Source organism: Papaver somniferum, chromosome 9 (assembly GCF_003573695.1).
Source record: "Papaver somniferum cultivar HN1 chromosome 9, ASM357369v1, whole genome shotgun sequence".
Classification (NCBI taxonomy): Eukaryota; Viridiplantae; Streptophyta; class Magnoliopsida; order Ranunculales; family Papaveraceae; genus Papaver; species Papaver somniferum.
The window spans coordinates 50,818,974-50,963,152 of record NC_039366.1 but is presented as its reverse complement, the minus strand read 5'-3'; the positions used below and the strand labels follow the sequence as shown (position 1 = coordinate 50,963,152).

The window sequence follows — 144,179 nt, the reverse complement described above, 5'->3', positions numbered from 1 at the left end:
TTCTTAGAATCTTTGGGAGAGCATGAATACAATCGTGTTCTCCGTCTGAAAGAATTCTCGAAATCACTTACGGGGAGGGCGTACACCTGGTACAACAACATCGCGCCTAACAGCATATCCAATTGGGACGAGATGGTCAGCGCTTTCTATAAAAAGTACTTCTTCGTGTCCGAGCAAATCACCTTTTCAGATTTGGGGAGAGTCTCTCAGCGGAACAACGAACATCCAAACGACTTCGTCAAGAGGTTCAGAACTCAAGCACTAGATTTTCATGATCCGAACATCACTGAACGTCAGTTGGTAGAATTGTGCATCAACGGGATGATACCCATATACCGCGTTTTACTGGAGAATATGGGCTTTCAGACGTTCTCCGAACTCCATGAAGCTGCCAAGCGTTCAGCCACAACTGCCCCAACATTGCTAGAGAGAACCAGGGTTGTTCGAAACGAAGATCCACGTGAAAGTCGAGGAAGCAGGCATTTCACGAACAAGTAATACAACGCTTGTCCTTCTGTGAGCGTGGTAGGCGAAGGAGGAAAAATGAAAGCTCCAGCAACGGAACGACAACCCAAGCGTGCGGCTCCGGCACACACGACCTCGTCTCAAAAAGGAACAGGCAAGACTCCTGCACAAGACACCGAAGATGCAGGCTTCCCATTCCCCATGAGTAAAGTAATGGAACTATTGGAGGCACGGATTCAAGACGATGCAATGAAGCTGCCTCCAATCAGACGCCCGCTAACTGAGAAAGACATGGCGGACCCCAAGTACTGTCGCTACCATAGGTTTGTCCATCATCCGACCAAAGACTGAAACAAGCTAAAACAAATCTTCAATGAAAAGATAGAGGTTGGAGAACTCCATCTTGGAAACGAAGGTGTTAATAGAGATCCTCTCCCTATCAGGAACTGCATGATTTCCGGGGATTCTGTTCACAAGACTATACAATCTATGATTAACGTTTGTGCGAGATTTTATATTTCTCCAAGACGCAGCGTCAGGACATATTTGCAACCCTCAACCGCGTTGTCTCAGGCAGGCGTTTGTATCTAGAAAGGGAAGCGATCTCGAAACCTCAGTCTTTACTGGAAGATGCAAGCAAGGGAAACTGGGGACTCCTAACCGTCGCTTGTTTTAAGGATGTTGAGTTCGATAGCACATTGATTGATACGGTCTCCGAATTCAACATCATCACTGTCAAGACCTTGAAGGCAGCAAGGATTTCAAAGCAAGAAGCCACTCGCAGCCCAACTGTGATTAAGAATCCAGAGGGAGAACTTGGAGATGCATATGGATACATCGATCTTGAAGTCAAATTGGGTGATGCCTCGACGCAAGCAAGATTCTACGTAGTCAAAGAGCATCCCAATTACGACATGGTCCTGGGACGTTCTTGGATACATGACAACAAGGCAACGCTGGGAGCTTGTTCTCTACCGGATATGATACCCGAAAGAATCTCCAACAAGCCGTCCGGACCTGAAGACTGTCTGTTACCGCACCTGCAGCTTGCCAACATGACACAAATTACTGAAGAGAGCCCATCAGCATACATTAAGAGGTTCGGAGCTCAAGTAAGTCTCACCAGGCAACCCTTTTTGCAACCAATCACTCCTCACTCTGACAAGTCCTGGGGACTGGTTCCAACCAACAAACCAACCCCAGATAGGAGATGTGAATAGGAGGCCGGCCCCTTAAAACGTTTTATCAAGAGCTTAGAGGTTGTCTCGATAAAAGACGATAAGGCCAAGGTCCAAGTATCTGCACGCCCAAACCCATTTGGAATTGGAGATCTGGAGACGAAGATGACTACATTCAAGGTTGGGAGCATGACAGTGAAAATGACCACTCCACCTGACTCGCCCACCGAAAGAGGGGATGAACCATACCTGGTAGCAGATGTTATCCTAGGCGGCTACTGCAAGCTCATCAACGCTGACAAACTGGAAGGCGTAACAATTCACTCATGATGGCCCTAACCCTACCATACTTAAGACGTTGTGCTACCACTTTCCAGCGTCCTCCACACTTTAAAAAAAACACTGTGCTATTTCCTCCAGTGTGTTTCTTTTACAATTACCTTTTCATACCATATTTGTAATTTCTCCAGAAAAAGATTGCAATACTTGCATTCATAATTAGGGTTTCAATGTTCAATTTTCAAGTTAATTGAAATATTATTTCCATCTAAGAACTTCTTTACCCCTTAAAGGAAGACACAAAATCCTGAGTCAGCCTAACTCAACCCACTAGAGAAAGCCAGGAAGAAAACCCTAAGCAAACATTTCGTAAGAAGTCAAGAATATATGCATAAAAGAAGATGCTTTGAGCCATTTATCCCAGCAAGACCAGGGAGATCTCGTGTCAGGAGCACATACAGGTCCGTGGTATTCCATTATGACATTATTTCTTTTATCATGAAAAATCACATACATATGAAGGCACACCATTGTGCCTGAAAAGGTTCAGATGTAGTCTTACGAAAGATTATAACATAAAAACCTTTATTCAAACAAGCAAACAAAAGAAGAAGATCTTGAACTCAGCCGCCACTGAGTACAAGGAAGATGTTCACGAATTACGGGAATATATTTGAAAAGAGAAAAAGAAGCAAAGAGGTTTAGCCATCAAGAAGGTCGACCGCGCCTACACCACCGCTAGGACCTGCTTCAACACCATCGCCATCGTGGACCGATACTGCTTCTTCCTTCGGATCTGCCTCAGCTTCCGCTTCGGATATTTCTGCAGCAACGCTATCCGCCTCAACAGCATCAACAGAGACAGCTTCCACATCTTCCTCGAGATCCACGACAGCGTTAGGAATTTTGTTGAGCACTTTCAGACACTCACGTTCGTCTGTGTCAGAATCGAGGATTACCACGCCATCATGGATTGGGTAATCACATTTATCTTCACCGAGAGGCCGTTTTTGTTCAACCCTCCGGCTCTTTAGTCGTGCTTCAAATCTCTCAGCTCTTGCGCTTGTTGATTCTCGCAATGCTTCATCGCGCCTCCATTGCTCCTCCATATCGATCGCAGATGAAAGGGCACAGATGCGTCCCCTGGTAATACGCAGGTGCAGAATGGACATCCCCTATATAGCACGACTGACTTCACGGAGTGGGAGATCAATTTTAGCCATTACCTCCTCATGTGCACCAGCCTCCTCAGGCTTATTGACTTCGAAACTTTTTCTGGAGAAGTTACAAAGTGATCATCACCAATCGCCTCCATGATAAACTGCGAAGAAGAAGAAGTTATGGTTACAAAAAAAAAATCATCATTATTGTTCATCGATCAGAAGATCAGATAAGCGCGGAGCAGTTACTGGAATATAGAAGAAAACGATTCTGTGATAGGAGGAGTCCTTAGAATTTTCTTTATATTTCACGTGCCAACAGAATCCCAGGGAGAAAGGGAGTCTTCACTTGCCACCTATAAAGGATGCTAATTTGGGATAAATATCAACAATGCTTATCGGATATATTTGAGAGAAGTCGCCGTATAACGGAAGGGAATACACCCAGTCCAAGAAGCGGTCCAAGCTCTGTCCAGATACGTGCGGAGGAAACCAAAGGGAACCGGCTCACCTGACCAGGTCATGCTTCCCCCACAACCCTAATCAGGTTCGACAAGCCAGACAGCGCCTGACGATATCTATCTATGCGTTAAATGCGTGTTTACTTTAGCTTAATCATTTCAGTATACAAATTTGTCACCATCTCATGCCTACCCCACAATAGTGTAACCATTATGCGCTAGGCACGGGACTTAATGTTGATGGTGGGTTTTCATTTAAGGCTAAAATTGTAAAAGCCAAAATTATGCGTTGATATCCTGCAAAGGATAAAGCCACTGATAAAATGATGAATACTTCTTCACTTCGCTAATTTACTTAGAATGGAGCATGTAGCAACAATCCCATGTACCCTATGAATTTATGGCATCATGACCAGCCTTGTATTTCCTGTGTTGTTCCCACTGAACTCTCATTATTGGTGCGACATGACGACTGAGTGTTACTCTCAGCAGATTAACACGAATCTCCAAGTGTCACTAATGAGGCATGCACGAAATACCTGTATAGGCTATAACTCTACGTGTGTTATACTAGCCCGATTAAGCATATTTGAATCTGGACTGACCATATCAGTCTCAGAAACAATCATGACCATGCAAGTTGGCCGTATGATTTAGCCAGCCTGGACGATCCTCAGCAGGAGCAGGCTACCACCTTAATGACCACCAGCGGTCCCATTTATGCCCTGGTCGGTCGAATACATACCACGCCTCCCAAACTACCACCGAATACCAGCCTAAAGTATGATGGTTGGGCTGGTATGGAGCATCTTGGAAAACATGTACGCACAAGAATGCCAATAACACGGTCGTCCAACTTCGCCAGCATGGTTGAACGGCGTAGATCGTCCCATGACCGGTTGGACAGGCGTTGTCCTGCACACCGGTGGGCCCCCTTCACGCCTGCATAATCGATCCTCCCCTGACCTAGCCACGGAACCATGTACGGTTGCCCGAAGTTGGGCCGACGTGAAAGCTTAAAGGGTCGCAGGAAATTCCACTAAAGGTCCCAAATTGATCACGACCATCCAACTTCACCGGCATGATTGGATGGCTTAGATCGGACCCATAGCCACCAGGCAGGTATTGGCGTGTTCACCACCGGCCCAACGTGGGCCCCACATGGTCGTCCTCCCCAAAAGAGAAGCGTGGATTTCCAATTCGTCCATCCAAAGCAGCGTGGACATGAAACCCTAATTAGGGTTTGCGGCACATCACATGTGTCGCAAATCAGTCTCAACCATCCATCTTCGCAGGTATAAACGGAGGGTGTAGATGTAGATTCAAAGGGACCAGAGCATGTCAACACAATCACTGTGGGCCCGCTTACATACATGACTAATCCGTCAAGACCAACTATGGTTGGTCGTCTCGATTCATGCGCCCAAACTAGGCATGGTCGCGCGTTTTCAATAGCAAATCGATCTCGACCACTCAACTTTGCCGGACAAATTGAGTGGCTTAGATCACATCTTCACGGGATAGTGAGGTACGGACGTGGACTGTCGACTGCACGCCTGACTGATCGACCAAGACCGACCATGGTTGGTCTTCTCGAAAAACGCGCCCGAAGTAGGCACGACGTGCGGTCTTCAATTCCTTTGTGGCATGGGATTCTGTCGCAAATCGATCTCAACCACTCCTCTTTGCCAGAAAAATTGAGTGGCTTAGATCGCATCTCCATGGGACAGTGAGGTACAAACACCTACACCAGCATGACGTCTACACGCATTCCCAATCGGCCCTGCCAAAAACGTGTCCCATGCTTGGATTCGACCAAGCTAAAGGTTGGTGTTCGAGCACCTCCTAAACCCTAATCCGACGGTCGCAGATGTGGGTAGCAAGCCATCTCGTCCGTCCAACTTCACCAGCCTGGACGGATAGCTTGAGACAGGAGTTAGGCGACCAGCGAGGTATCACCACGATCACCGTCCACCACTCTTCCACACAGAGTGATCGGCCAAGTCAGGGCTTACCTGTACAGGCTCCAAACGATCACTCGAAGATGGTTGGACGTGATGCTATTTTCCGCGACTTACTCCGTTAAGCCTTAAAACAGCGATGCTTCATACACGCTGAATATATTCGATGCATTACATACATAGAATGCACACGATATTTCACAAATATCGACTTCCTAAATAGATTAGTTATTTAATCTAGCATCACATGATTCTTTATGTGGGTCTCACGATCCACACTCGAGACATTAATCATGTCACAAACTGGGGGATACATACTGGGGTATTGGTCTGGCAGTTTACAGCGTGCAGCGCACAACGTGCCATCACAAGAACGTGTTAGGAAGACATGGACGGTAAGTGATGATGGGAAAAGTGGGCAATACTGATCATGTGACACTAACACACGCAACTCCACTACTTCATCACTCCACTTCCTCCACTTCCCACGAGAGACGTGGGTAAGGCACAATGACTTGTATATATAGGTTCTCCTCCCTATTTCCAGAACAAGACAAGACAGAAACCAAGTGTTGATACAATCGTATTCAAACACCATAACTGATAGCTTACATCCTGCAAGCCAGTTCAGCTTTCTGATACAAGTCATAAAACAGCCAGCACCTTCACAATCTCAACACCTTCTTCGCTTCCCTCCCTAAGATCAACCCCATCTCCTTCACTTTGTGACCGAAGCAAGTCTGGAACAGCCATTTCTTGGTTTAGGCCAGAATTGTACAGATTGATTTCTCGAATCACAAGCACTCCCGTGCAGTGCATTTTTTTAGGGTTTAGATTCATTTCTCATCCACACACCCCAAATTACCAAAACCGGCAGAAATAGTTTTCACCCATAAACAAAGAGCTTAGTTGAGTAGGGATCAGTTTAATCTTAAAGTTGCAACTTATAACCTTCACCAAGTATGTCTTGCATCCTAGGTTGTTAGAACCATTATCTGTTGTTGCATCAACTCATGCTTCATTGACTGTTTTCAATTTGTGATTAGTTGTGCTGTAATAAGACAAATGATGCTAGGAATTGATATCTTAGTTGTGACTAAACTATCCATTTGAGATCACCTTAGTCTAGCAACAGACTTGAATCTTATTTGATGTCCATTATAAGGGAGCAAGAACAGCTCATTAGCTTAATAGTCTAGTGTAGGTTAAGTGGTGGAATTGATAGCTCTAGTGCCTTCTTATCAAGTGTTTAACCTTTCATTTAAATTACTTTATGTTCTTCAGTCAATTCTCATTGCGAAGCTTCTCGTCGTATCGACAAATTCACTCGTTTGAATTAGTATTAGTATTTTGATTTCAGCTTCACACAACCTTGTCTATGTGGGAACGATTCGTGCTTACTGTGTTTTACATTGTAGACATTGTATACTTACGGTTTAATATTGTAGGTTTCTAGTCCTACCACGTACTTGTTCTTCACAGTTAGATTATTCAAAGCCATATACTCTGCACACATACAAAGTGAGCCATCTTGCTTCTTTTGGAACATAACCGCAGTACCAAATGGAGCTTTAGATGGTTGTATATAGCCTGTCTCCAACAGTTCAAAAATCTGCTTGCGCATTTCCTCGAGTTCTAACGGTGACATGCGATATGGTGCTTGTGCAGGCGGTCTTGCCCCTGGCTCCGACTCAATCATAGGATCGATCTTACGTCGTGGCGGTAGCGACTTAGGCAATTCTGCAGGCATCGTGTCTACAAACTCTTCTAAGACCTCATATATACCATCTTCAACTTCTACTATCTTTCCTGGTTTGATCTCAACCAACACGCCTAAGAAAGTAGTCAAGACTTTACGTATACCTTCCTTCACCTGAATTGTGGACAAACATGGCTTAAGTGTCTTGTATGGTTCACCACTTTGTCTCACCCTTGGGACAAAGCACGGGTATCGAGGGTGCGGAATCGATATCCCATCTCTATGAGGAAATGCCGACGCCTTCCCGCGAAAAAGAAATTCATGCCCAATATAAGATCATAATCATCCATGACCATCACTAGAAAATCTAGTTTTCCTCTTCATTCTCCAACTTGAACATCTGCATGTGAACTTTCCCTTACTGGTTTAAGGTCTTGAGTTAACATCTTTGATGGTGCTAGCCGTTCTAGTAACTGTTAAGTTCAATGCCAAGACAACGTCTGGATGAATAAAGGATTTGGTAGCACCGGTATCATCCATCGCTAATCCCTATTCTCAATTGATATTCGTATCAATGTACATCAGTCCAGAAGATATTTTTTCTTGGTGTGTGCCTTACTCCAGAGTAAGCGACTGATTTGCGATGCTGAGACTTCCCATCATCGTGTTGTATCACATCAGTACTTGTAGCATCTCTGGTACCCTTAGTGTAGTTCTGATATGTAGAACAACTCGTTTCACCCTCATCAAGTTGTTCCGAGGATATCCTTCGTGTCTGTTTGTTGCTTGCAGATTCTTGGATATAGGGTTCACATACCTTTAATGCTAACCTTTGGCCTGATCTTCGCCCCATCCTTTCTAGAACTTGTACTCTTTGTGTGGATCCTTCACTTAAACACAATTTACGGGCAACTTCAAGAACAACAACAAATTCAATCATCCTTTTCTAATCTAACGTGAGCAGAGATACCCTTAACCAGGGCTCTGACACCCGAGTTGTCACAGGTTCAAACTACCCAAATGCAACAACCAACCTTGACAATGGCACTATGCTCCACAGCACAGTTCAGCCAACTCTCCCTTAACCAATTTCTTAAATTTTTGGCTAAAACTCTATTCAACCCATACTAAAAAAAAGGTTATGCTCACAATATTTTCAAGCTTTCAAAAGAGCACACACACTCCGCTTGATGCATAAAACAATAAGCCAAAACAAAGGGACAAATGCACCAACAGAACTAAGCTTTAATCTTGGACGAAGCCTTATTATTACTGCACACTTAGGGTTACACAAAATCTTCTTGTTCCGGATACCAAACCCATCACTAGGTCAGGATTATGTAGCCTTACAAAATCTATAGAAAAGTAACTGACTAGCAGTTATGGATTTACTTTACAAGGCAGTTGGCCAACCATGCCAACTTGCCCAATTCCTCTCCTAAAGCCAAACAAGCAGTTCCTAGCCTTAGAAATGGATAAAGAAAGCACAACTTCCGTATAACCAACTTGTAATCGTCAAGGACATGTGCATGGCACATGTCATCTATCCTTGCTGCACCATGATAGTTTTTTCCGACCAAAGTACGGCCACCATAGTTGAACGTCATTCCCCCAATGATGCAAATGTCTTAATGAAAGTCTCGATTGTATTCTTACATGCCTCATGCATAAACGTTATGTGCCAAACTCATTTGGAACCTCTTGATGTTAATCTCGCATGTTTGGCCATGTCTAAACCATGTTTGGCCCAAGCCTTGGTGTATCTTGCAACTCTGGATGCACCATGCCTCTTTGAACTATGCCATGTTGCAAGTATCACGCCACCTTGGCGCTTTATTTACTAAGCCGCTTGACCGACTGGTCATAGACCTCCCCCACCAGCTGAACTCGATGTCGTCGTCGATTCATTTTGCTGTAGGTAATCCTGAATTTATTCTTCAAATTTCCACAATGTAGTATCCTTTTCCCTAGAAGTTTCGGAGTCTGGTAAACCATGTCATTTTACCAAATAATAAGTTCTCATATTTTTCTTGTTTTTCCCCTCAAATCGATCATCAAGTATACAGTCTACTTGGTTGTGAAACTGCGGTCTGATCACCGGTGGTGCACGCTTCGCTTGTTGTCTCGAAGTGTCCAGCAAATCAGGAGGGTACTTTTTCAAGAAGCTGACATGAAAGTGTGATACACTTTCAACCGTTTCGGCAAAACGAATCTGTAAGCCACCTTACCAACTCTTTTCATCACTTCAAAAGGACCATCATATCTTGGAATTAGGCTTCTACGGACTGTCTTGCTAGAAATATTCTTCCAAATCTGGGGTGTTAGCTTCAACAACACCATATCTCTCACCTTAAATTCCACATCTCTGCAACGTAAATCAACATATTTCTTCATACTTCGTACTGCCTTGGATAAACTGTCACGCGGGCTTGCTCTATCATCTTCGTTTTAGACCTTGCATAGTGGTATGTTGCTGGACAGGAGCCTTGCTTATTAGCCTTTGGCACCTCATGAGGGGTTAATGGTTGATGTCATATTGCTAAATCAAAAGGACTCAACTCCGTTGATGAACTCTTGTTCAAATCATAACAAAATTGGGCAGCATCCAACAACGACACCCAATTTTCCGGGCTTGCAGTCACATAAAGACGCAAATACACTTCCAATAATGCATTTATCCCCTCTGTCTGACCATCGGTTGGCGAATGATTGCTAGAAGAAAACTTTAGTTCAGATCCAACCAATCTGAACAAAGCAGTCCATAAACTCAATTAAAAGGTTCGTTGAGACTTGTGAAGGAAGATTTTTTTTAGACTTAATTTTTATAAATAAAAATAACAAACTCAATTAAAAAGTGTTGTAAAAATTATGGAGATACCGGGGCTAGGATTCCACCATTGGTCGATATTAGTGATTTAATAAAACAATAATTATGCAACTCAACATTCAAATTGATTCTAATAGTATTGCCTAGACATGTAAATTTTCAAAAGAATAGATGTTAATCCAAGCATAGAATATCAAAACCCTAAAGCAAGCATATTCTATCAAGAGAAAATACACCAAACTAATTAAAATCATATAATCAAGTTTTAATTCAAAGAAAAAATCATAATAGAGTTGTTATAATTAATTAAAAATAGAAATGTATCACTTTTACCGAAACAACGGCTTCCTCCATAGCCCCAAGGATTGGGGTCTAGCTCCGCATATTGGAAACACACTCACAATAATTTTTCATTGCTCAAAAGTGTTTACAAGTGATGAAATGGGAGAAAATAATGATTAAACCGGGTTTTCTCTAAACGATCCCCAAACTCTCCATCCTCAAATGTGCTCTCTAGCTCTCTATTTATAAACACAAATACACATTACTCAAATATATTCTTCCATAACTCCAAAATCTTCTTCTTTTTAATTAAAAATATCTTCAGGAATTTTTCCTTCTCTTTATTCTCCATATTTCTTTACTAAACTCATATCTTCTTTAATTCGCAGAATAGAATCCAAGATAAAATCTTCCAATGATATCTCTCTTGTTTAATACAAGATAACTTCCTTTTTCTTCAAATTGTTCCTGTTTATAAGGAAAGAAGATATTCTTATCTTAAAGATAATAAATCCTTTACCGGTGGAACCAAATTTCCCGCAAATATTCTTTTTGAATGTTGAAGATGAAGGGTGCATCTTATCCTTCTGTTGGGGTGCCGATAGTAATTTGGGAGTTGAGAACAAATTTGGGTTGCACATAACCGCGGGTTCCCCTTAGCCAAATCTGAGGTCCGCTTAGCAAATGTCCTCCGGGGGTGCCTTTAACAGTTTTTCGAGCTGATTCTTCCAAAAACGTTTATTTTCCAAAAATACCTACAAACACACAAAACACCAAAATAAGTACAAAATCGAATACCAACATAGAGAAAATTGAGGACAATTTAGACACAAAAATGTGTCTATCAATCAACAATGACCATTATCGAGTTAAAGCCTTGCACCTTTGGCATCCCATTGATAAAGTCCATCAACAAGCAGTGCCATGTCTTGTCTGGAAGAAAAAAGCTGTAGAAATACTGCTATATTCCTCCTTTTCATCTTATCCAATTGACACACTAAGCATGTCTTCACATACAACTCAACATCTTCTTCCATCTTAGGCCAGTAATAGGAACGATCTATCAAATCATGTGTCTGTCCCATGCCTGGATGACCAACCCAAATGGAATCATGCGCCTTTCACAAGAGTTCCCTTCTCAATCCATCTGAATTGGGTACATAAATTCTCCCTCCTTTGGCATAGATGACTCCATCATCTATCCAATAACGACGGAAGATCCCATCACAGATCTTCTTAGTCAGGCGCACACATGCCTGATCATTCTTCGTCTCTTCTTTGATTCGAGGCAGCAAATCTGCCTCAATCGTGATCAATACCATAGCATATTTTGCTACCAACTTTCTTCTTAACGCATCTGGCACAGAATTAATCCTTCCTGGCATATGTTCGAACTTGTAGTCGAACTCACTCAAAAAGTCATCCACCTTGCTTTTTTTTGGCGAAAGTTTCTTCTGGATGGAAAAGAACCTAATGGCCACATTATCCATCCTTATGATGAAATAATTCCTAACAAATAATGACATCATGTTCTTAGGCAATGTATCACTGCCAACATCTCTTTCTCATGCACAATGTATCTTCCTTCAGCATCGTTAAGCTTACGACTCTCATAAGCTACCGGATGGCCATCTTGCACCAAGACTCTCCCTAGATCCATTCAGAAGCATCAGTGTGCACTTCAAATGGTATATCGAAGCTAGGTAAGCGGAAAACCGGTTCGGTCCAGATCGCTTCCTTTAATGCATCAAATGACCGCTGATACTCGTCAATCCATGCCCATGATTTGTCCTTCCCCAACAAATCTGTCAAAGGGGCTACTTTCTTTCAATAGCCAACTATAAAGCGCCTGTAGTAGTTATCCAAACTAAAGAAAAAACGAAGCTGTCCTAGATTCTTTGGCTCAGGCCAATCCATAATGGCCTCTACCTTTTTCTGGTCTATATGCACGCACCCTTGCGGTATCATATGGCCAAGGAAAGTTATTGTGGTATGGGAAAACTCACACTTTTCCTTCTTCATATACAAACTTGCCTCCTTAAGTTTTGCAAACAATTTGCAAAGATTCATCGCACGTTCTTCCAAAGTCTCACTGTAAATAATTATGCCGTCCAATTATACTACTACAAAGCGGTCTATATACTCAGCGAACACATCATTCATCAGGTTAAAAAAATTACAGGAGCATTCTTCAACCCGAATGGCATCACACGGTACTCATACGAGCCATACCTGGTTACCGTTGCAGTCTTTGGTTCATCTCCTTCTGCTATGCGCACTTTGTAATAACCTGAGCGTAAATCCAACTTCGTGAAGAACTTATCCTTGGATAATCTATCGAACAAGTCGGGCACTAGAGGAATCGGGTAAGTAATTGTTCTTCAAAGTTAGCTTATTTAAAGTCATATAGTCTACACACATACGAAGTGAGCCATATTGCTTCTTTTGGAACAGAACCGCAGCACCAAATGGAGCTTTATACAGTTGTATATAGCTTGCCTCCAGCAGTTCAGAAATCTGCTTACACATTTCCTCGAGTTATAACGGTGACATACAATATGGTGCTTGTGTAGGCGGCCTTGCCCCTGGCGCCAACTTAATCATATGATCGATCCTACGTCGTGGTGGTGTAGCAACTTAGGCAGTTCTGCAAGCATCGTGTCTACAAACTCTTCTAATACCTCAGCTATTCCATCTTCAACTTATACTACCTTTCCTGGTTTGATCTCAACTAACACGCCTAGGAAAGTAGTCAATCCTTTACGTAAACCTTCCTTCACCTAAATCGCAGACAAACATGGCTTAAGTGTCTTGTCTGGTTCACCACTTTGTCTCACCCTTGGGACAAAGCATGGGTATCTAGGGTGCTGAATCAATATCCCATCTCTATGAGGTAATAGCGATTCCTTCGCCGCGTAAAAGAAATCCATGCCCAATATATGGTCATAATCATCCATGACCGTCACTAGAAAATCTAGTTTTCCTTTTCATTCTCCAACTTGAACATCTGAACTGCGAACTTTCCCTCAACTGGTTTGTGGTTCTGAGTTAACAGCTTTGATGGTTCTGGCCGCATTAGTAACTGTTAAGTTCAATGCCAAGCCAACGTCTGGATGAATAAAGGACTCGGTATCACCAGTGTCATCCATCGGTAATACCCATTCTCCATTGATCTTCACATAAACGTACATCAGTCCAGAAGATATTTTCTTCTTGGTGTGTGCCAACTCCCTAGTAAGCGCATGATATTGCAATGTTGGGCCATGTCAACATCATGTTGAGCCTTCCCAACATCGTGCTATATCACATCAGCATTTGCAGCCTCTTCGGTACCCTTAGTGTACTTCTGATATGTAGAACAACTCGTTTTACCTTCATCAAGTTGTTCTGAGGACATCCTTCATGTTTGATTATTACTTGCATATTCTTGAATATAGGTTTCACATACCTTTAATGCTAACCTTTGGCCTGATCTTCGCCCCATCCTTTCTAGACCTTGTACTCTTTTTGTGGATCCTTCACTTGAAATACAATTTACGGACAACTTCAAGAACAATAACAAAGTCAATCATCCTTTTCTAATCCAACGTGAACAGAGATACCCTTAACCAGGGCTCTGACACCGGAGTTGTCATAGGTTCAAACTACCCAAATGAAACAACCAACCTTGACAATGACACTATGCTCCACAGCGCAGTTCAGCCAACTCTCCCTTAGCCAATCTCTTCACTTTTTGGCTAAAACTCTATTCATCCCATACTAAACAGAGGTTCTGCTCACAATATTTTCAAGCTTTCGAAACAACACACACACTCCTCTTGATGCGTAAAATGATAAGCCAAAACAAAGGGACAAATGCACCAACAAAACTAAGCTTTAATCTTGGACAAAGCATTATTATTACGACACACTTAGGGTTATACAAACTCTTCTTGTTCCATAAACCCAACCCACCACAAGATCAGGCTTATTTATCCTTGTTGAAGGGTGAATTTGATTCTGGTCCTACCCGTCCTAGCCACACCAAATGACCTCACAATTCCAAATATGGTAGGAAATAGAGTTGCCTTTCCATTGTACCTTGTCCTTTCTTTTATAGGCTTTCCTAAAAGCCCCTCTTTTTACTACATCATGACACATGTACTAACACCTCTTAATTACCCTTAGTACCATTCCTTAACATAACCTTTCCCTTCTTCATTAATTCCTCTCTTGTTCTCCCATCTTCATGGGTATTTCCTATTTGGACTTGGGTTTAGTCCCCATACCGCAACCCAAGCTCACCTCTAATCTTAGGAGCACCCCAAACTCATTAAGGGGGTATTTTTTTCATGTATAAACATTAGTCCCCTGACTATTGGATTAATTATCGGATAATCCAATAGTCAAAGAATCTTTTTTGGGCGCCTCCCTGTGTTCACAGCAGATTTCGTTATCTCATTGACTCTATGATCGTGGGCGACGTTTCGACTCCCCATCGTGCAAAACCTCTCTTCTTTTTCAGTTTCTGACGGTTACTGTTCCCCATTCATAACTGCCACGTTCGACCATGAAGCCCCCTATATATAAAGCTGTCAATCTATTTCTCCTTCAATACCTTTCTTTCTTCCCTACTTCTAAACGCACCCTTACACTCTCCATGTCTAGTAGTTCTTCTAGCGGCTCGTCGTCTGACGAAAGCAATGAGTCCAAACAACCTAATAGCGTGGGATCTGAAGAGGCAGAGCATCCTGATCGGGAAGAGGTCATCTTGCCTGCCCCAGCGGATGGTAGGTTATATACGATCGCCGAGTTTACGAGTGGTCCTGCTTTAAAGGGCGCGCTGAGGTTAAGAGAATTCCGCGGAGGTAAGCGTGTTTTCCCTCTAGAAGATATTTTTGTCGCTCGCCTTTTAAATACTCCAGTGTTGCCTTACCCCCGCTGCTCCTGGATGGATTATGCAACCTGAATCGAAGAGCATGGATGCTTTTGCGTTCAAAATTGTTCCGCGGATGGCCATTCATCGTGGCGATTACAACCTTCCCCTATCGATATTCAATCTAAGTCTAAGACCCATCCGGTATGGCCACATTGAGCTGCTCGTATGCGTTCCAAAGAGGGCCGACATCGAGGAAGCTATACACTCGTCTCTTAAGCAGGAGGTAAACAGGTGCATCCGCGATATAACGCGGCTCTTCTGTCGTTGGACCCCTCCTGTTCATACCCTTTTCACAGCATGAGGAGAAGCTACCATCTTTTGGAGGATGTAGTCGCCCTTACGGGGTTGCCGATTCATGGTAGTCACTCATATGAGGAGGCAGCCGTTTTCGGAGCACTAAATGATGAAGACAAGATATTGTGTACTTATCTGCTGAAATGCAAAGACGATTCTCGTCGTGAACTGGTTCAGAAGACCCCAAGTGCCCCCAGAACAGGCTAAAGGCGAGGGGGCCGCTCACGAAAAGGAGACGCCATCGTCCTCCAACAAAGGGAAAGCCGCGTGGGTAGAAGAGAAGAAGGCGCCTCCGAAACGCTCATCCGGTGATCGATTGTTGTCCAACTCTTTTCACGCGTATGAGGCATCTCATGGCTCGTCCAATCCACCAGAAACTGATTCCGAGTGAGTTGTCAAGGTTAACCGTCGCGCTTATTTTTCTCTCTGGTTGAAGTATTGGACTCCCCAGATCGTTGATAAGAAAGTGCTTCCCTGTAAACGCAAGGAGAAGAATCCCCGCGCGGAGTTAGTCGATTTCATCTTGTTTTGTCTTTGTCAGGATGTGTTGGAATAGAGTCCCCAGGATACCATTAAAGGTGAGCTTGTGCCGATGGCAGTGTTGTTGTCCCACGGGGTTTCTTTTCCGCTCGCGCCGATGTTCTTAGACGGCTTGTACCGCCATCTTGATATGTTCTGTCGAGATCTCCAGACGGTAGGTTCATCCCATAAGATTGAGACCTACATCCCAGCTTCCTTCATCCAGGCCTGGTACTGGGAACATGTTCCTCCGTGCGCGCCAGAGCTAAATGACCTCGTCGTTCATCGTGAAGAAGATGTTAAACAGGATGACGGTTCAGTTAAGAAGCTTCCTGTTGTTTATGGCTATCCACGATGGCTCTATGGAACTTGAAGGGGAAGATACCGAAGGGAGATTTAGGCAGGGATTTGGATGTAGCCAAGGATTTTGAACCATTCCCCTATCAAGCCGGTTTTTCAGGTCTAGCGCATTACGATTTTCTCGCTCCTTTTGACACAGAATTGGATTCTTTGAAGCCCTTATCAGAAGCAGATTTTGATTCGGCGATGGCTGTGTTACCCGGTTATCTTCCTGGTTTCTATGCCGGTAAGTTTATCGCCAAATCGTATAATCCTGATCGCACGCCTCGGCAAGTAGGGTTCGATCAAGGGGTCCCTCATAGGTTCCCTCCTCCAAACAGTTCTAACGCTGAGGACATTGTCGCTAGCTTCAACCATTACGTGTTCAAACGGCCGACTCGTTTGTCTGATCGAGGGATCGATTTTTCGTTCAAGCAGCCCATCTCCGCGCGGCCTTTGGCGGTTACTGAAAAGGCTCACGAGTATCATGATTTTTTAAGGCGTCGAGCTCTAAACTTTCCTTTGCGCGAATCGTCTCCCCCTCATGATCTGAATGTCCAAGATCTTCGGGAACTCCATGCGTCTGGCAGGATCAAGCTTGACGATGTTGTGGCTGCTGAGCATCGCCTTGTTCCTACTAACAAAGGTCGCTCGGATCCTGTGGTGACTTCTTGGGCCCCGCCCAAGGGTTATGAACCTGTGAAACCAAAGAAAGGGTCGTTCTCCGATCGAACCCCCCCTCCGGATGAATGTGAGGACGTCTGCTAGTCCTTCAGCGCCCCAGGTACTCGCTATTTCCTTTGCCTTGAATTTTCTTGTTATTCATCATTATGTTTTCGCGATTTATTTTGATTGAGATGGATGGCGAAAATCACTTCCCCAGGGAGACCCTCCTTCCAATCGCCTAGGGTGGAAAACCCCTTCTTACGTGATGGAGGAATACTTAAATATGCCCGAGTGTGATAGGACGGAGAGCAGTTTGAAGAAAAAGGCTAGGCGGGAGGCGAATCAGTCTTCTGCTCCGCGTCCTTGTTCCTCTGCTAGTACTGCGCCTTTTCAGCCTCGTCAAAGCCATCGGAGGAGCGCGTCGCATCCCCCGAGGAATGAGAGAGGAAGTCCAACTCCTTCATTTATAGACCAGTTGAGAGATTTGGGGGTTAGCCTTCCTTTAGGGGATGGATGGGTGTCGTCGCGCCTTCACGTATCGTCGATTCACCCCCTTATGGTTGAAACTGTTCGTGGCAGGGGTGATCTTCCGGTGTCTCCCAGTGTCGTTCTGCAATCAATGAGTCCTTCTGGGTCTATCCAGTCAGTTTTTGGTGGGTCCTCATCCCACGTGGCGTTAGACGTCAATGATTCTGTAGGTAGTTTCTTATTTAATACGTGACTTTCTTTTTGTTATTCCTATTTCTTTTTTTTCCTTATAAATCTAAGTTGGTCTTTCGCGATGGTGGTTATTTCTCTCTTGTCAGGTTCCACTAGTGACTCTGAGTCCTCTTCTAGTTCCTCCGCGTCTCGTCCTAAGGTTATCGATACTCCACTAGGCTCGTCAATTCCCAAGGTTAGTTTTCCTTTTCTCCTCTTCTCTTCAATTATTATTATGTGTTGTTTCGTTTTTCCGTTTTGACATATTGCTATCGGTGTTAGGATATGGGTAAGAAGCGGAAGGAGGCTGCGAAGCCCGATATGGACGATGCTAGGCGCGTCGTTCCCGATGGCGACAGATCTGTTAAGCGTACCAAAATGGACATCGGCAACTCGTCTATTCCCCCAGAGAAACAAGATGATGCTCCCGTTGCTAACACATCGAACACCCCCATTGTGACGGGGGACCCTGAGGACGCGCAGTTTCGTTTTCCTTTGGTGGTGAGCGCTGCCGAAGCTGAGGTGGATCCTTCTACCCATACCCTTGTCCACGGCTTTTGGGTCCCGACTTTTTTTGCTGCCATCTATAAGGACATCGTCGAGCGTGGCGGCGGTCATATGGCAAAGGCGGGTCTATTGGGTGTCCCTATCCTATGCTACATGACTCGAAATCTTCTGGAGATCTCGGACCAGTTTACGAGCGTATGAGATGATCATGTTGATGAGGCGAGTCTGCGTAGCTGGGAAGCTTCCGTGCAATCCGCGCTCAATGTTCAGTTTACCATAGCATGGCTACAGAAATTGTTGGTGAAGGTGAAGAGCCGCAATGATCCTCGCGGTCTCTTTACTAGTCAAATTTCTCAGTTGGAGGAGAGGCTGCAAAGGTGCTCTGAGGCGACTTCTAGCATGAAGGTGGTGTTGAACCTGCTGCTTATCGACGTTGGTTCAGCAAATGACGAGGTATTGCGAGCCGAGGCCGCCGAAGCGAAAGTCCGTGCCGAGCTCGAGGAGAAACGGCGGGAGTTGGAGAAGCTTTAATTTGCTTGCAGCGCTCTTATGTTACTTGTTCTTTTATTTCTCTTTGTTGGACTTGATCTTTGTTAGACTTGATGTTTATTGTGGGATGTTGGTGTTCGGGTTATTTTCTTTTGCTGGTATTTCATTATGGGATATTATGTTGGTGTTTATATTAATTTCTCTTGCTGCTGATATTTTATATTCGTGAATATGCATGTAAGTAGAATCGTTGTTTTTAGTTTGAGGGTTTTATGTTTGTTTGTAGTAAAGGATTGCTGGGTAGCAAAGGATCAACAATTCTTTTTTGAAGATCTGCTTAGGGAGGATGTTGGTAAACGCGCCTACTCCTCCCTTATTTGTCTCTTTCTCTTCTCTCCTCTCCTCTCTCTTTGTTTTTGAAAGGTTCTGGGTGGGGCGGGCGTTTGTTAAAGGAACCTACTTTTATTCAGAGTATTCCAAGTGGGACAAGTGTTTATTAAACGCGCCTACTCCTCTCCCCTTATTCCTTTCTTTTAGACGCGTTTGTCAGATGCGCCTTCATCTACTTTGAGGCCTCTTTGAATCCGTTTGTCAATCAGGCGCTTTTGGCTGTCCTGAAACTGAAAATCAATCGACCAGGCGCCTTTAGCTGCCCGAGGACTCTTCGTGAGTTTGTCAGTCGATCAGGCGCTTTTGGTTGTCCTGAGACCTTCTGTGAATTTTCCGGTCGATCAGGCGCCTTTAGCTGCCCTGAGACCTTTTGTGAATGTCAGTCAATCAAGTGCATTTGGCTGCCCTGAGACCCTTTGTAAATTTGTCAGTCGATCAGGCGCCTTTGGCTTCCCTGAGATTTTTTGTGAATTTGTCAGTCAATCGGGGGCCTTTGGCGGCCCCGAGACCTTTTGTGAATTTGTCAGTCGATCGGGCGCCTTTGGCTGCCCCGAGACCTTTTGTGAATTTGTCAGTCGATCCGGCGCCTTTGGATGCCTGAGACCTTTTGTGAATTTGTCAGTCAATCGGGCGCCTTTGGCTGCCCCGAGACCTTTTGTGAATTTGTCAGTCAATCAGGCGCTTTTGGCTGCCCTGAGACTTTTTGTGAATTTGTCAGTCAATCAGGCATCTTTGGCTGCCCTGAGACCTTTTGTGAATTTGTCAGTCAATCAGGCGTCTTTGGCTGCCGTGAGACCTTTTGTAAATTTTTCAGTCAATCAGGCGCCTTTGGATGCCCTAAGACCTTTTGAGGTATCTATTTGCTGAATCATGAGAAAGTTCTGTTCTTACCAAAAAGGATACCGTTTTACAGTTTGCGGAGTCATGTTCCGCGTTCTTCCTCTCTTTCCGTTTAAGGTTAGTGGTGAGGGAACGGGTCATGCTCAATCGTTTGTTTTGCTGTCTCAAGTTCTCCAGCTGCTCGCTTGCATTCGAATATGCTTCGAATGACAAAACATTCCTTTGTTGGGTGTCCCATTCTTCGATGGTAATAGCAGTATTTGGCTGAGTTTTTATCCATTTTGTTGACATCTACTGTGGTTGGGGGTAGCTGAACTTCTCCTTCAGCGACCCAACGGTTTAGCAACCTGATCGTGCATTCCCTATCGCAGGGGAGAGGGGGTGGCATTTTATAATCACGCATGCTTCCTCCGCTCCTCGCTTGATTTCTATCGTTGGCGTAAGATTGGTTCCTCCCCTCGTTAGTATTGGGCTTCACGTTGCGTAGCGTTCCCGACACAATGCCAATTGTGGTGCGCCAAGCAGAATCTGTAGGTATCTCTTCTACGCAGTCGGCGATCCTCTCAGCTGCTTCTTCTAGTATCTGAAATTAATTAGACCCCTTCTGAAGGCTGGGACCATCCCGCGTACACAGATTTCGACAAGCGCTGCTTCGCTGATATCTTCATGGCAGTCCAGCGTTAAGTGCCAGAAACACAAGATGTATTTTCCTACTTCTTCGCTTGTTCGTTGTCCGCTCCTTCTCAAGTCTATTGTCATCATCTTCCTTTTGGCTGAGTAAAACTTTCCAAGAAAGAGCGTGGACAAGGTCTGCCAGGAATCCACACTTTCTTCTTTCAGGTTGTCATACCAAGTGAACGTCGTGCCGGTGAGTAATTTAGGAAATTCTTTTAAAACAGCTTTCTGTCTGTCGCTCTGTCGTTCATTGCTGATAGAAATCGGCTGAGATGTTCTCACGCATTTCCTTGACCCTCGTATGCCTTGAACTTCGGGGAGACATAGTCTTCGGGGTACGCATATTCCCAAATGTGTGCTGGGTATGAGCTGTGTATGCGGAAAAGGTTGTCTTATTTTATCACGTGGTAGTTCTGCTCTAGGTATTCAGCGATCTCTTTTTGTGATGTCATTGTTGTTTTGTCGCCTTTATGTTCTCCTTTTGTTGCCTCCTCGGGGGTACTTTGGCCTGCTATTACTGCCTGTGCTATCCAGTCTTCAAGCTCTTGTCTTCTTCGTGAGCGCTCAATAAATTCTTCTTGCATATTTTGTAAGGTCGATGACGTGGATCCCGCTAGACGAGTCGTCTGCTTTTTCTTTTCCTGTGTTGCTACTTCTTTCCTTCGGGGGTTCATGGCTTGCTGATTGCTTGATAACGCCTAAAATTGGTGTTTCTTCCTCGCTATCATCATCTTCTATTATCACCTCATCCAGATCAAGGGGTCGATTAGCCGCTTGGTTTCTTACTGCGCCTGAATTGGTGTCCCCTGGGTGTGTCATGGTGGCTAGGCACGAGCCTCCGGATGTGGTCGCCAAATGTTGAAGGGTGAATTTGATTCTGGTCCTACCCGTCCTAGCCACACCAAATGACCTCACAATTCCAAATATGACAGGAGAGATAGTTGTCTTTCCATTGTACCTTGTCCTTTCTTTTATATGCTTTCCTAAAAGCCCCTCTTTTTACTACATCATGACACATGTCCTAACACCTCTTAATTACCCTTAATGTCATTCCTTAACATAACCTTTCCCTTCTTCATTAATATCTCTCTTGTCCTCCCATCTTCATGGGTATTTCCTACTTGGACTTGGGTTTAGTTCCCAAGTCCCCATACCGCAACCCAAGCTCACATCTATTCTTAGGAGAACCCCCAACTCGTTAAGGGGGTATTTTTTCATGTATCAACAAGCCTTACAAAATCTATAAACAAGTAACTGACTAATAGTTACGGCATTACATATTGATATGTACTGCTAATAATATGTAGTTACATAGCAATATGTAGTAGTAGATACTTATATTCATGTAGTGGTATCTACCATTACATATTGATATATACTGCTAATAATATGTAGATATTATAACTACATATTGATGTTATAAATACATGTTGATATGGTATACTGATATGTTGTGTAATGGTTTTAGATTCTTGCTATTGTGTAGGTGGTAATAAGTGTAAGAAAGGAGCTGGAAAACCACGAAGTTTATACCGAGCCGGTTTCAGGGGCTTGTGGAGATTATTAAGACCAAAGAAAACTTAGGTTGAGTAAGTTGCAGTTGAAGCTGATTTCTGAAGCATCATATGGGAACCTGTTCCTAATGTTCTGATACACCATATTTGAGTTAGAACATTGGTTGAAGCTTGAAGATACAATAACCAGAATGTTACGTTGTTACGTGAGAAGTCAAGATCCAAACAAGCTTACATTTTGCTTTGTAAGGCATGGCTCACCGCATGAGCTGGTATCCACACCAGAAGAAATGGCACTTGTTTATGGGATGCCAAGAATTCCAAATAGAGAATATCATGATTTAAGGCTTACACTTGTCAATAAAAAAAAGTGGATGGCGTGAAACTGAATTCTTCAAAAGGACTTTTCCTGCTGGGATGAAAGCTGGTGATAAAGTGACTAGGCCAATGATTGTGAAGGCAATCTTGAAAATCCTTAAAAGATCACCAATTAATATAAAATATGATAAAGAGTCTCTGCAATGCGTGGGTGATCAATCAAATGAAGATTCTGAAGAATTTGAGGAAGACGAGGAAGTTGTCGAAGATCTTGTTAGGCTTATCTGCCTATTTATGTGCACTTCATTATTTTTCACAACAAGTGATGCAAACGCTTTGACTGAAAAATATATTGGTTTCGTTCTTGATCTTGAGAAGGCCAAGAATATTGCATGGCCTAACCTCATTCATTCTCATTTAGAGCGAGAGCTGAATGAAAACGAGGAAAGCGTAGAACACACCAGTGGTTGTGCTGTTTATTTGTTGGTAAGATTTTCTCTACTTTAGAAATCTTTTGTTTTGTGTGTTTTCTACATTTTGATAGTATATCTAACACTGCATATCAATACTTGCAGCCATGGTTTGAGGAGCATACCCATTTGGTGCAGCCCGAGCCTATAGTGACAGAACCTGAAGGAATGTATGTGCCAAGAGTGGCTAGGTGGAATCATACAAATATATGTACTGAGTTCCTAAAGGATATTGATCTTTTTGAGTATGAGGTAAACTTGCAGTACATATTTTGTCGAAAAAAAATATATATTGATAAGTACATGTAGTTCGACATATTCATATGTAGTGATATTTGCATCGTGTTACTTTGATGTGCCAGCATGTAGTTATTTGCATTTAATATGTGGTGATACATATCAATATGTAGATATTAGCATATCAATATGTTGTGCCAGTATATAGTTGTTAGTATATCAATATGTGGATACAGATAAATATGTAGCTATTAGCATTGAATATGCGGTGATACATATCAATAGGTATCTAATAGAGAAAGAAAGATAAATTTTTTGGTAATATCTAATATGTAGTTGCTTTTTACATTCTTTGATTTGTACCAGATCCAAGTTGATTTCAAAGACGAGATCACAAACCAAGAAAAATAAATCCTTAATCGTATATCAAGAAGGATTCAAGAGGAAGAAAATACTGAATCTTCCAGTGAAAAAGATGATAATTCTGAATCGGAAGAAGAGAAAGAAGAAGAAAATGGATGTCCAACGGAAGAAGAGAAAGAAGAAGATGATTCAGTATTGGGGGAACAGGATTGGAAGATAAAATACGATGATTTGAGGAGTACAATATCTGCCAAATTGAGCGAAGTCAACACAATGCAACAAGACGGCGAAATAGTTGACGCTTCAAAGCTTGAGTTCATGTTGCATGAAATTTACTTGAAAGCTTTCCCTTTGCAGAGAGAATCCAGCCATGAAGATTTGAATGATTATGTTAGCTTGGTATGTACACCTACTTAAAGCAACCCCAATGAAGATTTGAATGTGGACCCATGAGGTCGAAATGCAAGGTTCTCCGGAAGATCAAACAAATGTTAATGTCAACTCTGCTGAAGTTGGTTTCTGAACACCGAAAAATCAAACTCATGCTAATGCCACCTCTGAAGTTGAATTGTCAACAAAACCTGCAGTATTGAAGTTCCATGATGTTGAAGTTCAGCGTTCTGAGGTTAGAAACTGGGATAAATATAGTTTGGAGCAAAAAGTCAAAGAGATACAAGAGAGAAAAAGCAAAGAAAACACACAAGTAAGTAGCATATCAGTATGTAGTCTAAGTAGCATATCAGTATGTAGTCTTTTGGTTCACAGAGTTCTTGTTGCTCAGTATGTAGCATATCTTACAATCTTGATATCAGTATGTAGCATATATTACATATTGATATGTACCGTTACATATCAATATGTAGTGGTAGATACTTACATTCTTGTAGTGGTATCTACCATTACACATTGCTATGTATTGTTACATTCTTGATACCATTACATATTTCTATGTACTGTTACATATCAATATGTAGTGGTAGATACTTACATTCTTGTAGTGGTTTATGTTGACAGTTTAAATTGCTTTTTGCAGGCTAATGAACTTGAAATTAGGCAGGTATCCAGGAGTTGCTTACAACTATGCTCGAAACAAAGGCTTCAGTTGTAGTTAATTTGCATAAATATGCAGAGTATAACACTGGATTAGCGGCGCAAGAGTTTCATTTGATGGGTGTACCTTTATTTACTGATATGTCGAGTTTGGAACACATCGAAAAGCTCTCTATGGGAGATTATATAGACATGGCAAACTTCGGCATTGGAGTTTACGTCGAAGAGTATGCAGACCTCCTTCCAGATGGTGGTGCTGATCAAAACCTTGGTCTTTTTGGCATTGACTTAAGACAACATTTTGATAATTTAATTGGAAGAGATTTGCAAAACGTAGAATTTATCCAACACATAACTGAGCAACAAGAACCCGAACCGAAAGATGCAGGTGAAGTTACAGGTGAAGTTCAATCACAAGACTACATACTGATATGTTGTGTTTTTACATATTGATATGCAGGTGAAGTTACAGGTGAAGTTACTTTGGAGGTTCCATCACAAGGTGCTTTGGAAGTTCAGTCACAAGGTACTTTGAAGGTTTCATCGCAAGATACTTTGGAAGTTCCATCGCAAGATGTTTTGGAGGTTCCATCACAAGATGTTTTGGAGGTTCCATCACAGGTGAACGATATGTACTAAATGTTATTTTGTGCATACTTCGTCTACTTAAATGTTAATCATCAGCTAAAAAAAAGATATTTTCTTTTCTTTCTTAATAAATAGTTTCTTTTTTTTTAAAATGTTGATAAAAAATGCAGGAACCAATTACCCCAAGCCAGAAACAAAAAAAGGTAGCAGTGAACAAAAAGCTCGTCAGAAAGCCTGAAAAGCAGCAACGAACACCTAGCAGACCCGTTACTCGTTCCCATCGTGCAAAGAAGGTAGATGATCTTTACGAAAGTGGAAGTAAGTTCTCTGCATCATATAAAGAACCTAAGAAGCCGAAAGCTGGAGGAACAGAAGCAATACCACTTAAGAAGAACAAAAAGCTTAAATTGCGTCGCAAGGTGTTCCTGAAACTGCATAAATCGCCATTCTATAATGACTTGAAGGATGATCAAAAGACTATCCTTTCCACATTCTTCGATAATGCATACTTGATTAGGTGAGTTTTTCATTGGCACTATTATTTGGAACATCTGCATATACAAAATGTATCCATAGATTAGTAATTTTCGTGTATTTTTATATTCGTAGTGAGCAATACATATTGATATGTACTTTTGATATGTACTGTTATATTCGTAGTGAACAATACAAAAAAATAATTGATATCCATGTCTACTACATATTGATATGTACTTTGGATATTGATATGTAATTTGGATATTGATATGTATATTATGCTTGGGAACATATCAATGTGTTCTGTTACACAAGAATACTAACCTTACGTCGTTATTTTCCAGCTCAATTGCTTGGAAAACGGGAGAAGGTGGTCTTTGTGTTAGTGCATCTACAGTTGAGTACTTGGTACATAACGATTCTTTAGAGCAACATCTTCTCAACTACGGACAATACAAGCTTAACAAGAAGACTCAGGAAGACCAACCGATGCGCGAAATAGACAGAAAATACTTACCTGTCTTGCATCTGGATCCGTATGCTTGGGTAAGTTGTTATCTTACAGTGCATATCTACACGGTACATATTCATATTAAAAGTATGTAGGAATAGGTATATTGCATAGGTACACTACATATCTATATTGATTTTTATGTAGGAAAGGGTTCACTACATATCTATATTACATAAAACATAATTATATATAACTATTCAACTACATCCATGTTTTCAGTACAATGTCGAGTTCCCGGATAAGCTCAAAGGAGGAGCAGAAGAATATGTTTACAAACCAATATTGGCGATGGATAAAAGTATCAAGAAGATTCTTGTACCAATGTGCCATAACAATCTTCATTGGACGATACTTGAGTATGACTGTGATAAAATGGTGTTCAACCACTACAATTATTCTAAGGCTAAATGGGGAGGAATATGTTATCCAAACGCCACAAAAATGGAAGATTACATGTTCAAACCTATCAACCTATACTTGATGGAGAACAATAAAGAAACATTGAAGAATGTAATAGTCAATGAATGTGAAACACCTCAACAAGGAAAATCACCAGACTGCCTGCTATTTGTGATGCATTTTATGAAGATGAAGTCGAAAAGAAAATTTGTGGGAGTACCTTTGGGAGATGATGTTGAAGTGCAATTGAAGATTCGTAACAAAGGGTCACGTTAGCATGCAAATTGCTGACAACATCTCCACCAGAAATCAGTTGGAAAACTGACACAATAGATCATAATTGCTAAAAGTAGTCTGACTGTAGATATTAATATTTACCTATTTTCCTTTTATTCTTGGTTACATTTCATGAGTTCAAGAATATTCAAAAACATATCTTAAACTTTGCTTTTATTAGTGATTTTTAATTTGGAGTTGGGTTAAGTTTAATGTAGTGATATTTCAATTGTGTTAATTTGTTATGTAGTCTAACTTATTAGTGATTTTGTGTTGTTGATACGAGGGGGCGCAACCCCCTCGACCCCCATAGATGGTGAATCAGCTGGTAAACCACAAAGTTTAAACTAATCTTATGGAATGGTTTAAATTTGCTTTAAGTGATGCAAATGTCAGTATGTAGTGGAAGATGGTTATACCACAATCAATACATATCAGTAAGTACTAGTTATATTCTTGTTACAATATTTTCATTTTATTCTTGGTTGCATTTCATGAGTTCAAGAATGTTCAAAAACATATCTTAAACTTTGCTTTTATTAATGATTTTTAATTTGGACTTGGGTTAAGTTCAATGTAGTGATATTTCAATTGTGTTACTTTGTTATGTAGTCTAACTTTTTAGTGATTTTGTGTTGTTGATACGAGGGGGCGCTGCCCCCTCGACCCCCGTAGATGGTGAATCAGCTGGGAAACCACAAAGTTTAAACTAATCTTATGGAATGGTTTAAATTTGCTTTAAGTGATGAAAATGTCCGTATGTAGTGGAAGATGGTTACACCACAATCAATACATATCAGTAAGTACTGGTTATATTCTTGTTACAATATCAGTATGGTTACACTATAATCAGTACATATCAGTATGTAGTGGAAGATTCTTACGCTACAATACTGACATGTAATATATCAGTATGTAATACTACACTACTGGTGATAGATACTGACATGTAAGATCAATATCACTATTTCATTGTATGGTTAATGATAAACTAACAACATATTTCATTATTCGACACTTAATGACACTTAACGACATATTTCATTATTTGAAAGGTCAATATAACTATATTTTCATAGACTTATAATGTTTGAAAACCAAAAGATGTTATAAGAAACAACAGAAACAGTAATTTCAGTACACTTATAATGTATGTACTGTAAAAGAAACAGTTATTAACCAAATTCAGTTGGTACTGACGAATCAAAAGAAAACAGTAGAATAGAACAAGGACTACATGTTGATAATTGGTGGAAAGAATGGCAACATCATCGGTATCACATTCTGCTGCACGTTCAGGCCTGTGATAAAATAAAAAGAGAAATCAAAACACTACTTACTTAAAAATACACTGTATTGTATCATCCTACCCCAAGACATATCTTTAATATTGTTAGAGCATTGCTCGGTCAAACTCGCATGCGTTGCTATCTCAAGCATGTTTGTCAATGTTAGTGATCAAAACTATAAGTCTTGATTTCTAGTCTCTTATAGCTAAGTCTCGGACTAGGATAGTAAGTGTAGTTGAGCTCAAGGACTTCATGGCGATTCATCATACAAGTAGAAAGTCTACTCAAGGAACCGGTGGAACTTCTCGACAAAAAGGTATGTGGAGACTTGAACTTATCTATCACTCAAAAGTCTATCTATTCTATCTCCTACTCTTTGAGGCAAAATTTTTATGCTATATATATAGACTAGATCATACATATTTGGTATTTCGAGCCGAGTATACCTCGCCTATCTATATCTCGAAATATGTGTTGGTAAGCTTTTCGCTTCGACCAAGTTTATCTTTACCTAGTGACGAAAGTCATGAATGTTTCAATCACTTTGAAACTTGCTTTGACGAGAAATGGTATAACAACTATATAACACCCTCTAAGAATGTTTCAATGATTGGAATGAGAGTTTAGATTACATAGCCAAATGTATTCCTTGAACCGAAGTTCTCGAACTTTATTGATCAAGTGAACCGGAAGTATGGCAAGTGCCAAGTCCGCGAACTCAGTCCACGAACTGCCGAAGTTCTCAAACCCGAGAATTTCTGCTGGAGTTGAAAAACTACTTGCGTGAGCCAAGTCCGCGAATCCAGTCCGCAAACCCAGTCCGCGAACTGGCGAAGTTCTCAAACCCGATAATTTCTGCTGGAGTTTGTAAACTCTGTCCGGTGTCTTAAGTCCGCGAACCTAGTCTGCAAACTTGAGAAGGTTATATATCTAAAGATGATCTCTAAACTTAATCTTAAAAGACTAAGGAATGCTTTTGCAAACCGTGGCTATTAAAGTTCATGAACCGATTCTTGTGAATCAAATCATCTTTGCTTCAATTATGTCTTGTGTAGTTACATAAGATTTCCTTACAATTGAACAACTCTCTTAACTAGTTCATTTGAGTCATTTGAACTAGTTATGGTGAAGAAGAACATGGTTGGTATGAAATGCTCTTATGGTTAACCTTTTTGGTAAACTATTGTTGAACCAACAATGTACACGTTTGGGTGCTGTTTATAAACCTAGAAGCGTACAGTCATTTGTATATGACAAGCTAAGTTTTCGATCTAACGGTTGAGAAATATTAACTTGAATCTAAATCAGGTTTTCATCTAACGGTGGATATTGATTGATTTGTAACTAAGGCAAAACCCTGATTTGAAAGACTATATAAGGGGACATCTAGCAACTCTGCAAAACTAATCCCCACACCTTACGTGTGCTACTAGTTTGCGTGCTAGAGTCGGTTATCCTTTAACCTTTGGTTTTCTTCTTCTAAAACCAGGTTAACGACTTGAAGACTTCATTGGGATTGTGAAGCCAGACCGATACTACTTTTATTGTAGTTGTGTGATTTGATCTTGCATCTTCTATCATAATAGTACAATCATATTGATTGGCTAGAGATTGTTTGATTTCTCCGATAGGCAAGATATAAAAAGTAATCACAAACACCTTCGTCTCATTGTTTGTGATTCCACGACATCTTGTTTAGATACCATACGATTAAGATTGTTGTGAGGTGATTGATTAATCTAGGCTGTTTTTCGGAAATATAAGACCGGATTATCAATTGGTTCCTGTTCTCCTTGATTATTATCAAAAGAAGGAACAAAAACTTTAGGGTTTTTCTATGGGAGATAGATTGATCCTTTGATATACTTGTCTGTATGAGACAGATTTGTTTATTGTTAAAGCCTTCGATTTTGGGTCGTAGCAACTCTTAGTTGTGGTTGAGATCAGTTAAGGGAATCAAATGCGCAGTATCCTGCTAGGATCAGAGGCGTAGGGACTACAACTGTATCTTTGATCAGTGGGAGACTGATTGGGGTTCAATTATAGTACAGTCCGAAGTTAGCTTGGAGTAGGATAGTGTCTGTAGCGGCTTAATACAGTGTGTATTCAATCTGGACTAGGTACCGGGATTTTTCTGCATTTGCGATTTCCTCGTTAACAAAATTTCTGGTGTCTGTGTTATTTCAGTTTCCGCATTATATTGTTTATCTTTATAATTGAAATAATACAGGTTGTGTGTATAGATCATCAATTGGTATAATCCAACCTTTGGTTGTTTGATTGTCATTGATTGATCCTTGGACATTGGTCTTTGGTACCGTCCAAGTTATTCCTTGTGTTTGATTAGGACTCGTTGATTTCTATTAGCTTGAGTAAATCAAAACAAGAGAGAGATATTAACTCCTTGAGATACTTTTACCTAGATTGAGTCTAATTGTCTAGTTGATTCTCTAGAAAGTATTTTGGAGTTAGTCCATACAGATTGCTAAGAGAAATATTGGGTGGTGTTGTTAGAACCCCGCTTTTTCAATTGGCATCAGAGCAGGCAAACACCTTAAACCTAATAAGTTTGTGTTTGTTCGTTCCTTAAAAATTGTCCCATGGGAAATTTCTTTGGAAAACTTGCTCTTGGAATCTGTAGCGCACGCCAGATTTCCTTGAAGATTGTTCAAAGATTATTATGGCTAAAACCTCTGGGTTCTCATGATAATCTTATTTCATCTAAAAGGGAAGATTTAGATGTTAAGAATCAATCAGAAGGAAAAAATAAAAAGAAGGAAATATTGAGAAAACGCTCGACACGCTCAAGGATATGGAACCTCACTAGATTAACTCTTGAGCTCTTTGAGGAATACTATCGTGGTGGATCAGTTGATAAAGATCTTCTCATAGCTTTCGATGGCGTTTTTAAATTCTTAGAAAAACTTAAATCTGTTAAGTCTAAGAATCATTCCGAAAAGGGTTCTGTATGTGTTGAATCTATTGATACTATGCGACCCAGAAATCGGATGTGTCTTCCTTCTAGCCAGAACAAACAAAGGATAGAAAGCCCTAACTGCCCTGACCATCATCATTACTTTGATTATACTACAGAGGCTGTTCACACATATCAACCAGAAATGTCGCATGAGAATTCCTCTGCGCATTATGACTCTTGGTAACAATGATGGCAATTCCCCATTTGTATATATCTTGGAATAGGGCAAGAAAATGGTTTGAGTTGTGTACAGTTTTGTTATTGTGATTAAATATCAACTTTAGCTTTCTATTGCATCCGTTTTCATTCACTTGTGTGTTGTGACGGAGTGCATAACCTTTAATGTGCAATTGGCTAATAAAATCCTATATTTCTTATATAGGTCGCGGTTCATGAACGGATCCAAGCCCAAGTGTGGTCTTTATAAAGAATAAGTTTGTGCACCCTAGTCTTCTTCTTTACCCTTCCGCGTACATGAATCTAGGGTTTTCTGTGTTTCCACCTTTGAAGCTTCATTGGAAAAATTGAAAGAAAAGGTGATCAAGATTCAATCCAAGTAAGTAATTTTCTCTTGATACTTTCATATTTCTTGTCCCATGAATAATTCTGGAAGCACTAAAAGGAGTTCTAAAAACCCAAAAACCTCTAGCTTGAATCCTTCTTGTGACCAAAACTCTCTTAGAATTAGGTTTGTGGATGATTCTTGTGTTAGCGTGTTTGATAAGATTGCTTCAAAAGGTTTCATCCTAAAAAAGAAATTGGATTTTTCTAGTGGGCATGAAGAGGATTTGGTATGCTTTAAGAAATTCAAGCTTAAAAATATCTTTGATGGTCTTGGTCAAGGATTTGATTCTCTTACAAGGATTTTCTATGCCAATATTCATGATGTTGATTACAACAAGATGGAATTCAAATCCATGATTGGTAGAGAAAGGTTTCTTGTTGATAGAGAATTAATTTCAAGGATTACCAAAATCCTGTTGGGGAACGTACGACTTCCTAGACCAAGTGATGAACGTCCATCTTGTGATGATATCTCGGTTGGGCTTTGTGGGAAGAAGGTCATTTGGAGTCAAGGAAAGTTCCCTACTAATGATCTTAGTATTGCCTTGATGGATTTTGGAAAACTTGGTATCCCCAATCTTTGTCCCTCCATAACTGAAAATTCTTGGTGGAGTCACCAGTTTGCGGAATTGGTCTATTTCCTTGATTCGGGTATTTCAAGTCTCGATATTTGTGGTTTCATTATCTCTCAAATGATTTCGATGACTTCACCCGTCAAGATGTTGGGTTACCCTTTCTTTATTAGTCAAATTTGTCGTGATCGTGGGTGTGATTCAATTGGAAACTCTCTTGGGGTCCCCAAACCGGTTCGTTCGTGTACCTTTAGACGCATAAGGGAAAATGCTTGCAAGCGACAAAGAATTGCTTCTCTTGATTTTAGTGACCCTACTACCATGATCCTTCTTCAAAAAATTCATAAAGGTGTATGTAAGGTTGATTCAAGAGTGAAGTGTGTTCAAGAACAATTGTTTTTGGTTGCAACGAAGTTTCCCGAGCTCGAGAAAGAATTGAACACAATTAAAGCATCTTGGAGTGTCTCCGATGAGGAAGAAGATGCGCTTGTTACCTAGGATATCTTTTTTTTGGCTTAGTTGGAAGAATAACTAGTGCTTTGAATAGCGATGATTGTGACTACACATAGCTATTGTTTTTATCTTCTTGTTTTTAGGTTTTTGATTCTAAAACTTTTTGGAGGATGATGTTTTGCAGTATTTAATCTTTATGATTTGTTATATTGCAATTTGTTATGGGATATTGGTGTTTACGTCCGTGAACTATGTTGTCCCATATTTTGTCAAAAGTAAAGTCGTTCATACTCGGTATTCGTTTATTGGTTTAAGAATGAATAGACTTTTGACATATACAAAAGTTAAGCCTATATTGTCAATCCTTGATGGAAGATAGGTTAAAATCTTTTGTATCCAAGGATTATTGCTATTGTATATGCTTGTGCAAAAGAATGAATCCTTGTGTATTCCACGGTATTGATCTTCATTGATCCATCCTTTATGTATTACCGTGAGGCTCCGTAATGTGTCTTATGTTGAGCACGATACGACAAAGTTGATTACTTTTGATTAGCCTTGTTGGTTGTTCCGTAAGATACTTTATGCTGAGCATATTTGAACTAAATTAATCATCTTCTTGGTTATTTAGTTATTACTCCACAAGTTTCTCTTGTGTTGAGTATTTAAACGATTAAGCCAATCACTCTCTTGTATGGTTAACTTAGTCGTTGCTCCGTAAGTTTACATATATTGAGCACAATGAATTAAATTGATCACTTTTGTGTTTAATTTGATTATGTATTCCGATTAAAATAATCATGGGTTTACTTATGATTAATTTGATTGAGTTTTAGATATAAAAATCATTCTCATGGTTTTGGTGTCCAACAAAAATCCTTCTTTTCTCTTGAAATTAAGGTCGCTCGTTATTGTTCTTTCGGATGGGAGGAGAGTTCTTTTGAACTTGTGCTTAATGGTCATATCTTGAGGGGTGTGCGGCTGTGGAATTTTAGAGGAGTTATCTTGTATCTTGAAACTCCTTGATGAATGTTGTTAGCTTCGGCTATATGATTGCATCCAAATAAGATGATGTGTGTTTCTTTCTCTCAGTCATGAAATGTCTCTTACGGAAATTCCATTATGAACCCGTTCTTGTACCTTTGCCAATTTTATTGACAAAAAGGGGGAGAATTAATATGTAGTTCACAGTACAAATACATATGGTTTTCGGACCATTGTGTAAGGGGGAGTGGTTTTCATGTAAGATGGAGTATTGACTAAGGGGGAGTGATACATATCACCATAATATTATTGTTGAAGTTGTGATACAATTGAGTTTTGACACTGTGTAATAATACTATGACACTGTATAACAATGATCGAGACCGATGCTTTCTCATTGTTATAGCTACGGATCTTCAACAATGATGGTGCTAGAATTACAACCTTTGGGATCATTGGAGTACTTGGAAGTGACAAAGATTTCGAGGAATGTTGAAGATTAGACATGTGGAATAGGAGCTACTAAAGTTTCATTATCTTTTTTGTATTCCATATGTATTGATAGTTTTGTCACTAAAATTGACAAAGGGGGAGATTTTTAGAGCAGTGCTCGGTCAAACTCGCATGCGTTGCTATCTCAAGCATGTTTGTCAATGTTAGTGATCAAAACTATAAGTCTTGATTTCTAGTCTCTTATAGCTAAGTCTCGGACTAGGATAGTAAGTGTAGTTGAGCTCAAGGACTTCATGGAGATTCATCATACAAGTAGAAGGACTACTCAAGGAACCGGTGGAACTTCGACAAAAAGGTATGTGGAGACTTGAACTTATATGTCACTCAAAAGTCTATCTATTCTATCTCCTACTCTTTGAGACAAAAGTCGTATGCTATATATATAGACTAGATCATACACATTTGGTATTTAGAGCCGAGTATACCTCGCCTATCTATATCTCGAAATATGTGTTGGTAAGCTTTTAGTTTCGACCAAGTTTATCTTTACCTAGTGACGAAGGTCATGAATGTTTCAATCACTTTGAAAATTGCTTAGACGAGAAATGGTGTAGCAACTGTATAACGTCCTCTAATAATGTTTCAATGATTGGAATGAGAGTTTAGATTACATAACCAATGTATTCCTTGAATCGAAGTTCTCGAACTTTGTTGATCAAGAGAACCGGAAGTATGGCAAGTGCCAAGTCCGCGAACTCAGTCCGCGAACCGCCAAAGTTCTCAAACCTGAGAATTTCTGCTGGAGTTGACAAACTACTTGCGTGAGCCAAGTCAGCGAACCCAGTCCGCGAACCGGGGAAGTTCTCAAACCCGATAATTTCTGCTGGAGTTTGTAAACTATGTCCGGTGTCTTAAGTCCGCGAACCTAGTCTGCAAACTTGAGAAGGTTATATATCTAAAGATGATCTCTAAACTTAATCTTAAAAGACTAAGGAATGCTTTTGCAAACCGTGGCTATTAGAGTTCATGAACCGATTCTTGTGAATCAAATCATCTTTGCTTCAATTGTGTCTTGTGTAGTTACATAAGATTTCCTTGCAATTGAACAACTCTCTTAACTAGTTCATTTGAGTCATTTGAACTAGTTATGGTGAAGAAGAACATGGTTGGTATGAAATGATCTTATGGTTAACCTTTTTGGTAAACTATTTTTGAACCAACAATGTACACGTTTGGGTGCGGTTTACAAACCTAGAAGCGTACAGTCATTTGTGTATGACAAGCTAAGTTTTCGATCTAACGGTTGAGAAATATTAGCTTGAATCTAAATCAGGTTTTCATCTAAAGGTGGATATTGATTGCTTTGTAACTAAGGCAAACCCCTGATTTGAAAGACTATATAAGGGGACATCTAGCAACACTGCAAAACTAGTCCCCACACCTTACGTGCGCTACTAGTTTGCGTGCTAGAGTCGGTTCTCCTTTAACCTTTGGTTTTCTTCTTCTAAAACCAGGTTAACGACTTGAAGACTTCATTGGGATTGTGAAGCCAGACCGATACTACTTTTATCGTAGTTGTGTGATCTGATCTTGCATATTCTATCGTAATAGTACTATCATATTGATTGGCTAGAGATTGTTTGATTTCTCCGATAGGCAAGATATAAAAAGTAATCACAAACACCTTCGTCTCATTGTTTGTGATTCCACGACATCTTGTTTCGCTACCATACGATTAAGATTGTTGTGAGGTGATTGATTAATCTAGGCTGTTCTTCGGGAATATAAGACCGGATTATCAATTGGTTCCTGTTCACCTTGATTATTATCAAAAGTCGAAGCAAAAACTTTAGGGTTTTTCTGTGGAGACAGATTGATCCTTTGATAGACTTGTCTGTGTGAGACAGATTTGTTTATTGTTAAAGCCTGCGATTTTGGGTCGTAGCAACTCTTAATTGTGGGTGAGATCATCTAAGGGAATCAAGTGCGCGGTATTCTGCTGGGATCAGGGGTGTAGGGAGTACAACTGTATCTTGGATCAGTGAGAGACTGATTGGAGTTCAACTACAGTCCAGTCCGAAGTTAGCTTGGAGTAGGCTAGTGTCTGTAGCGGCTTAATACATTGTGTGTTCAATCTGGACTAGGTCCCGGAGTTTTTCTGCATTTGCGGTTTCCTCGTTAACAAAACTTATGGTGTCTGTGTTCTTTCAGTTTCCGTATTATATTGTTTATCTTTATAATTGAAATAATACAAGTTGTGCGTATAGATCATCAATTGGTATAATCCAACCTTTGGTTGTTTGATTGTCATTGATTGATCCTTGGACATTGGTCTTTGGTACCGTCCAAGTTATTCTTTGTGTTTGATTAGGACTCACTGATTTCTATTAGCTTGAGTAAATCAAAACAAGAGAGAGATATTAACTCCTTGAGATACTTTTACCTAGATTGAGTCTAACTGTCTAGTTGATTCTCTAGAAAGTATTTCGGAGTTAGTCCATACAGATTGCTAAGAGAAATATTGGGTGGTGTTGTTAGACCCCCGCCTTTTCAAATATGTACTGATTGAAACACATACTTGACACAAATCATTCTTCAGAAAGTTCAGACTGACGGATAAGAGTGCATGTTTCCTTGTTGTGATGAGTTTTCAAATTACAATTTGAACACTTGATAGATTTTCTACTATTCTCCCATGTACTTTTAATACGCTTTCCCTTTTTCCTGCCTGGTGGAGCCCTAATTACTTCTGGTGGGAGAACGGTATCGTCTACGTGATACTCATCAGGCCTGTGAGGAAAATACAGTATCGTAACTACATATGAATATGTACACAGTATATTGTTCCTCAAAAACAATATCATAATGTAATGCTTAAAGACACATACCTGTCGTAGTTAGAAACAGGTCTAATAGCTATTAAATATAGCTCACGAAAACAGGTAACTTTGAAGTAATCGTCGACGTAATCAAGCATCCTTCCTCCATATTTAGTAATAGCTGCAGTAGCGTGCGAGCATGAAAAACCATAAACGCGCCATCGTTGGCAAGTACAAGTATTTTTTCTCTAGATTTACCTGTTGATGGTGGTTTTTAGGTTAGGGTTAAAATCATAAAACTGTACATCCGACATGACGTCACTATGACCATTAACACATTTATTGAATCAATCAGCATGCCTACGTAAGAATTACCGGGGTACCTTTTTTTTTACATGGGTCATGTTCCACGGCAAAACCCTTAATATTGACTAACGTCATCCATGTCAAACCCTAATTCTCATGCTACCGCGCCAAGGCATGCCAACCATGCCAGCCGCACCACTGTTCCAATGACAAACCATGCCAGCCACATCTCCGGCCAAGGCATGCAAACCATGCTAGCCGCACCACTGTGCCAATGGCAAACCATGTCAGCCACATCTACGCGCCAAGTCATGCCAACCATGCCAGCCGCACCACTGTGCCAATGGAAAACCATGCCAGCCACATCTACGCGCCAAGGCATGCCAACCATGACAGCCGCACCACTGTGCCAATGGCAAACCATGCCAACCACATATACGCGCCAAGGCATGCCAACCATGCCAGCCGCACCACTGTGCCAATGGAAAACCATGCCAGCCGCACCGCTGTGCCAATGGCAAACCAAGGCATGCCAACCATGCCAGCCGCACCACTGTGCCAAAGGCAAACCATGCCAGCCACATCTTCGCTCCAAGGCATGCCAACCATGCCAGCCGCACCACTGTGCTAATGGCAAACCACGCCAGCCATACTGGCCGCACCATGCGCCAATGGCATGCCAAACCCTTGGCCCTAGCCATGCTGGCCGCACCATGCGCCAATGGAATGCCAAACCCTTTGCCCCACCATGCCAAGCCGACCAAACTCTTGACCCCACCATGCCAAGCCGACCGCACCATTCTGCGTTGGCCCCACTATGCCAAGTCGTCCACACCATTCTGCGTTGGCCCCACTATGCCAAGCCGTCCGCACCATTCTGCCTTGGTCGTACTATGCCAAGCCGTTCGCACCATTCTGCCTTGGACCCACCATGCCAAGCCGTCCAAACCCTTATCCCCACTATGCCAAGCCGTCTGCGCCATTTTCCTTGGCCCTACCATGTCGGCCTTCCCTATGCGGCTACCAAAACGAAGGCGTCCGACGATCAACGACCACCCTTCAACCCTAGATGCAAATCCTAGCCGTCCAAGGTCGCCAGACAACGCATGGTAACCTTTGGCCCAAAACCCTAGTTTTGGCCACGCCAAACCGCGCCAAGGCATGTCATGCCACATGTGCCAATGGCATGCCAACCACCTTGCCGCGCCACGCCATACCGGCCTTCCCTATACGGCTACCAAAACGAAGGTGTGCGACGATCAACAGCCACCCTTCAATCCTAAATGCAAATTCTAGTCGTCCAAGGTCGCCAGACAACGCATGGTAACATTTGTCCCAAAACCCTAGTTTTGGCCACGCCAAACCGCGCCAAGGCATGCCATGCCACATGTGCCAATGGCATGACAACCACCTTGCCGCGCCACGCCATACCGGCCTTCCCCATGCGGATGCCAAAACGAAGGCCTGCAACGATCAATGACCACCTTTTCATTTAAGATGCAGATCTTAGCCGTCCAAGGTTACCAGCTAACGCATGTCAACTTTTGGCCCTAGTTTGGTCGCGCCTAAACAAATCCAAAACCCTAACTTTTGGCCGCGCCTAAACTAGGTCATATTAAAGCCATACCGAACATGCTTTCATGCCACTAGCTACCAAACGAAGGGTTGCAATAATCAACGACTACCTTTCCTCTTAAGATGCAAAATCTCGACCGTCGAAGGTCACCGACCCGGCAAGTCTCCCAAGATCGAATTGCCAGACGACAACAACATGCTACATGTTTTCCATGAAAACACTCGAGACATCAACGCATGTCACAATCTGGGGGATGTTCATTGGGTATTGGTTTGGCGGTTTACAGCGTGCGGCGTACACTACGCCCGTTATAAGAAAGTATCATAAGGATGAGGCGGTTAGTAAATACAGGGAGTTATGGTGAAATGCTTTCTTTTTATGGAACATCAATTCCAGGCGTTACCGGTTACCACCTCCTCCCATTTACTCACCGTTTTGCATTTCTTAATGAGACCAGAGTACGTTTCACTTCGACTTGTATAAATAGGCATTACCTATTTCCACCGAACAACAAGTTCAGGTCAGGAGCATACAACACTCAGAATATATTTGCTAGCTTTCCATCTGTTAGCTTCCCACTTTCTGATACAAGTCGTAGAAAACAACTACTCTTCCAGAATCAACTGTTCTGGTCTCAACACTTTCTTCGCTTCCCTCCCCAAAACCAACCCTTCTCCTTCACTTTGTGGCAGAAGCAAGTATGGAACGACCATTTCTTGGTTTAGGCCGGATTTGTACAGATTTATCTCTCGAATCTAAAATACTCCCTTGCAGTACATTGTTTAGGGTTTAAATTCGTTTCTCACCCACACACCCGAAATTACCAAAATCAGCAGAAACCGTTTTCACCCTCAAACACTACCATATGAGACCTGCACACACAAAACACACCATATTATCTACTGAATATATACACAGTACATATTCATATGTTATCTTCAGTACACCTAAGATACTAGAATGGTGGATATTACATCACAAAGCATGCTACTTAAAAAGAAGAGAAAATAACTAAAATTCAGATGATAGAGATTAGGGGTAAATGTTAACCTTGGAGATGCACTTTATAACGGTTAGCATCTGACTGAATAACTTTCCAGGGACGGCCAATTTGAATGTGTAGTTCAAGCAAGTATTGATACACAGGGGTTTGCAGTTCTGGATTCATCAAGACACTCTGTTCGCGACGTTCTGACATCATTTCCATCATACGTAGCCTACACGACAAAGGAACAACAAGTCTTTATACTACATTATACGTAGATTAACATAACACACATGCTAATACTGTTGCAAAAAATAAAACTAATAAAATTAAAACTACATATAAGCTTGTACTGTGACTAAGAAAACTGATACAAACCTGATCGAGTCAACGAACGCACACACAGGTAACTTCTTCTCGCGGTTAATCCAGTTATTGAACGATTCAACAACGCTTGAAGAAGTCCGACCATACCTACAGCCCTTGAAGAACGCACTGGACCACTTTTCCCTTGGAATGTTGCGGCAGTAGTCAGCAACCCAATGCCTTCCCAAATTTACCATTTCTTGAATAACTTCCTCGTATGTTGCAGGAGAAAACACATGTGTCGCCTTTCAGAAAGAATCAGTCACTTCTTTACACTTTTCGTCAGACTTTGCGATAGGTAAGTTTTTGTCCAAGTGGAAGTAACAATAGCTTTGATGAGAATCAGGGAATACTTTGGGAATATATTTAACCAACCCTTAACCTCGGTCAGTCATAAAAGTGATTTGGCGATCATCATCCAAAGCATCCTTCAGATTCTTCAAAAACCATTCCCAGTTGTCATTAGTTTCACCAGATACTAATGCATATGCGAGGGGATAAAAACCTACAAAAGGAATTATTAGTTATGTTAAGCAACTGCTAAAAGGAAAACAACCAGTACATGTTGATATGTAGTCTTTTTTCTTCTAAAAGGAAAATAATAACCAACTGCTTGACACTACATATTGACATGTAGTATGATTTACCTCATACTCAGTAAGGTCAATATGTGGTATGGTTTACCTCTTTGTTGATATGTGAAAAGTTGACACTACATATTGACATGCAGTATGGTTTACCTCATACTCAGTAAGGTCAATATGCAGTAGTATCCTCATTGTCAGTATTGTAGTAAAATGAGTGATCTAACTACAAGACACTACATATATAAAAAAAAAAACAGTTACCTTGATTTCCATTAAGACATGTTGCCGCCATGAGACCTCCTCTAAAAGTCCCAGTAAGAAATATACAGTCACAGAATATCATCGGAAGACAAAGTTTATATCCCTATCTACAAGCTCCAACGAAGATAAAAAGTCTATTGAATCTCTTTGTAGCATCATTAAAGTCGAAATGAATAAATGACCCGGGGTTTGTTTCCCTAACAACATGTACCCACCAAGCAAGATCAGTGTAAGACTTGACATCATTACCAAAAATCTATTTATGCGACAACTCAAGTGCATGATATGCGTGGTAATACTGGATGTCAATCCGCCAACAACTTTAATATAATCTACGATCTCTGCTGGCTTTATGCGATGGTTGTGTCTGACACACTCATGAATTAAATTGTTCATGAGTTTTCTCGTAACTTTTTGGATTCTTCAACATATAACCTCCACCACAGGTGTGCCTTACCTCATATTCCTTTATCTTAAAAACATTAATTGAACTACCAATGGCAGTTGCCTCCGTGAACAATCTTTGACGGTGCATACGACGGTGAATCTCTCAAGGTCATTCTTCTTCTTAATTGCCTCATATCCAGTTCTCATGCAGTATTTTTGGCATGCTATACATACGGCATCAACACCACCATAGAATAATTGTTCTGTATCATCAAAAATCTTCTCCCAACCATCTGAAAAAACACATTTGGATCCTCTTTACCATCTTTCAAATAACTGTTCTTTGCACTGACAACTAAGTCTGCATTACTGTCAACTTCCATACGCCTAGAAGAACTAGATGCGCCAGTTGAAATTACATCCAACTGCAAATCAAAGAAAGTCGATTTCTTTGCAGAATGTAATGCAGCGATGCTCTAGAGCGTTACCTCGGCAAGAATAGGAACTATCGCTTGATTCTGGAAATAGTTAACAAGAATAGTCGATGGAGTCAACCAGCTCCACATATTACAGATGGAAAATTTCAAATCCTCTAAAGTATAAGACGGTGTAACCAAATATGCAAAATGGTATTATTTATGGTATACATGATAATAACAAGCGAAATATGATTTGGGGGCAACGTCAGACATGTTAACCCTGTAAAAAAATGATCCAAAAATTAACTATTGGTAATATACATATTGATATGATACGTATTGATATCATACGTATTGATATGTACTGAGTCTAAAAAAGAGTCTATGTATGGATATGTGTTGTATCATTTCGATGTGTATTGACATGTTCTATGCATTACGTATTGACATGTACTGTCTCATATTGATATGTATTGGCATCTACTGTAGGATGAAAAGAGAGCATGCTATATGCAGTACGTATTGGTATGTAACATGTAGGATAAATAACATATATTTTATAACATATCAATATGTACCGTGCCTATGAATAATATGTTCCATATATTTTGAGAATCATGATCATATCAACAAAAAAAAATGCTAATGAACTGCAGATATATCAAAAAGAGAAAACAACATTACTACACGATCTGTCTAATGAAATAAACCTATATCAAAAAAATACAAAAATCAGATTAGAAAGAAACTAAACAGAACAGCAGCAGAAAAAGGTGATTACAGTAACATACCTTGTTCAAATCTGAGATAAACCTAATTCGAATCTGAGATACCTAATTGAAACACACAAAAATCACAAAAATTACTTAGAAAATCGAACGGAAACTGAATTCAACAATGTAAATCATCATAAAATGAGATCATAAAAGAAAGATAACAATGTACATCATAGGCTGTTATTCTGATAGAAATCGGATCAGAATAAACCTAATTATTTATCAAGATTTCAAGAACAGCAGTAGAGGAGGATGATTAAAAAGATAAATACCTTGGTTCGAAGCTCAGATGAACCTAATTCGAAGCTGAGATGAACCTAATTGAAAGACACTAACAGAAACTGAGATGAACCAAAACGCAACAGCAGAGAAAACGAGAGACTGGATCTGAGATGAAAAAAAGAGAAAAGAAAAGTTTGAAACTGATTTGTTCGTGATATACAGTTGCAGAAGGGTATGTTTGGAATATTGGAAAGTATGTCTTGTGTCAACCGCACGTGGCTGGACTAGGGAATAAAAGTTCTGACCAACGGATAATTTTGTTCTGGGGATGGACTACCCATTAACCGGTCCTGGGTTTTTTGGACTAAACAGCAATTCCTAGCATCCATATTGCTCTACAGTCTTCATCCGTTTGACTAGATGAAGACCGTTTACATCATGGGCTCAAACGAGGGATGGGACTAACTACCGTTACAGTTGCATCCAAACACATTACATAGACTCTACAGAGATATCTAAAGTCTTCCACAGTCGGTCTCTCTCGGCTAATTCAGAAGCGGCAACAATGGAAGGTCTTCCAAAACTTCGAGTTGCCCTAGTTTTCTCCATTTTACTCATCTTCCTCTCTTCCTCGATCTCATCTTCTTCTCTTCAAGATATTCAGATCGTTAACGCAGAAAGAAGAGTAAGTCCTACCTACCGATCCCGTTTTCTTCTTTTTTAATATTGCATTTTTTTAAAAGATATTTTAGATAAATTATACCCAAATAGCAATTAGGGTTTATTATCTGATAATTTAAACTAAACCTTCTCAATTCCATCAATGATCGAACTGAAAATTGTAGATCTTATTTTGTTAACCTGCTTAGAGTTTCAACATCTCACGATTGATATATTGGTTAAATGATGCAGATCGATTTGAGTTCTCATGTCATCAGGGTGTACTTAACTTTAAAGGTATGTTTTCCTTTTGAATTTTGAGATTATAATCAAGCTGTAATTGTTATTTTTATATGTATTCAGCAAACTCTTATAAGCTGATTAAAATGACTATTCAAGGCAATTCAGATTCTAAGAGGAATCTGTTCTACAATACTAGAAATGAGTGCTGATAACATGATTGTTGTAGGTTGAAAATACTGGACCGTCTCCTGCTTCAGAAATTCTTGTTGCTTTTCCACCTACTCAAGCTGAAAATATCGCAACAGTGAAAGGAGCTGCAACCGCAGGTAAACGGAAAAAGAAAACTTATGTGCCACTTATCGTAACCCCTACAACGCTACCCGATGCACCAGATGGAGTTCAGTTCTACTCTGTTGCGCTGCTTAATCCATTAAAACCTGGTGAAACCGTCACTGTCGAAGTGCTTTATGTACTAACACGTTCGTTAGAACCGTTTCCTGAAGAGATCAGTCAATCAGAACCACAGTTGGTGTATTTCCGTGATAGTGCGATTATTTTATCACCTTATCATGTTAAGGAACAGACAACATTTGTTAAAACTCCAAGCAATAAGGTTGAATCTTTTACGAGAGTTGAACCTACTAACCGTGCTGGTGCAGAGATCAAGTATGGGCAATATGATAACCGTACTCCTTATTCATATTCTCCAATACTTGTTCACTTTGAGAATAACAGTCCATTTTCGGTTGTTGAGGAACTTGTACGTGAGGTTGAAATATCTCACTGGGGAAGCCTACAGATTACAGAGCACTATACTCTGGCCCATGCTGGTGCACGTCATAAGGGTGTCTTCTCAAGGTTAGTTATTAGTTCATAATAAGGTTTTCATATCATTTCTCGTGTAAGTATTGGTGGAATTATTGCACCGTAAATGCACTTAGCTTATCGTTTTATGGCATGTTTACTTCATGAAACCAGATAATCGGACATCCTATGAAGTCTTCTAATGTTTTGAAAGAAATTCAATTTACTTTTGATACATTGTTGATATGCGGCTGTTTGTATTGTTTCTACTTCTAAATTGTTATCTATCCTAATCCTCTGAACTCTTCATTCTTCCAGGGTTGAATATCAATCTAGGCCATCGATTAGTGGTGTATCTTCATTTAAGCAGCTAATTGCAAGACTACCCCCTCGAGTGCACTCCGTCTACTATCGCGATGGGATTGGGAACATCTCAACATCACGCCTGCGTACTAGTAATTCAAAGGTTTTTCAAACATCTTACACTTCTGCACTGCACAATTTTTTTACTAAGAAATTGCTTCATGGGATTCTTTATAAATTGCTCTAACTGGAATTTTCTGTTTCAGTCCGAGCTTGAAATAGAGCCACGTTATCCATTGTTTGGAGGATGGAAAGCCACTTTCGTTATTGGGTATGGACTACCATTGGAGGACTTCCTTTTCGAGTCGGCTGATGGCAAGCGTTACCTTAACTTCACTTTCGGATGTCCCCTTGTTAACACCGTGGTTGACAAATTTACCATGAAGGTACAAATAATTTCATAGTTGTGTTAGACTCTTAATTTTATTCTTACTGGAAATGAAAAACGTACAATTACCTGTTTTACATGCCGGTTGATTGTATTATATACATTATGCATCAGGTGGTGCTACCCGAGGGATCAAAAGATCCTTCTGCTATCGTTCCTTTTCCTGTTGAGCAACATCTCGAGGTATTTCTTCTCTTACACAGTATTACTGACTTACTGTTAAGAGCAGCTAGACATTTGCAAATTTTTGTTGACTCGGCCATGAGAAATGTACTCAATCACCCATATCTAAAACATTATATCTTGTGGAATTCTTGCAGACAAGTTACTCGTATCTTGATGTTGTTGGAAGGACAGTGGTGGTTCTTGAGAAGAAAAATGTAGTTCCTGAACACGGTATTCCTTTCCAGGTAATTATCCAACCTATCAAATGGACCAAGGGTCGAAATTAGCACTAAATACGAATCCTAGTGTCTGGTCTACCTTCTTTTGCAACTTATTGTTCAATGTGACCATCATCGAAGTTCAAACCTGATCTTATGATACATTTTTTGAAAACTTGCTCATTGTAAGAAATTAGCTTTTGTAACAATCTGAGGTGGTTTAGATTTCGAGATTAGGGCAATGGGAAAGATGTGATAATTAAATGTACATGCAATTGGAATCTTCTAAGGCACAAATGCTACTCAAAACACTCAGAGTAGTGTGGTTCTTCCCCCAATTTAAACAAATACTCAGAAAACTAGTCCCACTTTTGAGTTTAATTATCACAATCATTACAGTTTGAGGTGTTGCTTTTTGGAGTTCCTAATATTAAGCCAATTTTGTTTGTTTTGCAGGTTTATTACAACTTCAACCCAATTTTCATGCTTGTGGAGCCATTTATGTTGGTTTCTGTATTTTTCCTGTTTTTCGTTGCTTGTGTTACCTACTTACACATGGATATCTCAATCCGCAAGTCGTAAAAAAAGTTTCGCCACAGGTAAAGCTTGGAGAAACTATATTTAGTACATTTATCTGGGAAAAACTAGTGGAACAGTGTCGCTTTATATATGGGGGCATCCCTCTGTAGCTCTCGTTTAGGATTAAATTGCAATTTCCGTAGAAAGGCCAGATGAGTCTAGATTTTGTAAGGTACCATTTTTGGTTAACTTTTCCCAAATGTTTTGAGATCTATTATAGCAAAAATGATAGGTGGTGGTTCTTTAGCTCTTCTCTATTCTAATCTCACTTTTTGGCTTTTCACCATTCAATCCTGTTATGATGAATTGTGCCTCAGACACGATCTGAAATTGAAAAAAAAAAGTAATTGTAGCTTCCTACCTGAATATAAGTATCATGAATTAGTTTGTCAGTTTTAACCGCACTTGTAAACCCTATACTGCAATAGCATGAGGAGCTGAAGAAATCCTTGCGGACTTGTACTTCGAATCTGACCAAGTTCCTTGAACCGATAACACCTTTTTCTATTTGAGAAGCGGTTGTGAAAACAATTGCCCGTGGTCATGGGGTTTCTGTTTCATAGACAACAATCGCTGTTGCCTAAATCTGATGTCTGAGAATGAAAACGATATTAAATGTGTTTTATCTTGTATCCCTTATTTCGGAGACAATAAATTCTATATGGGTCATGAGCGTTTATTATGTCTTTTTTCCCTTGCATTTCACCATCTTCCTTTTCCAAACAATAAATAAATTCTCCACGCATGAACACTTAGAATGCAGTTTTTTTTTTTTTTAACTGATTGATACACTGATCAAGTTGGGATCCATGAGCACCAGCTTATAAGTGACTCTTAAAGTAGTCTAAACCAGTAGCGTCCTAAACCAAAATCTAAATGGTTTTCCAGATTGCATCAATCAAATGATTTCCGAGTTATCAAGAATTATGCAGTGAATATTAAGTTATTTTTCTAAAAGAAAAGAAAAAATGAAAACATTAGAAATGCAAACTTGAGAAAGTGCAGACGTAGTGGTGGGATCAACGATTACAGCGAATAGTTGAGTAAGAAGCAACCTTTAGAGCAACCACAGTGGACGATCATACCTATAATTATGGTCCAGCGACGAGACATAGCGGGACGGAGTAAAGACTAAAATCTGGACCAAGACCAAATTCCAAACTAAAATCTGGACCAAGACCAAATTCCAGACTATATTTGGTCGGCGATGAAGACCAAAACTATATATAGTCGAGCGGACGTATAATGTTCGTTTGTCACCGGGCGTGCATATAAAATACGTTTCACATGAAGCGGTTGTAAAGTTCACGCCCCACTGTGAGGCGAAGTTATAAAGTCCGCCTATTAATATAACACAATTTATTAAACCACACACACTTGTGGCACATGTGGTGAATCAACACCAGGCCAACATATAAAGTCCGCCTCAACACCAGGCCAACATATAAAGTCCGCTTCATTTGGGGCGGACATATAATCAACGCTTGGCCAAATTTTGGTCATTTCCCATTGTTCTCCATCACAGACTAAACCCAAATTTTGGTCTTTTTTTTGGTTTTTAGTCTATGGTTTTATTCGTATCACTGCAGTTGCTCTAAGGCGACTAACCCATATGTAAAACGAAAAATGGGTCATTTGTCCAAATATTTTTAAATCACGGTTCAAATGGACGAGTAAAAAATAGTTTGGGTGAAATGGCCAAAAAAAAGAAAAAGTAAGGATGAAACATCCTCGCTTAAATTTAAAAAATAGCAAGGATGAAACTGGATACATCTTGTGTAAATTAAAAATAAGAAAAAATATTTGAAAATGGTCAAGATGAAACCGGTTAGATCCTGTCTATTTTTACATTTTTGTCCATATAAACAGTATCAAAATCTAACTGTCCATTTTACCTAGGAATGTTGATTTTGGTCTTTTTAACCAAATTTGTGTATGTAAAACCGGAAAAAAAAACAGACAAACCGCCGATAGGGTTATTTTAGTCATTGACAACAATAAATTAATTCGACGGTCATTGGTCAAATAAGTTTTTCAGACAAAACGCCTTTGAGTTGGAAAACGATGGAGTAGGTTATGGTAATCGAGCTTTGAATGTATGGGAAACTGAAAACATCCTCCCCATGGCGTACGTTATTGATGTCCGCGCGTTAGTCATTTACGAATTTGACCTCTAGGAAAGAGCAGCAGCATTATTAATTTTTTCAAGAGTAATAGTCGTCCTCTCACATGAACTTGTCTTTCTCTGTTTTTCCTCTTGTAGTAAGGTCTCGATTTAACTGTAGAAATTTAGATTTTTTTATTTAGGGTTTTTGTGTAATGTAGAGAGTTAAAAGAATGGGATTATAATCTTCGAACTGTGTTTGTGGACCCTATAAAGAGTGAGTGTTGTCAGGTAGAATTCCAACAATTTTGGTGGGATTTATGAACACGAGATCTAGAAAGAGGAGAGATTGATAGGTAGGGGAAAACCCGATACTTATTGAATTTCCTTCTTTTTCTGTCTCGTAATCTTTGTCTCTCAGCTTCACTTATCATTCTTAGCCTCTTAGGGTTTTTCCGGTGAATTATTGCTCTTCTTTGAGTATACTTCAAAATTTAGCATCTTTTTTTAGGTGGGTTATCTCGGTTTTAGTTGAAAATGGGTGTAATCATACTGATGTCGGTACTGTTTTATTTCCAGGGGAGTATATGGCTTCTATTCAGAATTTGGCGCTACTGGTAATGCTCCTGGCATTGGGTATGTGTATTTTCCTTCGTTGCATATTTATTTTTCTACAGTTGGTTATGGGTATGTACACCAGCTAGGAATATTTCAGGCTAGTCTGTGGTTAAGTTATCCTGGTATTTGTGTGAATGACGATATCCTGATCATAAATCTTGCCTCAATGTGTATTGTGTCTATATGCTTGATTTCGTTGTGTTCGTTTTACAATTTAAGACTGGAGGTTGTTTTGAGTTGACATGTGTTCTGTTTTTGGCTTTCTTTTTTCCTTCCCTTTTCCTGCTGTGGAATATTGAAACCTTTGTCTCTTACTACTACTGTAGTAACTACTGCAGTTGGTGACATTTCCACTGAGGAAGATTTTGTGGGTTGCCAAAATACTGTGAGGAAGTGGGCAGCTTCTTCGGATGACAAAGTCAAAGAAGACAAACATACGCTGCAGGACTTGCTTTTCTTTCTTCATGTTCCTAGGACTGGAGGACGCACCTATTTCCACTGGTACATTTCTTACATAATCAGCAAAACTCTAGCTCTATATCTGCTTAAAGGTTACTTTTTTAATGAATTTGCTTTCCCTTTTTGTGACTCAGCTTTTTGAGAAAACTCTATGCTAGTGCTCATGAGTGTCCTCGTTCTTATGACAAACTGCGCTTTGACCCAAGGTAAACCCCATTTATTTACTTCTCATTGTTACCTCAGGATCGATTAAAAAACTTATTTACTGCCAATAACTAGAAGTGTCGAATGCGCAAAGTCTATCAGTTGTCATCATAAGGAATTCTTAGTGATGTTACTTAATTGTCTCTATGCAGCAAGCCAGATTGCAGGTTAATGGTCACTCATGATGACTATAGCATGATGTCAAAGCTCCCGAAGGAGAGAACGTCAGTGGTTACAATACTGCGAAACCCCATAGATCGTGTCTTTAGTACTTACGAATTCTCAGTAGAGGTTGCAGCTAGGTTTCTAGTCCATCCAAACTTAACTTCTGCAACACAAATGACAGGACGAATACGTCCAAAGAACAATGGTGTGAGTACATTGGATATATGGCCATGGAAGTATTTGGTTCCCTGGATGAGGGAAGATCTATTTAGAAGGGTAAGTTTTTTCGTCTAAGAGATGCACTTAGTAATGATTGTGTTTCAATGGTAAATGTTGTTTGTAAGGAAGGTAGAATTTTGGTTTTCAAAAAGCTACCTGTATATCTTTGTTCCTGTCTTCCATATAGGGGATCCATTATCTTTTCGTGAACAATAATTTTCACTGTTGCAAGAATACTTGCAACTTGCTTTCTCCTATTCTGTTTGTCATGTGCACTCACATTGCCCTCAGTATCAGTAAATGTTACAGGGTGCAACTGTGTGTTAATTTAACATTCAAAATGCATACATCTTCGAACTCATCCTCGCATGCTGTGGCTATTGAGTTTGCAATTTTGCATATATTGCGTAAATTTTTTAGTTTGCATTAATAAACTAGGCTAATGAAAGATATTGAGTGGAAGAAAGGTAGTATATTGGATCAAAGTTTGCACTCTTCAGTATAAACCCTAGAATACCTGTTTGTTTGATCTATCTGTTTTTGTTGGACATCATCAAAATGGCATTCTTTGCATGTCATGTACTTAAATTGATGTGTTTATTCTAAAATTATAACAATTAAATTTATTGCTCAGAGAGATGCTAGAAAACAGAGGTTTTATAAAGATGTCAAAGGAAGCTATGATTCTTACAACATGGAAGAGACCGTCATGCCATTACACGACTTTATTAACCACCCTGTAGCTCATGACATCATCCACAATGGAGCCACTTTTCAGGTATTTTAGCCTTCTAAATCACCGTCTTGTGTCACGATGTGGACCACAATGAGGAAGTATAATTAGTTTATTATCGATGTTATGGTTGTGTGTATTCAAAATACGAAACCTAACATCTGGCTCAGAAACATCGGCTTAGTTGTGATAATGCTGACAAAATGGGATCTCATTAACAGGTTGCTGGACTGACAAACAACTCTTGTTTATCTGAATCACATGAAGTGCGTCACTGTGTCAGAAAGTATCAGACTCTAGGAACTTATGTGCTGGACATAGCAAAGGTAACACAGAATGGTCCAGACCATTAGCTTGCAATTGAATCATTTGTTTCTGTACTTCTTAAAATTGGCAATCAATGTAGGGTTCCCTGTGAATCTTGCAGAAGAGGCTCAGTGATATGCTGTATGTTGGTCTCACTGAGGATCATAAAGAATCGGCAACAATGTTCGCGAACGTGGTTGGGACACAGATTCTGTCCCAGTTTGAAGCATTAAACTCCAATAGTGACAAAACTGCTAATAGCAAAACAGGTAAGGCTCAGTAAGTAGTTTAGTTTCTGGTTATGAAGGTCTTCTTGTTGGTATTCAATAAGAGCATTGGCCCTGTTGATTTGATACAAGCGGAACCATTGGTTTTAAAATATTGTGGTTTTCATATATATCTGTTTCATTTGCTACAGAACTGAGCTCTTCATTTCCAGATTCGGAGCATGATACTAATCACCTTCAGGTGAAAGAGTTAGACTTGAATACCATATAGTAACTTCATCGTTTGAGTTCAAATGTTTGATTTCTCACCACAACATTCTGCCTTCTTTGTAGAATAGCACAGATGACCAAAAAGAAAGTGAAACATCTTCATTAGGAGCTGTTGATACGACAAATGGAACTGTGAGACCACTATTTTCCCTTTTAAACAATATTTAGTTCTGATATAATCTTAAATTATAATATTTCCTCCTTTTGTTGTTGATGTTATGAAAATCTGTATCACTATCATGTCAGATGACCGTTGGGAAATTAATGGATGCTTACGAAGTGTGCATTTCTAGTTTAAGAAAAGCCCAAGGACGCCGGCGCATTGCTTCTCTTAAAAGAATCTCCCCTGCTAACTTCTCCAAAGACGTAAGTATTACTGAAAATATCTAAAAGTTTTTATCTTACTCACGCAGTACTCTTCTTATTGTCGCTCGATCAAATTTACAGGCACGGCGTCAGGTTCCTGATGTGATCCTTCAAGAAATAAACTCGCTGAACAGACTTGACGTAGAATTGTATAAGCATGCAAAAGAGATTTTCTCACAAGAGAGGAAACATCTTGCAGAAAAGTTGGTTGAAGCAGTAAGTTCTCTAACTACCAAGACACATTCTGACATATGTACATACTTCACGTCCTTGCACTTAACTTATCCAGTCCCTGGACCAGTATCTTGACATGTTTTATGAGTTCTTTCGGGTACATTTTCTTTTTACTTAGTCCAATACTTAAGTGATTTTATGTTGTGTTAAATACTAGGTGGAGCAAAAGAATGCCTTGGGCAGTTTATATGGGACTAGTACATGGAGGCCATTTTTATTAGCCATTGCCGTGCTTCTCCTCCTTTTGCTCACATTTTTCATTGTAAAGGCAAGAAAACAAACATCAAAACTCAAAGTGTGATCAATTTAAATCTAACATAGTATAAATTAGATATGCAAGAGCATTTATTTTCAGAAGTGGATGGAAAAAATCGGAGTTAAATAACCCGCCTTGAAGAACCTGTATCTTGTCACATGCGCAACCTATGTGCAACTAAAAGATTCAGAGCCGGTTCTGAAAAATGATCTTAGAGTTATCTGCACTGTTCTTAATTTTGTAAAGTCACCACAAAACAAGTACAATTTAGGTTGTACGATTCACTCATTGAGCTGTATGCTGGGTAAGTTGTACAAAAGCGTAATCTTTTTATGATGCAAGAGCTCATCAACACAATTTAGGATGCGTATGCATGAAAACTGTGAGCACGTTTTTCTGTATTGAACTACAGCAAAGGCTTCTTAAAACTGTTTTTTTTTTTAAGAATTGGTTCAACTGGGAGACTAAAGGCTAGTTTGGTATTGCTGAAAGTTTTAGAAAAGTGCATTTCTGTTGGGTTGTGCTGCGGAAATAAATCGCCATGGTAAACTATAATTTAAAAAGCACTGTGAATTTAACAACCTGTATATTCTGTTTGGTAAACTAGTATTTTAAAGTGCTGGTGATGTTATTAATGATTAAAATGGACATTTCAAAAATTAGTTTTTATACACTTTTATATATTTTTAATTCTAATATATTTAATAAAATATAAGTAATGTTTTTTTATTTTTTATTTTTTTTTCATCCAAACCAAACCAATATTATTATTATTATTTTATTTATTTATTATTATTTTTTTAATATTTGTACTACTAAAGGCGCCAGCAAGGCTTTTATTAAGAAAAAGAATTTTTTTTACACCGGGTCGGTTGGGAAGCGGGCAACAAGTTGCAAGTAAATTTAAACAGATCAGACCGGGAGTCTAGCAACAAGTTGTGCTCCAACGCCTTTTTGAATAATAATACCTAACCTATAGAAAAGAGAACTGCTTAACGTAGAGTTAACATTATAACTTGTCATGCAATTCTTCAATCTTTTCAAAAAAACAACAATGTCATCTGCCAATTCCCCTAAAGTTGAGAAAGCTAGAACTCCAAAACTGTAACCACTAGACGAGCATGTATCATCATATTTGTTCCTCTTGCAAATAATAGACGCCCAAATAGCATGGTCGGGTGTGAAACTACGGTTTCCTCCCTTAGAAAAGGGGAAACACCGGTGACATCAAAACATATGTCCCGACCATTCTGCAAGTTATCAACAAGAATATCAGCTGGTTTAAGAGAAGAGTTTCTATCAGATGAAAACCCCAATGCTACCTCATTTTAGCAGCAACCCCTGCTTTGTAACATAAATCTGCAAATAAATCTCGCACCATATCATGTCGAAATACACCAACCTCACTTGTCCAGTAGATTGCATGATCTCCAAAACGGTTCATGATCCTGTGACAACATGAACAAGAACTATCTTCCTCAAAAATACGTATTCCTAATCTGTATTGTAACACTGACCTGAATTGGTGCGGCCCAACAACTTGATTAAGTCCAAGAATGGGAATAACTTTAAGATAGTCTTGTGATGCACTTGCATGTTGCACTGCCATAGAATATATTCACATTCTTTCAATTTGAAAGTGTTGGTTATCGTCCTCTTAACAACATCAAAGAAGCGAGCTTCCAGAAGGTGCATGGGTTGTGGGTCAGTGTCCTTGATATTGAATGTAGAGGAACTTAAACCACACACTTCCATGTAGTTGCCCAAAGCAATCTGGAAATGTGGACTGTAATCGAAATTGCTTTGCAAGATGGTATCCTGGAGATGTTTAGACTGGAAATTCGAAGCTAAGTAGCAGTATGGAATAGTATCGACCACCATCTCTGATAGGAAGAGTACCAATGCGTTGTTGTAGGGGTCCAAATACAGTTCCGTCCCCTGTAACCAAGTGTAGTTACCTAAAATCGGTGAGAGGCTAAAGTGGGATTCTAGGGTTTCTGAAAGTGAGTTACGAGAGGTTGAGCACAAATAGTCTTCGCCTAAACCACGCACAGTGGCCGTTCAAAGGCTGCTTCAGTCACAGGAGAGTTTAGGGCTGGTCTTAGGGAGGGAAGCAGATGAAGAAGGGGATCAGAGAATTCTAGGGTTTGAAGAAGAATTACTCTGAGATTTTATGAGAAAGTTCTTGATAGCTTGGAGAAATAAAGGACCTATTTATATCTGAATTCTCTAATCCCAGGTCGGTGAAGATAAGGATTGTTTTCTGTGCCGTGCGGAGCAATTCTCACGTCTCTTCAGGAAAAGATAGAGATAAACTAGGTTGAGTTTTTCTCATTGTTCCACCGCCTTTACTCTCTTATGCGGTGAAAAATAAGTCGGGTATTCCTCACATGTGTCGTAGACCGCCAGACCGAGACCCTAATTGTTATCCCCCCATTTGTGTGAAGCTAAGTCAGCCTTTGTGATGATGTGTTGAGAGAGAGAAATATTCTCTTTAGCCGAGTTGGCCAAGATAGAGAGATAGTCTCTCATTTGTGAGAATGACTAGGATGAGTCACGTGAAAAGGCATGGAATGCTTTAGGAATCGTGTGCAGAGTGTGAGAGGAGATGAGGTTGAGCTCCCTCTCTCCATGGCCGATCACATATGTCATGTAGAGACCGTATTATTGCTTTTGGGTCCCTTTGTTGATCATGCGGAGCTCAAGAGAGCTTATCCACGTTTTTGGATAGACATGTATAGTTCAGGCTCAATTTACTAGCCGTGAGTGTGTTTGAGAGGCTGAGAAATAGTCTTGAGCCCTAGGTAAGGCGTGTGCCTATTATGGGGAATATTCGGCCTTGTCTGAGATTTTGCGGAGAGATGTAAATCTCTCCTGGATTGTGAAAAAGAGATGTGAATCTCTCCGGGATTTTGAGAAGAGACGTGAATCTCTCCGGGGTTTTGCGGAGATATGTGAATCTCTCAGAGATTTTGCAAAGAGATGTGAATCACTCAGATTTTAAGGAAGGATCAAAATCTCTACGAGGATTTTCTTAACGGATCCGAATCTCTCTGTGGTCAGCTGGGACTCGTCCCGAAGAGAGAGAAAATGCTTTGTACGCCCTATTAATGTCTCTGCGAGACTTTGGCTCACTTGTCTTTGACCAGCGTTCTTGCAGATATGTGCTAGGAATCAACTGTGTGTCCATATGATGGGTCTAACAAGACCAGTGTATCTCGAAAGGATGTTCTAGGAGTCTGTCGAAAGGGCCCGGAGGCAGAATAACCAGTGTATCTCACGGGGATGTCCTAGGAATTATTTCGGAATACTCAGTAAGTCGAGTCAGAGCCTAGAGCAGACATGACCAGTGTATCTCGCGGTGATGTACTAGGAATCAGTCATTGATCTCAAATAGGGTGAGTCGTGCTTACAGGAGACATGCATATCTCCGCTCTGGGCCATAAGTTCGTCGGGGACATTTTTACGCATCTACAGAGCCTACATAACTAACAGTATCTCGTCGAGGATGTATACTAAGAATCATGACATCACAATCAGCTGCGTCTGGCGAAGACATGCTGGAATTGTGGTTGTTCTGGTTCATAAGTCTGTCGGGGACGTTTTACGCTCTACAAAACGTACGTGACCAGCAGTATCTCGTCGAGGATGTGCGATAGGAATCACGGCATCACGACCAGAAGTGTCTCGCGGGGACGTATACTAGGAATCGTGGCTATGGGTGCCTTGAGGACCAAGGGCTTAATCTCTCCCGTGAGAGTTGAGTTTTGTCTATGGTCTTGAAATGATATTTTTGCCCCTTATCCAAATTTCACCATCTACATTAAGTCCCCTACTCAGTGTAGAACCTTGTTTGTTCTAAGATGAGTATATTGATGGTGACGAGTCGTTCAGTTGCGAAATTACAATCCACTCGTTCTTCTAGACTTGCGGAGTCCCCGAATTGATGTTTAGTCTTCGATTATCATGACTCTGATATTGGAATCGATTATGGACTTTGGAACTTCCTGGGATTATGTGCTAGATGTTAATTACATGATAATGAAGTCTTTATGAGACAAAATTTCCGTCTTGAGCGAATGGAATTTGTTAATTAGGGTTGTCTTGGCCAAAACCCTAATTTTCTCTCTTTGTGCATCCTTGAGCTTCCGAGTTTGTACAGGCGAGTATGTGTGGAAGAGAGAGTTTTTGAACGTCTTCTTGGCTGGCCTTGATGTTGGTGAAGAGCCGTGAGAAATATAGGCACTTACTTTTGAAGTTACGAAGTGCCTATCCCATGTAAATACTGAATTCAGGCTTGTACTGCACCTAAACCCTAATTTCTCTTTTATTCGTGCATGACTCCTTCAGACAATATGGAGAGGCTTGACGAGGCTTGGAAGGTGTGCATCTATCTTGTGGAGTTGGCACCTTGTGTGATGAGAGCATCTTTAATTCCTTGTACCAATCAGACACTTATTTTCTGAGAAAATACCTACTTTTGAAACTTAAGGGTTATTTATCAAAAAAAAAACATTATGAGCTTGACTTTATTTGGCATGAGAGAGACCATAATATTATCTAGGTATGGTCACGGCTTGAGAGAGGGAGAGGCGAGCGCCTGGTTCTGTTTGTGAAAATCAAGAACTCGGATTTTCCCTTTTAGCTAAATTCCTTTTACTTTCACTGAAATTTCGTCTTTCTGCTTCCTGTTTTCGACTCCATTCTTCTTTGATAAATTAAATAACTTAATGTGCATGTGCATAAATCTATAGAGATGAGTATGGGAGCACTTGTTCGGTCGCTGGTTACTTCAGGGTAGCCTTCTTTGAAAAATATTCAGAACTCTACAATAAGGGCGTTTAGGTCAAATCCCTTTGAGCTCGTTTTTGTTGAAGAGTGATGGGCAAAAATGGGTTAATAGAGGTGCAGGGGACCTTCCACATAAATGGGGAGAGGTTCGGCTCCCTGTTTTAAGAAGAAAAATCTAATTTTCATCCATTTTTCCAGAATTAGGGTTATTTTCGTCAAAACCCTAATTCTCTTTCAATTTTTCTCTTCCAAAAAATTCTGAGAGAATATGTGACGTCCCAAACACTATATAAGCATCCTTTATCGTGTGAGGGGTTTGACTCTTTTCCTTTTTGGAGAAATCCCTTTCTTTGTCGACCTCTTGAAATTAGGGCTATTTTTTGTCAAAACCCAAATTCTCTTTTCAAATTTCTCTTCTGAAAAATTCCGAGGGAATGGATGATGTCCCATTGTTCTTGGAGAGTGTTTACACGAGTGGGGAAGGTCTTGTCCACGCCTTAGAGGAATTTTTGAAGGAGGAAAAAGCATAGGTTTCCTTATTTGAGCCAAATTAGGGCTATTTTTGTCAAAACCCTAATTTTTTTCGAATTTGGCGCCTTTGATAAAATTCCGAGAGAATAAGTGACATCCCACTGGCCTAGAAGATCATTCATGCGTAAGAGAGGGGATTTCCACGGCTTGTAGAGATTTTGGAATAAAGGAAACCCTAGGCTTCCTTGTTTGAGCCAAATTTCTTTAATTTCTTCTTTTAACTCTAGTTTCTTTTCCTTTTCTTGATGGATTCCATTTTTAGCTAGGCTTGAAAATAAAACTCTTTTCAACCTATTTTTGGCGTGACCTAGGTATGGAGGTCTTTTCATCCTCCTTTCACATATTTTGTTTGTATTAGGACTCTTCGTTTGGGTGTTCGTCAGAAAACTTCAGTTTTGAGAGGTTTGCATAGAATGGTTGTAAACTCTTCATTAGGACTGCGATTTGAGTCCCCGGCCCCAAAATTTGAAGGTAAGAGAATAATATTTCTAATGAAAAATAACCACTTGATTCCGAGTTGGATTGGTCAATTATATCCGTGTATACTTTTGACTTCAGAAATCCCGTATAAAAATTTCAGGAGTTTTCATATTGCACTTACTTCGGTGTTGGGACCACATATCCTAGCTCGTTTGTCCGCTTGAGGCTCCCTTTTGGTATGTTTCTGGTAAGACATAGAGAAACATATTTGCTTCAGGAAGTACCCCAAATTCCTTATGGTTAGGCATCCGTTTTCAAGTCTCCGCGCTGCAATGTACATCAATCCGAATTACCAAAGGAATCCTTGTTTCAGTTGGACTCTTAAAGCGTTCTCTTGCTTCAAGAACAACCCCTTGGAGTATTATTACTTCATACCATTCATTAGCTTAGTTAAGGTCGTGAATTTTGTATCCTTAGGCCAGAGACACGTCCGTGGTATGATTATACGTTTTTACTCTCTGGTTTCCAGAAAACGTATTTAGCTTGATCCCTTGTGAAAGTATGGACCCGAATGAATCCGTGAGTATCCTTGGAGATATGGAATTGGTTTATTGAGATTTAGGTAAGGATAATTATATAGGCATGAGAGAAAGTTTCAGCTTTTGCTCATGAGGCTTGAAACTTCACAACACAAACAAACTCTAATTACATACCCTATGTATATGCCTTGTGTCTTCACTCTCTTAGTGTACTTCTTCTAATCTCTCTCCCGTTTGTATAGTTTCATGGAAAAAGATACTTTTATGGAGACAAGTACTCCTCAGGGCGAGAAAGGGTTTGACTTTGGTAGAATGAGGATGAGGCGGGCTTCAACAATTTCAGAGGGCCTTCAGAAAGAGGTTCAGGGTGCAGAGAGACAACCGACCGACCTGAGGGTGATTTCACAGACCTCATGTCTTCTTCAACTTAGGATGAGACACTTGTTGGAGGATTTATTGTCATGAGAATGATAACTCTGAACGGCCTTGCTTTCAAGGATCTTATAAATATGGGAAACTTGATGACAACCCGTGAAAATATTTGCTTTCAATGTGAGGTAGTCGCGAGAGCCGTTGGATTTTGTTGGAACTATCTTGAACAAGCTAAACTCCGGTCTTTGTTTCTTAGAGAGTCCCTTATGTAAAAGATACCGGTAGCTGAGGAGACGTGGAGGGATGCCTTAAAAAAGAAGAGAGAATTTTCTTCCCGAGAGGTAGAGGCCACTGCTGCCAGATGATTTCCTTAAATGTTGGTAATTTCCCCTCTAGACCTTTTATGTATGCATTTAAATGTTGGTAATTTCCCATCATGAGTTTTAACTTGTGCAAAACCTAGATTGATCTGTTGCGTATGCGAGTAGGTGAAAACCCGAAGCTAAATTCGTAATAGAAAGTCCTTCCTTGCGCGATCTTGACTTCAGAGGCTGTAAAAACTTCGTCTGACGTCCGATTTCAGTGGTTGGACCCCAACTATCGAACAAAAAAGACTCAACCTTCATGTAATGGATAAAAATTAGGATTTGGATCTTTTTTTCCGGTGATATGTCCATATGAAGTTGAACTCGGAATCCATATTTATTTAGCAACAATTCCTTCAAGTGTTTTGATGATATCTTTGGGATCGTGTATTGAAACATCATGCTCTTTTAATACATGGTAGGAGAGACGTAGACGAATATTTTTTTATCAGTGTATTTTTGAGTTGGATGGATAAAGTATGAGGCCGTTTGAGCGAAAATAAGCCACATACTCTTTTTGACCCACCGCAAACCCCTAGTTTGTCTCAACCGTGAATCTTGCGCAGAGGAACGATTCTAACGCGTTGGGGTAATCTCGGTACATGTTTCCTTTCTGAAATCCTTATAAGGGGTTTTGTAAAACCTATCTTGCTTGATCGTGATGTAAACCCTAGATGAGTGAGTTCTTCTCTGGATGCGACAAAATATGATTTTTAATGTTGAAGTATTTCGACATCTCTGTCATGGGATTGAGTTCATTCCCGTGGGATAGCATCCCGCAATTCTTATTTGATATCAAGGGTTGAAGCGCTTGTGCCTGAGGGTCAGCCGCGGGAGCTGAGGCTCGGATAAGATATCTGATTTGAAGCGTTCTGAATTCTACCGATTTGTTTTGCACCCGGAATATCTGGGTTAGTGGTGTAAGATTCTTTCATCTAGGAGTTGGATGTTTGAGCCGCCTCATGTTAGTCACAAATATGCACGATGCATGGTTCTTCGTCAGTCCCCAGTTTCTTGCATGAATATGGATTCTCATTTACTGAAGATGTTTGATCGTCCTCTGTGTTTCTCGAGATTGGGTTTTCAGGGATGAGACAAAGTCATTATTTAGTCTCTGCTAGATGTATTGACAGGGACTCATGCGAACATCCGTTGCAAATTTTCTACTGAGATATATTCTTCTAGGAGATGGTCAACCGTACTTGAGAGTAGTAGACACCTTCTGGGACTGGGGGATATGTATCTTGTCTTTCAGTCATCTCGTCCGACTCTGACACATGGGGCAGTTTGTTGAGCCGGTTTTTCGATAGAAGAGGCTTTGGATGAGGGGACCGCTAGTATGCGTCTGGATGAGTAGCGTGTGTCCTGGAGCAACGGTCTCGGATCCTTTCCTTTTTTACTTCAGTGATAGTAGTTGGTTGCGGCTGTATGTCAAGTAATGAAATTTTATCTAAATTGTTGGCCTCACAAGTATAGTTTCGGATTTCTTTTCGCATAATAGATTCGGTTGTAAAGATATTCTCCTTCCCCTGAAGTTGGATGGTCGTTGGTGCAGTTGAGCTAGAGGCTCACTGAAACTGGTTGTAATTGCTAGGGCTGGTTCCTCTTATTTCTGACAGAACGGATGTTGAGATAACATATCGACCAACGGTTTTGAACCTTCGGATAAGTATGAGATTTGGCCAAGCATCATCTTGGAAACTAGTCTTGTCTGATACTTTGTTGCTTTCTGGTCATGATCCTCTGAAGTAGAAAGAACGACAAGTTGTATCTTGGCCGAATATGGTAGTCCGTTAAAGTAGGCGGCTCTGCAACATTTTGATTATGTCATGAATTTTATGGAGCCTTTCCAAGTTTTCGCTAGTTTATCCTATAGACGACGAAAAGACAAATCCGACGAAAAAGAACCAGGTCATTCGAATACAAAATGAAAGAGTTATAAGTAAAATAGTAAAGTGAAGTAAACTTCCCGAGTCCCTTGTGATCAGGTTGAGGGGCCTTGACCTAAACGAATTTTGGAGCAAATATTTTTCAGAATCTCCAAGTTTAGAGTGTCATCTGATCCTTTAGGTCCTTGATAGTGATAAGGTCGGCTGGATGGTTTCTCCTTTGCTTTGTCGCGTTCGTAATGAGCTTTATCTTCTCCGGTGAAGTCTATTGCAGGCAAGATTCCGTCAGTGCTATTCTCAGCAGTTTTAGTACTCCTTCTTTAGGAAACGTGTACTCGATCTAGATTTGTTGGATCCATCCCTTCTGGAAACTCTAAAGGCGTTTTCAGACAAGTATGGATGTCGATTTGAGATTTTGCAAGATTCTGTTGAGTATTCGGGAGTTCTCCTTGGTCATTATCCAACGTTTTCAAGGATTAGAAGTAGATTTTTATGAAAATAGGTTACTAGGGAGTTTTGTTATGCAGGAAGAGATCCATGTTGAAAAAAGCGAGGGTCTAACAACCACACCCAATATTTTGCTTAGCAATTTGTATGGGAAAACTCCAATATACTTTCGAGAGAATCAACTAGACAGTCAGACTCAATCTTAACAAAAGTATATTTAAGAGTACGTATCTCAATTTCTCAATCCAATCTGCAATCAAACAAATAGGAATTTGCGAGCCCGATTGAATATAAGAGAAATAACTTAAATGGTACCAAAGACTAATGTTCAAGGATCCAATCAACAACCAAAGGTTGGATTTACCAATTGATCGATTCAACGCACAACCTGTGATTTTTCAATTATATAACAAAATATAATGCGGAAAAGAAATAACACAGACGCCAGAAATTTTGTTAACGAGGAAACCGCAAATGCAGAAAACCCTCGGGACATAGTCCAGATTTGAACACCACACTGTATTAATCCGCTACAAACACTAGCCTACTACCAATGAACTTCGTACTGGAATATATTTGAGCCCTAATCAATCTCACACTGATCATGGTACAGTTGCACTCCTTACGTCTCTGAATCCCAGCAGGATTCTACGCACTTGATTCCCTTAGTTGTGGGTGAAATCAACTAAGGGAATCAAGTGCGTAGTATCCTGCTGGGTTCAGAGACGTAAGGAGCACGACTGTACCTTGAATCAGTGTGAGATTGATTAGGGTTCTACTACATTCCAGACCGAAGTTAGCTTTGTAGTAGGCTAGTGTCTGTAGCGGCTTAATACAGTGTGGTGTTCAAATCTGGACTAGGTCCCGGAGTTTTTCTGTATTTGCGGTTTCCTCGTTAACAAAATTTCTGGTGTCTGTGTTATTTCTTTTCCGCATTATATTTTGTTATATAATTGAAATATTACAGGTTGTGCGTTGAATCGATCAATTGGTAAATCCAACCTTTGTTTGTTGATTGAAATTGATTGATCCTTGAACATTGGTCTTTGGTATCATTCAAGTTATTTCTCTTATATTCAATTGGGCTTGCAAATTCCTATTTGCTGATTGCAGATTGAATTGAGAAATAGAGATATAAAACTGTTTGATATACTTTTCTCTAGATTGAGTCTGACTGTCTAGTTGATTCTCTTGAAAGTATATTGGAGTTTGTCTATTCAGATTTCCGAACGAAATATTGGGTGTGGTTGTTAGACCCCCGCTTTTCAATTGGTAGCAAAGCAGGAAAACACATGAAAGACCTCATAATTCTGTGTTTGTAGCAATCTGAATATGGACAAAAGTGATATCTCTATAAACGTACCACCAGTCTTCGATGGCTCAAATTACTTATGGTGGAAATTGGTATGCGTGATATTCAATCATGGGTTTACATGGTTAATGGCTATGATCCTCCGGAAGTTACAGAAGGCGATTTAACAGTTCCAAAGGATATTGGTAAATATGATGCTGCCGAGATTCTTGCTGCAAAGCAAAATTCTGACGGATTAAATGCTATTATCCATGCCATTACCCCAGAGCTCCAGCATCATGTGATTACTTGCACAAAGTCTAAAGATGCTTGGGATATTTTAGAAACCGTATTTGAAGGGAATACCTGTGAAAAGGAAGTTAGGTTTCAAAACCTAAATTCTGATTGAGAAAACCTTCATATAGCAGATGAAGATTCATTTGATGTGTTTGATAAGTGCTTAATTTATATGTTTATAATGTCAATTCCATACTTGTTTTAGCTATAATTCTTGCATATTACTTGTTATTATTATTATGATTATTTTCTAGTTTATGTGTCAAATCATGTGAATCATCCTAAGAAGAATGAAAAGGGCTACAAAAGAGCTATAAAGTGAAGTTATCAAATATCCAAGTGTCTAAAGCCGAAAGAAGTGGAAGAAGTGCGACGAAAAGGAGCAAAGAAGGTCGAAAACATAAGAAGGACTATAATACCAAGTTCAACTCATCCAAATGTATTATTTATTATCACCATCTTGAATAGAATTCAATTACTAAGTGAAGGGTGAAAGAATGAGGTGATTCCGAGTTCGGACGAAGACGTTATGGCCAAAACAGTCGAGACGAAAAACGACGATCTACAACACAACTTTCGGCATTGCTAAAGCAATATCGAAAGTGGCCATATTTCGGGAAGACAAGGTATATTTTATACCTCAACTTTCGTCATTTCTTTGGGGTATTTCGACAATGCCGACTGAGACAAACCTATGGGGTCCCTTTTGACGTATTTTGACTTCCAAATCAAGGAAACTTGGTCTCGGATGGATTCTAATACCTTGATCTCATGAAAACTATATAAGAGGACTTCAAAAACAATTAGAGGGAATCTTTTATCACATATCATATATCTATACCTCTCATATCACATCTTCTACATCGAAACCTATAGTTTACCCCTTTAGGGGGAACCCATTATTTGCAATTATGTGTTACTAAAACTTTGTTGATTAAGGATGAATTAAGTGTTATAGCGTGAAGCTTTATTAGTTATACAAATCTATTCGGAGTTTTAATCACACAATCGTTTGTTTTCACTATTTCTAGGGTTTATGATTGATTAATTAGATTGTTTGGAGTGCACGCTGGATTAATCTATTGATCATTCTATTACTAGTAAAGGGTTAGGATATCCGTGTAATTGTTGAATAATCCTTACACAAGTAGAGAACGCGAGACCTTGCAGAGGGATTCTGTGGAGCAATCGTGTATGAAGACAACACTAATAAGTGGACCTTGCGTTAAGAGTCTAACTGCTAGGATCAACCTAAGTTCACATAACTTAAAGCTTCTGATTGGGTTACACCTTGAGTGCGCTACTTCTTGGTGGTTCGTTTGGATAGAACTTGATATGAGAGTGCTTAGGTATCCGGTTACAAGAGGAACTTTGGGGATAGCACTGCTCTAGCTGCTTTCCTACGGTTGGTGATGAATGGTTCTAACGAAGATAGATAAGTATACTATTGAGTCAATGTTTGGCAATGACGAAGGACTCCTTGATCATCCCTTTCATCTTATTCTCTTTTTATTCTCTTTTTATTTAATTCATAAACCAACCCCCCCTTTTAATTTGTTTTGCTATCTAAATAACATATCAATTTCACAGCTCTCTGTGGGAACGATCCTTACTACCGCTATATTACCAGTTAATTAGTGGGAAATATCTTGATTAATTTTTTGTGGTTACGACGCGCATCAAATTTTGGCGTCGCTGCCAAGGAGCGGTTGCTAATTGATTTTGTTATTTGTTTTGCTTGTTTTTGTTTTTTAGATTTTTTTTCTTTTGTTCTTGTGAGTCGTCATATTTCTTTATGGAATAACATGTACGGAGCATAAGACCAATCATCATATTGTAATGGTAATCAATTTGGTTTTCAATCTTAATATTATGACAGCTACCAACCATTCCATGGGTATAATCAAAACCAATCTTTTGGCTATGATCAATATCCTACGAAACCTTATGGTTATTCTCATGCATGTCAACAACCTTATGACGGGTATGTAAGTGAAAAACCACAAAGACGGGGGGATAGTTATGCTTCTAATCACGATTCTTCTAGTCTTACAGAAATAATGCATCGATTTATGTATAATATGGATCGGGAAAATCAAAAGTTGGACCAGCACATTCAAATGATGGTGAACGCGACCAGACTATGGAAAGTTATGCTCCTAAATATAGTTCTTCTACTCTCGAAGATCTAATGCACCAATTTATGAATAGTTTGGATCGGGAAAACCAACAGCTGGATGAACACAATAAAAAGACTGAAGATACACTTCAAGAAATTCAAGAGGTTATTGACAACTTAAGAAGGGACATGGATCGAATTAAGAAGGAAATAACTAAGGAAGAAGTTTGGCCTCAAAGCCAAATCAATTCTGACGTTCCCATGATAAATAGTGGATATATGATTCATGAGTATCTTGAAGATGAGCAACCTTTGGAAAGTCTTTGCAGTAATGGTAAAGTTATTCCAACTCCGGATCATTATAACGATCACTCGCCTATTCAAAAGGAGGAGAATGGATATGACATAACCATTGTTATAAATGGTGTACCGTACTCAAATAATGATTTTAGGATTTGCACCAATGAACTAGACTTTCTAGGAGATGATACTGATTCCGATGACGAAGTTGTTGAAGAGATAGAGATTAAGAATGAAACCAAATTGGTTGAAGTTGTGGAAGACCCAATTGAGCTATCTAAGGATTATAATGATGCTGAGATTTTGACTGAAGCAGAAACTGACGAAGAATAGATAAATATTTTGATGGAGGACCACGATACAAATGAGGTATATAATTCATTGCAGTTCTTTAAGAATGATGAAGATCCCGTATTATAAGAGATTGTGGAAGGTTTGTCTAATCCTTTGCATATTTCTAAATCTTTTGATCGACATCACTTAGGATTGGAGTTGTGTGCTTCTACAGTTTTAAAGGATTATTTTGCTTATAAATATCCACCACTTGATGTGTTTGATTCTAGCATTGTGCAGGTTCACCGAGAGGAACCTGAAGAAGTTCCCATATGTTATGTTTTCTATCCACTTTCAAGTGTAGAAAGGACTAAGTGTGGGGGAAGCTTTCAAGCTATAAAAATTTCATTATTCATATGTTATCCTAATGTTTTTGTGAAGTTGTTGTTAGAATTGCAGATTATTTTCTGGGCGGACTACCAGATTCTCAGATTGTTGGCTTACGGACAATAACAAGAATGTCAGGCTGGAACGTTAAACTAAGCGCTGCATGGGAGGCAACCCATAGATTTTGTATTTTATATCCTTTTATTTTTAGTTTTCTTCTTTTGCATATCATATTAGGATTTCCTACATTGATTTTACTTAGGACGAGTCAATTACATTGAGGACAATGTAAAGATTAAGTGTGAGGGGGTGTTTGGATATTTTGCATATAGAGTTTTCAAAATTTTGCATAAAAAAAAACCCTCCAACTTGTAGAGATTTTAGAGTAACTAACATACTTCTAGGTATGTTTACATAGAGAATTCTGACATTACTGAACTTGGAAGTGTTAGGGAACTACGTTCGGATTTTTTTGCTTGTTAGAGTGTTAAATAATGGATTTAATCATGTCGTTGATGCAAATGAGGAGCAGAGAGAAATGCATTATTAGAGTTGTTGATCAATCATTAGTGGAGACTACCTATTTTCATATCAACAGAGGCACCAGACCATATTTTCTTTGTAGATGACTAAAAAGCTTTCTTTTGAGTGTGTGTCACCGTACGTTAATTCCGGGTAGAATGGTGAGCTACCCAACTTCACACCATTTTCAGCACTGTTTTTGATCTCTTGAGTGCTAATTTTGTCAATCATGAGGGTGAAGTCCATAGATAAAAACCACCTTCTTGTAGTGTGATTTGCAGTTAGCGTCATTCTCTCTCGCCAACAACAAGTCCATAGAAACACCATCATCATCAACAAGCGGAGCGACATCAAAATCTACAAGGAAAGTTGAGGATGTTTAAGGTTTACAAGCAACAATTCAAGGAAGAGCAAATTTCATATCCGAGTAAAGCAACATACAATGAGCAGATTTTTATATACATGTTGAAGACTTACAAATAAGGAGCGGAATTCCATATCCAAGTATGAAGACTTATTTGCAAGAGGGAAGAAAATGAAGAGATGAGAGTTATTGAAGTTTAGGATACAAAAACAATACAAGTTGTGAAGAACAAAGTGGTAAAGTACTTCTTTCATGGCCATGTTAATTTTAATTTCGTTATTATTTTTGTAGTTGCAATCTTTTTGTCAAAAATAAAAGAAAAAAGTAAAAAGAAAAAAAAAAGACAAAAATAAAAATAAAAAGACAAAAAGAAAAATCAAAAATCAAAAATCAAAAATAAAAAAATAAGATTAAAATACAAAAATATGTGCATTTAGGTTGTTATTTGTTCAATAAGGCCATGGGGAAGAAAAATCTATAAGGAAGTTTCAAGCAACAAGGAATAGAGGAAAATAGTTATAATTGTCAAAGTTTTATGAAGTTCAACAGTTTATCATCAATGGTTGAAGACCGAAGACGAAGACCGAGAAGATGAAGAAGACGAGCCGAAGGAAGGAAGACGTTTTTATTGGATGCTGTGAGAGTGGTGTTATCATCATTGCAATCGGATGTGAAGGTGGTACATACTCTCATCCTCGATAATAGTGGTTGATTTCCTTTCTTAGAGATCATCAGAAAAAGATTTTTATTTCCCACGATCTTGTGGGGTCTCCAGAAATAATTCGGAAGGTTTCCTTCCACCATTCAACGTGTGTAGGATTTCTCTCTTCATTCCTACCTGCACACATGTGAGACCCATAAAAAAGTCGTCTTATTGAATGCAATTATCATAAAATCCTTTTAAGTGAGTCAGAATTTGAGGCAAAATGCTTATTGATCGCTCTCAAACACGCATTCTCTCATTATGGTGTGGTTATTTCTCACTCAACATTTAAGAATGAAAATATGTTCTTTGGTAATATTTCTAACTTCTTATTACTAGCATGCAGAAACTCTATGTCCTCATAGCTCTTTGGATGCTTGGGAAGTTGGAACTCTTTGAAGTTGGAGTATGTTTTGTGGGTGTACCTCTCGTAAGCCCTCACGAGACTATAACTCGTCCACTAGGGAAACCTAGGGGTTTAAAGGCATGTTGCATTTGCTAAGTGCGTACGTATCCTCGACGACATGGAGTTGTTGTACTTTATGTAGTTTGCTCGAGGACTAGCAAAATCCAAGTGTGGGGGAATTTGATAAGCGCTTAATCTATATGTTTAGAATGTCAATTCCATACTTGTTTTAGCTATAATTTTTGCGTATTACTCGTTATTATGATTATTTTTTGGTTTATGTGTAAAATCGGGTGAATCATCCTAAGAAGAGTGAAAAGGGATACAAAAGAGCTATAAAGTGAAGTTCTCAAAGATCCAAGTGTCTAAAGCCGAAAGAAGTGGAAGAAGTGCGACGAAAAGGAGCAAAGAAGGTCGAAAACATAAGAAGGACTAGAAGACCAATTTCAACTCATCCAAATTTATGATTTATTATCACCATCTTGAATAGAATTCAATTACAAAGTGAACGGCGAAAGAATGAGGTGATTCCGAGTTCGGACGAAGAAGTTATGGCCAAAACAGTCGAGACGAAAAACAACGATCTACAACACAACTTTCGGCATTGCTAAAGCAATACCGAAAGTGGCCATATTTCGGGCAGACAAGGTGTACTTTAGACCCCAACTTTCGGAAATCCTTTGGTGTATTCGATAATGCCGACTGAGACAAACTTATGGGGTCCCTTTTGACGTATTTTGACTTCCAAATCAAGAAAACTTGGTCTCGGATGGATTCTAATACCTAGATCTCATGAAAAATATATAAGAGGACTTCAACAAAAATTAGAGGTAATCTTTTTTTTTTTTTTTTTCCTGAATCACATTTATTTATTGATTGAAAAATAAAGTTTTCAAAGAATTACAACCCATCTTAGAGAATTAAAAAAATAAAAGGCCAACTACATAGGCCTAGAAGAGAATTAAGGAAAACTGAAAAAAAAGCCCATTTTTCAGATGAACCTAAAGTATTCCACATTTGGCATCTCTACCCTTATTAAGAAATTTGGTCTTCCCAGAATTAACTGTCTTTCACCTGCTGCCAATCTAGCTCCCCTTTTTGCAGTTGTATCAACAGAGAAATTAGTTTCTCTAAAACAATGTTGGAATATAATGGAAGACACTCTACTCACTGCTTTTTTCCATCTCATCCTTATAAACCATGGAGTTTGTCCTTTGATAAAGCCTTCGATGATTGTTTTTGAATCTGAACATATGATAATATTCTGTAACTCCCATTCACCTGCCAACTCCACTGCACAAAACACTGCATAATTTTCTGCAACAAAATTGGTTGTGATGCTTATGCCCCCTGATAATGCTCCAATCACCTGGCACAAATAATTTCTAACTACCACTCCAAGTCCTGCTGCTCCAGGGTTACCAAAAGAAGATCCATCACAGCAGAACATGGTGTATCCCATTGGTGGAGGAGACCAGTAACAGGTTTTGATACAATGAAATTTGTTGTATCTAATACCCAGAGTTAAAAAGGCAATTACCTGGCTATCATATGCTTGATTACACCTATTCCCCTTCATCTTGTAGCCTCCTTCATACACCAGCTTTTTAATTCTGTTTTTAAATTGAAGTTCATTAGGCTTGATTTCTTCAATGAATTTTTTATTCTTCTGGAACCATACCTCTCTGATTACAGAACAAGCTGATGTGATCCAAGCTTCTCTGACAATTGGGCTCTTGTTCCTTGCATTGTTCCATACATCATCAAAGGATTTTGGAATTCTAGTAGAAAATACATCACACACCCATGCCCAGATTTTAATGCTGAATTGACATTCCCAAAGAAGATGTTGCATACTATCTTGATCTTTCATGCATATGCAACATCTTGAAGCAAGTTCATAACCATTACCAAGCATGACAGTATCATCTACATAAATGCCTTGAAGAATTTTCCATACATTACTGGCTATACTTGGATGGAGAAATGTATTCCATATATGAGATTGTAGATGGGGAAAACGATTTGCTGTTTTTTTAGGAATTGAGGAGACGACCGTACGGAGGAGACTCCTCAAACCGAGCGAAACGTTAAACCTCACACAGATGCACCGCTGCAAAGGGGGTGCTTTAGATTCGAGAGATCAATTTGTAGTACTCCGGCCTAAATCAAGACAATGACCGTTCCAGAGTAAATTCGGTTACAAGAGAGGATGGTTGATCTGTAGGAGGGAAGATGAGAAACATGTGGAATCGATGGTAATCAAATATTGTGGGTCTGTGAATTCCGAATAAGATAAGCTCTGAGTGATTGAAATTGCTCAATTGAGAATAGTTGCTCAATTGATGAGTTGATGATCTCGTGTTGTCGATGAGACGTGAGATTGATGATACCGATGATGCTTCAATCATGATTCAGAGACCTATTTATATTGCTGGAATTGTAGACACCATGATTCCATGAAGTGTGACAGTTGATGGAATCAAGGAGTGGGGAAGTGGAGATCGTGTTTGAAACCAGTTGCTCAACGTGTGGAGACTTGGTCGATTTTCTACCCACTACCTCGGGAATTCCTTCAACTAATTGCACGACTTTCTCACATTCCATCGTGTGTTTGAACACACGTGCCGTAGACCGCCAAACCAAAACCCTAAGTGATATCCCCCCAAGTGACACGATTGACGTCTCGTGGTTTGTTAGTCAATTGATGATTTCGTGGTTTGATGGGACGATGAGTCCATGTAGTCGTTGAGTTGAACATGATGTTCTGAAACTCGTGAATTGAACATGTCATGAGACAGACGTATAGTTCTTACGATGAAGTGAGCAAGTATTGCTCATTCGATGGATCGTTGAATATTGATTGTTGAACCAATATTCCTTGGTTTGAACAAATATTTATCATCTGAGCAATTGTTTCTCATGTGATGAATTGTTGAATATTTGGTCGTCTGAGCATGTGTTGCTCGTCTGATGGATTATTGGCAGCGTACCAAAAATATTAATTAGAATACTGGTCGTTGAACCGAGCATAATTAATAAAATTAATGACCATAAGGTCGTCATAAAATTATTAAGGTTAGAATCTGGAATGATGATCCTTGGATTCAGAAACCCTAATTTGATCAATTGATGATCAATTCATGGTTCGTCAGAATTTCAACCAAGGGACGAAGGAGGGAGCGATTACATGGGACCGTGGATCAACCATGTAGTGTCCATATGCTCACGTGAGCAAATACGAAGAACTCCTGAACAGTTGACGATTTGTTGGTGAAAGAATGATTAAATGTTGGTTTAATCATTTATTCGAAAATGCTCGTCTGAGCCTTAGGTGAGAAAACCTAATTAATTATGACGAGGCGAGGGACCGACCATGGAGTCATGTAACCGGCCCTGGGTTGTCCCATGACCGCCTGACGATCACTTCATGAAAATCCAAAGTGTTTGGGAGAGTTTTGAACCTAATACGAGCAATTGTGCAAATTAGGTCAAAACTGTGAAAATTGATGGGACCGGATTCCGTGAGCCAAAGAGTCAATCTTGGTCGGTCAAGATAGCATGATCGTGTCCCCAAGGAATCCGGGTCTCAGTCCTGAGAATTTTGATATTTTCTGGCGTGCAATTGAGCATCCATTCGAGAAAATATGCCAAAATTAGGGTTTCGACGAAACTGAGGAAAACACCATGATGATGAAAAATAATTATAAAATAAGGAATGAGGAGGCTTAGGAACGCCGTGGTCAAGGCATGGTCGGCCGGTCGTGACCACGGTCCCGTGGTGCCTTTTCCTTAATTTTATAATATTTTGATGATTTTATGAAAAATTCATGAATTTTGAGAAATTTGATAAATTTTGGGAGTTTCCATGAATTGAAGGAGTTTTCATGAGTTCAAGGAAGAAAAAATATTAAAATAATAAAACAAGGGCGTGTGGGACCGTGGAAGGCATGGCCGGCCGGCTAGGGCCCGCTCCCACGAGTTTTCTTAATTTTATAATGATTTTATGAAAAATTCATGAATTTTGAGAAATTTGATGAATTTAGGGAGTTTCCATGAATTGAAGGAGTTTTCATGAGTTCAAGGAAGCAAAAAATATTAAAATAATAAAAAACAAGGGCGTGTGGGACCGTGGAAGGCATGGACGGCCGGATAGGGCCCGGACCCACGAGTTTTCCTAATTTGTTTAATATTTTTAGGTATTTTGATGGTTTGAGCGAATTTTTCCTAATTTGAGAGAAATACCATGAAATCAAGGAATTTGATGAATTCAAGGAAAACTAATAATAAAATAATAAAACAAAGGGGCGTGTGGGACCGGCTAGGGCATGGCCGGCTGTCCAAGGCCCGGTCCCACAAGTTTTCATAATTTATTTTATTATTATTTGATGATTTGTGCAAAAATACCATGAAATCAAGGAGTTTTTTCATGAAATTGGAGAAATAATAATAATAATAATAATAATAATAATAATAAAATAATAAGGAACCATGGGTGTGGGGCCGGTTGAGACCAAGGCATGGCCGGTTGGCCAATGGTCACGCCCCACACTCCTTTCCTTAATTTTATATTATTTTTTATGATTTTTGGAAGTACCATGAAACTGAGGAGTTTCCTCAAGATGAAGGAGATTTGATAAAATGAGAGAATTTTCATCAAATCATGGAAAATAATAAAAATGCATTAAAAATATAAAACTGGCGTGGGATTGACCACGACACAGTCGGTCGGTCGTGTGTCCATGCTCCCAGCACCCTGGTCAATATTTTAATTATTTATTATCCTCTTCTCTATTTTGCATAGGTTCATCGTTTCGTTGTATTTTTGAAATACTCGTTCGTGCGGCGACTGTTAATGTATCATCGTTGAATACACCTTCACCATTTGAATCGGGGCTTACTTAAAGGTAGCTCAGACGCCCGGTTGTTGATTATTTATTACTAATTGTGGAATTTAGTGGAGAATAATTCACAAAACTGAGTAATAAGATGTTTATTATTAATTCATAGGATCAGCTGAGGATTCGACTACGAATTCAGAATAATAAAGTGAGCATTACCATTCCATGGGATCGTAGATTCGACCATAGAATCAGAGTAATTAAGGTTTATCTATTACCATTTATCAGACCAGTTGTGGATTCGATCATGAAATCGGAGTAATGAGATAATATAGTTATTGTTATTCTATGAGATCAAGCTGTGGATTCGATCATAGAATCAGAACAATTGTTATTGTCATTCCATGGGACCGGTCGTGGGTTCGACCATGGAATAGGAACGAATGTAATTAGGAATAATTAACTTTGTGGCTTTATACTAGCAGAGCAAGCTGTCTAGGAGCATTAATCATCCCGATATGAGCTTGTCGGTAAGTCATATCCTTTATATAGTCAGGGTAAACTCGTTGTTTGTTCCTGAAGACGTTATAGCTCTATACTAGCAGATCAAGCTGTCTAGGAGCCGTCCATCACGTAATGCTATATAGAAATAATCACTGAAAGTATTCAGCATTCAAGAGATATGTCGTTGTCCAGTCGTGAGACTACATATCTACATGTACTCTGAGAGAAAGTACTCTCTGTTGAGAATTCGATGAGAGACTCGTGTCTCGATACTCACGTCCGATTGCTGAATCAGAGTTTCGTATAATTATGGGTTTACGAATTTATCCTTTGTCGAAAATCCACCATCTACATTAAGTCCCCTGCTTACTGAGGAAAGCCGTGTTCCTCAGTCAGCATTAAATGGTGATTTTCCGGCCATAAATAATAATACCAGTAATTGAACTTAGTCGTAAGTTACGTTACCGGATTTAGAGAGCATGAGAAAACCACGACTTGATGAAGGCTTCAATGTCATGATTGGAGCATCTTTTGATGAGCATAAATTGTTGTTGGACCGCTGGTTTGGATGACGAGTCCGTGGTCGGTTAGGATTCGCGGGTCGGGCCCAATAAGGAAATCCTTAGAAAATTAGGTTTTGGAAATAAAATTGATATAAAAGGGATTAATCCTCTTTTTTTTCCTCACACGGCAAGCTTTCCACCACCTCAGCTCCTTCATGCCAGCAGCAGGAGAAGACCGCCGGCCACCGCCACCGCCAGTCGCTGTCCGTTCGCCGCCGACAAAATTCCGGCCAACCAGGTACGTGTATTATTATTATTTTTATTTTGTTATTTTTTTTGCTGATGTTTATGATCCTCATGAGTTTTTCATGCTTTGATCATGATGAAGTTATATACATGTGGGTATATCAGTGTGAGTTTTATAAAAAAAACCCTCGTTTTTGAAAACGTATGTTCGTTCGATCGTTAGTTTTGAAAACTAACTATAATCCCTGATTTAGGAGAGATTTTTTTTTAATATGAACCTAGGTCCAGTGATAAAACTTAGTGTATGAGCTTTCATGTGTGCTACGGTTTTATCATGAAAGAAGTGAATTTTCATGAAATCGGAATAATCCTTCGTTTTAAAGACAAATAACGATGACACGAAGGAAAATATGTATGATGAACTTGTGTCCATTGATAAAATTTTGCTTATGAGATTTCATGTAAATACAAAACTTTATTATATGTATGAGATGTGAGCTTTCACAATATTTTTTGAAATAATCCTTCGTTTTAAAGACAAATAACGACAAATAACAATAGTGGTATCTCCAGAGATGAGACATGCATGGATGAAACTTCCGTTGGGGGAGACGAAGACGAAATACCTGGGATTAAGAATGTCCCGAACATAGATCATGCATTCTTTGAAAAAGATATCCCAGGAGCTGAGCAACATTTGAAATCCCCAGTGTATCGTCTTTTGATAAATCCCAGAACTGTTACTCAGAAGAAATTTGTGACTCCTAAGGCAGTGATTCGATTTTGTCTTGAACGAGGGGACTTCGCCTCATCAATCATAGAGTTTAAGCTTTCTCGACGACCTTTGGAGAAATTTTCCGGCTGGGCGAGGCATATGTTGGGTTTTCCTCATGTGAGGACTATGCTCGACCAGGCGCAGGTGACGAGAGTTATTCAAGCTTCTGGAGAGTTGTTCATTTATCATGACGCAAGTGGTATTATGGCTATGTTTGCTCGCTGGTGCATTCCCACTCACACTTTCATATGTAGATGGGGAGAGTTTACCATTACCTTGGAAGACGTGGCGGCTCTGATACATCTCCCGATCACGGGCAATCTTCCTGGAGATCTTTCAGATGAGGAGACCGCCGTTTCTCATGTCTTGACAGCTGCAATGGAGAAAGCGAATAAGGCTGGTAGTAAAGGATGCTATGCTTCCTGGTTGACACACCGGTGGCCCAAAGACAAGGTTTCTGATAAACCCATCGACGATATGTTACCCATTGCTGCTTTCTTATGTTTATGGTTGTCCAGAGACGTTTTTGAAGACAGTGGAAACTTGTTGAAGCCTTTTGTGATTCCCTTTGCTATTAAGATGGCTCAAGGTGAGCAACTTCCGATAGGTAGTTTATTCTTAGGTTCCTTGTATTACAACCTGGACTCCTTGATTATAGGCTTCAGTGTGTCGAACGGCTCTATGAAGATTGAGTGTTATGCCAACACGATGTTTCTTCAAGCTTTGATGTGGGAGCATTTTAAGAATTATGCACCTACTCCACGTAATGTTCTGCAAGGGCCGAATACTGATGCACGTCATACTTTCCCTGAGAAAGATAATGCTAGGATCATGCGTTGGTCCACCAAGCAGCCTCGTTCTAAAATACATTTTATTGATGTGTTAGATGAAGAATCTGAGTTCAATTTCGTCCGTGGGTGTCAGTCCCTGATTATGTTTCTCAGCCGATGACTTTCAATACTGGAGAAGGCACGAGTTTGACGTCTGGTGCGCATCTGAGTGATGGAGAAAGATCTTTCATGTTGAGTTGCACTCCTGGTCATTTGCTATCAGTCACGTTTGGATAGCTTTCAGTGGAGGAGTATAATATTGATAGAGCATCTCGATAAATGGGTATGGATCAGTATGTTCCAACCATACGGAGAAGGAATCCATCATTTGAGCAACTCAGGACTCATTTGGATTATACTCACCTGGAAGGGAGTAGCTATTGGTTTCCTGGTTCTGATAGATTCGCCTATGTAACCCCAGGTTATGTAGAATTCTTGGACCAGCAACTTGGGTGTTTGCGTGGCTTTGTAAGATTTACCAGACCTCCATTCAAGGATCTTCCTTTGGCTGAGATGATTTCCAGTCGACCCAGATTGAAGTATCTTTCTGGTGATAAACGAAAGTCGTCTCCATGATGCTCTCAGGTATGTTTCTTCATATAATCTTCACGAAATTATAAGAACTGTATTCTGATTACATTACTGGATTTCACCACAGGACGGTCGTAATATACGACCTCGAATCGGTGTAGTCTCAGAGACTGAGGCGGTTATTCATGGCGGGGATGGCAGGCATAAAGGTTATAATCTGTTACCTGATAGACGCATATATGTGTCTATTTTGTTCTCAATTCTATGTATTGTTAGTACTTGTTTTCGTCCTTATTATGGTATTTTGCGTGTTTGTAGGTATTTTTTGGAAATAAATAATTTTGGAAAAATCGGCTCGAAAAATTATGCGGAGCATCCCCGGTGGAAATTTGTTATTCGGACTCTCATTTTGGTTAAGGGCAAACCCAATTACTAAGAGGCCCTCAGTTGGGCATTTGCTACTTTCACTCCACAGACGGTTAGGGGGACACCCTTCTTCACGATTTGAAAATTCAAAATGGCGGGAAAGTTCATGCAGTTCACGGAAGAACTTTGGGTTCGATCTTGTGTGGGCTTTGAGCGAGATTCAATCACCGGATTTTGTTTTGATTGACCTGCTTGGGCTAAACAGGGATTGTATGGTTAATGGATTCGATCCAGTTGGGCTAGAACATCGAGTCTTGGTTAAACAGGGAAGAGAGATTATCACGGGATATTGGATGATACGTAACTGCATGGGAGAATATTTTCTTCTTTATTCAACAAGATTCGACCAATCAAGCTAGGATAAACAAGGAAATCCAGCTCAGAAAAAACGTGTGAGAAGAGAACAGGAAAGTAGCTAACAGAAGACGCGTGAAAGGTGAACAGGGAAATAAAATATTCACGTGAAAATAAAAATCATTAAGGGAGAATTATTTGCATTTAACTCGGATTATCTCGGTGCTTTTGAGTATAAATATGTCTATGGGGTTGAATAGAATGGTTGTCGAGAGTTGGGAGGAGAGAAGGAACGCTGCAGAATCGAGAACCATGATTTCTCTCTGCTGCTGCTGCTGCCATTGATGAAGATGAAGAACACGAAGAACAGACAGCCAAAGACCGTCGTTCTTCAATAGTGTCTAAGACGCACGTCCGCAGGTCGTAGTTCGTCGTACAACAACAATTATCATTTGTCGTTCTTCTTGTAACATCTGAACAACACCTTTGCAACAGTTATTTCTGTTGCGATTTTTCTGTTCAATTGTTTTACACCTTTTCATCATTTGTAAACTACTTTTTGAGCAATAAATAATTATTTTGAGAGCATTTTTACTATGATGAGTTAAACCCCAACACTGGGACGACGGAGGAGGTCGAGCTTCATACATGGGTAATTTTATTAATTCTTTTTTAAGACTTTTGCATTAAAAATTAATTGAAATATGATTTGATTAAATTGGGTGTTATTTGATTAGATGGGTCATGCTTAGCTTAGGTGATTTGATGTTCCATGCTTAACACTTACAACCAATGTTTTGAGAATCTACTTTGGCAAAATAAGAGTCCATATATGTTTTGAGCGATTATTGTTGAGAATAAATCATTGAACCCTATGTTATGAAGATTGGCCGAATCATTAGTCCCATTACCTCTCTACCAATTTGTCAATATTTTTGTATATATTTGTATTTTTAAATCTTTACAAGTCCGAGCAACGAAATTTTACTACCACTTTCAAAACTACAACAAAATGGCGCCGCCGACGCGGACTTGTATATAGATTGATTTATTTATTTTTTATGTTTATTATTTTTTTTTAGAATTGGTTGTTCCTTTTTACGTTTTTTTTTTGTCTTTATTTTGCAGGTTCAAAGTGAAAATTAAGGACTTGGAGAGGAAAAATCTTAAAGCGAAAAGCGAAAAGAGAAGAAAAAAAGGACAATTTTAGGATTTAATTTTTAATTTGTAATTTTTTTAGAGTGTGTGAGGAAAACTGTAATTTTTTTTTTAATTTATTTTGGACTTTAAACAATTGGACTTTGTTTTTTTTAAACCCTACGAAAGGGTATTATTATTAAAAAAAAAAATTATTATATAAACTGTGTGCAGGGAAGGACGACGATTACTATATCGTCTCGGCCCCTCGGGTTCGCACACGGCATAGGAGTCGTGGCTCGAGTCGACGACAACGGTTCATCGCCCGTCTGGTATGGAAGGTAAGTCCAATCGAAACACCCGCGAATCTCCTGCAAGCGGTTTACTGTATGCCTTAAGGTGATAATTGTTTTAGGACGAACCAGACTGTCTTTATTTTCCTAGTAAAGGGCAAGGCCTGGCCTAAACAAGATAAGGGTTCGGATTTCATCACCGCTCCCTTCTTGCCCGCCTTAGGAAAACGAAACCTAACGCGAACCCAAGCTTTAAAATTTGGAATAGAACGAGACCGATAGGGTAACGAGCTTAATAGGAAACTCGTTCGAAAAATATTGGTTGCTCTTTAAGCACACTTCAAAGTTCATGATGGTTTCTGTGAGTTGAATGCGTGACTGCGCCGCCTTGTGATAGCGGTGAGGCCTTGGGTATCAAAGCTCCACTGAGCTTCCCTCGCCTCAATTCAACTTACTTTGACTCAGATTGATTCCAGAGGGGTTTGCTCAAATTGCAACGAATTCCCTTTCGAAAGATAGAACCTGGTCTAGAAACAATCTAAGTGGAGCCATCATGCTTTTTGTTTGCTAGAAATCTTTAGGTTTGTTTTGGTGGAGTCGAGTCGGCCTTGTTTGTGGTTGTGTAGAATTCCCTTGCAATTAAGAATGTCGAACTGGTATGATAGAAGCCAATACAATGAGTATCGACCTGAATTTGATTATGGACATCATCAGTTTTATGACCATGGTGGGAATAGTAGTTGGGAACGCCAACCTTTTCAAGGTTATGGTTCATATCATGGTGAGCCCAATTACTATCCACAGACGAATTGGTCTTACGATCAAGAAAATCAGGAATATTATAGTACTAGTCATGCGTTTTTGAAAAATTACTTAAAAACTAGTCCTGATTATGACATTTCTAAACTTGTTCAATCTCTAGAAGAAACCTACCAACAAATTCGAAGGGAGTATGAACGTGCAGTTAGTTCAAGAGAAGAGAGTACACAACGGTCTAAGATATTCAATGAGACTTTTGAACGTATAAGTGTTACGCTCAGTGAAATTCAAGCACGTTTAGAGGCAAAAAATGAACAGTTAGCTAATGCTGCTCGAAATAATCTAAATTTCCTAAATAGTGTTTCCAATTCTATCCTTGATATCAATAGTGAATATTTTCCCAATCTAGAGGACGAGGTTAGAATAAAAGACACTACTTATTTAGATAAGGTTCAATCATCTTTGTACTATTATGATGATGAGGATAGTAGTAATGAAGAATCTGAAATATGTAGGCATAGTGATCAGGAATCTATTAATCCAATTGAGCTTTATAATGATTATATTATTTCTAGTTCAAATCCAAATAATTTTTATGATTATTCACCTATTCAAAAGGACGAGGATTTGATTAGGGATACCACCGTTTTAGACGATGTAGTTTTTCCTTTTGATTACGGAGCCGATAGTGGTTTAGAGGAACGGGTTCATTTCGAAAATACTGTTTTAGAGTCTAGCGACTTAGAAACAATAGTCTTGGAAGAATAAGATAGACCCGTAGAGATGAGTAAAGATGAACTACCTGATAATAAATTAGAAGAATCAATTGACCATTTTCAAGAATCTAATGATCCAGAAATTAGGGAGATTGTTACTAGTCTATCTAGAGACACTAAAAACTCTAAGTTTGGGGGTGATTATCACCTTCATAGTGCCTTACCTTTAACTCTCAGAAAGTCCCTTCACTTAGGACTTGTTATCTCTGCCTCGACAATTTTACAAGATTACCTTCATACTCGTTTTCCCGAACCTAATGATATCCAGGAAGAAGTTCAGTCGTTAGAAACCCATCCTCTGGTTGATGTGGTTTGCCTAGGCTATGATCCCCAGATTGACTTTGTTTTCCCACCAAATAGTTTTATTCCAACTGTGGGAACGTTTATATTCCAAATGTGTCGAATATTAAGTTGTGAGACTAAACCTAAATGCCTTAGGAAATTAGAATCGACACATTTGCTTAAGAATGACCACTATTCTCATTGTGGTCAATTTTGTAAGTCATATCTGATTGACTTAGAGGATCCGCAATTATTTAGGTTATTACTTTGTGATTCCAAGTTCTTATTTGAGTTTTTCCAGACTCTAGGACCTAATAATTTGGATCCAACCTATGAAGAAACGCAGCCAATGAAAATATTCTATTTAGACCCTTTCATAGAACCTGAACCTGAACCGCAATTAGCGATAGTTTTCAGGAAACTAGGTAAGGGCATGCTTTTCTTGTCCATTTTCTTGGTTCACTGCAGTTTCCTATGGTCAGCTCTTTTTGGTTTTGAAGACCCACAGTTATTTCGACTGTTACTTTATGGTTCGAGTTGACCAATCCTTTTCTAAGTCTGGCTGAAGACTTTAAACTTAGCACTTCTTGGGAGGTAACCCAATCTCATGCAATATGGTAATATCTTTCCTTAACTCTTTTCTTCAAGTGGTAACAGTTTCTCCTTGTTCATGCTTTTAATTTTATCTTTAGAACGTTGAGGACAATGTTAAATTTAAGTTTGGGGGTGGGGAAGAAACTTTTTGTTAGTTTTAAGTTGCAATAAATAAACTCCAGAGCCTAGAAATTTACGCCTATTAAGGATAGCACTAACCAATCTAAGTGGATGGAAACATTTTTGTTTTAGGAGCTGAGGAACCAATCTGACTAGATGGAAACATCTATAGAGTCTATTCATAAAAGCACAGAGCTCAGGTGTTAGAAATAACATGATAGTTTCGCCATATCTCGTCGAGTCCTTTTCACTTTCTATTTTTAGTTTTCTTTTATTTCAAGTGATTTGGTGGGGCACACGATTCAAGTTGTTACCTTTGCTAGGGTGAAATAGAGGGACTGAGTTACCTTTTCAAAAAAAAAAAAAAAAAACCGGACCAGTTAGACCAATCGGAATAAGTATTAACACTTGGATAGCAATATGCGTGTGTTCTCCCTGTTTCCGTCGCCTAAGCAAGCGTGGAATGCAGGACCCGTGGGAACTATCGTGTAATCTGCTGACAAGAAGCATGCGCTTGGATCAAAAAGATCTATTCATGCCGTTAAGTTAAAAAAAAAAAAAGGGTTATTGTTCTGTGTAGTCAACTGCTGGTTCCCTTGTATTTGCCAGTTTGTTGATCTAGATTTAAGTTATTGACCTCTGGTTCCCTTGTATATGCCAGTGCGTTAATATTAGTCAGACCGGTATCTCAGTCATTTAGGTTAGGTTCATCTTGGCAGAGGCCTTCAGACAGATATGGGAAACACCGTTCGCTTTTCAACCATCTACATTTTTTTTTCCATCTTCTTAATCTTTTCATGTGATTAGTCTGACTCCGAGTATGATGTCCATCGTGAAACTATCTTAGTAGAGCTCTGTCACTTATAGGAATTTTAGTATGCTTGAGTGCAAACTCGTATACAACAATTGGAATTTCGCGTCAGGGTACTTCCTCCTGTAATTAATAAGTATGCCAAACAAGGAGGTTCTTTAGTGCTTTCCAAGATTTTTCGTAGATAGCTAGGGTCTGGAGTATTGGTTTTTGTGGGTACACCTCTGATAAACCCACCCGAGATTAACTCGGTCACTTTTCAAGAATAAATTTTGCTCGAGGATTAGCAAATAATAAGTTTGGGGGTATTTGATAGACGCATATATGTGTCTATTTTGTTCTCAATTCTATGTATTGTTAGTACTTGTTTTCGTCCTTATTATGGTATTTTGCGTGTTTGTAGGTATTTTTTGGAAATAAATAATTTTGGAAAAATCGGCTCGAAAAATTATGCGGAGCATCCGCGGTGGAAATTTGTTATTCGGACTCTCATTTTGGTTAAGGGGCAACCCAATTACTAAGGGGCCCTCAGTTGGGCATTTGCTACTTTCACTCCACAGACGGTTAGGGGGACACCCTTCTTCACGATTTGAAAATTCAAAATGGCGGGAAAGTTCATGCAGTTCACGGAAGAAATTTGGGTTCGATCTTGTGTGGGCTTTGAGCGAGATTCAATCACTGGATTTTGTTTTGATTGACCTGCTTGGGCTAAACAGGGATTGTATGGTTAATGGATTCGATCCAGTTGGGATAGAACATCAAGTCTTGGTTAAACAGGGAAGAAAGATTATCACGGGATATTGGATGATACGTAACTGCATGGGAGAATATTTTCTTCTTTATTCAACAAGATTCGACCAATCAAGCCAGGATAAACAAGGAAATCCAGCTCAGAACAAACGTGTGAGAAGAGAACAGGAAAGTAGCTAACAGAAGACGCGTGAAAGGTGAACAGGGAAAGAAAATATTCCCGTGAAAATAAAAATCATTAAGGGAGAATTATTTGCATTTAACTCGGATTATCTCGGTGCTTTTGAGTATAAATATGTCTATGGGGTTGAATAGAATGGTTGTCGAGAGTTGGGAGGAGAGAAGGAACGCTGCAGAATCGAGAACCATGATTTCTCTCTGCTGCTGCTGCCATTGATGAAGATGAAGAACACGAAGAACATACAGCCAAAGACCGTCGTTCTTCAACAGTGTCTAAGACGCACGTCCGCGGGTCGTAGTTCGTCGTACAACAGCAATTATCATTTATCGTTCTTCTTGTAACAGCTGAACAGCGCCTTTGCAACAGTTATTTCTGTTGCGATTTTTCTGTTCAATTGTTTTACACCTTTTCATCATTTGTAAACCACTTTTTGAGCAATAAATAATTATTTTGAGAGCATTTTTACTATGATGAGTTAAACCCCAACACTGGGACGACGGAGGAGGTCGAGCTTCATACATGGGTAATTTTGTTAATTCTTTTTTAAGACTTCTGCATTAAAAATTAATTGAAATATGATTTGATTAAATTGGGTGTTATTTGATTAGATGGGTCATGCTTAGCTTAGGTGATTTGATGTTCCATGCTTAACACTTACAACCAATGTTTTGAGAATCTACTTTGGCAAAATAAGAGTCCATATATGTTTTGAGCGATTATTGTTGAGAATAAATCATTGAACCCTATGTTATGAAGATTGGCCGAATCATTAGTACCATTACCTCTCTACCAATTTGTCAATATTTTTGTATATATTTGTATTTTTAAATCTTTACAAGTCCGAGCAACGAACTTTTACTACCACTTTCGAAACTACAACATTACCCAATACCGTAAAGTCCCCAGTTGGTGCTTTGGTGAGTTCCCAATATTTCCCACTGTGACTTTCATTACTATTAACATTAGAATCATGAAGCCAATGTTGTTAATTTTGTTGCAGAATTTTACTCCATCGAGTCTTGAAGGTCTTCAATTTTCTGCTACTGAACAAGCAATCGCTGATTTGAGTGACGAAGAAACTGTAAGTATTTCTTCATATGTTCAAATGTGGAGCTTCATGGATGAAAATATTGATTGTAAAGGACGTGTACAGGAGGATGTCGTCATGGAGATAGAGAATTCTGGAACTCAATCATCCTCTGGGAAGGGGAATGGAGGTAATTCCCAAGATTCGGAGCCGGATGGAAGTGATGTTCCTCTTGACGTTGATGTGGACAATTCCAACCCCTTGGACACTTCGGTGACTCTTAAAGTAAGTAAAAAAGTGTTGACTTGTGAATGAATGAATGAGAACCTATGTGAATATATGAAAACTTAGTCGAATTGCGTCGTCAGAAAATTCAGAACCCAGCGTTTTAGTAAAAACGCTGTAGAATCCTCGTCCAGAGTCGTATTTTGATGATCTGCATGTGAAAATTCAAGCCCAGAAAATTTCCAAGCTTTAGGAAAGAAGATTTTTAAGTTTTGAGTACGTTCAGAGCCTGAAAAATGCGAAATAGTAAACTTCCAGGAGACTTCCAGAACTTTTTCAGATTGCGCATCACTTGATATTTTGGCCACATATACTCGCTCGTTCATCGGATTGTCATGAAATTTTGACATGTCATAGAGAAAATCCATACGAAGAGAATGGAATATGACCCATCCTAAGATTCCTTGTAGATTGCTCCCAGTTCGTCTCCTAGTACAGGGCAGAGTTCAGTTTCCTCAGACGGACTCATCGTAAAATGTGTTTTCATGACTTTCATGTGATTTGTTCGTGATTTGAATGCAGTATGATGAACCTTGATGATGTTTCCTTTCTGGTATGATGTGTTTCATAATCTCCTTTGGCTTTGTGGTTCTAAACTCATGTAATCTTCATATTAGGTGCTAAATACCGAAGTTGAGGATACTGGAGCCCATGATGACAACTCTAACCTTTCCGGAGTTATTGATGAAGAAACAACCATCCATACACTTCGAGGCCATGAGATGGTCGCTGCTGATGTTATGGAAAACCAGATGGTTGTTGCTTCAATGATAGAAGAAACTGAGATAGCAGCGGAGAATACCGAAGGAACTGTTGCTTTGGTCGTGGAAGCCGCTCCAGTGACTGAGAACCGTATAATAGTGTATGAATATCCAACTGCAGGGTTTTCTTTCGATCCTCCCTTTGACACTTCACTCCCGTATCATGAACTGGTCGGTGGATTCAGCGTTCCCGTTGGATATGCACGCTTGTACGAGACGATATGGAAGAAATTTGGCCACATGATCGTTGACAGGAACCCTGGGCGTGCTTATGATTTAACCATGCAAGTAGGCGTTATGTTGCGTGTCGTGAGTGATATGCATACGAGACCCAGGAATACCGTGACTCCAGATATACTCTTTGATTGGGAGTTTAACTTGGAGAATTCAGAAAGACTTGGCCTTAACGTGAAATGGCTTCGTAAGCAAATAAACGTTATCAAGGCCTTAACGTGAAATGGCTTCGTAAGCAAATAAACGTTATCAAGGCCTTAACGTGAAATGGCTTCGTAAGCAAATAAACGTTATCAAAGAACATACTCTTTCCAATGATGCTTTGGAGGAGAAGGAGGAAAAGATTGCCAAGCTGACCGAGGAGTTGAACAAGGAGAGGGCGGCTTTGCAAGCCTTGAAGGATGCTGATGAGCGAAAGCCTTTTCTTACTGATCTTTTGAACTTCTGAAATTATGAGAGATGTGAGGTTTATATTTGGGTTTTTGATATTTAGATAGTTTTGAATTGACTGATGGTTGAGGATTTTCTTGTAGATTTGATAGAGATTTTCTTTTACGAAATACGAACTGAATTTTGATAAATTGCTGAATTCAAATACTGATTGCAAGTATTGCAAATGTTTTGGAGGAATTGAAATACAAATGAAAGAAAATCCTAAATGTTAAATCCCAATACCATGAGTGCTTCAAACGCCCAATACCTTAAATGTCCAATAATTTCAGATAAACGCCTTGAGCAAATTTTCGTGAATTATTGGTAGGGTTCTGCCATCTGTGTTGGTCAATTTGTAGTATCTTCTGGACACGGATTCAGCGACCATGAATGGTCCTTCCCAATTGGAGTTCCTTGTAGAATGAAAACCGCGCTGAACTGCTTTGAGAACCATGTCCCCTTCATGAAACTTGTTAGGCTTGGTCGATCGTGCCTTGAATATCTTCCGCTGATTCGGAATTCCCTGTTTGATGGAATTCCTCGATTTGTGGCCCTATGGACACTCGCGCAGAAGAGAGTATCCAGCATAGTGTTGATCATGCTTAGCCAAGTCTTCGGCAATAAACCTCTTGATGGAGTGACCGATTTGAAGAAGTTCTGAACCCAACCATTGAGTGTAATATTGCTGAGGTGAAGTTACCCACTCATAGCTTTTGATAACTGCTAAATTATTCAAGGGGAGAAGTCCCTGGACCATAGTAGCGTATTTGAACATTGGTAATATTGGAGCAAGAGGATGAATAGGACTTGCCTGAGCTCGAAACCTTCTGACAAAGGTGTGTGGATTATCTCCAAGTTCCTGCGTAAGTCCCATCAGAGTTTTTACTTCTTCCAGATGCTCAAACGGTGATGCGTCCTCTGCTTCGTCTTCCGACTCGGAATCCTTGTCGATGACATGATGTGTTGAAGGCACCGTTGTCCTTTCAGCATGAATCCAAGTTCTCCCAAGGACCATGTCGTATCCAGGGTCTTCCCGGATTATGAAAAACTTGGCCTCAGTGCAGATTGATCTTTCCGTAACTTTGAGAGTGATGAAGCCGTATGCGTCTCTGGAGATTCCTTTGTGGTCCCTGATTGCTATGGGAGCGTGGGTGGCTTCCCGTCGAGTAATACCAGCAGCTCTGAGAGTTTTCAAAGGGATGATGTTGACGGCGGTACCAACATCTATGAACGCCCTCTTGAACTCATTTTCTTTAATGTGCACTGTGGTGAGCAGTCCCCAGTCATACATTTCTGTGTCGGTGGCTGAAGGTCCGGTGGTAGTCTCTTGGATCACCGGACGTCTTCCGGACACGATGTGGTTCAGTGCAGCAATCATGTCTTTCCTTTGAGCTTTCGAAAGATACAACAACTCGCAGACATGTTCGATCAGAGATTGAACCGTTTCCTTGACAGGAGGTTCGGAGATGGTAAAATTTCTGACTGGGAGGGGGTTTTTGTGCACCCCCTCGGTCCCCAGGTTGAGCTATCCGGATTCGACCTTTTCTTTGAATATGCGCTTCAAAATTTTGCAATCACTCGTGGGATGGCTGACGTATCTATGGAAGCGACAATACCGAGGATTTTCATGGCCTCTTCAGTTGGTTCCTTCTTGACATAAGGAAATTTGATTGCGCCGTCTTGAATCCAGGCATCGAGTAGTTCATTAACTTCTTCCATTGAACAGGGAAAATCAGGTGCTTCTGGATCTTCCGTATGCTGAGGAGGGATTTTCGAATTCTCCTTCTTGTGTGTCTTTGAAGGGGTGGGGGAAGTCTGCTTTTGTTGTGGTTCTGCTTTTCGCTTACTCCCTTCCGCGACAGCATTTGTTGAAGGTTGCAGGTTATACTGCTTGTTGATCAGACGCCTGCTTCCTCGAGTGTCTTTTGAATCTTCATTCTTTGTTGACTTTTCTCTTTTCAAAAGAGCGGGTGCAGTGGTTGCCGACCTCTTCGCAGCTTCGTGAAGCTCTGAGAAAGTTTGGAATCGAAGGTTTTCTAGCAAGGCCCTGTAGACCGGGAGCATGCCATTGATGCAAAAGTCCACCAATTGTTGCTCCATGACGTTTGGTTCATGAAAATCCAGGGCTTGGACTCTGAACCTTTTCACATAATCATTGGGATTTTCACTGATCCTATGAAACATTCTTCCAAGGTCGGAGAGGGTGACTTGTTCTGACACGAAGAAGTATTTCCTGTAAAATGTGTTAACCATTTCTCCCCGATTGTTGATGGTCCCTGGTGTGATGCTGTTATACCAGGTGTATGCCCTGCCTTTCAGAGATTTTGAGAATTCCTTGAGACGGACGACATGATTATGTTCATGTTCTCCCAAAGCTTCGAGAAAACGAGAGACATGTTCCCGAGCATTGCCAGTTCCATCATACAAGGTGAAAGTTGGAGAAACGTAACCTTTGGGAGTGGAATCCTCTGCGTAGCGGTAGGATAAGGAGGTTGATGACGATGGTCATGCGATGTCTTGACTTTTCCATGGTTCTCTAAGAAGTGCTCCAGATCCTCGCGAGTGATGAAATTCGGTGATCCCTTCGCTGATGAGTTGTCAGCAGCAGTTTTGTGGACTTCGTCATCTTCTACTGTATGGATTGGAATTACTTCAGGACCGTCGTCCAAGGATTTCTCCTTCTGTGTAGCAGCCATGTCAGTCTGGTTCTTTGCAAGAGTCTCCTACGCTTTGATAAGATCAGCAATGGTAGGCGGTGGATCTCCTATGACTTCTTCAGGGTGTCGTCCGGACAGTGGATGACCTTCGGTGTGAGGAGGAGTAGTGTCACCACCATCAGTGTTGGAAGTCGGAATTGTCTCCGGGATATTCTGATTGTTGTTTTTTCTAGTGCTAGCACGGTTTGTGTTAGGATTTGTAACTGAACCTGACCTGAGATCAACCATCTTGTGAAATTGTGAGATTGAAACCGAGAGAATGACCTCCCACTGTGGTCGCCAATCTGTAGATGGGGAAAAACGATTTGTTGGTTTTTAAGGAATTGAGGAGACGACCGTACGGAGGAGACTCCTCAAACCGAACGAAATGTTAAACCTCACACATATGCACCGCTGCAAAGGGGGTTCTTTAGATTCGAGAGATCAATCTGTAGTACTCCGGCCTAAATCAAGACAATGATCGTTCCAGAGTAAATTCGTTCACAAGAGAGGATGGGTTGATCTATAAGAGGGAAGCTGAGAAATGTGTGGAATCGATGGTAATCAAAGATTGTGGGTGTGTGAATTCCGAATACGATAAGCTCTGAGTGATTGAAATTTCTCAATTGAGAGTAGTTGCTCAATTGATGAGTTGATGATCTCGTGTTGTCAATGAGACGTGAGATTGATGATACCGATGATGCTTCAATAATGATTCAGAGACCTATTTATATTGCTGGAATTGTAGACACCAGATTCCATGAAGTGTGACAGTTGATGGAATCAAGGAGTGGGGAAGTGGAGATCGTGTTTGAAACAAGTTGCTCAACATGTGGAGACTTGGTCGATTTTCCACCCACTACCTCGTGAATTCCTTCAACTGATTTCACGACTTGCTCACATTCCATCGTGTGTTTGAACATACGTGTCGTAGACCGCCAGACCAAAACCCTAAGTGATATCCCCCCAAGTGACACGATTGACGTCTCGTGGTTTGTTAGTCAATTGATGACTTCGTGGTTTGATGGGACGATGAGTCCATGTAGTCGTTGAGTTGAACATGATGTTCTGAAACTCGTGAATTGAACATGTCATGAGACAGAGGTATAGTTCTTACGATGAAGTGAGCAAGTATTGCTCATTCGATGGATCGTTGAATATTGATTTTTGAACCAATATTCCTTGGTTTGAACAAATATTTATCATCTGAGCAAGTGTTTCTCATGTGATTAATTGTTGAATATTTGGTCGTCTGAGCATGTGTTGCTCGTCTGATGGATTATTGGCAGCGTACCAAAAATATTAATTAGAATACTGGTCGTTGAACCGAGCATAATTAATAAAATTAATGACCATGAGGTCGTCATAAAATTATTAAGGTTAGAATCTGGAATGATGATCCTTGGATTCAGAAACCCTAATTTGATCAATTGATGATCAATTCATGGTTCGTCAGAATTTCAACCATGGGACGAAGGAGGGAGCGATTACATGGGACCGTGGATCAACCATGTAGTGTACATATGATCACGTGAGCAAATACGAAGAACCCCTGAAGAGTTGACGATTTGTTGGTGAAAGAATGATTAAATGCTGGTTTAATCATTTATTCGAAAATGCTCGTCTGAGCCTTAGGTGAGAACACCTAATTAATTATGACGAGGCGAGGGACCGACCATGGAGTCATGTAACCGGCCCTGGGTTGTCCCGTGACCGCCTGACGATCACTTCATGAAAATCCAAAGTGTTTGGGAGAGTTTTGAACCTAATACGAGCAATTGTGCAAATTAGGTCAAAACTGTGAAAATTGATGGGACCGGCTTCCGTGAGCCAAATAATCAATCTTGGTCGGTCAAGATAGCGTGCTCGTGTCCCCAAGGCGTCCGCGTCTCAGTCCTGAGAATTTTGATATTTTCTGGCGTGCAATTGAGCATCCATTCGAGAAAATATGCCAAAATTAGGGTTTCGACGAAACTGAGGAAAACACCATGAGATGATGAAAAATAATTATAAAATAAGGAATGAGGAGGCTTAGGACCGCCGTGGTCAAGGCATGGTCGACCGGTCGTGACCACGGTCCCGTGGTGCCTTTTCCTTAATTTTATAATATTTTGATGATTTTATGAAAAATTCATGAATTTTGAGAAATTTGATGAATTTTGGGAGTTTCCATGAATTGAAGGAGTTTTCATGAGTTCAAGGAAGAAAAAATATTAAAATAATAAAACAAGAGCGTGTGGGACCGTGGAAGGCATGGCCGGCCGGCTAGGACCCGGTCCCACGAGTTTCCCTAATTTCATAATGATTTTATGAAAATTTTATTAATTTTGAGAAATTTGATGAATTTAGGGAGTTTCCATGAATTGAAGGAGTTTTCATGAGTTCAAGGAATCAAAAAATATTAAAATAATAAAAAACAAGGGCGTGTGAGACCGTGGAAGGCATGGCCGGCCGGCTAGGGCCCGGTCCCACGAGTTTTCCTAATTTTTTAATATTTTTAGGTATTTTGATGATTTGAGGGAATTTTTCCTAATTTGAGAGAAATACCATGAAATCAAGGAATTTGATGAATTCAAGGAAAACTAATAATAAAATAATAAAACAAAGGGGCATGTGGGACTGGCTAGGGCATGGACGGCCGGCCAAGGCCCGGTCCCACAAGTTTTCATAATTTATTTTATTATTATTTGATGATTTGTGCAAAAATACCATGAAATCAAGGAGTTTTTTCATGAAATTGGAGAAATAATAATAATAATAATAAAATAATAAGGAATCGTGGGTGTGGGGCCGGTTGGGACCAAGGCATGGCCGGTTGGCCAATGGTCACGCCCCACACTCCTTTCCTTAACTTTATATTATTTTATATGGATTTATGGAAGTACCGTGAAACCAAGGAGTTTCCTCAAGACGAAGGAGATTTGATAAAATGAGAGAATTTTCATCAAATCATGGAAAATAATAAAAATGCATTAAAAATATAAAACTGGCGTGGGATTGACCACGACACGGTCGGTAGGTCGTGTGTCCATGCTCCCAGCACCCTGGTCAATATTTTAATTATTTATTATCTTCTTCTCTATTTTGCATAGGTTCATCGTTTCGTTGTATTTTTGAAATACTCGTTCGTGCGGTGACTGTTAGTGTATCGTCGTTGAATACACCTTCACCATTTGAATCGGGGCTTACTTAGAGGTAGCTCAGACGCCCGGTTGTTGATTATTTATTACTAATTGTGGAATTCAGTGGAGAATAATTCACAAAACTGAGTAATAAGATGTTTATTATTAATTCATAGGATCAGCTGAGGATTCGACTACGAATTCAGAATAATAAAGTGAGCATTACCATTCCATGGGATCGTAGATTCGACCATAGAAACAGAGTAATTAAGGTTTATCTATTACTATTTATGAGACCAGTTGTGGATTCGATCATGAAATCAGAGTAATGAGATAATATAGTTATTGTTATTCTATGAGATCAAGTTGTGGATTCGATCATAGAATCAGAACAATTGTTATTTTCATTCCATGGGACCAGTCGCGGATTCGACCATGGAATAGGAGCAATTGTAATTAGGAATAATTAACCTTGTGGCTCTATACTAGCAGAGCAAGTTGTCTAGGAGCATTAATCATCCCGATATGAGGTTGTCGGTAAGTCATATCCTTTATATAGTCAGGGTAAACTCGTTGTTTGTTCCTGAATACGTTATCGCTCTATACTAGCAGAGCAAGTTGTCTAGGAGCCGTCCATCACGTGATGCTATATAGAAATAATCACTGAAAGTATTCAGTATTCAGGAGATATGTCGTTGTCCAGTCGTGAGACTACATATCTACATGTACTCTGTGAGAAAGTACTCTCTGTTGAGAATTCGATGAGAGACTCGTGTCTCGATACTCACGTCTGATTGCTGAATCATAGTTTCGTATAATTATGGGTTTACGAATTTAGCCTTTGTCGAAAATCCACCATCTACAGAGATGCACATTATAGTTTGGATTCTTTATGTCTTAGCAGTTCTATTGCAGAAGATGTTGTAAACTTACCAGACATTTCACCAGTCCACACCAATGAGTCATTCCCTCCCCCTATATCTGGTAAACACAAGGAATTTGATTGGTTGAATTTCAATAGGTATGCACCACCTGCCATTCTGAATAAAATGTGCTACTTTTAGATGCTCATTGACTTTAACATAAGTATTAGTATTAATATTTCCATTTAAAGGAGCATCACCAATCCAGTTATCATGCCATACATTGACCTTCTGCCCATTTCCGATGCACCATCTAATATTTTCTTTCAATGCCTCCCAAGCCCACTTCAGTCCAGGCCAAATAGAAGAAAGTTTCCAGTTTTCATTCCATTTCCCATGTTTATTTAAGTATTTAGCTTTATTGAATAAGGCTCATTCATCCTCAAAATTTATAATTCTCCACATCATTTTCATTAACAGAGCTCTGTTGATAATTTCAAGCCTTTGTATTCACCTTCACTATAAGGAGTGCATACCTTTCTCCATGCTAGAATTGTATACTTCCTCACATCTCCATCACCAGACCAGAGGAAATTTCTTATCACTTTTTCACAGACCTTAATTATTGATGCAGGGCACTTATACACAACCATATTATAAATTGGGATACTGAATAATACAGATTTTATAAGAACCAACCTGTCCTGAAAAGATAGTAGTTTCCCCTTCCAAGCTGCAAGCTTTATCTGTATTAACTCTACCATAAGCCACACTGTAGATACTTTAACTCTGCCAGGAGATAAGATAACTCCTAAGTACTTGTCAGGGAAGGTACTGAGCTCCATCTGCAGAATTTCCTTAATCTGATTTTTCCTTATAACAGAATTACCATCAATAAAAATCTTACTTTTAGTTTTATTTATGATTTGACCTGAGCCTTTTTGGTAATCATCCAATAACTTCATGAGATTAGTGATACTTTTCTTGGCTCTATTACATAAGAGAAAAACATCATCTGCAAAAAATAAATGTGTTGGATGAATGCCTTTCCTAACTATCATTGGAATAATCAAACCTTCTGCCACCTTCTTATGGATGCTTCTACTTAGAACATCCTCCATAATAACAAATAGAGTTGGTGATAAGGGGTTACCTTGCCTTAGACCCCTTCCAACAGAAAAGAATCCATGAGGCCCTCCATTGACCATCACAGATAATCTGGCTGATTCAAATAATACCCTTAACCAATGACACTAAGAATTAGAGAAACCATACTTGCCTAGTACTTGAAATAAGAAATCTCAACTTACAGAGTCATAATCTTGAGATATATCTAGTTTTAATCCTATATTTCCACCCCTTCTCTTTTTCTTCATGTCATTGACCATTTCAGAAGCTAAAATTATTTTTTCTTGTATGCTTCTTCCCTTGATGTAGGCAACTTGCTGAGGTGTAATCAGTTTTTGCATAAGAGAAATCATTCTTGTATTTATGATCTTTGTAAAAATTTTGAAACTCACATTACTCATACCAATTGGTCTAAATTGATTGGGAGTTTTTGCACCTTCTGTTTTAGGCAAAAGAACAAGAAAATTTGAATTAAGGCCTTTTGGAATAAATTTCCTCCTCCAACAAAACTGCACAGCTTGCACCACATCATATTGTATAATCTTCCAGCATGCTCTATAAAAGCAACCAGAGAAGCCATCAGGGCCTGGTGAACTGTCAGGATCCATACTGAAAATTGTAGATTTTATTTCTTCTGCCTCAAGTAAAGCATCCAACATTTTTTGATCCTCATCTGTAATAACTTTTGGAATTTCTTCCAGTAAAGACTCAGCATCTTCAGTTCTTGAAATTAAAATTTTTGCTTGAAGTGTTGCACAAGAGTTTCTGCAATGATTTTCTGATCTGATACCAAGTTTCCAATGAAGTCCTCCAGTTCACTTATAAGATTTTTTGATTGCCTAATCTTTAAATTTGTATGAAAGAACTCTGTATTAGCAGAACCTTCTTTAACCCATTTAATTCTATCTTTTTGCTTGAGCATGGTATTTAGCTGGACTTTTTTACTATTGTAATCATTTTCAGCAGCAACAAGATTATCTAGAGCTTCAATATCATGAGGATTCTGATCAGATATGACTATCGCTTTCTGAACTTCTTCTTCAGCTTCTTTGATTTTAACATGGATAGTACCAAAAACTGACCAATTCCATTGCCTTAAAATATTCTTCAATATTTTAATTTTTGTTGAAATACATAAGCAGGATCACCTACTATTTCTTCAGCTCAACTTTGAGATACCATATCCATAAAACCTGGATGAGTTAACCACATTTTCTGAAACTTGAAGGGTGCATTTGAAGGTTTAGGAATAATTGCACCACCACCTAACAAGGGACTATGATCTGAAGCAATCCTCAACCCCACTTTGTAACTCCAATTCTCATGCATTTGGAACCACTTATGATTATAAATAGCTCTCTCCAAATTACAAAGAATTCTCATATCCCCATGTTGACAATTGGACCAAGAATGCATTAAACCTGATTTAGGAGCTTGTATCAATTCATAGTTATTAAGACAGTTATTAAATTTTTGCATTGATCTTCTATTTACTTCCATGCCACCAATTTTTTCATCTTGAGAGACAATAGAATTAAAATCACCAATAGCAAGCCAAGGTTTATTCAGATCACTAATACTTTCCATCTCAGCCTATAGAAATCTTCTTTGAACAAACCCTACATGAGCATGAATTCCAGATACTAGAGCTCCACCTATTTCCACTGTGATCATTTGGCTAGACATGGAAACTACTTTTGGTTCTGGTAAAGTGTTGTTCCAAAATAACCAAATATTCCCTTTTTTATTAGAAACAGAATGTGGATCACTTTATTTTCCATTCCAGGCAAATTAAGTTTACTACAGAAGGAAGCACTGCAAACTACTTTGGGTTCAGCTATAAAAACTAAAGAAGGTTTAAATTGATTAATTAAAGTCCACAACTTATTTTGAACCCTAGTTCTTCTAAGGCCCCTAAGATTCCAAAATAGAACTTTCATTGCAAAGATTTTAGGCCCTTAGTACCTCTCTTTGCATTATTTTTCCTAAAATTATATTTACCACGAACTGGCTGAGAAGTTACCTTGTTTATTACATGATTTTGCTGATCACCAGATGGAGGTACTTGCTTTGCTGCTGGTTTTTTAATTACTCTAGACCAAGAAGTTGAAGGTATTTGCTCCTCTGAGATAGATCCATCTTTGCCATTAATATATTTAACCACACTGTGTTCTAAAGCATTGTCTTCAACCGCTTGAAGAATTTTTGCTGGAACAACAGTTTCTTCATGCATATTCTTGTCATTTTCTTCATCAGTTGCTTCATGTAATAAACCAAACCTTCATGTAGATATTGTGACTTGCTTTACTACCTACTAAATAGAAGATGTTGAAGTATGAATTGTATTAATTGGAGTTTGAAAAATGTCAACAATCTCTCCAATACTTTTTGATATATGGAAATCTGTTGTATGAGATAATATGCTAACAGTTGAAGTTATTGTAGACCTTTCAGATGAATGATTAAAACCTTTACTATGAGATAATATGCTAACATTTGACTTGGGAGAACTGTGATTGCCTTGTGATATCTTAATTTCATTAGAAGCTGCTTGAAACCTACATTCTGTGAGAACATGACCAATAATTTTGCATTTATCACAGAATTTTGGTGGCTTAGTAAGTATAACATTCTGCATAAAACCCGCATACTTTGTTTTAATCCATATTTTACTAGGAATTTTTTATGCAAAATCTATGTTAACAAGAATTCTTGCATAATAACCACTCTCAAACTTCAAAGTTGCTTCATCAAATTTAACAGGATCTCCCAGAGCTCTGCAGATAGTAAATAAGCTTTTCTCATCCCAGTATTCCAAACTGAGACCTGGAAGATGAACCCAAATTGCTGCTAATGATGTTCTATGATTTTCAGGACGAAAATTAGGAATCCAATTTTTGTACCATAATACCTGATTAAAAACTTCCCATCTTCCATCTTTAATCATGTTCTTATCTTCTTCATTGTCCAATTTGACAATAAATAATCCTTTTCCTAATGGAATCATTTGACATTGCCCTTTTAATTTCCATTGATTTTTCAAATTTTGAACCGCATCAGAAAATTTCAGATGAAGAAGATCAAGACGACCGATAAGAGAAAATTGCCAAGCCACACATCTTTCATCTGTATCATTAATAAGGTCTACCGATGAATTTTCCTCATATGGTTTGTCTAGATCTACTACAGATGAATCCATTTCTGGATTCTTATTTTGCTCCATGAAAATTAAAACAGATAACCTAATGAAAACTAAATAGATCTATAGCATTATATATCACATACCATATATCTATACCTCTCATATCATATCTTCTACATCAAAACCTAGGGTTTACCCCTTTAGGGGGAACCCATTCTTTTGCAATTATGTGTAACTAAACTTTTGTTGATTAAAGATGAATTCAAATGTTCTAGCGTGAAGATTTATTAGTTATACAAATCTATTCGGAGTTTTAATCACATAATCGTTTGTTTTCACTATTTCTAGGGTTTATAATTGATTAATTAGATTGTTTGGAGTGCACGCTGGATTAATCTATTGATCATTCTATTACTAGTAAACGGTTAGGATATCCGTGTAATTGTTGAATAATCCTTACACAAGTAGAGAACGCGAGACCTTGCAGAGGGATTTTGTGGAGCAATCATGTGTGAAGACAACGCTAGTAAGTGGACCTTGCACTAAGAGTCTAACTACTAGGATTAACCTAAGTTCACATAACTTAAAGCTTACGATTGGGTTACCCTTGAGTGCGCTACTACTTGGTGGTTCAGTTGGACAGAACTTGATATGCAAGCGCTTCGGTATCCGGTTACAAGAGGAACTTTGGGGATAACACTGCTCTAGCTAGTTTCCTACGGTTGGTGATGAATGGTTCTAACGAAGATAGATAAGTATATTATTGAGTCAATTCTTGGTAACGACGAAGGACTCCTTGATCATCCCTTTCATCTTATTCTCTTTTTATTATCTTTTTATTTAATTCATAAACCAACCCCCCGTTTACTTTGTTTTGATATCTAAATAACATATCAATTACACAGCTCTCTGTGGGAACGATCCTTACTACCACTATATTACCAGTTAATTAGTGGGAAATATCTTGATTAATTTGTTGTAGTTACGACACACATCAGTGTTTAATCACAAAGTGTCAGAAATTGTTAATGCATCTTTTGTGTTGGGTAAGACTATTCCTGAAAAGGACATTGTGATGAAAATTCTCAGATCGTTGCCATCCAGATACGATTCTAAGAAGCATGCCATCGTTGAGGGAAATAACCTTGCAACTCTGTCTAGAAATACTCTGGTTGGGAAGTTAAAGATCTTTGATCATGAGCATACATCCAAATCCGGAGTGGATGTTGCTTTCAAAGCACAAAAGAACACTAAATTACTTGACAAAAGTAAAAGTGGTTGCATCTCTGAAGATGATCTTTCTGAGGCTGATTCATCATATGAATATCTTGACAAGTCAGTCTCCTTGATCACAAGACAGTTTAGAGATCTTTTTTTAAAAAGAAGTAAACGGTTCACCAGAGATAAACCTAGGTCATCAGTTAAACCTCGTAATCGTGTTCCTCCTAAAAACAGGGATATTGATAAAACTGATGACGAGGATATTCCATAGTGCTTTAAGTGTAAAGGTTTTGGTCATTTTGAAAATGAGTGTCCAAATCGTAAAAAATACACTGGGAACAAAGGTCTAGCTGCAACTCTTGATGAAACGGCTGACAACTATGATTCTAATGAAGATGAAAAGTCAAGTGTTGCACTTCTGTGTGAAAATATTGATTTTGATAATTGTAGCAATACATACATCAATCTTGATATTCTTTCAGAAGAATTCTCAACCGGTCTAGAAGAAAAAATGGATCTAACTGTTTCTACTGGAAACTCTTTTTCTGATTTTTCAGGTTCCACTATGTGTCTAGCTGCTTACACATCTCGGGCGTCTGAATCATCTTCCATGTTGACATGCTCTTATTGTTCTCTCAAAGGTCATGAAATTTCAAAGTGTTTCAAGTACAAACACAAAGCAAGACACGTCAACAAACTTCAACGACGAGCGAATTGATTAGCAAACAAGCTCAAACTTGTTCAAAAATCATCAGAGGTATGTAAACCCATCTCTTCTTCTAAGAAGTTAGTTTCCAAAGAAAAGACTAGATCATTAGAGAAAAATTATGGTCTAAACACTCTGAGAAACAGGGCTCAATGAATACTTTTCGAAAGGGTTATGGTGGATAAATTATTGTTCATCCCAGCACAACTTGATTGTGTTGGTTGGTGCATCTTGTCTTATGTGCCTGATAAAAAGAGACAAGATTGTGCACACCTCGGGCTTTAAGAAAAGAGAATTGTTTTTGATTTTTTTGATTTTTTTTTGGCTTTGGTGTGTTTTGCAAGTCTTGAATTCGTGCCTCTTTTCATATCTATTTGATATTGGAAGGGACTTCCCTGTTTAATCAATAAAAGAGGGTTATTCTCGACAATTCTACCCTCTTTAGGGTTGAGAGTTGTGCATGCCTGAACTTGTGTGTTTAAAGACTGCTTGTTGAGATCAAGGTAGTTAATATCATGTATCGGCATCGTATCGGTCGGGTCCTATACACCTATACAGACGATAATATTTGTTTTTATAGGCGATACATCATTAGGATTTTTTTTAATATTTATTATTTATCAAATAAAAAAAGATATTGATATAACCATAATAAAAAATAATAATTGTAGCAAACATACTTCAACCTTAGAAAATAAGAGGTGGTTGATTAGAGCCTTATACCATCAACAACAAAACCAAACATTGAATGTCTGTTATCCCATCAACATCACATTTATAGTAATTACATCCACCATAATCATATATGAAGTTACCAAAATTAGTGGAGTTACTTTCTTGAACTAAAAGTTGCAGACTTACAATCACGAAACATCAATCGTATTACATGGGGGGATATTAACTAGGGTTTTGGTCTGGCGGTCTACGGCACGTGTGTTCATACACACGATGAGAATGTGAGCAAGTTAATCAGTTGGAGGAGTTAGCAAAGTAGTGGATGGAAAATAAACCAAGTCTCTGCACGATGAGCAACTGGTTTTAACACGATTTCCACTTCCCCACTCTTTGACTCCAGCAACTGTCGCACATTATAGGATCAAGGTGTTTTTACAGTTCTAGCAATATAAATAAGTCTCTGAATCATGATTGAAAGAACAGAAAATTTTCATAAAAACAAGAGCACACTAACTCATCGTCTGAACATTTACTCTCAACAGAGCAATTCAATCAATCAGAGCTTATATTATTTCTTCACGTAGAATACACAACACACCTAAAATCTTTGATCACCATTGATCTCATACATTTCTCAGCTTCCCTCCTACAGATCGACCCATCCTCTCTTGTGACCGAATTGACTCTGGAACGGCCATTGTCTTGCTTTAGGCCGGAGTCCTACAGATTGATCTCTCGAATTCAAGGAACTTCCTCTTGCAGTGCATCTGTGTGAGGTTAGATAGTTCGCTCGGTTCAAGGAGTTTCCTCCGCACGGTCGTCTCCTCAATTCCTTAAAAACCAGCAACTCGTTTTTCTCCATCTACACCAGCTTTAGATTTCTGCATAGAGTTATCATCAGACCCATTAAAGGCAACAAATAAGGGAAAGTACATGTACTGAGATTAGAGCAGTATATTTTTTACCTTTCCTGTCTCCTCCTCGACTCTTATGTTAGGGCCTCTCTCCCTCTTCCGGGTAGCCGAAACCTTAAGCTGACCACCTTGTGACTTGGGCTACAAAAGAACAAAATAATTAAAACTTTTCTAAATCGCCCGACCGCCCGAGGACGCAGAAGTGATAAACCCGAATCAAGTAAATAACAACCTCACCTGATGGGCATTAACCATCCAAAACTGATAAGGCTCGGCAGGAAAACGGGGAGTAATAAAAGGGTTTTTTATAGGGGTTGTAGTAAAAAGGTTCGAACTCTAAGACTTGTGAAAGCAGATTTTTTTAGATTTAAGAAAAAAATATATATACAAATAATATTAACAATGGGTGAGAGTACTGGGACTAAGGATTTGGCTACTTTTCATATTATTGTGGTTCAATCATTAACTCTAGAAAATATAGCTCAAACAAAAGAAATTGTGACTCTAACTCTTTGCCAAAAATAGATTTCATAAAACATTATCTGTAAGTCGTAAGCATGACGCATCAAAAGTAATTTAAACTAAGCATGCGACATCAGACAAAATAACACATAATTAATAAAAATCATAAAACAATTAAATCTATGCAAAATAAATCCTATAAAGAATTAATTCATTTACCACAACCATGAAAAGTTGCTTCCTCCGTTGTCCCAGTGATAGGGTTTAGCTCATCATGTTGAAAAACCTCTCAAAATTGGTATTCATTGCTCACAAATGTGTTACAAATGATGAATAGACTCAAAGGGGGTAAAACAGTTCAATCACAACGTTTATATGTGTTGCAGACTGACTGTTACAAGAGAAACATAAAAAATAAGACTGATGTATTAACGATAGAAGCGATGTGTTGTAGAACAACGACAGTATTCTGCGACTGTTGACCGTGGGTTGATGTTCTTCGTGTTCTTCAGCAGCACCAGCAGAACAACTTTCCTGCAACTCGTGATTTTGTCTCCTCTGGTTCTCTAAACTCCTCCAAACTCTCGACAACCCTTCTAGGAAACCATAGCAACATATTTATAGCCAACAGACCCATCGAATCTCGCTCATTCACTCCATATAATTCTCTTTAACTCGGCAGTAAAGAAAAATATTCTTGGGAATATTTTCTTTCCATTCCTGCTCTGGTACGCATAGATTTCCATCCTGGTCACTCTAGAAGTGTTTACACATGACCCACAACGTTGCTAGAGCCCTCATGCATGAGCAGAACACGCTCAAATCTTCTCCAATCCCGTGTCCAACCCGTGTTTCCCTGTTTTGCTTCCGTGAATTTTCCAGCTAATTCTGGCCAAATTTGATCGAACCAAAAGCTCAAAACGTGTTTGATAGGACATAACACAACTTCCTACCAAAAATCAGCCATTGAATCGCCCTAGAACACGTTCAAAAATTCCAACAAACATCTGCTAGTTGATATATTTTTTTCCCGCCAATTTTTGGTTTTTGAATTTGGGAAGAAGATGTCCTCCCCCTAAACAGAATTGGGGTGTGAATAGAAGCTGCCTTGGGGGTGACCTGGGGGTGCCCCTTAGTAATTAGGTTATCCCTTATCCAAAAGCGAGAGTCCGAATAACACTTGTCCTCCAGGTGACAAAATCAACTTTTCGAGCCGAATTTTCCAAAAATGTTTATTTCCTAAAAATACATAAAAACACAATATTAGTACAAAAATAGATTTCCAACAATATAGACATTGAGGACAAATTAGACACAAAAATGTGTCTATCAAATATCCCCAAACCTATTATTTGCTAGTCCTCGAGCAAATCTAATCTAGAAAATAAAATGACTACACTTAGCACGTGCAGTAAGCCGTTAAACCACTAGGTGGCCCTAGTGGCGGAGTGTTGTCTCCGGAGGGTTTACCAGAGGTGTACCCACAAAACCTTCATACTCCAAACCCTAGCTATCTACGCAGAACCTTGGAAGGCACTAAAAAAATCTCCTTGGTTGGCATACAATCATTGACTATAGGAGGAAGTACCCTGATGCGAAATTCCAATTGTTGTACACGAGTTTACACTCAAGCATACTAAGATTCATATAAAGTGACAGAGCTCTACTTAGATAGTTTCTGGACATCATAAATCGGAGTCAACCAATCACATAGATTATGAAGAGAAAAACGTAGATGAAGTTAACTAAGGTGAACCTATACTAATGGACTGAGATACTGGTCTGGACTAATATCAACACACTGGCATATACAAGGGAACCAGTGGTTGATAATCCTAGCTCTAGGTCAACAAACTGGCATATACAAGGGTTCCAGTGGTTGACTTTATTGAATTTATTCCGGTTGGTCTAATGGTCTAGTCCCAATTTTTTTTTTAGTATCTCAGTCACTCTATTTCACCCTAGTAATGGTAAAAAGATAAAAAGAAGTGATCAGGATTCTTTCGATGTTTCCATCACGAGATATGGCGAAACTACCATGTTAATTCTAACACCTGAGCTCTGTGCTTTTATGAATAGACTCTTCTAGATGTTTCCATCTAATCATATTGGTTCCTCAACTCCTGTAACCAAGATGTTCCCATCCACTTAGATTGGTTAGTGCCAACCTTAATAGGCATAAATCTCTAGGCTCTGGAGTTTATTTATTGCAACTAAAAAGTTTCTCCCATACCGCCAAACTTAAATCTAACATTGTCCTCAATGTTCTAAAGATAATATTAAAAGCATGAACAAGGAAAAATTGTTACCACTTGAAGCAAAAAGGGTTAAGGAAAGATATTACCGTGTTGCGTGTGAATGGGTTACCTCCCAAGAAGTGCTAAGTTTAAAGTCTTCATCCAGACTTAGGAAAGGATTAGTCAACTCGAACCATAAAGTAACAGTCGAAATAACTGCGGGTCTTCAAAACCAAAAAGAGCTGACCAAAAGAAACTGCAATGAACCAAGAAAGTGAAGAAGACTAGCAAACCCTTACCTAGTTTCCTGATTAAGAAATTTATATCTAACTGTGGTTCAGGTTCAGGATCTATGAAAGGGTCTAAATAAAATATCTTCATTGGCTGCGTTTCTTCAAAGGTGGGATCCGAATCATTAGGTCCTAGATTCTGGAAAAACTCAAATATGATCTCAGAAGCGCACAACAATAACCTAAATAACTGAGGATCCTCTAAGTCAATAAGATTTGACTTACAAAATTGACCAAAATGAGAGTAGTGGTCATTCTTAAGCAAATGTGTCGATTCTAATTTCCTAAAAGCATTTAGGTTTAGTCTCATAACTTAATATTCGACACATTTGGAATATATACGTTCCCACAGTTGGAAGAACACTATTTGGCGGGAAAACAAAGTCAATCTGGGGATCATAGCCTGGGCAAACCACATCAACCATAGGATGGGTTTCTAACGACTGAACTTCTTCCTGGACATCATTAGGTTCGGGAAAACGAGTATGAAGGTAATCTTGTAAAATGGTTGAGGCACATATGTCAAGTCCCAAGTGAGGGACCTTTCTAATAGTTAAAGGTAAGGCACTAGGAAGGTGATAATCACCCCCAAACTTAGAGTTTTCAGTGTCTCTAGCTAGACTAGTCGCAATCTCCCTAATTTCTGGATCATTAGATTCTTGAAAATGGTCAATTGATTCTTCTAAGTTATTATCAGGTGGTGCATCTTTACTCATATTTAAAATCTCTACGAGTTCATGTTCTTCGTCTAAGACTAATGTTTCTAAATCGCTAGACTCTAAAACAATATTCTCAGAATAAACTCGTTCCTCTAGACCATTATCAGCTTCGTAATCCTCGTCTAAAACTGTGGTATCTCTAGTCAAATCCTCGTCCTTTTGAATAGGTGAATAATTATTAAAATTATTTGGATTTGAACTAGAAATAACATTATCATTATAAGGCTCAATTGGAGAAACAAATTCCTGACTACTCTGCCTACATATTTCAGATTCTTCATCATCACTATCCTCATCATCATAATACAATTTTTGAAATTCAAGAATTCTCAATCTTTGTTCCAAACTAGGCGGTCTGTTTTTATAATACTTCTCGTAGATCGTTAGAGGTGATTCCTCGCTTACCGTTGGAACATCCCAATGTCGTTTCCCATCCATATATTCACGAAGAGTTATTTTAGATGACGTCTCCTGATAATGAGAATTTCTAAGCTTATATTCTCGTAACGTCATCTCAGGTGGCGACTCCTGAAAAGGACTCATCACCCTAAAAATACAAACTACAGAGGAATTCTACACAATCACAAACAAGGCTGACTCGACCAAATCAAACCTACAAAATCTAGCAAACAAAAATCATGATGGCTCCACTTAGATTGTTTCTAGACCAGCTTCTAATCCTTCGAAAGGGAATTCGTTACAATTTAATTAAACCCCTCTGGAGTCAATCCGAGTTAAAGCAAGTTGAATCGAGGCGAGGGAAGCTCACAGGAGCTTTGATACCCAAAACCTCACCGATACAAGGCGGCGCAGTCACGCATTCAACTCACAGAAACCATCAAGAACTTTGAAGTGTGCTTAAAAGAGTAACCAATATTTTTCGAATGACTTTCCTATTAAGCTCGTTACCCTATAGGTCTCTTTCTAGTCAAAATTTTAGGCTTAGTTTCGCGTTTGATTTCGTTTTCCTAAGGCGGGCAAGAAGGGAACGGTGATGAAATCCGAACCCTTATCTTATATGGCCAGTTCTTGCCCTTTACTAGGAAATAAAAACAACCGGTTCAGTCCTCAACATATATTCACCTTAAGGAATACAGTAAACCCGCTTGCAGGAGATTCGCGGGTGTTCCGAAAGACTTACCTCCCGTACCAGACGGGGGATGAACCGCTGAAGTCGACTCGGGCCACTGAATCCTGTGTCAGTGTGCGAACCCGAGGGGCCGAGACGATATCGTAATCGTCGTCCTTCCCTGCACACAGTTTGTAAAAATTTTTATTTATTTTTATATTAATAACCCTTCCGTAGGGTTTAAAATTAAAATAAAAGTCCGATTGTCCAAAGAAAAGAAAAAAAAAATAATTACAAAATTTGGAAAGTCTCTAAAAAAATAAAAAATAAAAAAAATAATTTTCTTTTTTTTTTCTCTTTTTTTTTTCTTTTTTTTGCTTTGTCTTTTTTCTTCTCTTTTAGCTTTAAGCTTTGTTCCAAGTCCTTAGTATCCAACTTCAAACCTGCAATACAAAGACACACAGAAAGAGACGTAAAAAGAACAAATGGAATAATAATAAAAAAATAAAAACCTAAAAATTCTACCTAAGCACAAATCCGCGTCGGCGGCGCCATTTAATAAAAGGGTTTTTTATAGGGGTTGTAGTAAAAAGGTTCGAACTCTAAGACTTGTGAAAGCAAATTTTTTTAGATTTAAGAAAAAATATATATATACAAATAATATTAACAATGGGTGAGAGTACTGGGACTAAGGATTTGGCTACTTTTCATATTATTGTGGTTCAATCATTAACTCTAGACAATATAGCTCAAACAAAAGAAATTGTGACTCTAACTCTTTGCCAAAAATAGATTTCATAAAACGTTATCCGTAAGTCGTAAGCATGACGCATCAAAAGTAATTTAAACTAAGCATGCGACATCAGACAAAATAACACATAATTAATAGAAATCATAAAACAATTAAATCTATGCAAAATAAATCATATAAAGAATTAATTCATTTACCACAATCATGAAAAGTTGCTTCCTCCGTTGTCCCAGTGATAGGGTTTAGCTCATCATGTTGGAAAACCTCTCAAAATTGGTATTCATTGCTCACAAATGTGTTACAAATGATGAATAGACTCAAAGGGGGTAAAACAGTTCAATCGCAACGTTTATATGTGTTGCAGACTGACTGTTACAAGAGAAACATAAAAAATAAGACTGATGTATTAACGATAGAAGCGATGTGTTGTAGAACAACGACAGTATTCTGCGACTGTTGACCGTGGGTTGATGTTCTTCGTGTTCTTCAGCAGAACCAGCAGAACAACTTTCCTGCAACTCGTGATTTTGTCTCCTCTGGTTCTCTAAACTCCTCCAAACTCTCGACAACCCTTCTAGGCAACCATAGCAACATATTTATAGCCACCAGACCCATCGAATCTCGCTCATTCACTCCATATAATTCTCTTTAACTCGGCAGTAAAGAAAAATATTCTTGGGAATATTTTCTTTCCATTCTTGCTCTGGTACGCATAGATTTCCATCCTGGTCACTCTAGAAGTGTTTACACATGACCCACAACGTTGCTAGAGCCCTCATGCATGAGCAGAACACGCTCAAATCTTCTCCAATCCCGTGTCCGACCCGTGTTTCCCTGTTTTGCTTCCGTGAATTGTCCAGATAATTCTGGCCAAATTTGATCGAACCAAAATCCCAAAACGTGTTTGATAGGACATAACAAAACTTCCTACCAAAAATCAGCCATTGAATCGCCCTAGAACACGTTCAAAAATTCCAACAAACATCTGCCAGTTGATATATTTTTTTCCCGCCAATTTTTGGTTTTTGAATTTTGGAAGAAGATGTCCTCCCCCTAACCAGAACTGGGGTGTGAATAGCAGCTGCCTTGGGGGTGACCTGGGGGTGCCCCTTAGTAATTAGGTTACCCCTTATCCAAAAGCGAGAGTCCGAATAACACTTGTCCTCCGGGTGACAAAATCAACTTTTCGAGCCGAATTTTCCAAAAATGTTTATTTCCTAAAAATACATAAAAACACAATATTAGTACAAAAATAGAGTTCCAACAATACAGACATTGAGGACAAATTAGACACAAAAATGTGTCTATCAGGGAGGTGGAGGTTTACCACTCAAAAGGGGGCCACGAATAGCAAGAGGGACCTGATCCCAGGCAGCATCACTAGTATGGAGGGCATTTTTGTTAGTATTCGTACCACTTTCGGGATCCTCATCCAACATCAACTTCTTAAAGCCACCAGTAGGAACCTTGTTGCGATGAGGGATAACGGCAAAACCGGTAGCAGTCTCACTTCGATAATTTCCGACAAAGCTGGCGGAGGTATATTCACTTGCTTGAGACGGATCATAAGTCGACCAAGGGGTCGGAGAACACTCACCCTTTCCCCGTCTCTCCCGTTCTGCCATAAGGCGATAGGTATTACCATTCCACTGAGCCAAGGCCCGAGGGGGAAGATTTTAAGACAAAACTTCGTAGATAAACGGGCGACTTGGGTCATATAACGCAAAACGCTTACCCAGCTCAAGTTGGCTCTTAGTAATAATAGTCGCCTCGGTCGAGTGAGAAAACTTCTCAACTTCCTCCTTCTTCAGAGTACCTCTCTGGCCCGATAAGAGTTGGACATCATAATCATGGAGGTTGTAATCTTCTTTCAGTTGGTTGATGAACTGTTCATCAGTTAAGTTCTTAGCGGTTTTCTTGTCATTCCTACATGAAAACGAATGAGAATCATCAGAAAAGATAGAATCAACAACACGATGATCGTGATAGGAAGGACTGTCAACAATAAACAATGAATCTAAAGGAACAACATCTTCATCATAGAAAGTATAACTCACACACTTTTTCTCAGTCATGGAAGGAATTGAAGAAGCCATTGAAAAAGTGAAGGAGAGACGTGAACCGAAAAATGGAAGAAGAAAACGACGAGGGACACCAGCTGAAAAATAGTAACAAGATCAAAGAGAAAATAGGGTTTCCAGAAAGAAGCTAGCGACGAAGTTGATTGAAGCGGCAATAGTTAAAGAGAAGTGGTGGAAGCAGGAAAGCAGAGAATGCTATTATGGAATAAGGATAAATGAAGAATCAAGGGTTTATTTGTCGAATTTATAGTCTAAACGGTTACGACCGAGGGGAGAGGTAACATGTCATAAAGGTGAAGATGACGGGGAACAACATGACGGAAAAAACGGCATGCTCAGAGACGTGGGAGGCGAAATGATTTCTTCCACTCGTGTCGGGCACACGAGTGAAAGAAGGGGCATAAATATAGGTGTAAATATATGGAAGATCCAGGTGGAGCAATCTTAAGCCATGTTACACGGAAAAGGGGAGGGAGCATAACATCGAATCATCCTCCATAAGCTTGGCACGAAGAAAGAGATACCTATGAGAACCCGTGAGGTAAGCACGTGCAAAGGGGAAGCTCAGATGTGATGGAGAGATGTCTATCATATATCAGAGTAATAAATGCACGACATAGTAGCTGGAAAAGATGAGAGGAATCTAGTCAAAGGGGGGCTAGAGACCAACAGCATCAATCTCGGGTCGGGATGGGAGACGACATCAGATCACATGGTATCGAGACACTAACATCGGGAAGAAGGATATCAGGAGATACAGATCGGACTAAGGATCTCGGGAGGAACACCATTCATCACCCGACAAGAACATCAAGAAATATACACTACGACCTACACTGTAATCTGGTTGTATCAACATGTTAGCCTATAAATAAGAGAGTCTTGTAAAGAGAGTGGGCAAGTAATCTAGTTGAGAAACAGAGAACATTAAAGCCTTGTGGAGAGAATAGAGAGTTTGTTATCAAGAATCACCATTTATAACCTTGAATCGAGTAATAAGATCATCCTTTTACCCCCGTGGACGTAGATAATCATGACGAACCACGTATATCTTGTGTTCTTAAGAGTCTCTTGTTTGTTTACTTATGGTATGTGCTTGAGATCTGTTGAATGTAGTGGTAGGATTTTCCACGCCTACATCTGGAATGGATTTACAGAGACTAAATCAATGGAACATTTTTGTGTTTGGATTAGTGGACTTCCTAAGAGTCTATGATTGATATATGTAACTGAGTGAACAACCTCCCACCGTGGTCGCCAAAATGTAGTTACCTAAAATCGGTGAGAGGCTGAAGTGGGATTCTAGGGTTTCTGAAAGTGAGTTACGAGAGGTTGAGCACAAACAGTCTTCTCCTAAACCACGCACAATGGACGTTCAAATGCTGCTTCAGTCACATGAGAGTTTAGGGTCGGTCTTAGGGAGGGAAGCATATGAACAAAGAGATCAGAGAATTCTAGGGTTTGAAGAAGAATTACTCTGAGAGTTTATGAGAAAGTTTGTGATAGCTTGGAGAAATAGAGGACCTATTTATAGTTGAATTCTCTAATCTCAGGTCGGTGAAGATAAGGATTGCTTTCCGTGCCGTGCGGAGCAATTCTCACGTCTCCTCAGGAATAGATAGGGATAAACTAGGTTGAGTTTTTCTCATTATTCCACCGCCTTTACTCTCTTCTGCAGGGAGAAATAAGACGGGTATTTCTCACATGTGTCGTAGACCTCCAGACCAAAACCCTAATTGTTATCCCCCAATTTGTGTGAAGCTGAGTCAGCCTTTGTGATGATGTGTTGAGAGAGAAAAATATTCTATTCAGCCGAGTGGGCCAAGATAGAGAGATATTTTCTCATTTGTGAGATTGACTAGGATGAATCACGTGAAAAGGCATGGAATGCCTTAGGAATCGTGTGTAGAGTGTGAGAGGAGATTAGGTTGAGCTCCCTCTCTCCATGGACGATCACATATGTCATGTAGAGACCGTATTATTGCTTTTGTATCCCTTTGTTGAGCAGGCAGAGCTCAAGAGAGCTTATCCACTTTTTTGGATAGACATGTATAGTTCAGGCTCAATTTACTAGCCGTAAGTGTGTCTGAGAGGCTGAGAAATAGTCTTGAGCCCTATGTAAGGCGTGTGCCTATTATGGGGAATATTCGGTCCTGTCTGAGATTATTCGAGAGATTTTGCGGAGAAATGTAAATCTCTCCTGGATTGTGAAAAGAGATGTGAATCTCTTTGAGATTTTTTGGAGATATGTGAATCTCTCTGGGATTTCGAGAAGAGATGTGAATCTCTCCAGGATTTTGCGGAGATATGTGAATTTCTCCGGGATTTTGCGGAGAGATTGAATCTCTCCAGGATTTTGCAGAGAGATGTGAATCTCTCCGAGATTTTACAGAGATATGTGAATCACTCCGAGATTTTGCAAAGAGATTTGAATTTCTCCGAGATTTTAAGGACGGATCAAAATCTCTACGAGGATTTTCTTAACGGAACCGAATCTCTCTGTGGTCAGCTGGGACTCGTCCTTAAGAGAGAGAAAAGGCTTTATATGCCAGATTAATGTCTCTGCGAGACTTTGGCTCACTTTTTTGACCAGCGTATTATGATGGGTCCAACAAGATCAATATATCTCGAAAGGATGTTCTAGGAGTCTGTCGAAAGGGCCCGGATGCAGAATAACCAGCGTATCTCGCGGGGATATCCTAGGAATTATTCAGAATCCTCAGTAAGTTGAGTCAGAGCCTAAAGCGGACATGACCAGTGTATCTCGCGATGATGTACTAGGAATCAGTCCTTGATCTCAAATAGGGTGAGTCGTGCTTACAGGAAACATGCATATCTCCGCTCTGGGTCATACGTCCGTCGGGGACGTTTTTACGATCTGCAGAGCCTACATGACCAGTAGTATCTCGTCGAGGATGTATACTAGAAATCATGGCATCACAATCAGCTGTGTCTCGCGAAGCCATGCTGGAATTGTGGTTGGTCTGGTTCATAAGTCTGTCGGGGACGTTTTACGCTCTACAGAACCTACGTGACCAGCAGTATCTCGTCGAGGAGGTGCGCTAGGAATCACGGTATCACGACCAGAAGTGTCTCGTGGGGACGTATGCTAGAAATCGTGGATATGGGTGCCTTGAGGACCAATGGCTTAATCTCTCCCGTGAGAGTTGAGTTTTGTCTATGGCCTTGAAATGACACTTTTGCCTCTTATCCAAATTTCACCATCTACACCAAATACCTTAAAAATTGCAGTAATTAGTGATCAAAACGAACCTGAGAAGCCTGCAGAAACTGAGGTTTGATGGTGCACATAGCGAAATAAATCTTGGAAACTCCACCACAGTTGCGCAGCAATAAGAGTTCACTTTGGGGATCTTTAAGTTTTTTGATACAATCCATAATATGTATGGTTTTATCTACCGTAGCCATGACAGTGTCACTGCTATATTGAGCATCTAAACTTACAGGTCCACCAAGTAATCTAACTCCTTTATCTGGCTTGCCAATATCAACCGGAAAAAACATCAACTGCATTGTATCTAGGATCTGAAGTTGGCTAGAAAACTTCAGATTTCTTAATGTTCAAACACAGACCTCTCTCTGCACCTTCAGCTTGAATAATCTTCAAGGCTTTGGAGACTTCCAAAGTGTCTCCAATTATCGTACCATCGTCTAGGTACCAGGCATGAAAGTCAATAGTGCATTGTGAAGCGATTTTAAGTACAAGTGGGTGTAATACCAATGAAAAAAGTAATGGGCCAAGAGGGTCCCCTTGTTGGACTCCTTGGGAAGACGACAAGGTGAATTCATTGTAGTAAAGCTTGGTTGGCTTAGCATAGGAAAAATCCATCCATTTTGAGATGCTTGGGCATTTTTCTCTTACTTCCTTAATCATAACATTTCTATCCACAATATTGAAAGCATTGGTGAAGTCTATAAGTAACATAGAAAGATTATCTTGGTTGCCTTTAAGCTCCAACAATCTGTTGGTGGAATGTAATATGCCCTCTGCTCCACATGGAACTCCAACACCAAATTGGTGATGGCCTAAGTATGATGTCATGTCCTTAATCACAGAAGATGCGGCGAGTTTTGAACACAGCCTCCTCCAAATTGTCCCCACTGCAATTGTCCTGAGCCCTCCACCAGGCTTGTTCAATGGTGTTAAAGGCGCGTTGGATATGTATTCACCTAACTCAGGTGGGCACTGAGCCTCAAGCCATAAATTTACAACCCCTGTGACAGCCTTGAGAAGGTCCTCGTCAACAGCTGCAGCAACACCACTTGTTTCATCCAATAAATGTTGAGCTTTAAGGCCGTCTCTTCCACAAGAAGTACTTTTTGGAAAACTCCTCAAAGCTTTCACAACTGACTGAACATCCGCAGAAACTGCAGCAGTACCTATGTCATCTGAAGGAATGATGGGATGTGATGCTTGGGGATGCTTTTGTTGTAGTTCAAGGTGTGTGTCTGCAGTAGATGGAGCTACATCATTAGAAGAGAGGATATGCATTGTTGAAGTATAATGTCCATTGTTTAACTTCTTTTTACATGCCTGCACATTAGTCTTATTAGGTTTCTTCTTATGGTGGTGGTGTTGTTGTTTCCGCTGATTCTGCTTTACTAACTCCAATATTCTGTGAGCAATAGTACAACATCCATTTGGTTTTCCCCACTCAATCAAAGCTTGATTAATTGCTGCAATTTAAAGTTTCTTCCTTGTACCTAACCTCTCTTCAGAACTGTTTTCAGGTATGTAGAGGCTGAGGGTACAAATTGGTAATAACAGTAGTTGAATCCAAGAAGATAAATCTGTAGGTTTAGCCAGTATCTTGTCAAGTACATTTTTAAGACTCTTGAAAAGTTCAGCCTACACGGTGGTGGAATGCTGGCGATTTTTGTAATTTGTTTCTGATACATCATATCAAGCAATTATAGAGAAAGCCCTAGAGATTCAACAAGATGCGCAACAATATCAGCCGCAGGAAGATTACCAACTGCAACAGGTTTATCAATACCATGTATTAAAAAATCTGCATACCTGCCATTGAAGGGACCAACTAAAATATCACCATTGTGAGGGCGACATGGCCTTTTCATGACTGCACTTTCAAGCAGTCACCACATATCCATATCTGCAGTTGGTTACGAACTTTCTCCCAAGCCATGTAAACTACAACATTGGTTCGTATCCTCTCTTTACAAACTGCTTTATCCTTCTGTGATAGCCAGTGACGATCTTGTATGTGTCTAAGAATTGAAGTCTTGGCATACCCCTTTCCATGAACACCATCCTGACATTCTTCAAAAAATCTAAAGGGACAATGAACCATGGTATCATCAGATTATGCATTATGTATGAAGGGTTGCGCAAATTGATCAGATTCCTCGACACTAGGTGATTGTTCTTGAGATGATGATGTCGAAGGATGAGGAGAAGAAAAAAGAGACCCTAGATGATACGAACCTGAAACAACGGATGGTGATATTCTGCACTGCATGGATGAAGAAGAAGATCTAGACCGTATGCATGGCATGGCTTCCTGTAACTGTTGTAACTATCCCAGGAAATGAAGAGAACGCAGTAAAGGTTGGAAACAAACCTCAAGAATAAAAATTAGAGTTTAGTGTATGGGAATTTAAGGTTTCAATACCAATGAAACTCAAAGTACCATACAACAAAACACTAATTGAACCTTCACAAGGGATGGTAAACATCCAGAATACAAAAGCAACTCCTATCCAATCACTCAGAAACTCCACTTCAAAGTCCTAAATTCAATTTTGCTTCATCAATCACATACAAAAGAAAAACTCACTTCAGAAACCTGATTAACAAAATTCTACACCACTGATTTTGCTTCTTTAATCTCACACGAAAGAAAAACCCAGAACTTCAAGATAATCAGGGTTACTTCATGGTAGGTTTCTGAACTCTCTTTTTTACGGTAGGCTTTTGAATTCTACACAACGATAGTAACAGAATCATCAAAAACGTCGAAGAATTGAAGAAAACTACCGTTGATTCTGTTACTTCACGGTGAGAATTGATGGTGAACGAGAGAGGGGGAAAACTATTATTTTATTTATATCTTTATTCTTATCACTTAATCAAGAATTTTTTGATTATGATTTGCTTAAAAAACTATTATCATTGTAATTATTATTTATTATTTTAAAATGAAAACTCAAAAAAATAGAGAAATAAAATAAAAGTTAGTAATATAATGATAAGTGTACAAATAATAATATTTTTTTTCTTTTAATTCTTTGCTACATGAAAAATAAAATAATAATAATATTTTCGCTCTCCATTAGAAATGCTCCGATATTGTCCAAACACAATTTTTTGTTTTCTTCGTCTCCTTAAGTGTTATGGTTACGAGGAAATGAAGAGAACAAACGGGACTTTTGATGCGTTAGGTGATGTAGCCACCGACGCGCCAGCTTGAGTGAGCCCCTAGTATGGCGTTGTTGACTCCCTTACTTGAAGAATGTGGTGTGTTATGTACGACCCAAACATTCAACAGACAGCCCCACCCCGATGGATAAATGGCAACCCATATATCGTACTTATCGCCTAATCCACCGTTGTTAAATCTATTCGTGTTAGTCTCATTCTCCATTTCAAACTTCAAAGTCTACGGTGTAATGTAACTCTAGTACGTAGTAATATCATCACTATGTCACAAAAACTTACTCCCTGTTTTTTCGGGATTTTCGGGATATTATAATGCGAAAGTTTCAGTGATTCTTGTGTGAATAGTACTCTGCTATTTTCCGTTCCTACAACTACAACCATCAAAATCCAGTTGGTTTTATAAATGTGTCTAATTCATTTAACTGGGAAGAAATTCTTGCATATGTACTTCCACTAGAACCAAACTGGCTATGCATAACTATTTACCTAGGATCATGTTACCTTGTTTTTAATCTTCTACGAATATGTTAGAAGTGCCAAACTAAAACGTTTTCTTTCCTACAAACTAAATCTAGTGACCTAAATTTTATAAACTCTAATTCTGGTTAGCTCGGGCTTATAGATTTTATTCCAGGCCTATTATTTTCTTCTTTCTTCACCCACCAAGATTTCTGGTTAGCAAAGGCGTATAGGTTTTATTCGAGGCCTATTATTTTCTTCACCCACTTAAATTAAACGGAGGTGACTAAATTAGTCAAAAGTACTAAGTTATCCTCATTATTAGAATTCAATCGTAAATCTTATCCATGTAGATTTTAAACATATTCAAATCATTTCAAAATTAAATCCAATTCAAATTATTTCCCTCACAAACTAAAATTAAAACCTAGCTTCATCAATCGATTTAAAGAAAATTTCATCATCCCTTTTTGGAAAAAAAAAAATCAAACTAAACATCGTCGATTACAACGCGTTATTCTTAATTGTACTTGTGAGGTTTATCCGCTCAAAATTGAAAAATACGAACAATTTTGGGTTTATGTGTTTAACCATAATCGGTCGATATCCATGTCCATGTTGACCAATTCCTAAGATAATCAGTCTATGTTCATGGCCACGTCAACCGGTTATTCTGCATGTGTTTTCTGGTTGAAGAACATTTAACCAGAATCAGTTGATGTTCATGCCCATATTCCCAGATTTTGGTAGCGAAGAAACTCCCAATTTTCTATATGATTCTTTTTTGCTAGAATCGGATCGTGTGAACGTTCACATAACACGATTATATATCCTTTGATTTCTTAATTGCTAAGCCTATAATCGGTTCATGTAAATGTGCACATAAACCGATTCTTAGTCGAGAATGCAACTTTTCTTTTATAATTTTAACACAGAATCATTTTTTATGAGCACTTGTATGAGTCGATTCTTTTAATATGGTATTATTAGGAATTGGCTTATGTGTGTATATCGTGCTCACAGATTCTTACAATCGGGCTATATAGTAAGTAATATGCACCGATTCTGGGTGTTTTCGTGAATTAAAATATCAACATAGGATCGGTCTACGAGGGCATGAACATCCATCGATTCTGAGTTGATGCTTTTCCAAAAAAAAATCAAAAAAGTTTCATGTTTTGATGATGAATTAACATTAGTCGATTTCTAGGTTAACAAGATTAAACGTCAATTACTTATCCGAATTAATACTAATTAATCAGAAGTAAAATAGTTGGATAAGGGGTTTTCTATTTTACTTCAAAATGTCTTTTTTTTGTCTTCTAGTGATGGGCCTCAAATGAAACCTATAAGTCCCAAACTAGCCGGGATTCTAAAGTTATGGCATATTATATTGAAAGAAATTAGTACATAGCTTCTAGTCAATCTTATAAACGAATGGTTTCCGCTATACAGAAGGAAAATCACCACTAAAAAAGTCAGAGAGAAAAATAGCTCATTAAGTAAAGATGTCCAACTAGATTGACGGATTGATTACCCACTTCATTTTAGATTCTCAAATTCTTTTCTTTAATGCTTGAAATCTTTGTTTTTCGTCAGGATTTTTGGCATGGGAATTCATCGAATACCGAACCTCAAATCATTAGACCTACTTCGATAGCAATTTTTTGTACGGAAAAAGTTGAGGACATGGTATTATTAGATTTGACAAAATAAAAAACTGGTCACCATGCGGTCAAGCACTCATGATTGGGGGGAAATCCGGGCGGTATGTTTACGTGTATAACTAGTATGACAAATATGAATCCATCACAAATATTCGGCATATGTTAAATGATTAGAATACATCTTTTCAGCATAATATTGTATAAAGTAACACAAATAGTAGTATGATAATACAAAGACAAGAATCAAGGAAGAAAGGATACTAAAAGACAACTTCTTATAAACTAGTTGTTGTTGTGGATCTCTTCTACAATACTAGGCCTTATATAAGCTTCAATAAACTATAAAAAGGAAATCAACAAAACTAAAAAATAAACTAAAAATAGGAAGCAAAATTTATATTAATAAGCATGCTAGAAAATATTAAATTAAGAAGCATGCTAGAATTAGGAAAACAACTAACTGATGTCGGTAGAAAATCCTACATACCAAGGCACGTAAGAAGCACTAATTTTCGACACTCCCTTTTAGTGCATACTTACGATCAACTATTCCAAGAACACTCCTGAATTTTTCAAACTTAACTCTTCCAAATGCTCTTGTATAGACATCAGTAACTTGTTCTTCACTTGGAATGTTCGATAGTTCAATTTCTCGATTAGCACCTTCTCACAAACAAAGTGGTACTGAATTTCATTGTGTTTTCCATGAGCACAAAATACTCTTCGCTGCGAGCTTCATTGCACTTTGGTTATCGCGTTTATTGGTATCGGATAATCTATCTTACTGATGATATCGCAAGTCAATCTTTTCATCCAAATATACTCTTGTGTAGCCATAGCTGATACCACATATTCTGCTTCAGTGCTAGAAATAGCCACAGTTTGTTGTTTCTTACTGCACCAAGAAACTGTTGTTAAGCTCATATAGAAAAGATACCCAGTAGTTGAGCGCCTATCTTTCACATCACCAGCCAAATCTGCATCAACAAATTCATGCAAAGGGGAATTTTTACTGCCTTTGTACATAAGTCCATACTCTAAAGTACCTTTCACATAACGCAAAATTCTTTTTGATGCATTGTAGTGAGAAACACAAGCTTTTCCATAAATTGAGAAATCACTCCAAGAGCATATAGAATATCGGGTCTTGTGATAGTTAAATAGATTAAACTACCCAAGAGTTCTCTGTATAAGGTTGCATCTTTAGTAACTTCCTTTCATCATTTTGTAATTTGAAACAAGTCTCAATAGGTGTAGCCATTGGTTTCTCCTTATCCATGCTGAACCGTTTCACTGCATACAAGCCCCTTCTGAGAGACAAAATAACCATCATTGTTTCTACTTCAAGCCCAAGAAACATCCAACTTCTCCCAAGTTTTTCATTTCAAAGTGAACAAATATAAATCACCTTGAAGACGTGCAATTTCAACAACATCGTCTCTAGTGATTATCATATCGTCCACATATAATAAGATCATAGTACACATATCTTATTTCATCTTAACAAAAAAACTGGAATTTGAATATCTGAAGCTTAAAGTCACAAAATGTAAGATATACAACAATCTTAACGTACCAAGCTCGTGAAGCTTGCTTAAGACCGTACAATGCCTTCTTCAGTCGACAAACATAATCTGGGTATTATTCAGAAATAAAACCATGAGGAATAAATGTTGTATGAAGAAGAGGAAGAAATGTGTATGGAGTTTTTGCATCAAATGGATGAAAATGCAAATCAAGATAGAAGAAGGCAAAATTTTATGTTGCAATTACAATCCGGGATCATACCAAAGCCTTTAGAGCCATATGAAGTTGCGACTAGAAGATGGACGTGGTGAGATCGACATTTTTACCACGAAAAGATGATGCATGATTATTTTGGTCATGATTGTGTATATTCCGATGAGGATTTTCAGCGACGATTCCGCATGGTCCGCAACTTGACGCAAAGGACTATTGCCGAGCTTTGTCAGGTACAACCCCTATTTAATTATCAGTATGATGCACGACATGTACGAGGCTTTAGTCCCAAACAAAAGATCACTGTGGCCCTCTGTATACTATGTTACGGGGTACCAACGGATTCCACAGATGATTACATCTGTATTGGGAAAACAACCGCCTTTAGGTATCTCAAATTGTTTTGCGAAATAATTGTCGAGCATTTTGGTCCAACCTTTTTAAGAAAGCCTACTCAGGAAGATGTTCAAAGAATAATTGAAGAAAACACCGCGATGGGTTTTCCAGGAATGCTAGGTTGTCTTGACTGCATGCACTGGACGTGGCATGCGTGTCCGTTTGAATGGGCAGGCCAATAAAAAGGTCATTATCCAAAACCAACTGTAGTTTTGGAAGCTTTAGCTAGCTATGCTTGTTGGTTTTGGCATGTCTTTTTTAGACTCCCGGGTTCAAATAACGATCTCAACGTTTTGTATAAGTCACCATTGTTTGAAGATCTTAAGAATGGGGTCGCACCGCACTGTAATTTCACCATCAGCAGTCATCACTACACTCAGGTTATTATCTAGCAGACGGAATCTATCCAGAATGGTCAGCTATGGTTCAAGCTTATAAACAAATAAGTTTTGGACCGACGACTTCGAAGGATATGAAGTACTTTAACACCCAACAAATTAAATGCAGAAAGGATGTTGGACGCGTTTTTGGCATACTGAAAAGGAAGTTTGCCATCGTAGCTGGGCCGACACGCTTTTTTGATCTTCAATAAATGAACAAAGTTATGCTGACTTGTATCATTCTGCATAACATGGTCATTCAAGAAACCAAGCGTGACCCAACCTGGATTAGTTTTCCAGATGAATAGTTGGCGCTGAATCTTGTGGTGGAGCGTGGGCGTCCGGCAAGAGAATATAGACTTGCCACTGACAAACTCCAAAGCCGGGGAAATATATGGACAACTAAGACAAGATCTAACTAAGCACATTTGGGATTTAAAAGGAGCAAGAGACGATGCACGAGGGCGAGGCAGAGGGAGAGGGAGATAGATGTTATTTTCAATTTAGTGTTGTTTATTTTAATTAATATGTCTTTTAATTTAAAGTTGTCTATCTAAACGACTACACTTTAAATTAAAATTAAGGCAATTAAAATAAAATAATTTTAAATAAACGAGTACAATTAAATTAAATTTAATTAAAAAGAATTAAAATCAGTTATCAAGACTGTACTCATCTTCGTTTTCTTTCGAAGCATCATCTCCGTATTCTTCCACATTCACATACTGGCCAGTTTGTTGAGGAGGGACTTGTTTAGGGACTTGTTGTTGTTCGGCCGCGACTTGTTGTTGTTCGGCTGCGACTTGTTGTTGTTTGTCTGCATCCATTTCCTTAGTCCATGCAGCAAGTTGTCGTTCATTCATTATTGAAGTGTTCAAGGAGAGTAACTTGTTTAGCGTACAATCCCTGTAGTATTGTTCTTACGAAAGACGATTTTTTTGTTGTTGATTATTTATAACAATGCCACGGTCCCTGTCTCTATCTGCTTCTATCAGCATAGTTGAACTCGCTTGAACCTCCTTCTAATGCTCGTTGGGATGCGTCTCTCGCTGCTTTTGCAGCTTTCTGACCCCCTCCTCTTCTTCTCTTGATGTTGGTGTTAACGTCTAGAGTATTGTTGTTCCTGACTACTTGGAGATCCAGTTCAGGTGAGGAAGCAGACCCTTCATTCTGAAAATCCTGCGAGATTGGACCATGTGGTGATCTTGCAGACTCAAAATGGTGAGGAAGCACCCTCAAAATGGTGAAACAAATTTCATGTTGGAAGCCCGTTTTGTGGGATCTTTGCCACTCTTCCCGACATCTTCGTTCCACATCCGGTTCGCCTTCACCACTTCTTCTGTTGTGCCACATTTGAGTGATCAAAGCTACAAATTCACTAACGGCTGCTGAAATTGTGTGAAAACGATAGACAACCAATTGCCATCACGTCTATTGGGGTTACCTGTTTCTTCACAAGATTTTTGTAAAATCTTATCATAAAAAGTTTTTTTCTCTTGACTAATACCATTGATGTCATCTAATGTATATAATACATAATTTCTGCAAAGTGACTCGTCTTCATCCATCGTATACTTGACACCATGAATTCTTGTGTTTCTTGATTGTGATTGTGGTGTATTTTGTTGTGTTTCTTGTTGTGATTGTTGTTGTGTTTGTTATGGTGTTTGTTGGTATGATCGTTGTTATGATCGTTATTGTGAGGATGCCATATTTGTTAAAAATGAAATTTATAGAAATGAGATTTCTTCTGGTAGATTGAGTTGATATGAATAGTTTTGTTTGAAAAAAAAACGTAGAGATGGTATGAAATTGTGTAATTTTGAGGTAGTGATGAAGAAGGTGTGAGTTTTAAGTCTGGAGATGAACTGAATTTATAGGGAAATAGAAAGGAGCAACGACCGTTGGAAGGAAGGAGCCATTGAGCTTTTGTACCAAACGCCGCGCTTTTAGAAAAAAAGCTGGCGTTTGAAGTAACAGCGGGCGTTGTAAAGACAAGCGCCAGCATTTTTGGGACAAGCGCCAGCGTTGGTGCCTAATTCGTCCGCTCTTACATCAAGCGTGCGCTACATGTTCCATCTCACTCAACAAACTACATCCATTTTTCATGTTTGTTGCGTCCATAGTGGGAGCAAAATCAACAAACTTCAAGTTTGTTGAGTCTATAAGAACTTCTCTTAGGCTTATTCCTATGCATATGGCAAACACCATGTTTTGCCATATATGTACCCACTATGGGTATGCCAAACTGCCAAAGTCATATGTCTATATGTCAGGAATAACATATAGGCATAAACGACAGAGTTTTCATGGAGCGATAGAGTGTCCATCGCTCGATGGTCAAGCCAGCGCTCGCTGGTCATTAAATCGCTAACGCTAGTTAACCTGTCGCTCGTCTCTCAGATCATCGCTTACCATATCTTCATCCAACGGCTAGTTCCCCCCTATAAACACCTAATTTCAATCCCATTTCAACTCACACCAGAATTTCTAAATCTCTCTAGAATTTCTCAATATTCTTCTTCAAATCTAAAACAATCACACCTTCTCTACAATTCTTTTCATTTCTTGTAATATGGATTCACAATCTCAAAGACAAGACAAAGGCAAAGCTAGAAAAAACAACGTCTGTGGTGCAAAATACACCCTGATAGAGGATGAATGCATTTGTCATAATTATGTTTATTTTACCCAAGATTGTATCGATGGTGCACAACAACATGGTAACAGCATGTGGGATAATATATTTTTGAAATATGAAGAACAAACCATGAACATCAATTCTCGTGATACAAAAGGATTGACAGAACACTTCATTATAATCAACAGGGAAGTAGCCGCTTATGTTGCATTGATAATGCAAGCCAAGAGAGCATGCAGGGAGAGTGGTCAGAACGATGTTGATTTTGAAAGACAGGTTCATTTAGATTGGCAGCGAAAACATGGTAAACAGTTTGCTTTCGAAAGTTGTTATCATATTTTGAAGGTGTTGAACAAATATAATTCAGATTTCTTAATAACTAATCAACAAGTACCAGAAAGGTCACCATATAATTCTTCTCCCTCAACACCAAATTCAAATTCTTCACCAGATACTGCAAGAAACCCAAAAGGTAACTTAGTTTTTAATAATTATGATGATGGCAAGAGAAAATTGACAGGGAGGAACAATGCAAGACTAGATAGAAAATTAGCTCAAGAAGGAGGGAGTTTCGATGGATTTAACATGACGGAGCTTATGGAACTTCAAAAGACCATCGAGAAGCAAAGAGCAGTTGATAGGAAATTTCAAAACAAGGAGAGTAAAAAAAGTCGGCTTTCTCAAGAAAAATTTGGGTTTGACTATGATACGCATAACATCCTTCAACCTAACACTTCAATTATGAACGCCCAGCAAAACATGTGTGGCAAATTGAATTTGACAGAATTCAAGCACATATTGAACAACAAGCTGGATTTACCCAAAACAATGGTGATGATGATGATGATGATGATGGAACAGTTCCTCTAAATGATTGATGTATTAAATTAAGTTTTAATTTAAAGTATTTCACTTTAATTTGATATGTTGTTGCATTCTACTTAGTTTGAAATGAAAAGTTGATTAATTTGAAATGTTGTTGCTCATTAACTTTAAACTAAAAATACATAACTTAAATTAAAATAAATAACTTAAATACAAATACATAACTTAGATTCAAACAAATAACTTAAATAAAAATACATAACTTAAATTAAAATACATAAAACTTAAATTAAATTACATAACTCATTGTCTTCCATACTTTGCCAAAAGATTCATTCTCAGATGTTCTCTTAAACTGTCATATAAATTTCGGTTCTGAATCTAATTAGTCATTTGAGCATAATTCCTTGCAGGGACGCCTCTTTGTGGTTGAATCTCCGGCCTCAAATCTTCATATTCATAGTTAGTCCACTCAGGATTACGACGGGTTTCCTGAATTACCATGTTATGAAGAATTATGCAAGTGAGCATAGTCTTGTGCATTTCACGAGGACTCAACCCACGATATGGGTCACAAATGATAGCAAACTTCCTCTTCAAAATTCCAAAAGCGCGTTCCACATCCTTCCTCGCTCCCATTTGGGCATCTTTAAAATGCCGGTATGAACGGCCTAATGCACCGACAGGAGGCCGACGGTAGCATTGAACCAAGGTGGACCATTTTGGGTAGATACCCTCCGCAAGATAATATACATGAGTATATTGGTGTCCGTTAATCATGAAACGAACTTGGGGACAAATTCCATGCTTCAAATATTCAAACAGAGTCGACTTATGCAAAACATTGATATCATTTCGTGAACCCGGAAGACCAAAAAAAGTGTGTCATATCCAATAATAGTAAGAAGTAGCAGCTTCAAGGATAACCGTTGGTTTTGGATAATGACCTTTATATTGACCAGCAAACAAACAGGACATCCTTGCCATACCCAACGCATACAATCGAGACTACCTAGCATTCCTGAGAACCCTCTTTCCTCATTTTCCCTCAATATTTGTCAAACATCTTCCTTTGTTGGTTTTCGTAAATATGTTGGACCAAAATGATTAATAATTACTTCACAAAACAATGAAAGGTAAATGAATGAAGTTGTTTTACGCATACGAAGATATTCATCGTTCGCATCCGCTGGTCTTCCATAACCTAGAATCCTTAAAGCCGAAATAACTTTTTGTTCAGGACTATGACCTCTAATATTCAGTGCATCAAACTGATAATTAAATTGAGGTTCTACCCGACAAAGCTCTTCAATAATCTTTATCACCAGATGCCGAGGCATACGGAATCGATCTTGGAAATCTCGATCAGAGTACACACAATTGGGAAGAAAATAATCGTGCATCAGCTTCTGATGGTAAAATTCCCTCCCTCAATATGTATACCTTCTTGAGAATACTTCTTGTGGCTCTGGAACTCTAGGTATTTGGCCCGTATGTACTAGCATCAAAATGTCGATGAGTTCATTATCTTCCGCTTCCTCATCGTCAAATTCTTGCAACCTCCTTCGATGCATTTCTTGTTGTAATCTAAATCAATTCATAATAATATTCCTCTCTTCATTGGATCTCGCCATTGAAATTTAAAATGAGAATAAAGATAGAGAAATTGGTGAAATATAGGTTGAAGTAAATGTGAATACCTTGGAGAAATACGAGGGCGTATATATACGAACCAGTAAGGGGAAATAGTTGTTGCAAAAAATCCAATGGTCGATATAATCAATTCGCCAGCGATACTATTTATATCGCTCGATATAATGTATAACGCCAGCGATAATCTCATTATCGCCAGCCTTATTCATAATATCGTTCGCTAGAATGTCTATCGCTTATTGGTGTTCTCATACCAAACAACATTTTTTTGCCATACCGCCCGAGAAACGGGCCTTACCAAGTAAAATTGTAAATAGTTTTAAGTTCCATGGTAACACACATAAGATGGTCCCAATTGTGGTCCTGGACGACTGCGCAGTAATCATCAGCCAGTGATAAAGTTGTACGTACTACTGCCGTATTCTTTTATCTCCGGCCGTACGATTAATACATAATGTTTACACAAATCCACTAATAATCGCATCAAACGGCTATAAGCATCTGTCCTAAAAAAGCATGCGACAACTTTTGATTGCTATAAAAAGTACGGTTGTTGTACACCGTTAAGTGTGGCCATAGACTTGGGTAGAGCCTAAAAGCTTCAACAGTGAGGAAGAATCTAATCTAGGCATACAGATTTCAAAAAGAAAGAAATTCTGGACCCACTCCATTCAGCTAGTCATCACACAATTGCATGCTACTGCTGACAATAGTTTGGATTCCTGGTTGATGAGATCGTACGATATTTTCCTAACCCAGTCAGAACCATGTGATTCTATTATTAGATAAGTATTATCACGCACACAGTATTCTGAACCGTACCCTGTATTTATAGTATTTTTATGATCTTTCTGACCCTACCTCCGGGTTGGTTTACATGTTCTCAATGGGAATATCCACAATACGAATTCAGGCATAAAGGTTTAAGCTGATGGGTAAGGAAAGGGAGTTGCACCTTTTATGTGCAAACCTTGAACGTAGTGAAGAGTGAAAAGGGAGTTGCAACATTTGTTCACCTTGATGTGCAAGGGGAAAAGAGAAAATGACTTTTTCTGAATCCAGATATCACCGACACGTACTATTGAATTTGAAACCGGAAAACGAGGGGATCCCGTTTTATTGTGCGACTGTTTAATTGCAAACGTCGAAAAATCAAAACTAACGAACAAAGAAAAGAAAATGAATCCAATAAATAAAGCAGTGATGGTGGTAGGGTCATGAAATTGCTTTCCTTCATGAGATCAGAGAGAAAGAAAAGACTTCAACATCAAGACAGTAAAGGAAGAAGAAGAAAGGGGACAGCTAAGCAATGAACAAGGATACTCACCCACCTACCAGAAGTAGAGACCATATCCTTTTCATTCTTCTCTCACGTTCATCACCCTCTTTTTTAGGACATCTCCTCCTCCTCTTCATCACAGTCTCACGCTTCTTGCTTGCTTTCTCTCGTTCATCCCAGTCTCTCTCTTAGATAGATAACTCAGTCTTTCATCGTTCAGTTGCATGTTTCGGTTCAAGATTTAGGGTTTAAGAACAGGTTTGTCTAATTCCCTCGTCAATTTCAAAATTCTGTTTGAATTTGATTCATTGGCGGTGGAATTTATAGTTCAATTCTGTTTCAATTTGCTAGAATTGTGTTTGCATTATACTTTGAATTCTCAGTTTTGGGTTTTGTTATATTGTTTCAACAGGAATTCGAGTAAGTTTCTGTAAAGTAATTGTCGGCAATTCGTTCTGCTTCTTCTTCTTCTTCTGCTACTTCAGTTTTTTTCTGAAGCTTTAAAGGGATTACCGTGTCTTACGTTCAACATATCTCGAAGATTATTACATTAAAGGTTTGATTCCCCTTAACTCATTAGTTTCATTAGGGTTCTTTAATGTCTTCTGTTCAATATTTGATTCAATTTTGAAGACAATATCACGCAATTACTCTTTCTTACCTAATTAACAACCTCTCCAAATCAACAAATTTATTCGCTCAGGTTAAATTTCAAATTTATTATTCCTTGTTTTCTTCTTTGTTCTGCTGCAAATTCTGTTATCAAAGTCAAAATTTGAATTCTTGAGTAACACTTTTGTTCATACATTTTAAAATAAAAATTTGAGCATTGTTTTCGGTTTCTGTTTGAGATTGAAAATTTTTAATTTGAATTTTACGATTTTTTTTCTGCGCTACGTTTCAGTTTTGAAAATTCAAATTCGAATTTGGGTTGCTCACAAAAGAAATCAGCTTAATTATAATAAGAAACCATAATTTGGCGTTATTCAGTGAAAGGGACTAAATCTTTTTCTAGGTTAACGTATTAATGTTTATGCATATTTTTTTCAGTATTTCTTTCTTTAACTTGAGCAAAATAATTTTTATACTTTGGTTTACACTATGCAAGACGATAAAGGTTAATCTGAATTTTGTACAAAATAGGCTGTGTTAAACAAGGTGGGTAGTTAGGTAAAACTGTGTTCAAATAAATCAGCGAGAAAAAAAATGGATAGAATGATTTAGGTGCGTAGTTCACACAATAAGTATGATCAACCCATAAATTTCTTTCAAGTAAAGTAAATGACCGTCCCTTTTTAAAAATTAGGTTCAATGGAACCCAGGTCTCTCGAATGAGGAGGCTTCTGCAGTATTTGTAGAAGAAGCAATTTAAACGCTACACTAAGAGAACAAAACCCCGCTCGGAAGAATAATCAACATCAAAGCTTAGCACGTAGAAACTTCTGGTTAGGAACGAAAGGATGCAATTGGGTATTGAGTTCTCGTGGTAGATATTCATTCAACTATTCGGTTCGAACAAGTTTCAGAAGTCTTTGTTGAACTGTTCATTCCCAGCTCTAACCTACTTGTTCTCTTTGATATGAAACCAAGAAGCCTAAATAGGTTTCTGGCCCCAATGACAAAATAGAATGTTCAGATTAAGAAAAAACAAAAAATCTTTAGGAGTCTAAAAGGGACCGGTGTAGGTTTTAGGTGCTGCCATACATACACTTCCCATTTACTTTTACACGGTTTTGCATGGATGACAATAGCTGGTGTTGTTTTAATTCCAAGCCAACAAAAGAAAAAAAGAAATGCTGTATATTCACACGCCTAGGACTAGTACACAAGTTGGCCAACCAATGAGATACTTTCTTTGCACTACAATTACAACACCATCTCCTCATCCCTCGAGATTCTAAAACCTTATCAAAATCTGTTTTCTTTATTCATTTTGTACTCTTACTATATTACCCTCGTGGCGTGAATAAATACGCGTCAACTATAAATCCTTTTTTTATTGCAATTCTATACAGAGAAGGAAAAGAAAAACGTAATCTTTAAGAAATTTATTTATATTTATTTAAGATAACCTTTCTTTTCTGTGTATTCTAAGCAAGTAAATTTCCTCGCAGTTGATGAATAGTCCACCCTTATATAAATACTAAACTTAGTCACGATTCCTTTTTTACGAAATATATATCCATTCAGTCCTTTTTAAGTGTTAAACCCTAGAAGAAGTCTCAGTAAAACCCAATACTTCTTTCTTTCTCACAATCTCTATTGCTCTACATATACAGAAGGAAACAATCATGCTTGGTCCAGCTTTCATTGATGAGATAGGTTCCTCAAACAACTGCGGTGATTTATTCGATAGTATCGAAGATTTACTAGACTTTCCTATAGAAGAAGTTGAAGGAGACCTCGTCGGTGGAAGTGTCGGTGCTGGTAATCAGTTTGATAGTGGTGTTTGGCCCGGTTCAGCACCACCCGTTGAACCTTTAACTTCTGTTTTCAACGACAACAACACTACCTCAGACCTTGATACAGGACTTCCGGTGAGTTACTTGGTCAATTTTCCGTCAGTTTTTTTTTTATTTACGTAAAGAGAAAACAAGCATAAAGGATAACATTAGTTTTATCGAAAAATAATTTCACTGCATAAGAAAAAGTCGGTTTTCATTGCATAATAATAACTGATTAGTATAAATGTATTTGGATTATGGGTCAAAGTACGTATATAGTTCGAGTAGGAGATTCTTTTGTAACAACATGGAATATGCTTTTCTTGTAATAGCCGTTGGATTTTAGAAATAGTCATAATATTTTTTCACAAAAACCTGGTTAAGGTAAATGCATTTTTGAGTTGCCTTTGAGTTAGTCTCTCAGTTCAGAAAAGGTTTAACGGTTATGATGTCATTTCTCTCTCTTTTCAAATCACAACTTTACACGTCCAAAAATGGTTTTCTTCCAATAAATGTGTGACATGTGGCATTTCTTTAACGTGACTACGTACCGGTTTACAGGCACCGATATTTATTCCTAACAGAACGTGTAAAATGGGTCCCACAAAGGAACCCCCACCATGTGAAGTGGTTAAATAGGTGGTTTACTAGGTTGTCCATTTATAGTCACGAGCAAGTCACATTGTGGTGGGGTCGGTGGCCGGGCCCACATGACACCCCAACCTGTAAACTTTTCATTCAACAAGAAAAATTTGGTGGTCTCTTTATTGTCATGGGCCTTTTATGGTTATATTTTCTATGGACTCTTTTTAGGCCCATAAGTTATTACTCTGTTCGAAAATATTTACATGCATCGGCTAAAGAAGATCTCAGCTACCAATTTGAGGCGGTAGTTCCTTAAACAGCTTGATAGATATGTTGTTCAATGCCATAAACATGTCTCTCTACCATGTTACAGTTAATTAACACATCTGATTCTCGTTGCTTAACCCATTGAATTTCTATGTTTGTCAGTATGATGATTTCCCACAGATGGAATGGCTATCAAGCTTTATGGAAGATTCTTTCTCAGGCGGAAGTACTATCCTAGATAGTGATACTACTACAAACGTTGCAGATAACAAAAACAATGTCAGCAGCAACATTAAGACTGAGAGTCATGAGTTTAATCAGTTCCAAACATCCAGTCCAGTGTCTGTCCTGGAAAGTAGCAGCTCTTGCTCTAGTGGCATGAAAACAATGCCACTTAATGCTGAATCGTTCATCCGAGGCCGTGCTCGTAGCAAACGTCCACGCCCTGCTACCTTCAACCCTCGCCCTGTCATACAACTTATCTCTCCAACATCATCCATTACGGACGCAACAACCACCACAGCCACCAGCAGTTCAGAGATTCTTTCGGAAATTGGCAACCATGCAGAGTCCCGTGTTATGATGAAACTAGCCGAACGGGGTTATATGTCATCATTCGAACCCAAAAAGAAGATTAAGAAGATCAAAATTAAGAAAATCAAGATGCCAACCTTGTCAGGTTCAATGGACTATTTCCAAAATGTGGCTACTGCATCCAATGCTCCTGTTAGGAAATGTCTGCATTGTGAGATAACAAAGACTCCACAGTGGAGAGCAGGACCCTTGGGGCCGAAGACCCTCTGCAACGCCTGTGGTGTACGTTACAAATCAGGTAGACTCTATCCTGAATACCGTCCTGCTGCAAGTCCAACCTTTGTTCCTACTCAGCACTCCAATTCCCACAAGAAGGTCTTGGAGATGAGGATCAGAACTTGTGAGAAGATGCAGAAGCCAACAGTTGAATTCTTGCCAAAAGCTAGTCATTTGCTTGATGAGATATGACTACGATGAAGAAGAATTAGAGACTTTTTGCATCTTGTTTGTTTTTTCATTTCTTAGTCCATTTTGTTTATTGTACAGAAATGAGGAAGATGGGGAAACATGACCAAATAGTTGACCATATTTTAGTTCACGAGAGAGATGAAGAGAGAAAAACTTAGAACAGGGTAGAAAGATAGCAGCTTATAGATTAGAATATAGGTGTAGCTCGAGAACTAGGTTTAGTTAAGGAGAATCAATCATGTATGCCTTTCTTTGGTTAAATTTTAGAAATTCTTTTTGCAGTTAATAATTTGTTTGGAAAGAATGATGGATAACTGAACTTTTATGTTTCATTTGTTAAATTATCACACTTGTCACTTTCTTTACGGTAACAGATCAGGGACAATCATTCAACTAATTCTTTAGAACATGCTTGTATAAGGATAAGTTGAACCTTAAACTGGGTAATGGCAATCCCTTGTGCAGAATGCTTTGGGATGAACTAACCAAGCATTACTAGGACCAGCCTTTGAGCTTCAACCAAGCATTACCTTGAACGGGGTAATGGTAGACTAAAGAGACAGACCAGCCCTTCAGAGCTTAATCAAGTGGTACGCTAGAGATTTCTCTTATTGCCTAACTGGTGTTCCAGATATTGGATATTGTCGAATTCATACGTAGCCGTTTAGGTTATTGCATACTTGCTCAATGTGTCTACTGTTCTATCCTTATCAGAGTATCCGCAGTGGTGGTTATGATATAAATAGCAATTTCTTCAAAAAAATGCAATCCTACTCGAACTGATATTTTGTTTTTTTATGGCTAAAAGCTATAGTTTGGTATTTGGGACCAATTGGCTCGGCCCAATAATTACACCCAAGATAAGTATTGGGCCATTGGTAGAAAAATATGGAAGGATGATTACAAACCCGTCAACAATTATCCTTATACACCAAAAGACCAGGTACATATTCAAACCTAGAAATTACAAATCTCTAAAAAAAAAGGGGGAATCATTTAAAAAAGAGACCAAGTACATACTTAAACCCTGGAGATTAGAAATCCCTAGAAAAAGGTGGAATTAAAGAAGACCATGTATAACCTGGAAGTTAGAGATCCTTAAAAAAAGGCAAATTTGTTTGGACCATGATGAACCTACAGAGCATTTGGTCCAGATACATAGTCAAAATGTATCCAGGAAAATATTGGACTGGATACAATTCCTCCACAACTTATAAATAAAGGTGGAATTTCAACTAGAGAGGAAACACATTTATAATCCTTCTCTCTCCATATAAACCTGTTTAGAGCTCTTACGAGGCATCAAAATGTCTTTTGCAGGTGCCCCCACTTTCATCTACCAACAATTATTTGAGAGCAAAAGTCGATAAGGAGCTGATTGATAGACGTATTTTTGTGTCTAATTTGTCCTCAATGTCCGTATTGTTGGAACTCTATTTTTGTACTAATATTGTGTTTTTATGTATTTTTAGGAATTAAACATTTTTGGAAAATTCGGCTCGAAAAGTTGATTTTGGCACCCGGAGGACAAGTGTTATTCGGACTCTCGCTTTTGGATAAAGGGTAACCTAATTACTAAGGGGCACCCCGAGGTCACCCCCAAGGCATCTGCTATTCGCACCCCAGTTCAGGATAGGGGGCATATCATCTTCAACATTCAAATTCTTTTTTTGGCGGGAAATTAAATTCTCAACTGGCAGAAGTTTGATCACAAAAATGAAGGGATTACGGGTCGATTAAATGGCTGAAATTTGATAGAGAGATGTTATATAGGTTAAGGAACACATTTTGGGCAGTGGGTTCGATCGGAATTGGCTGGAAAACGCGTAATGATTCACACACCCAAAACAGAGCACGTGTACTGTAACACGAGCAAAATTGAAGTTCTTGTGTGCATGGAGGAGTTCTAATAGTGTTGGAAGAGTTCTGAGACGTGGATAAGGCTAACTATAGCGTGAAGGATAAAATCTAACGCGTGCATGGGCTTAAAAATGGAAATTATCGTTATTTTTGGCAGCAAGGAATAATCGAATTAAAGAGAGTATATACGCAATCAATGGTCGGATTTTTGGCCTCAATTCACTATAAATACACATACAATTGAATCTAGCAAGTTTGGAGAGTCTTGGGGAAAGTTTAGGAGTCGAGAGAATCAAAAGAAAATCACGCAGAGAAGAGAAGCTTCTGCTGGTGCAAGGAAGAACACGAAGAACTAATACCCTCAGGACAGTCGTTTATCAACAGTGACATCGACTGTCATCTCTGGTCGTAGTTTCCCAACGACAACAACACTTCAGCTTTGTCGTTGACTCTGGACGCCTTCTGTGGGTCGCAGAATCCTGTTTTATATTTTTCTTGTCTTTCTCTTCATTGTAAAACACTTTTGAGCATCAATGAAATATTTTGAGAGGTTTTCCAACATGATGAGCGGCTAAAATACCTGGTGACTGAGGCGACGGAGGAGCTATTCACTCATGTTTGATTGGTAAATTCTTTATAATTTCTTAATTATTTATTTTATTTAATTCACTTGGATCAATAAAAAAGATAAAATGGTTTTCTTAATTAGTTGTGAATCAGTTTGATGTTTTATGCTTAGAATAATTCTTTGATAAATCATGCTTAAGGATTACAATTAATATTTGGACACCTTAAATTAAAAGTGATTTAATGAAAAAGAGCTAATAATAATTATGAAATATTTTTGTAACCAATCAACTTGAAGTAATAACCGAGCCTTAGTCCATTTTAAATCTTGACATCACTCTTTGAAAATTAATTTCTTTATTTTTTTTAAATCTAAAAAAAAGAGTTACCTTCACAAGTTCGAAAAGAACCCCTTTTACCACTATCTACAACAACTTTGAAAATACAACAAATTTTTGGCGCCGCCGACGCGGACCGTGCTTAGGTAGATTTTTTTTTTTTAGGTTTATTTTTTTTCCTTTTTACGTTTCTTTTTGTCTTTGATTTGCAGGTTCGAAGTGGAGTACTAAGGACCTTGGAAGGAAAAGCTTAAAGCGAAAGGAGCGAAAGAGGAATTTTTTTTTTTGTTTTATATATAGAAAAGAGAGAAAAAAAAAGAGATTTTTTATATTTTTTTAGGTTATTTTTCTTTTTCTTTTGCACTTTACTTTATTTGGACTTTGGACTGGACTCTTGGACTTTATTATTATTTTTTTTAAACCCTACGGAAGGGTAGTTAAATACAAACTGTGTGCAGGGAAGGACGGTGATTACAATATCACCTCGGCCCCTCGGGTTCGCACACGACATAGGAGTCGTGGCCCGAGTCGACGACAACGGTTCATCCCCCGTCTGGTACGGGAGGTAAGTCCAATTGAAACACTCGCGAATCTCCTGTAAGCGAGTTACTGTATTCCTTAAGGTGATCATTGATTGAGGACGAATTTGGACTGTCTTTATTTTCCTAGTAAAGGGAAAGGCCTGGCCTAAACAAGATAAGGGTTTGGATTTCATCACCGCTCCCTTCTTGCCCGCTTTAGGAGAACAAAACCTAACGCGAACCCAAGATTTAAAATCTGATTAGAAAGAGACCTATAGGGTATCGAGCTTGTTAGGAAAACTTTTCGAAGGATATTGGTTATTCTTTTAGCATACTTCGAAGTTCATGACGGTTTCTGTGAGTTGAATGCGTGACTGCGCCGCCTTGTACTGCGGTGAGGCCTTGGGTATCAAAGCTCCACTGAGCTTCCCTTGTCTCAATTCAACTTACTTTGACTCGGATTGATTCCAGAGGGGTTTGCTTAAATTGTAACGAATTCCCTTTCGAAAGATAGAAGCTGGTCTAGAAACAATCTAAGTGAGCCATCATGCTTGTTGTTTGCTAGAAATCTCTAGGTTTGATGTGGTAAAGTCGAGTCAGCCTGCTGTGTGATTGCTAGAACCTTCCTGTTAGGATTTTGATTTCTTTTTGATTTTTTTAGTGTATGCCCGGTTTTGTTAATAGGTCTTGGAAAAGAGATACTCTAGGTCGATTGATTAGCGAAAAACCTAGTAGTTCTTCTGATTTAAGCAGGGAGATCGAAGATTGTTCTTTTGAGAGCCCTGTTTTTGGAAACTTCAGTTTTAAGAATCTGTCTCTTCGTGAGGAAAGTACCCCTAGTACTTCTGTTGTGCCAGCGATGGCAACTTTGAAAGATTACATGTTCCCAACTAGGTCCAACCGAGCTTCGTGCATTAAATTGCCAGCCACTACGGCTAATTTCGAGATAAAACCTAGTATTCTTCAGATGATCCCTATATTCTTAGGAAAAGATGATGAGAACCCTTATTTCCATATTAGGGACTTTGAGGAAATTTGTGGGACAATTAGAATAAAAGACCTTACTGATGAAGTCTTGAAACTTAAGATGTTTCCCTTTTCCTTGAAAGATAAAGCCAAGACCTGGCTGAACAACCTACCATCTGAATCCATAGAAACATGGCAGGAACTTATCGCTGCCTTCTATATGAAGTTCTACCCTAAGCATAAAACTGCAACTGTTAGGCAGAAAATTAGTGCTAGTGTGCAACAAGAGGGAGAGTCTCTTTATAGATTTTTAGAGAGATTCAATGATCTCCTATCTCAGTGTCCTCATCATGGATTTGATAATATGAAACTAGTACAAATTATTTATGATGGTTTAGACTATTCGACCAAAGCCATGGTTGAGTTTATGTGCTCTGGTGAGTTCACTAGTAAAAATGCTGATGATGCTTTTACCTTCTTAGAAGTTATCGCTGAAAAATCCCAACAGTGGGAATCTTGTGTTGAACCCCCTAAAAGACTCTTGGTCAATAAAAGTAGCACCAATATGGTAGATACGAGTTTTGCATCTGATGCTAAGTTTGCTGCTTTATATAGAAGGTTAGAAGCGTTGGAAATGGGTCAACCTAAAAATAAGTCCCTTGTTGAACCTAATAGAGCCTCTCAAATCTCTAGTTGTGGAATAGAGCCCGATAACTCATTTTGGGAAGGTCAAGTTAGTGAAGAGCAAGCTCATGTTGTCTATAACAATGCTAGGTTTGAGAACCGTCAGAAGTTTGACCCCTACTCAGAGACCTACAACCCTGGTTGGAGAAACTATCCTAATTTCTCTTGGTCTAAGGGACAGAATCAAGGCCAGTCTAGTAATTCTCACCCTCCCCCAGGTTTTGGTTATACTAAGAACCCTTCAGGACAGACCCAGAACCCATCTGAGAATAGAATAACTAGCTTAGAGGAAACCCTTAGTATATTAAGGAAGAGCCAGGAAATGCTATCACAAAGCCAGGAAATGTTAGTAAAAAGCCAGGGTAATTTTCAAGAGGAAACCAAACAGAATTTTAAGAAAAGTGCCCAGTATTTTGCTAAATTAGAACTTCAAGTCGGCCAAATAGCTAAGTATATTAATGAGAGAGAGAGGAAGGAAGGTTCCCTAGTCATACTAATCCTAACCCTAGAGGAGAGAAATCGTACAGTCATGTTAACTCTGTTACGACCATTAGGAGTGGAAGGAAAGTTGATAATAAGGTCGACATACCTGAAAGTGAACATGCTGTAGTTCACCCGTCTGAACCAAAGAATGAAGAGACTGATAGAGTCTCTAAAGAGACCAATGAGGGTCATGTTGAGTCTGATTTTGTTCCCAGAGCCCCATTCCCACAACTTCTAGTTCCGACTAGGAGGGAGTCCAACTTTAATGATATATTGGAGGTTTTTAAGCAGGTTAATATCAACCTTCCATTATTAGATGCAATTAGGCAGATTCCCTCTTATGCCAAGTTCCTTAAGGACTTACGTACGCGAAAGCGTAAGCTCAGTGTCCAGAAGAAAGCCTTCATAGATAGTCATGTGAGTTCTATTATTCAGAATACCACTACTCTTAAGTATAAAGACCCAGGGTCCCCGACCATTGATTGTACAATAGGTAAGTACCGTGTTGAGAAAGCATTGCTTGACTTAGGAGCCAGTGTGAACTTACTACCATACCATGTGTACCTTAAGCTAGGACTTGGTGAGATGAAACCTACCCAGATGACACTTCAGTTAGCTGATAGGTCCGTTAAAATTCCTCGTGGTGTGATCGAGCATGTTCTCATAGAGGTTGACAAGTTTATTTATCCAGTGGATTTTGTTATCCTAGATACCCAACCTGTCCCTGACCCAGAGAACCAAATACCGGTGATTTTAGGTCGCCCGTGTTTAGCTACATCCAATGCGATCATTAACTGTCGAAATGGTATTATGAATTTGTCTTTTGGTAATATGACTATTGAGCTGAACATTTTTTAATATTAGTAAGCTACCCTCTGAACTAGATGAATCGAATATAGAAGAGGTGAACATGATAGGAACATTAGTCGACGAGTCATTACCAAACACTTTGTTAGAAGATCCATTAGAAAAATGCCTAGCTCACTTTGGGATTGATTTTGATGATGATAATGTGATTAATGAGGTGAATGCTTTGTTAGATTCAATCCCTTTGTTAGATACTAGTAATGGATGGAAACCTAAGTTCGAACCACTACCAGTTTCTAAGTCTACCCTAGTTCCTTCTTTAGAAGAGCCTCATAAGTTGAACCTAAAACCATTGCCAGATACCCTGAAGTATGTGTTTTTAGGCCCGTCTGAGACTTTACCTGTGATTGTTTCTTCCGACTTGGATAGAGATCAGGAAAGTAGGCTAGTAACCGTCCTTCAAAACAAAAATGAATCTTTAGGGTGGACCATAGCAGACATTAAGGGTATAAGTCCTACTATTTGTATGCATCAGATCTATTTAGAAGAAGATACCAAACCTTCTAGGGAGATGCAACGTCGACGAAACCCCAATATGAAAGAAGTAGTTCGAACTGAGGTTCTTAAGCTACTAGATGCATGCATTATCTACCCTATCTCAGACAGTAAGTGGGTCAGCCCCGTTCAGGTTGTTCCCAAGAAATCCCGTATTACTGTAGTCCAGAATGATAATAATGAGTTAATCCCGACCCGAGTGACCATGGGTTGGCGTGTTTGTATTGACTATAGGAAATTGAACAAGGTCACTAGGAAGGACCACTTTCCCATTCCCTTCATCGACCAAATGCTAGAGAGATTAGCTGGACATAGTCACTATTGCTTCTTAGATGGATACTCTGGATATAATCAGATCGTTATTGCCCCAGAAGACCAGGAGAAAACCACTTTTACATGTCCCTTTGGTACCTTTGCGTATAGACGCATGCCTTTCGGGCTATGTAATGCCCCTGCGACTTTTCAGCGTTGCATGATGAGCATATTTTCTGACATGGTAGAACGGTTCTTAGAGGTCTTTATGGATGATTTTTCAGTGTTTGGTTCGTCTTTCGATGAGTGCTTGCATCATTTGTCATTAGTTTTGACTAGGTGTAAGGAAAAGAATTTAGTGCTTAATTGGGAGAAATGTCACTTTATGGTTCGTTCAGGAATTGCTCAAGGGAATATTGTATCTTCAAAGGGTATAGAGGTAGATAGAGCCAAAGTTGACCTTATTAAAACATTACCGGTCCCAAAAACCGTAAGAGATATTAGGTCATTCTTAGGGCATGCTGGTTTTTATCGTCGTTTCATTAAGGATTTTAGCTTGATGTCTAGACCTCTTTGCAATTTGCTTGCAAAAGATGTTAATTTTGTCTTTGATGATGCTTGTTTAGAGGATTTTGAGAAGCTTAAGTCATTACTCACTACCGCCCCCATAGTCCAGGCACCCAACTGGAACCTACCCTTTGAGATCATGTGTGATGCTTCAGATTATGCTATTGGTGTTGTGCTAGGTCAGCGAGAAAATAAGTTACTTCATGTGATTTACTATGCTAGCAAAACTCTGAATGATGCCCAGTTGAACTATACCACTACCGAGAAGGAGCTTAGACAAGTTTAGACCCTATCTCTTAGGTTCTAAGATTATCATATATACTGATCATGCTGCTTTAAAATATCTTTTGTCTAAGAAGGATACTAAACCTAGATTGATTAGGTGGATTCTGTTGTTGCAAGAGTTTTCTCCAGACATTAGAGACAAAAAGGGTGCCGAAAATGTTGTAGCAGATCACTTGTCTAGGCTAGTTGTTAGTTCCCCAGATAATTCCCTTCCTATAAGGGATAGCTTTCCTGATGAACAATTGTTCTTTGTTACCCAATTACCTTGGTATGCGAATATAGTGAACTATATTGTTACTGGTCGAATGCCCCAACATTGGGGTAAACAAGATCGTTCTAGATTTTTAGCCGAGGTTAAGCACTTCTTTTGGGATGATCCTTATTTGTTTAAGTATTGTCCAGACCAGATTATTAGGAGATGTATACCTGAGAGTGACCAGTCCAGTATTATTTCCTTTTGTCATGATCATGCTTGTGGGGGTCACTTTAGTGCTAAGAAGACTGCTGCTAAGATATTGCAGTGTGGATTCTATTGGCCTTCGTTGTTTAAAGACTCCCATAGTTACTGTGTTACTTGTGAGCGTTGCCAGAAATTAGGAACCATTTCACGTAGGAACATGATGCCCTTGAACCCGATTCTGATTGTTGAGGTCTTTGATGTGTGGGGTATTGACTTTATGGGTCCGTTCCCTAATTCTTTTGGTAACCTATACATCCTTGTCGCTGTAGACTATGTCTCTAAGTGGATTGAAGCGGTTGCGTGTAAAACCAATGACCATAGGGTTGTGATAGAGTTCTTGAAAGAAAATATACTTACACGTTTTGGTACACCGCGATCTATAATTAGTGATGGAGGGTCGCACTTTTGTAATGGACCTTTTAGGCTTTTAATGAAGAAATATGGTATTACTCATAAGGTAGCTACCCCGTATCATCCACAGACTAGTGGTCAAGTTGAGGTTTCCAATAGGGAGATAAAACGTATATTAGAGAAAACAGTTAATCCTAATCGGAAAGACTGGTCGTCTAGGCTTACTGATGCCTTATGGGCTTACCGTACTGCGTTTAAGACTCCTATTGGAATGTCGCCTTATCGGCTTGTTTATGGCAAGGCATGTCATTTACCTGTTGAGTTAGAACATAGAGCTTATTGGGCTGTTAAGCAGCTAAAATTTTCACTCGACAAGGCAGGAGCTCATAGGAAACTCCAGCTCAATGAGTTGGAAGAGATTCGTAGAGATGCGTATGATAGTGCGAAGGAGTATAAGAACAAAATGAAACTTGTGCATGATAGGAATATTCTAAGAAAGACATTTTCTCCAGGTCAAAAAGTTCTTCTGTATGATACCCGCTTACATCTTTTCCCTGGGAAGTTGCGTTCTCGGTGGACGGGTCCTTTTATTGTTCGCACTGGTTTTCCTCATGGAGCTGTTGAAATTAAGTCACCGGATGGTAGTAGTTCTTCGAAGGTTAACGGTCAGAGATTGAAACCCTTTCTAGAGCCCTTGCCTACAGGAGATGTTGAGGAGGTCCCTCTGGAGGACCCTGTTTACCCTTGATTGACCATCGAGGCGGATTGTATGTTGTATATTAGTTTTTGATTTTCTTCACCCAGTTACTATCTTTCCAACTTCTCCTCGTGTTATGTTACTTTTGGTACTGCTCTTTCATTAGAAACATTGAGGACAATGTTAGATTTAAGTTTGGGGGTATGGGAGAAACTTTTTAGTTGCAATAAATAAACTCCAGAGCCTAGAAATTATGCGTATTTAGGATGGCACTAACCAATTTAAGTGGATGGAAACATTTTTGTTTTAGGAGTTGAGGAACCAATCTGACTAGATGGAAACATCTATAGAGTCTATTCATAAAAGCACAGAGCTCAGGTATTAGAATTAACATGATAGTTTCGCCATATCTCGTCGAGTCCTTTTTACTTTCTATTTTTAGTTTTCTTTTATTTCAAGTAATTTGGTGGGGCACACGATTCAAGTTGTTACCTTTGCTAGGGTGAAATAGAGTGACTGAGTTACCTTTTCAAAAAAAAAATAAAAAATAAAAAAATAAATTAGACCAGACCAGTAGACCAATCGGAATAAATACTAACACTTGGATAGCAATATGTGTGTGTTCTCCCTGTTTCCGTCGCCTAAGCAAGCGTGGAATGCAGGACCCGTGGGAACTATCGTGTAATCTGCTGACAAGAAGCATGCGCTTGGATCAAAAAGATCTATTCATGCCGTTAAGTTAAAAAAAAATGGTTATTATTCTGTGTAGTCAACTGCTGGTTCCCTTGTATTTGCCAGTTTGTTGATCTAGATTTAAGTTATTGACCGCTGGTTCCCTTGTATATGCCAGTGTGTTAATATTAGTCAGACTGGTATCTCAGTCATTTAGGTTAGGTTCACCTTGGCAGAGGCCTTCAAACAGATATGGGAAACACCGTTCACTTTTCAACCATCTACATTTTTCTTTTTCCATCTTCTTAATCTTTTCATGTGATTAGTCTGACTCCGAGTATGATGTCCATCGTGAAACTATCTTAGTAGAGCTCTGTCACTTATATATGAATTTTAGTATGCTTGAGTGCAAACTCGTGTACATCAATTGGAATTTCGCATCAGGGTACTTCCTATTGTAGTCAATAAGTATGCCAACCAAGAAGATTCTTTAGTGCCTTCCAAGGTTCGTTGTAGATAGCTAGGGTCTGGAGTATAAAGGTTTTGTGGGTACACCTCTGGTAAACCCTCCGGAGACAACACTCCGCCACTAGGGCCACCTAGTGGTTTAACGGCTTGCTGCACGTGCTAAGTGTAGTCATTTTATTTTTTAGATTAGATTTGCTCGAGGACTAGCAAATAATAGGTTTGGGGGTATTTGATAGACGCATTTTTGTGTATAATTTGTCCTCAATGTCCGTATTGTTGGAACTCTATTTTTGTACTAATATTGTGTTTTTATGTATTTTTAGGAAATAAAATTTTTTGGAAAATTCGGCTCGAAAAGTTGATTTTGGCACCCGGAGGACAAGTGTTATTCGGACTCTCGCTTTTGGATAAGGGGTAACCTAATTACTAAGGGGCACCCCCAGGTCACCCCAAGACATCTGCTATTCGCACCCCAGTTCAGGATAGGGGGCATATCATCTTCAACATTCAAATTCGTTTTTTGGCGGGAAATTAAATTCTCAACTGGCAGAAGTTTGATCACAAAAATGAAGGGGTTAAGGGTCGATTCAATGGCTGAAATTTGATAGAGAGATGTGATATAGGTTAAGGAAGACATTTTGGGCGGTGGGTGCGATCGGAATTGGTTGGAAAACGCGTGATGATTCACACACCCAAAACAGAGCACGTGTACTGTAACACGAGCAAAATTGAAGTTCTTGTGTGCATGGAGGAGTTATAATAGCGTTGGAAGAGTGCTGAGACGTGGATAAGGCTAACTATAGCGTGCAGGATAAAATCTAACGCGTGCATGGGCTTAAAAATGGAAATTATCGTTATTTTTGGCAGCAAGGAATAATCGAATTAAAGAGAGTATATACGCAATCAATGGTCGGATTTTTGGCCTCAATTCACTATAAATACACGTACAATTGAATCTAGCAAGTTTGGAGAGTCTTGGGGAAAGTTTAGGAGTCGAGAGAATCAAAAGAAAATCACGCAGAGAAGAGAAGCTTGCTGCTGGTGCAAGGAAGAACACGAAGAACATAATACCCTCAGGGACAGTCATCAACAGTGACATCGACTGTCATGTGTGGGTCGTAGTTTCCCAACGACAACAACACTTCAGCTTTGTCGTTGACTCTAGACGCCTTCTGTGGGTCGCAGAATGTTTTATATCATTTTCTTGTCTTTCTCTTCATTGTAAAACACTTTTGAGCATCAATGAAATATTTTGAGAGGTTTTCCAACATGATGAGCGGCAAAAATACCTGGTGACTGAGGCGACGGAGGAGCTATTCACTCATGTTTGATTGGTAAATTCTTTTTATAATTTCTTAATTATTTATTTTATTTAATTCACTTGGATCAATAAAAAAAAGAGATAAAAATGGTTTTCTTAATTAGTTGTGAATCAGTTTGATGTTTTATGCTTAGAATTAATTCTTTGATAAATCATGTTTAAGGATTACAATTTAATATTTGGACACCTTATAGATTAATAAGTGATTTAATGGAAAAAGAGCTAGATAATAATTATGAAATATTTTTGTAACCAATCAACTTGAAGTAATAGTGAATCCGGAGCCTTAGTCCATTTTAAATCTTGACATCACTCTTTGAAAATTAATTTGCTTTATTTTTATTAAATCTAAAAAAAAAGAGTTACCTTCACAAGTTCGAAAAGAACCCCTTTTACCACAATCTACAACAACTTTTGAAAATACAACACTGATTCACCAAGCAGCTGGTATTTCCTCATCTATCAAAAGCATATCAAGAAGAATATTGCTGAGTCATCTAACGGCTTAAATTTCATCTTAATCTACGACTCTCAAGGACTGTTGTAGAAACATTTTTGCTACAACAACTATATGTACAAGTGTTTGGCGATATTGCCTGGCAAGTCGAGATGGCAATTGTCATTCTTTGGTCGCACCCGAATAGACTTTAAGTTTGTTGCCTCTCAGTTCTCATACTCATTTTCAGGATGGGTTTCGTTTTGTACCCATGCTGAGAAAATGAGTTTAGATTACAACTTTTCACATCCCGATATATTACGATACACCTGACCTAATAATCTGTCTTGAGTGAGAGCCCGAGATAAAAAGGCCTGATATGAATCGGACGGAGGGATATTGGGACTAGTGGGGTCGGCAGAATTTCAGATTTAGCTGAATTAGGCTTAATGTTTATGTAAATTACATATCATGTGGGGGCGCAAATGCAAATGATAAATTAAAACTTTATTCTTCATGGGGGAAAATTATGAACTTGATTGATAAAAATACACCAAATGTATAGCATAGATATGAAAATCGATATAAATTACTCTATTTAAATTAATTAAAATATTGATAACTTCTTTTTCACTCAAAAAAAGTCATTCAAAATCAGTTAGAATGCAAAAAATAAATAAATAGGCGGCATTCGGTCGCCTAATCGTCGTTATGGGAAAATATTTACTATATAAATATGCCCCCACTTGAGAAAAGTCTGGCTCCGTCATATGATATACTCAATTTAAGAGTTGGTGTTAAGTGGAGCTGAAATTCCGTGGCGATATAGACTCGGTTTGATATTGCATGCATGTATTGGTTTGCAATTTGCCCATCGTCTTTTGCTCATCCACAAAATCGAGCATCTGAAAGCCATAATTAACTTTGGCCATTGTAACGCTCTCAGTAAGAAAAAATGTTGTCGCATGTAATCAAACTGTGGCATTGGTATGATAAGCAATTTCGTGCAGATCCTCAAATTTCCTAAGGGGAAATTTTCGGTTTGGTTAATTTATAGTCGGGCTCACATTTGTTTGGTCCACCCATAAAAACGCAAGTTCAGTTTGGTCTATAATTATTATTTGGAAATATGAAATGAAGTAAAATAATCTTTCATAACTGTTACCGCATTCAAGATTAGGGCTGAACATGGTGTCGGTTAACCGCTGTAAACCGACCGAACCAGGCCAATAAGAAAGAAACCGAACCAAACCATTTAGATTTGGATTGGTTTGGTAAAAAAAGTTGAAAAACCGACATTACTGGTTTGGTTTTGGTTTGACCTGAAAACCGAACCAAAAACCATTGGGGAACCGATTAATTTTTAAACTTAGTTTTTACCGTCGATTTAAAAGTATTAGATTCTACCCATTGATTTAGAGGATAAATAGAAACCCTAAATCTAATATTTCATTATGATACTCTACCTCTTTCTCTTTCTCTGAGTCTCAGCCACCTCCCTTCTCCACCCCCAACTACAGCTGCTGCTACTCGACTTTTTTCTTCCCGTCTTCCTTCTTTTTTATTTGTCAATAACTAAATTAAGATATATTATATATCTTCTTTTGCTCTCTAGAATTAGACTAAGCTTTAACTATTCTTGATTTTTCTTTTTTTGTCTGTATATTTGTGTAAACCAATACTATCGGCAACTACGATTTTTTTATCTGTAAATTTGTGTATTTTTTTTTTGGTTTGACATTATTATTGGTTAACCAAAAACCACTGGGACAAACCGAAACCAACTGGAACCATTTGGAAACCGAACCAATGGTTAATGGATTGGTTTGGTTTAGATTTTTAGAAACCAATAGTATTGGTTTCGGTTTTGGTTTGGCTAGAAACCGAACCAAAACCGACCATGAACAGCCCTATTCAAGATACCACTTACCAAAAAAAAATTCCAATTTAGTTTTTTCATTTCTGTTTCTTCACTTTTCGTTTTGAAAACCTCTCTTAGCTTTCTCATCTCCTCTCGATTCTCCTCTCTTCATCTCAGTTGTTCATCTGTAAAATCCTAAAAAAACCTCAATGGACAAGAAACAATCTCATTAATTACCAATTCATCAATCAAAAAGAAGAAATCAAAACATCGACGAACAAAACCACCAAAAAAAATGAGACATCAAAAAATCAAAACCCTAAAATGAGGAAATTGAAGAAAAAACAAAAGAAA

The 144,179-nt window shown here is 38.9% G+C and overlaps 4 protein-coding genes across 8 annotated transcripts; 3 read left to right on the top strand and 1 right to left on the bottom strand.

Annotated features, from left to right (window-relative positions):
- The first annotated feature begins 43,356 nt into the window (after positions 1–43,356).
- On the top strand, positions 43,357–46,613 carry LOC113310445 (dolichyl-diphosphooligosaccharide--protein glycosyltransferase subunit 1B-like). Its single transcript, XM_026559134.1, has 8 exons — positions 43,357–43,535; positions 43,763–43,807; positions 43,980–44,611; positions 44,876–45,023; positions 45,127–45,306; positions 45,423–45,491; positions 45,629–45,718; positions 46,148–46,613. Exons 1-8 carry the CDS (start codon positions 43,416–43,418, stop codon positions 46,271–46,273), a joined length of 1,410 nt encoding a protein of 469 aa, XP_026414919.1. The 5' UTR covers positions 43,357–43,415; the 3' UTR covers positions 46,274–46,613.
- Positions 46,614–48,361: 1,748 nt separating this feature from the next.
- Positions 48,362–52,532, top strand: LOC113307674 (protein-tyrosine sulfotransferase-like). Of its 5 annotated transcripts, none has more exons than XM_026556125.1 (13): positions 48,362–48,480; positions 48,954–49,010; positions 49,319–49,493; positions 49,586–49,657; positions 49,808–50,096; positions 50,674–50,817; positions 50,994–51,098; positions 51,200–51,347; positions 51,497–51,546; positions 51,639–51,707; positions 51,822–51,941; positions 52,023–52,157; positions 52,333–52,532. In XM_026556125.1, the coding sequence occupies exons 2-13, from the start codon at positions 48,962–48,964 to the stop codon at positions 52,474–52,476; spliced, it is 1,500 nt and encodes a 499-aa protein (XP_026411910.1). In that variant the 5' UTR covers positions 48,362–48,480; positions 48,954–48,961; the 3' UTR covers positions 52,477–52,532. The 5 variants fall into 5 exon arrangements, with proteins under 5 accessions (XP_026411910.1, XP_026411907.1, XP_026411906.1 ...); XM_026556122.1 differs by lacking the exon at positions 48,362–48,480 and adding an exon at positions 48,490–48,537; XM_026556121.1 differs by lacking the exon at positions 48,362–48,480 and adding an exon at positions 48,497–48,730.
- Positions 52,533–69,438: 16,906 nt separating this feature from the next.
- LOC113311934 lies at positions 69,439–95,235 on the bottom strand. The gene is made up of 6 exons (XM_026560716.1): positions 94,842–95,235; positions 94,515–94,725; positions 93,831–94,431; positions 93,057–93,773; positions 92,690–92,865; positions 69,439–70,228 (listed from the first exon to the last, which is right to left on the bottom strand). Exons 1-6 carry the CDS (start codon positions 95,233–95,235, stop codon positions 69,439–69,441), a joined length of 2,889 nt encoding a protein of 962 aa, XP_026416501.1.
- Positions 95,236–125,373: 30,138 nt separating this feature from the next.
- On the top strand, positions 125,374–129,975 carry LOC113310760 (GATA transcription factor 8-like). Its single transcript, XM_026559531.1, has 4 exons — positions 125,374–125,634; positions 125,789–125,932; positions 127,656–127,913; positions 128,835–129,975. The coding sequence occupies exons 3-4, from the start codon at positions 127,668–127,670 to the stop codon at positions 129,672–129,674; spliced, it is 1,086 nt and encodes a 361-aa protein (XP_026415316.1). The 5' UTR covers positions 125,374–125,634; positions 125,789–125,932; positions 127,656–127,667; the 3' UTR covers positions 129,675–129,975.
- The last annotated feature ends 14,204 nt before the right edge of the window (positions 129,976–144,179 follow it).

Coding starts and splice junctions, on each gene's coding strand:
- LOC113310445 (XM_026559134.1), top strand. CDS start 43,416: ATGGAAGGTCTTCCAAAACTTCGAGTTGCCCTAGTTTTCTCCATTTTA. Junction 43,808..43,979: donor GGGTGTACTTAACTTTAAAG/GTATGTTTTCCT, acceptor TGATTGTTGTAG/GTTGAAAATACTGGACCGTC. Junction 45,492..45,628: donor CTGTTGAGCAACATCTCGAG/GTATTTCTTCTC, acceptor GAATTCTTGCAG/ACAAGTTACTCGTATCTTGA.
- LOC113311934 (XM_026560716.1), bottom strand. CDS start 95,235: ATGGAAAGTATTAGTGATCTGAATAAACCTTGGCTTGCTATTGGTGAT. Junction 94,726..94,841: donor AATGTGGTTAACTCATCCAG/GTTTTATGGATA, acceptor GGAATTGGTCAG/TTTTTGGTACTATCCATGTT. Junction 92,866..93,056: donor CAATTCTAGCATGGAGAAAG/GTATGCACTCCT, acceptor CCTGGACTGAAG/TGGGCTTGGGAGGCATTGAA.
- LOC113307674 (XM_026556125.1), top strand. CDS start 48,962: ATGGCTTCTATTCAGAATTTGGCGCTACTGGTAATGCTCCTGGCATTG. Junction 51,547..51,638: donor ATGATACTAATCACCTTCAG/GTGAAAGAGTTA, acceptor CCTTCTTTGTAG/AATAGCACAGATGACCAAAA. Junction 51,942..52,022: donor CTGCTAACTTCTCCAAAGAC/GTAAGTATTACT, acceptor TCAAATTTACAG/GCACGGCGTCAGGTTCCTGA.
- LOC113310760 (XM_026559531.1), top strand. CDS start 127,668: ATGCTTGGTCCAGCTTTCATTGATGAGATAGGTTCCTCAAACAACTGC. Junction 127,914..128,834: donor ACCTTGATACAGGACTTCCG/GTGAGTTACTTG, acceptor TATGTTTGTCAG/TATGATGATTTCCCACAGAT.